Raw genomic sequence first — 144,179 nt, 5'->3', positions numbered from 1 at the left:
GAACCTGCTTAATTTCTTTCGCGTGAAAGGCAATATTGCAGTTCTCGCATGGGACAAGGACATCCACCTTTCTTTCAAGAAGTTGTTAACCTTATTTACCCTTCTTGTAAAACCTTCTGGAGGTCATCTACGTGTGAGCCAGAGGCCCAAATGCAGACATAATCTGCGTAAAAAGAACAGTGCAACCTAGATGCTAATTGTCAAGGTAAGTCCGCCATGACGCAGTTAAAGAAATGACTTAGGACACTACCCTGCAGTACTCCCTGAGTGACCTCATGATCCGAGAATTTGCTTCCGTAGTCTACATAAATACTTCGCTGTATCTTAAAAAGTTAATCTATCGCAGTACCTTCCGTGTATACCAATTTCTGAAAGTCTCACCAGTATATGAATGAGGCTGGCAGTATAAAATGCTCGCTGTCTAAAATGTAGCTGTCTAAAAAGACAGCTACATTTCCTCAGCCGCGTTCATGTTCCACACACGTTACAATGTCTAGAATAGCATCTATTGTAAAGCGTCACTAGTGAAAACCTGTCATGGATTGAAGCAGCACTTCTGTTTTATCACACTACCACTGAAGCCTGGCGTCTATCATCTTTTTCATTACTTTATATTTTTAGCTGGTCAGATTAATAGAACGGAACGAGTCTGTACATAAAAGTGTTTTTTCCAGCTTTAGTATGGGAGTTACTCGAACTGTCTTTCCCTAGCTGGGCACAACTGCACTCACCTACGAGTCATTCAAGACTGAGAAAAGCGCTCTGGTGCCTGTTGACCCAAGATTCCGTATCATATTATGTGTTATAAAATCCGGTCCTGCAGGAGTTCTTTGGTGATGTGTTGCTTGCTGATGAGAAAACGCTAACAAGTTGACTATGTTGTGCATAAATGCATGCGCTGACTTTCTGTTTTGCCAAGGTAACTGATTTTTTCAAATTGAGCATGAATCGTTATTACAAGTTGAATTCTCAAAAATTCTCAAAAGTAATCAACCCTAAGCCCCCTTCAACCAGTCTTAACCTACAGTAAAGAATGGTGAGGTTATTTTGCCGTCGCTTGTCGCAACAGAATTCAATTTATTATTTAGCTCAGTGTTTACCGACGAAATTTCAATCCCCCTAGGTGCGCCATGCACTTTCTTTAGGGTGGCCTAGGTAACCTTAGCCAAGCTGTTCAAATAAAAAAAAAAAGATTAAAAAAATCACGATGCAAGACACGATTATATAACCTGCAGTGTTCAGCAGTAAAAGGTCTGACAACCGAACACTGTTAGTTTTCTAATCGTATCTTGCACCGTGATGTTTTAATCTTTTTTTTAACAGCTTGGCTAACGTTAGCTGGGATACACGGCTTAAATGGCACCAAGGACGACATTCTGGTTATGCAAGAAGGAATAGAACTAGCTCTTGACTATTTGCCAAATAATTCAGCTCCTTGTCCTGGCGGTATATGCCCCTAACTGCTCAAGCTAACCAAAGCAGTAATAGCTTGCATTTTCACTGCAGTATTTCAGCAGTCTATTGACGCAGGTTGCGTGCCTGATACATAAAAAATTGATCGTTTTATACACATATTTACATCTGGAGACACTTCTGTCTTCATATATGACGGAGGGCCCATCGCCTTAACAAGAATACACTGTAAAATACTTGAACACATAATTTCATCCGCAATAATGAAGTACTTGGATCAGCACAATTTCTTTTTCCCAAACCAGCACGGGTTCTTGCATGGACGTTCCCCCGAGTGACAGTTATTTAACTGAAGCTAACCTTCACGACGCTGTACATAACTTAATTACAATATGCGCTGTATTCATCGACTTAGCAAAAGCGCTTGATAAGGTGGCTCATAATCTTCTTATAGTGAAAATTGCTAATAACATAAGCAGGAATGTGATGAACTGGATCGTTAATTTTCTAGATAACCGACAGTAATTTGTTTCTGCCAAATGGATCTTGCTCCGCACTAACTACTGTAAAACCTGGTGTGCCTCAGGGATCGGTGCTTGGGCCAGCTCTGTTCCTCATTTCGATTAATGACAAAAGCAATAACCCTACTTCCATTGTCAGGTTACTTGCAGACGACTGTGTTATTTACAGAGATATTAATAATCCTGATGATACTAATTCCTGCAATAGGACCTTGATTAAATTACTAAGTGATGAGAAAAATGGCAGATGGGGATAAACATCTCCAAAACAAGAGCCATGACATTTACCACGACCAGTATACCCCAAACTTGCTTTTACACTAATAATAACGCGGCCATTCAAGTAAAACATCAAGTTCACAGTAAAACATCTCGGCGTAGACATTTCTTCAGACGTGACATGGCAGCCAGTACATTAATTACCTAGGTAGCAAAGCGTCCAAAATCCTCGGTTTTGTCAGGCGTCACCTGTACTCCGCAAACCAAGCGACGAAACCTTCTAGCATACATTACTTTAGTTAGACCGCAACTTGAATATGCCGCTATCATTTGGAATTCGCATCAAGAATACCATACCAACAAACCCGAATCGCTACAGAATAAGACTGCTAGATTTGTAACGAAAGAATATTCTCGTTACTTCAGCGTAACTCTCATTGAATTTTCTCTAAATTGATCTTCGTTCGACAGACGAAGACTGCTTATACAGCTTTCTCTTTTCACCGACTTTATCACAATCTCTTGGAATTCACAGAAGCCCAAATAAAAGCTGTCCTTGACGTTTTCCCCCGATTAGATCACCTTTAATGTAAAGCCGAAGTTCGCCTGTACTAAACTTACGGATCATAGCAGAGCTTGCTGTTGGGCTAGTTGGTAACTCATTACGGTAAAACAAATTAGAGCACAAAAACACACACGTACGCATGCACACACCTATCCACGCAATCACTCCAGGCACAGGCGCTCAGTCATCAATCACCACTATTCCATGCCATTTACCATTCAAATAAACTGCCACCTAAAACAGCTTTCGGGAACATTCACGATGCATTTGGTACTAAACTAAAATGATGGAGGCATACTGATACGTTATATTGTTTTGATGGCGTGTATTTTTTTTTTTTCATTTTGTATTTCATGTTAAAAAATATTTTTTTTTCTGTTAATGTGCTCATATTCCTTGTCTGACTGTTTTTATGCTTTATCAGTACATCTGTTTCGCGTAAATGTTTTATTTATTTTTACTTGCGGTGCTATGTATAAAGTTCATTCATTGCTTTTTTTTTCATCCCCCTATACTTGTAATGCCTCTAAAGAGCCTTGGGGGTGTGCGTGAATAAAAAAAAAAGGAAAAAAAAACAGAACGCACCTCTAGATCCTCTCGGTGGGCGGCCCGCCGGCGAATTACCACTGGGGAATCGATAAGGTCAGATAGCCAGTCGCTTGAAGCCCTCTGACGATTTGTAGAATGCTACCGCATTAAAATACAGTTCCCGCTGGCAGAACTCAGCAGTGAAACCGCTCAAATATCCAGATCAAGACAAATCACGACCTCGGTGTGCCTCATAGTGTAACATTTCTACAGTCACAGGAAAATCAACCGATGTATGGAAATGAAAGAGAGAGAGAAAAAAAAAACCTCACAGCCCTTGAGGTTGCGAAGCGACTACAAATACAAATTAAATGAGCAGCTGTTTTTGACCCGTTAGCCTCGTTAGTCCGTTAGCTTCGGCGCAGCTTAGTGTCAGGACACAATTGAACCGTGCTTGTTTAATGTAACCGTTGTGATCATAATTAGCAACTTGACGTGTTGTCAGCGTGATTACATCCCGCACTGCCCATACTATCAAACGCCGCTGTTAATTAATCGAGAACTCTAAACACAGACGCATCGCACAGACCAAAAGACTATAACGAAATACGAGAACGCGAAGACCTCATCAAAACGTGGGAGGCCAAGCTCGTCTCCGACGACCTGGAACAACAACGACGCCTCGTCGCCAGGGCCAAGGAGGCAGTGAAGGCCAGAGGGTTCCTGGAATGAGGAGACCTCCCACCTAGAGTATCCCACCCGGGATACTGTTTCGAAATTAAACGTTTATGCCTCCTCCTCCTCCTCCTCCTCTTCTGAAACTTCTTCCAGCTTGCGGATTTCTGCTGAACTGGTTTGATCGATTCAAGTTAATGAGATTCGAGTTGTCGATTTAATTCGGCCTCGCATTGACATTCTGGTTAGCTCTTCACAGTGCTGGAGAACTATCAAGCAGAGCAAGACCTTGCAAAAGAGAGACGAAGAAGTAAATATACAGAGAGGTTAACCAAGGCCGTGCCCAGTTGGCTACCTTACACTTCGGGACGCTGAAAGTTCGTAAAATGCCAGTTTCCCCCCTCAACGAAAACTTGATTTTACAAGTTGCGCACTGAAACACGTTGCCAGTTAAGATATGGCTTATCTATTGCCTCCTGCCTTTGTAATGTGCCCGACACCGTTGAGCACTCCTTTATTAGCTTCAAGATTTCATCTTATTCTGAGATGTTCTTCGTACAAGTCTGCAGAAATGGTTTGATTTAAGTTCTCCCAGTATACGATATCTGCGTGGCTTGCACCGTGTGATGACGTACAGTTTGGCGCGTGGTAGATGATAGGGCTGCATAGCTTGGAAAACTAGTACGCAAGACCAAAGTGCTGAAACAGCAGCTTCCTCAAAAGGTAATTCCAGTCAGATTATGCAGTTGAAAGGCGTCAATGAAAGAGATGATTGTCAGCCCGATTGGTATCCTCATTCGATTAGATTACCGCCTTTATAGCTTTCAGTGCGACGGGGTGTTGCTTTGCATGATGCTCATTTTCCTGTCTTGGGCCATCACCATCTGGTGCTCACGAGACTACATACGAGGTGTTTCAGCGAACACTTTCAAACATTTTTAAGAATTGCCTGTGGCAGATAGCTCAATTCTAGTCCGTGAGCTGGTCTACTCGAAGAGGCGAACATTACTTGCACGAAAAATTGAAATGCTTAATCGAATAATTAACAAAAAGTCATTAATTAAATTAGTTAATTTTTGAGTTAATTAAGTTAGTTACTAATTACCTTATGGTACATATTGCAATGTACAAATTCTAGCCGGGGATTTTGCAAGGCTTTTGCTCCACTTGGAAGAAATTCTCAGGATAACACCAGTTTCGAGATATTAATTCCCGAACTTTTGTTCGGGAATTGTTACTTTTGTGCTTCAATGCATAAAACGACGTTTTGTTAAGTGGAACGACAGTGCATATTTACCACAAGTTTGACGGCGCATATCTCGTAAATGGTGCCATTCACAAAATTGTTTTCAAGTAGATATGCCTTTCAGTCTCACCCGCTAGAATTTGTAAATTCCCGTCACCTCGACGAAGGCACGTGGTGCGGCACAGCATCCCGTTCCTGCGTCGAGCGCCGGCATTCCCGGCGTAACCGAGCGAACGAGCGCAGCGGATGAAAGAGCGAACGTGTAGCGCAGCGGGGGATGAAAAAAACGGCGAAAGCGAAGAGTGCGCGAGGCCGAAAGTGTTCGATAAGGGTATGGCGAAAGCGTGAGAATAAATGTGTAGTGCCGCGCAAGCGGCGATGACCACTACGAGATGGCGCCAGAGTACCGCACGTCGTCTGTTCACTTTTTTATCTTTCTTTGGTCACTGCGTTTCATCGGCTCACAAATGCTAAACGTTAGCTCTTGACGACGCGCCTGCATGTATAAGAAGTTTCTCGAATGTTATCGATAGTTTTATGCGGTGGCTGTTGTCACGAAAGCTTTTTGTAATCTGATTGTATGTGCGACGTGAATTGTGTAGTGCTTTTCCGGAAGCCACGCGGGCACCAGCGATTACTCTGGAACCTTCGATGAGTCATCTATAAAAGCGGACGCGATTGACCCGCAGATCAGTTTTTCGACGACCGCCGACCGCCGACTCTGCTACATGTCTCTTTCAGATTCTTTGCCTCGATATATCGCGAAATGAAAACACGCGTTATAGAACTGCGCTCAAATTTCGCATTAGGGAGTATCGTAATCGCCGGTGAATCGCCGGAGGGTAAGATGACGAGCTACACGCAAGCAAAATAAGGCGCGACTTTCTACTTAACCAACTTTATTTTTTATTTATTTTTTTTATCGAACAGCGTGGTCGAAGGCTTCTTTATGAAAGGTGTTCGTTGCAACCTGGACAATGAAGAATGGGATCTTGTCTCGTTTAATTAAGGCATCTCTCATCATCTACATGCTCGAGTAACGAGTGAGAACTACATAGCAGGGAACGGTATAATACGTTCGGAGTAGCTTTACTAAGCAGTACTGAGCAATATACGTATAGACCATTCTGCATGTCTCAGCGTGCAAACCATTGCTTGTTTGTGATCCTAATGTTTACTAACACACCATACACGTGCTAGAAAGCAATCGTAAAACAGCAACAGCGTCGAAATTGAAAACAGTTATACTGCCGATTCGCAGGTTGCTTAATATTCTGCGAGCTCTGAGCGTGAAAGAGTCGAAGTCAGAATTCGCAACAGTCCCACAAAATTTGGGATACATATACACATATCCTTGTTTATTATTATTTTTTTTCATTTACGTTAGCTGCGCGAAATACGACATGACCCTTTCCAGCTCATCAACTGCGACCAAACATTTACGGTTCGTGCTTCTCGCTCAGCTGCACGCTAACGTGCGATGAGCAAACCGTGTATACTGTATCTGAAAAGCCTGTCGAAACCCCCTTACTCATTCTTCAATTATACATTCGGGAATATTACACGTCAGAATCTTAGACTGGAGAGTCCCCAAACATTTTTTTTTTCGACTTCAGTGCATGATAACGCCCAGTTATATACAACGAGTTTATTCCATCCTTAAAATGTTACAGTGATTTTATTTCGCCGCGCAACGTCAACCACCTTGTATTTTTGGTTCTTGCGGAAGTTTGAAGCTGCGAGGCGAAATCCCCGTGCTGAAGTTAACTAGCTTCGAAAAAATGGTGAGAATAGTCGAAATTTAGCACCCCGTAAAAGGGGATAGAGCACTGCCCAGTTTCGTTACCGCCGAATGGACCGCTAAGGGGGGGAACAAAAATCCCTTTTCACTTTATAAAACCTCTTAGCCGGGCAGGCTTGCCGTTCTGCGCTGGTTTGAATGGTGTTTCTTGTCTTTCCAGGAGCGTTCATTCCCCCACGGCCCAAGCTATAGGCACGCGATCAGAAAAAGGAATGAAAAAGCCAAAAAAAATGCATTGTGCGTTCTCCGTCGCACGATAGACAAGGACGGAATAAAAGGAGGAGGCGGGGAAGAAGAAGAAGAAGCACTGCATGGAACCAGGAAACTCCCTCCCCACCGCCGCATTTCACCGCTGTCTTTGCGCCGGCCCGCAGATGCATTATAAATCAGGCCCTGGCCGTCGCTCCTAGCCGAAGATGCGAAATCAATGCTGTGCAAATTAAGCGATTCCCTTCCCCACGTGCCCCCTTCTTTTCTCTCCGAGGAAATGAGGTTCGGTTAAATTTAGCGGCAGCGACGCACCGCCCATTTCCGCTCGAGCCCACGTTCTTTCGCGGGGCAAAGTGTCGACGGAGCAAATTTTTCTCCTGGACCACTGGCGGCCTAGAGAAGCCATTGTCGTTGCAAATGTATGTCCCCTGACGATGTATTTTCCATACTACGCGCTAGCATTTCTTTTTATTTATTTGAGAATTCATCGGCACTGACACAAGCAATTACGATTCACGAGGACATGCGGGAAATGTGCCTCACTGCGCCTCTTCTTATTTTATAAGTCCACGCGTGTTGGCTTCGCAACCGAAACCACGAGGAAAGCGCAACTGCTGCAAAGTGAGCTGTGCAGAGCTGTTTAGTTGCAGATTAGGAGCACATCCTGCGATAACCTCTATTCGGCGCTTTCGCCGCAGAGCAATTGCTCCCATATGCACCATCTGACTGTCAAGGGCGGCGATTATAACGCGTCTTCTTCTTGCTTCCAAATTTCCTGCGTGGTTTCTCCCAATTGTCTCCTCTTTATTGTTCGCCAAAGGTGCATGTACAGTTTCGTGGTCCAATCTTCATTGAAAATCACCGCGCACCGTCTTCCAAATCATATGGCCCCCCTAATTGTTTGGCGCTACTTATCAGGTGACAGGCATTCCACCGTGCTCGCGTTTCGCTCCTGGCTTAATGATTAAACCGTAATTTTCGCACAGGCATTGTTTCTCCCCCAGGATGCATTTTTCTTTTGTTTATTTACCGAGCCACCGGTGTCCTGTCGAATGAAAAGAAGGGAACCAACGACACGTTCTTTCTCCGTGGGCAATAGTATTTGCGCTAAACGTCCGCGTGTCCCTATTTTATTTGTCCGTTCTCTTTGGTATAAACGCTCTTCTCGCTACATTTCTGCCAAGAAGAGATATCAGTGGACGAATTCACAAAGCTTTTCGTTTGTAAGGTGCTGTTTGTCATCGGCCCTCAGCTTTCGCTCATATGTCCAACGTTACGATTGGCTGACAGCTACTCTTCCGAACAGTTCTATAGCGTGAGAACTTTTTGGTGAATATGTGGCCAAGTATAACCGCCGCATCATAATCACCTATGTACGCAAATCTACCTGCTGCGTATGATCACTGATATATGCACGGACACAAAGAAACATTAGCGGGCACTCTCTGCCTGTCTGCCATGAATATCACGCGTACATGCGCCAGGCTCACGATGGGTCCTTAATTGGTTTTAAAGGATGATTTTTCCCTTTGAACTATAGGGCTCAGTTAGCCAAGGTGTTGCAGTCAGATTAGTGGTAGTGAACCTCAAACCACCTTATCAATTGCCTTATACTAGTAGCGTTACCATTTTCCCAGTGTTAGCTTTTGTCTTAGCTCAAATCCTCGTCAATCCCTCCGTGCTCAGTCGCGCCTTTACCTAAGCTATGAAGAAAAACATGCGTATTAAAATTTCTCTTCTGTGGCAGATGCGTCCGATATTGATGCTGGCAATAACTTGCCTTTGCTAGGAAATATCGATGTATGAAAGGAAAGGAACATGGATAATATGGATACACATATTAGCGCCCGACGATCGCGGAAAAAAAGGGGGAAGCCAGAATATGGGCGCAACTGTGAGAAAAGCAGCCTGGGAACGTGATCCCATTACGCTGCTCGGCAGGTTGCTCCCGTCGTAGTAATCAATCCTCGAAGGTCATCGATCAAGACTGAAGCCCCCTTGATTATAGTGCATGGTATTCCAGTAAACGCCCTAAACGCTAAAGTTCCTCCTCCTGAATTGATGCCGTGACGTAAGCAATCGTTATATCTCAAAGTAATTATATTAAAGTGTTGCCTCGGTGGGCTTAACGAGCTGGAAACGAGAAAGAAAAGTTAAAGCGAGGAAAACAGTAATGTTCAAGGATCACCGTGGCGTAATCGCCAGGTGAACTAGCAAACCCGTTTAAAGTTCTGGCATTACGGTGCGTGTCCCAACATTGAAACAGTTGTTTGGCTGTCACATCACCTCGCGTTTGCTCGTTGTTCTGTTTTTATAGAGTTTTCCTTTTTTTTTGTCTACAGTTGATCAAAAGCAAGCACTCAGATGCGCAACTGCGTAGTGCGTTTCATTTGTGACGCGCAGGAATTAGCGCTGGATGTCACATTCTGGAAAGTGAACTTCGTGAGGTTTTGTTGAAAATCTTACGAACAATGGGAAGAGGGGCTTATTACGCTTATACTCTGGCCAAGCGCACAAGTGATCCAGTGAGCAAACGAGATGCGCTCAGAAATGCGCGGACGTTGCGTGAGTGTGGCAGCTGCAACGTCGCTCTGCCGTTGTCGCGATGCCGTCTCTCGCACGTTTGACATCGTCGGTGGCGCACGTTTGTTTTTTTTTTTTTCGAACGCAGTAACCGCCCTAATTGTAGAGAATGCTTCCTTCATTCCGAGCACTTTAGCGTTATCACCTGCCGCTATGCCGCTGTACAGCTGTACCCCCTTTCAGACGTTAATACCGCATGCGGGTCACGGCAGTACAGCCAGCGCACGCGCAGCCGCAGCGGTAGCGCTAACAGTACCGCAGCAACTCTACAGGGTTGCTTTTTGTTAATTATTCGATTAAGCATTTCAATTTTTCGTGCAAGTAATGTTCGCCTCTTCGAGTAGACCAGCTCACGGACTAGAATTGAGCTATCTGCCACAGGCAATTTTTAAAAATGTTTGAAAGTGTTCGCTGAAACACCTCGTATGTAGTCTCGTGAGCACCAGATGGTGATGGCCCAAGACAGGAAAAGGAGCATCATGCAAAGCAACACCCCGTCGCACTGAAAGCTATAAAGGCGGTAATCTAATCGAATGAGGATACCGATCGGGCTGACAATCATCTCTTTCATTGACGCCTTTCAACTGCATAATCTGACTGGAATTACCTTTTGAGGAAGCTGCTGTTTCAGCACTTTGGTCTTGCGTTCTAGTTTTCTAAGCTATGCAGCCCTATCATCTACCACGCGCCAAACTGTACGTCATCACACGGTGCAAGCCACGCAGATATCGTATACTGGGAGAACTTAAATCAAACCATTTCTGCAGACTTGTACGAAGAACATCTCAGAATAAGATGAAATCTTGAAATCTACTTAGCTTGAGCCAAACATTAAAAATATGAAAATGCCACGTAGCTGGAAACAACCAAGGTAATGGTGTTTGCCGTCGCTTGGAGACAGATTATTTTCCTTGCATTCCGCCTAATTACATAATTAGTCTTAATTAATTAATCAACTTCTCAATTATAATAATTAGATTAAAGGTATCATTGAGAAAATTGTAGAGCAACATGAAAACTCCCGATACAGCTTTCCGTTGCTCAATACGCGCTACATAAAAGAGTTTTTTTCGACCGTGAAAGAAGCCCGCGAATACACGCAAAATTGCCGCGCGACTGGCTGCTCGAGGCACTTTGCGCGTATTCGCGCAAAGTGCCATCCTAAAACAGCTACTTAAACAGTACTATCCTATTGGCAGTATCCTAAAATAGCTGAGGCGAACATTTGTCTACGCGACCCGCTATATGGACGCAACTGGACATCTCCGCTCACAGAACTTGGCCTCGCTGATGCGTCTGCATTTGTTTACGTGCAGTCATGCAGTTCGCGTGTTTTGACACACTGAGCGCTGTGACTGGCATTGGCCTCGTGCATTTGGTATCCAATTTCGTATACGATGAGCTCTCTCATTATCGGTATTTAACACAGTCGCGCAGCACGCTACTCGTCAGCATATTCCTGTCGCCCCCAGCATGACGATATGTTTCGCAGTGTGCCATTCCGTAGGGACATGTCTACACCAATCGGCGCGAAAATTTAATTGCCAAGTTAAGCAGCAATTCCAGTGTCGGATTATATATACTACCGTTTTAATGACAACGCATCCAAGTCTGTGTGCCTCCAAACTAATGTGTACGCTATAAAATATTTATACTAAACACGTTGTGAGAAACTCTAGCGGCTGGCACCTCGCAGCTGGCAAGAAGTGCGGCTATTTGGGCTAGATGGTCGTACATTCTTACCGCGCCTCTTTTCGAACACAAAACACAGAACAGGATTTTGTTAATTAGTCAATGCGTTCCCACTTATAGCGAAAGTAATGCCCGCTGTTTCCAGTAATCCAGTTTGATTATTATCACTGTGCTATTTGCCACAGGCAATTTTCAATATAGTAAAAATAAATAAATAAACACCGGCACCCGCATTCACAAAAAAATAAGATAAATAAATAAAAAAAACAAGCTCTTACGCCAGACTCGTTCGTGAGAGCTAATTCCAGCCAATCTTGTTGCTGTACATATTATTAGCAAAGGCAACCGGCCAATGGCAAAGAACACTTGCGAACGTAAAGCCTGGAATATAGTATGATAGTTACACCGAGTTCCGATCATGTCGCTCGGCTGTGGTTCTAAATAAAGTAAAATCAAATTCTGGGGTTTTACGTGCCAGAACCACGATCTGAATATGCGGCACGCTGTATAGTGGCGGACTCCGGATTAATTTTCGTGACCTGATGATTAATTTTTACGAATAAACGAGCACCTAAATTTAAGTGCAGGAGCGTTCGTGCGTTTCATCCCCATCTAAATGCCTGCAGTGGCCACGGCCCGAATCGAACCCGCGATTTCGAGCTACGCAGCGCAAGACCACTTTACTACCGCGGCGGCCGGTATTTGTTTCCCTGTCGAGCCGTATCCCTTAAACCTCAGTACCAGGAATTGCGCTTAGGTGGCTCGTACAGTCCGACATGCTGTCTGATAACAGGCCCTCTATGGCTATGCTTTTATATTGGCAACCTTTCTTAATGTACACAGTTTTACAGCCTTGTGCGGTAACTTCTAAACTTAAGTTCAAGTGCAGTGGTTTTGATTATTTTTAACAGCGGAGCTGTTTATGCCGGCCGTTAGTCCTTCCGTCGCGGATAAAAGAAGTTGGGCCGATCCTGGCGCTAGTGCAGAAAGGGTCCAAGCGCAATGGCACATACCCCTGTGAACTCTAGTGAAACTGAGCCTATATAAGTCTAGTTAAGCATGGTTGGGACTACTTAAGCTTAGTCAGTCATCGATAGACAATCGATAGCCAATAAATAGCTAATCGATAGTCGATCAATAATCAATAAATTTCGGAAAATGCTGGAGATGACTTGGTAGTGCTTAGCCTAGCTCAAAAGCCAGAACTAGCTAGGAGCGCATCAGCTCCGCTGTCTCTTTAGCATTGCGCCTCCAGTGCAAACAATGCTCATTTTTTTTAAATATTACGCAGGCCTAAGTAAATGTTCAATGTATCTTTTTATTCGCAGGCCCAGCAAAAAGGAAAAATGAGTATATTTTATAGTAAAGCTTACCGTATAGTAACAACCATCGATAAACTACACCCTGCCGAGTAGTGGAATCCACCAAAAGAGCCAAGGATATTCGCACGCGATAACGGTTTGTGAGTGACCAACGCCAAAATGTTGGCAAATCGTGCAAGCCAGCAGCTCGACACCGCTCATTCAACGACTATATATGCTCTCATGTCAAGATCACTGAGAAGGCGGCTCCGGTTCTTTGACGCATGTAGCGACTCACGGTGGTGCGCCGGAGATAAGGCATATGGCCATGCAAAATATTTACGTGTCCTCGAGTGCAGTTTTACCATAAAGTGTATTGGCACGCTGGGAACGAAAACCCCCCTCGTCCAGTAATTACGCACACCTTGTACCAGCTTTCCGGTCCAATGAATACATCACCAAAGCAGTTTGAACTAGACCACTTGTATACAAGGACTGCGAATAAGGCCACTGACGTTAGCATATCGAAGACTTACTGGAAGCGAATGTGCCTCGTTATGTCTGCACAAAAATCGCCAGGATGGTACTCGAGTCTTTCGGTTACCCGCTCCTCTTAGGCTATCGTATTTGCAAACTTGTATTTACAAAAATGCGGATTCTCTGTGCTGCAAGATACACGATATATTTCCTTATAACGAAAGGTTACGATATACGAGTATTTCTGCTTTGGTTATGTACAAGCATAAGCAGATAAGCACCTTACATCCTGTTTCGTGCGAGCAACTATATTTCCGAAGTTATAGAAGTCTGCTTCAGATAAAAGTAATGCCGGCCTATAAGCTGCAGTACGAACACTTAAGCACCGGGTCATTGTCAAGCCCCCACTCTTTGTTGCATATTGTTGAAATAGTACACGCCTAGCGAGATGGAGCAGAAAAATCCAACATATGCAGCAATAGTCACGTTTTGATAGATGAACGTTTGTTCGAAACTTGTATAAAGATTTAAGAAGCCGTTGATGGTTCATCATATTATTACGATACCATCTAGAGATGCTCAAGAGACGAGCCGCCGCGAGAAGGACGATGAAGTGTGTCTGGGCTTTTGGCTCGAGCAAGGTGTCGGCCTGCCGGTTTTGGTTCCAGTGTAAATATATTGCAAATAGCCTCTTTCGTGTGTGTCTTTCCACACGTAACATTCTGGTGGAGAATTGCGATCCCCGTCCTCGCCACGGAACTCCGAAGTGGTTGGTACATCTAGCTTGTCACCATGCCTCCCGGTGACGAGACCGTGTCTGCAACGGCTTCGGCTCGTCCGCCTGCTCCAATCGTCACGGTTGCCCAACATCGTGACCCCGGTGTGTTCTCTGGCCTGGAGGGACAGGACGTTGACGAATGGATCAAGCTCTGTGAATACGTCAGTGCTAATAACAGGTGTGACCCAAGGATTATGCTCGCCAATGTCATCGTTTATCTCGGCGGCACCCCACGCGTGTGGCACCAAACGCATGAAGATGAGTTAACCAGTTCGGACAGTTTAAAAGAAAAGCTACGGGAACTGTTCGGCGACCCCATTGGGCGCAAGGTTGCCGCGAGAAAGGCTCTTGCGTCTCGTGTTCAGACATCTACGGAGCCCTACGTTTCATACATCCTCGACGTTTTGGCTCTATGCCGCAAAGCTGACGACACAATGTCTGAAGCAGATAAAGTGGCGCATGTGCTAAAGGGCATCGCCGACGACGCTTTCAGTTTGCTTGTTTTCGGCAACGTCTCGACTATCGACGCCATCATAAAACAATGCCGTCGTCTTGAACAGGCTAAGAGCCGCCGTATCACACACCACATCACGCGGCTACCAATATTTATCTGTACTCAGGATCATTGGTGTTATCACTATACACCACCAGCTATACAATTATTTCACTGTTCTTTTGTATAGACGTCGTAACGTACTTACAGTACGGAGCCTAAATACTCAGTAAACTTCACCATTGCGTAAGGCCACCGAAGCAGCCTAAACACATGCTGGTGCACCCAAGCGTCTGGGAAATTGCAGTATCCGACACTGAGGTACCTACCATGGGTGAAAACATTCCCAAAAGTGCGAAGGCGCGTGAAAAGGGAGCCGTTGAACTCCCTCCGGTCGTGGTATGCTCTCTTTTACTCTTAAATGATTTTTCCTCGTCCTCACCCGGTGCGATTTCTTGTTTTAACGCCTTAATGACTTTTTTTTTTCTTTTTTACTTCTTCCAATAGAAACACATACACACCAAAACAGTACAAAGGGCAGTTGCTTGACGTAGGTCGATAGAAACAAACATTTTTGTGCTCCCCAAAGAAAGATCGGGCTCTCGGCAAGCGCCTGCTGGGCATCGTTCTTACCTGCCTTCTTACGCTTCAAAGCTAAGTTTAGTTTTTTGTTCTTTCTTTATTTCCTTCAACCCTTCCATCCGCAGCTACTTGGATAGGAGGTGGTTACATTCACGCCACTGCAGAATCAATATACAGATACGGCCGCGTCTGGTGCCAAGCCCTTTTCGGATACGCCTGCAGCCTTTTTGTTGGTACGAGAACATTTCTCGAACGTTTGTAGTTTTACCGTTGCGGCGAGCCAGCCGGTAAATGTAGTATGCACCAATTTTTCTTTTTTATTCGGGCCGAAGTGATCGATGGAAATTGAACGAAAGACAGTGCAAGAGAATCGATAGCTGCGAAAGCTAGCGCTAACGTACTGTATACATTACTTGAACTTTTCCGTTCAAATTCTTTTTCATTTTCGTTTTTTTTGCACTTCTCCTCTCGGTTACACATGGGCACACAGCTGTTGGCGAAGCTGGAGGTATAGTGTCGCAACCGTGACCTAGTATTGACGACGTCTTCGAAAACTACAATGCAAAGCTTTAGCTTTGCGTGATACGTGATACGTTACCGCAATAGGTTATATACATTAGACCTTCTGCGCATGGACGCGACTCTGCGGAACCGCGGTAAACATGCCGATAGATCAACGTTCTGGCATACAGTCATCGCGCACCGTGCTTGAGAGTATTATCAAATTAATGGTGCAGTGAGTAATTAGGCTACTAGAGCGGTCCGCATCGCCAACGCATCATTAACGCTAATTCTGTGGCACCCCATCTATTAGAGAGATATCAAAACAATTTCCGGACTCGGTGGCATCTCTCTAGGCCTATAGCAGCGCCAATACGAACACCTCATCTCAGTAACAATGACAGAACATCGTTAATACTTTGTCATCAGCGTAACTTAGCGATGGCTGGCTTTCCTATTAATTTCTTGCTGTCACGACGGAGAGCAGGTAACCAGGGTGAATTTTGATCGAAGCGGGTGGGCTGACTTGGTCTGATCTGTTGTGGGCGCTGCCATGATAGGCAATCACAGTGACCCGCGTGGTAGCCAGCGGTATACAACCCGCATGTGCACTGGGCCTGACGTATCACGCATCACGGCAACGTATCACGTAAAGCTGATATTCTCAATAACAACGCATTGTCCCTAAAGAGGTCTGAACCACTTTTTATCGAAGTCGGGAAATGCACCTGACGTTAAACAGACTATTTCAGAAATACTTTGCCGCAAAGTGTACTTCAATGCGTTCAACAGAAGCGGAGTTATTGGCAATCAGAGATCGTCTGTGATCCCCTTCGCGGTGATCCGAGTCCTTCTTCAATGCCATGCGCTCCGTCACATCCAGCTACCTGTGCTCATCATCAGTCCTGATAGGGCTTTTTTTCTTCTCTTTCCCTTCCCTCTGAGCAAAGTATCAGGCTAGAGATCTGTTACTTCAGGCCAATGTCTCTGCTGTTCCTCAAATAAGTTATCTCTCTCTCTCTTTGGTCTTTCCGCGAAGCGTTGTTCTTACGTTTCGCTCTTCGCCACATGTGGCTCCCTGTTCACAGACAAGATGAGGACTACGCTTTCCAGGAGCCTAGGCTCTTTATACCGGTCTTTATAGGAGAGCTGTTTTGGATGTCAGCCATTTTATCAACACTGGGTAAGTCCTGCGCGTGAATAAAGACAGTATTAGGAGATCGTATGCCCCCATAACTCCTCATTCAATAATTCTACTATAGAGGGTGTCCCATATATCATGCACCAAGATTTTAAAATATGAAAATGCATTGTAGCTGGACAGAATCAACGTTATGTTGTTTGCCGTCCTTTGGAGATACTCAGATTATTTTTGCATTTCGCCTAATTACATAATTAATCTTAATTATACAACTTCTCAAATATTGTAATTAGACCACAAGTGTCAATGAGAAAATTGTAGAGCAACATGAAAAACCCCAATACAGATTTCTGTATTGCTACGTGCTACATAAAATTTTTTTTCCGAGCGTGAAAGAAGCCCGCAAATACACGCAAAGCCCGAAAGAAGCCCGCGAATACACGCAAAATTGCCGCGCGACTGGCCACTCAAGGCACTTTGCGTGTATGCGCAAAGTGCCTGAGGTCCAGCTACATTGCATTTGTATATTTTTAAATATTGGTGCATGAGAGTTGGGACACCCTGTACATTATGCGGTATCTCTTAAGCCCATGTGATGGCATATCATATGAGAGTATTGGGTAGTGAGGTTGTGACACTTAGAGCATTTTACCAGCTGTTTGACACATGGCACATGCATGCTGCCACTATATCGTCATGACATCATTTGTCAGTATGGTTGGGCCCTTTGAAAGCCCTGCTGGACCTTTCGACAACGCCCGCAATCTCCAGCGATTTCAGCGAGAATCTGCGCTTTCTCTCTCTCTCTCTCGTGTATTATTATTATTATTATTATTATTATTATTATTATTATTATTTATTTATTTATTATAACAAGACTTTGCCGCAGTCGGCGGCAAAGTCTTGTCGAACACTTACGAGAACTATTTTCATCTAAACAGGCACAAGATTGTATCACCGCCGATCAGCTGAGAATAGGAATCTGCGACTACTGGATCGAATGACGGCCCCAGGATCAACGGGCCATCTGCGAAACCTGTCCCTGCTGGCAGGCTACGTCATTCATTGAACTAACTGCTGCCTCTGGATTCTACCGGAGTGTGGCGCCTGGGATCGTCCTTTCAAGGATAAAAGACGCCCCCCTAGCACAAGCGCTTCGCAGTCGGCGGCAAAGTCTTGTCGAACACTTACGAGAACTATTTTCATCTAAACAGGCACAAGATTGTATCGCCGCCGATCAGCTGAGAAGAGGAATCTGCGACTACTTGATCGAATGACGGCCCCAGGATCAACCGGCCATCTGCGAAACCTGTACGTGCTGGCAGGCTACGTCATTCATTGAACTAACTGCTGCCTCTGGATTCTACCGGAGTGTGGCGCCTGGGATCGTCCTTTCAAGGATAAAAGACGCCCCCCTAGCACAAGCGCTTCGCAGTCAGCGGCAAAGTCTTGTCGAACACTTACGAGAACTATTTTCATCTAAACAGGCACAAGATTGTATCGCCGCCGATCAGCTGAGAAGAGGAATCTGCGACTACTTGATCGAATGACGGCCCCAGGATCAACGGGCCATCTGCGAAACCTGTCCCTGCTGGCAGGCTACGTCATTCATTGAACTAACTGCTGCCTCTGGATTCTACCGGAGTGTGGCGCCTGGGATCGTCCTTTCAAGGATAAAAGACGCCCCCCTAGCACAAGCGCTTCGCAGTCGGCGGCAAAGTCTTGTCGAACACTTACGAGAACTATTTTCATCTAAACAGGCACAAGATTGTATCACCGCCGATCAGCTGAGAATAGGAATCTGCGACTACTGGATCGAATGACGGCCCCAGGATCAACGGGCCATCTGCGAAACCTGTCCCTGCTGGCAGGCTACGTCATTCATTGAACTAACTGCTGCCTCTGGATTCTACCGGAGTGTGGCGCCTGGGATCGTCCTTTCAAGGATAAAAGACGCCCCCCTAGCACAAGCGCTTCGCAGTCGGCGGCAAAGTCTTGTCGAACACTTACGAGAACTATTTTCATCTAAACAGGCACAAGATTGTATCGCCGCCGATCAGCTGAGAAGAGGAATCTGCGACTACTTGATCGAATGACGGCCCCAGGATCAACCGGCCATCTGCGAAACCTGTACGTGCTGGCAGGCTACGTCATTCATTGAACTAACTGCTGCCTCTGGATTCTACCGGAGTGTGGCGCCTGGGATCGTCCTTTCAAGGATAAAAGACGCCCCCCTAGCACAAGCGCTTCGCAGTCGGCGGCAAAGTCTTGTCGAACACTTACGAGAACTATTTTCATCTAAACAGGCACAAGATTGTATCGCCGCCGATCAGCTGAGAAGAGGAATCTGCGACTACTTGATCGAATGACGGCCCCAGGATCAACGGGCCATCTGCGAAACCTGTCCCTGCTGGCAGGCTACGTCATTCATTGAACTAACTGCTGCCTCTGGATTCTACCGGAGTGTGGCGCCTGGGATCGTCCTTTCAAGGATAAAAGACGCCCCCCTAGCACAAGCGCTTCGCATTCGGCGGCAAAGTCTTGTCGAACACTTACGAGAACTATTTTCATCTAAACAGGCACAAGATTGTATCGCCGCCGATCAGCTGAGAAGAGGAATCTGCGACTACTTGATCGAATGACGGCCCCAGGATCAACCGGCCATCTGCGAAACCTGTCCCTGCTGGCAGGCTACGTCATTCATTGAACTAACTGCTGCCTCTGGATTCTACCGGAGTGTGGCGCCTGGGATCGTCCTTTCAAGGATAAAAGACGCCCCCCTAGCACAAGCGCTTCGCAGTCGGCGGCAAAGTCTTGTCGAACACTTACGAGAACTATTTTCATCTAAACAGGCACAAGATTGTATCACCGCCGATCAGCTGAGAATAGGAATCTGCGACTACTGGATCGAATGACGGCCCCAGGATCAACGGGCCATCTGCGAAACCTGTCCCTGCTGGCAGGCTACGTCATTCATTGAACTAACTGCTGCCTCTGGATTCTACCGGAGTGTGGCGCCTGGGATCGTCCTTTCAAGGATAAAAGACGCCCCCCTAGCACAAGCGCTTCGCAGTCGGCGGCAAAGTCTTGTCGAACACTTACGAGAACTATTTTCATCTAAACAGGCACAAGATTGTATCGCCGCCGATCAGCTGAGAAGAGGAATCTGCGACTACTTGATCGAATGACGGCCCCAGGATCAACGGGCCATCTGCGAAACCTGTCCCTGCTGGCAGGCTACGTCATTCATTGAACTAACTGCTGCCTATGGATTCTACCGGAGTGTGGCGCCTGGGATCGTCCTTTCAAGGATAAAAGACGCCCCCCTAGCACAAGCGCTTCGCAGTCGGCGGCAAAGTCTTGTCGAACACTTACGAGAACTATTTTCATCTAAACAGGCACAAGATTGTATCACCGCCGATCAGCTGAGAATAGGAATCTGCGACTACTGGATCGAATGACGGCCCCAGGATCAACGGGCCATCTGCGAAACCTGTCCCTGCTGGCAGGCTACGTCATTCATTGAACTAACTGCTGCCTCTGGATTCTACCGGAGTGTGGCGCCTGGGATCGTCCTTTCAAGGATAAAAGACGCCCCCCTAGCACAAGCGCTTCGCAGTCGGCGGCAAAGTCTTGTCGAACACTTACGAGAACTATTTTCATCTAAACAGGCACAAGATTGTATCGCCGCCGATCAGCTGAGAAGAGGAATCTGCGACTACTTGATCGAATGACGGCCCCAGGATCAACCGGCCATCTGCGAAACCTGTCCCTGCTGGCAGGCTACGTCATTCATTGAACTAACCGCTGCCTCTGGATTCTACCGGAGTGTGGCGCCTGGGATCGTCCTTTCAAGGATAAAAGACGCCCCCCTAGCACAAGCGCTTCGCAGTCGGCGGCAAAGTCTTGTCGAACACTTACGAGAACTATTTTCATCTAAACAGGCACAAGATTGTATCGCCGCCGATCAGCTGAGAAGAGGAATCTGCGACTACTTGATCGAATGACGGCCCCAGGATCAACCGGCCATCTGCGAAACCTGTCCCTGCTGGCAGGCTACGTCATTCATTGAACTAACCGCTGCCTCTGGATTCTACCGGAGTGTGGCGCCTGGGATCGTCCTTTCAAGAATAAAAGACGCCCCCCCCCCCCCCCCCCCCTAGCACAAGCGCTTCGCAGTCGGTGGCAAAGTCTTGTCGAACACTTACGAGAACTATTTTCATCTAAACAGGTGAGCTACTCTTCCCTAGAGCTAATTTGTGTGCCGCCGCCGACTGCTGCCATGATCGATGCTGAATATTGATATTTGACGTGATCCTTGTGCGAAATTCTTTACTTGTTTTGTGCCTCGCCATGACATCAATTTGTTCGGTTTGTTCAAATCGGCTGTCAAGTGATGGCAGATTCTTGTCCTGTGTGGAATGTAAGAATGGTTTTCACTTGGGGAAAACATGCTCGGGTGTTGCTGAAAGCACTTTTCTGTCAATGGGATCCTCAAAACGGGAGACTTGGAAATGCAAGCACTGTAGATCATCTACGGGGGAATCCAGCTCAGGGCAACTTCACAACTCGGCTGCATCTGCAGAAGCCGATGACCCTAGCTCCCAGTTGGGCTCTCTCCGGGAACAACTACAGGGAATCAATGACATGGTTATTACTCTTTTGCCCCTTAAAGAAAAGGTAGACCAGTTACTCGCACTAAAGCCCCGGATCTATGAGGTGTTATCTCTGAAGGAAACAGTGCTGGAGTTGCAAAGCTCTGTGCAGTATCTGGCAACAGGTTATGACACAGTCCTGGCTCAGATTAAGGAATCAGATTCAGCCATAAAAGGTCTTGAAACCCAAGTAGAATCTTTAACAGAATGTTTAAGAAAGCAGTCTGAGGAAATAGCTCAATTTCGCGCTGAGCGCAACAAGGACGAGCAGTACAGCAGGCTTTCTAATCTGGAACTCCACGGACTTCCATTTTCTTCAGGGGAAGACCTGCGTGCTGTCATAGCAGAACTTGCACAGAAGCTAGCTTTGACAGAATTCAACCCTCGGGATGTTGTTGCGGTCCACTGATTACCCGCCAGAAAGGATAAAGTACCACCGGTACTAGCTAGGTTCTCTGGCCCGTCATTACGGGACACTTGGCTGGGAGCACGTCGCAAACTGCGTGGCTTGGCACAGAAAAAACTCTACCCCATGATGTACCTAAACGAAAATTTGACTCAGACTAACAAAGAACTATTCTGGAAAGCTCGTACCAAAGGCAAGGAAAGCTATAAGTATGTGTAGGTTAAAAATGGCAAGATTTTTGCTCGAAAAGAATATGGAGGCCGTGTGCTCCGTATCGCCACGGTCGCCGACGTTGATAAGATGACTTAGAAAATGGCAGTCAACTATCACTCCCTTCCAGATTTTTGTTTACTTGGAACAGTCTTTGACGTCACTGATAGCCCGTCTTTTTCTGTTATTCATGTAAACGTGAGAAGTATAAGGAAACATTGGAATCAGTTTCTTGTTGACACCACTAACATTTTGAGCTTAGTAGATGCTCTCGTTCTTACAGAAATTAACGCTCAAGATGATAGGTTATTCCAATTCCGCCTACACGATTTTCAAGCATTTTTTAACTAGAACAGATAGACGAGGCGGGGGAATAGCGGTCTTCATTAAGACTAAATGGTTAGTTACACCGATGTCGTTTTCAATTTCGGTTGCTAAAAGCCTTGCATTCCTCCTGGAATGTTCGGGCACTGTGCTCTCTTTAATCGCTGCGTATCGTCCACCGTCAGAACACGTGCAGTCATTTCTCGATGAACTGAAAAAAAAATTTAGACGTTCTACCTTCCTATAATAACATGTGCATTATCTGGGATATCAACATAGATATCCTAAGCTCTGAGACGACGATTGTTTCCCATTATTTAAACATATTAGCAGACTATGGCATAGAATCTGTCGTTAATGAAGCAACTAGACAAGAAGTGCTCTCAGGTCGCCTTGTTTCCTCGTGCCTCGATCACGTCTTAGTTCGCTCAATTGATTTTTGACCGTTAAATCCATTCGAATAACAAAAAGGCTGGCTGATCATTACTATATCGGCTGCCAGATCTCATCTCCGGGTGCTCATACTGTCAAAAGCAAGGATGTCCAATATATAGAAATATTTGATTATGCTTGCTTTGACAGACTTGTCTCCCAATATGACTGGGATACACTTCTAGCACATAGTGGTTCGACCAGTGCGTATGTTTGTAGACACGTTTACTGAGCTGAAACAAGAGTGCAAAAGATCTGTTTTGGTACATAAGCGAAAAACACATTTACATTGCGTAAATAACCGAATATTGAAAGCCATTCAGGAGAAAGACGAACTCTGGAAATGATGTCGAAAGCATCCAGAAGACGAAGCATTGAAGAGTCTTTACCTAAACGCACGAAACAAAGTTACAGCAATGATGCGCTGTTCCAAGAGAAGCTACTTTAGCAGTCAATTTTCCTTTTCACGAAATAAACCAGCTAATATGTGGTCTCTAGTGAATGAGCTTAGGGAAATTAAGTCCAGCTCCTACTTAGACCCGATACTAAAAGGTTTCGGTGCTCCATCGCAAGCGGTGGCTAATAATTTCAATGTATCATTTTCTTCGTTGGTAACCGATATGGGAACGCCCCTTAATCTGCCGAACCTTATCGCAGCTAGCAGTTCAGTATCAGATTCAGCTCTTCTGCCTTCGATGGCTGAAGATGATTTGCTTCGATTGCTTTGTCGGTCACGAAGGAGCCGTGCTCAAGGCTTAGATGGAATATCAGCTGAAGATATAATACGTAATATCACGGTGCTAGCTAGGCTGATTCTTTTAGGGGCGAAGCTCCTTAGGGTGTGGGTCTGTCCCTCCTCTGTAGTATGTAGTAGTAGTAGTCGTCGTAGTAGTAGGTAGCCACGTCTACTTTTATGAAAAAAAAAATTCCGAAAGTTGTGTCCGTAGCGCGGACTCGAACCAGGGACCCCTCGCTTCCGAACGCGTGGCGCTAGCCACTACGCCACGAAGCGCACATGGACACACGCACCACGATGACAATAAATACCCAACATTAACGAAAGACTGCGCGTTTCTAACGCGTTTGTGCTAGCGCGTTACGGCCCGTGTAAGAAGCTGGTGTAAGACGCTGTGGCCTCTCCGCCTTACCCTCGTATTCATAAACGCTCCTCGACTTGAACTTGACTTGCCACCGCCTTGGGCAGCGCGTTCGAAACGCGTTGAAGGCGGTGGCAAGTCAAGTTCAAGTCGAGGAGCGTTTATGAATACGGGGGTTATACTCTCTCAGCAGTCATGTGATGGCGTCGGCAAACGCGGTGCACGTTCCGGCATGTGTAAACGGCTGCGTAAGACGCTGTGGCATCTCCCCCTTACTAGAGAGTACTGCACGTTTCTAACGCGTTTGTGCTAGCGTCCCCTTAAGCGGGAGATGGTGCAATTATAATGAAGGGCGCTGTTATAAAATAGGAATGACGTCACATATGGCGCGTGTCATTGGTGGAAGTCAATCGTTCGATTTAGTGCGGCGAGACTGGGCGAATTACACGGAAGATTCACGGTTTACCGATGATTCCCTCCGGAGCTTCGCCCATTCATCATCATTCACCCCGTGGATATGCGGTGTTTTTTTTTTTTTTGAACAGTATTCTATATATGTGTGTTGTACCCAATGAAATGAAGAGAGCATGTGTTATTCCGATATTTAAGTGTGGAGATGCGTCAAAACCCGAAAACTACCGCCCCATATCCGTACTTCCTTTTTTAGCACAACTGCTAGAAAGGCATGTTCTGGAGGCTATGGACAGCTTTGTTCATAAGCACAACATTTTATCGCCCTCGCAGTACGGCTTTGTACAAGGCAGCGGTACGCAGAAACTTTTTGAAACTTTGTCTGACATTTTACACGAAACATTTGAACAAAATCAGGTGGCTTGTGGACTCTTCTTGGATATATCAAAAGTATTCGACTTAGTTAACCACCGTATTCTATGCCGTAAACTTTACAACTATGGCTTTCGGGGACATTTTCTAGATTTTTTAATAGTTATTTTTTGAATCGCTCTCAAATTGTTTGTTTGCATGATGTACACAGCACACTGCGGTACCTCATAGCAGGAGTGCCACAGGGTTCAGTGCTGTCACCACTTTTATTTAACTTATACGTGTGTGACTTGGGACAGGTAATTGGGTCAAGCACTCTTTTTCAATACGCGGACGACACTTTGCTTGTCTCAAGACACATGGAATATGAAAGGGCTGTTGATCTGCTTCAAATCGACGCACTTAATGTCATAGACTGGTGTAAAAGTAATGAAATAAGAGTTAACTGACGAAAAATGCAATTAGTCTGTTTTAGAAATCCCTTAAAAGTTATTGATGCCACGTTGCCTGTCATTTTGCATGGCTCCGATTGTTTGAACTGTGACTGTACACCGATTGAATATGTTGATAGTGTTAAATATTTAGGAGTTCGCTTTGATAATGCTTTATCATGGAACGTTCATATGACTTCCATTTGTACAAAACTTCGACGAGCTGCGTGCTTACCTTACCGCGTCTGAAGCTATGCTCCTATTAAAATAAAGAAAATGATTGTTCATGCGCTAGCCTATTCGCATATAAGATATGGTATCTGTTGTTTATTTAATTGCAGTAGCTTTTGGAAAGCCAAGGTAAACATCCTATTAAAATATATTCTAAAAAGTGTAGCCTACAACACAAACATTGATACGGCTAACTTGTTCAGGTCCCTGGAAATGCCGAACTTTGATTAAGTGTTCCTTTCTGTTGTTGTGTCGCAATATTTCTGGAATGAAAATTTTCGAGTACCTGCTAAAAAACACATGAATCTACGCAATCCCTCCAGATATGTTGTTCTTCGGACAAGAACTAATTATGGTAAAGGGCAACGAAAGTATTATATCCCGAATTTGTTTAATGAACTCCCCACTTCGGTACTGGAGCAACGAAGTTTATCCGGCTTAAAGAATGCCTTAAAAAAAGGGGACATAAAAATCTCGTATAAAGCTAACCTTTATTTGTGTCTGTGTGAGCATTATGATTGGTTTAGACTTTAAACCAATGTTATCTCGCGGTTTTCCTTTAGATCATGTGCTAATACAGTGTCTATTCATGTTATAGTGTGATGTGTTTTGTTTGACAATGCCATATAGCACCTTTTTCACTCTGTTTAGCGCTTTCTTGGTAATTTGTTTGTAAGTGTTATTCAAAATGGTGAAGAGCTTTAGTTTTTATTTGGGAGCATTAGTTATGCTCGAGAACCTGTTAAAGTGATTTTGCCGCGACTGTCAGGTCTCTGCCACACAAGCCCTTGGAAGGCTTCGGCAGACCTCACAAAAAATTCATGTACCAAAGAACTCGCAATAAAGGCTATTATTATTATTATTATTATTATTATTATTATTATTATTATTATTATTATTATTATTATTATTATTATTATTATTATTATTATTATTATTATAAGGTAAAGGTCTGCGAGATCAATGATCTTGGTGTACTTTTTGATGCAACCTTACACTTTTCGGCTCACACTAAACGTGTTGCAATGCGGGGTATGCGCTCTCTTGGTTCTGTATGCAGACTATCGAGGGAATTCAAGTCTCCTACACCGTTCCGCAAACTATACACAACCATCTGTCTTCCTCAATTCGAATGTGCGTCGGTCTTCTGGAATGGCTCTTCTAGATCCAACAGTGACATTATAGATCGTGTCCAGAAAAAAGTTTCTAAGCATATATAATCACCGCTTTGCAAACCTGGACATTTCACCCTGTACTAGCACTGTTGGATTGTCGTTGCCTTCACTTCGCGACCGACGTAATCGCGCTGACCTTCTGTTTCTCTTTAAACTCCTTCACGGTAACCTCACGTGTCCCGAACTTCTCAGCTGTGTCATGTTCCGCATCCCACGCAAGATCACCAGAGAACATAGACCTTTCCATGTTCCTGCCTGTCATCATAAACACTCAACTGTCCACAGAATACAGAATTTTTATAACGCTTACTTTCGTGAACTTGATATCTTTCATAACTCCTTGTCATCGTTCTTTTCCGAGCTTTGCCTTGTATTATAATATCATGTATTGTTCAAGTGCCCTTCTCCTCCTTTTTCTTTTGTATTTACTTTGCGCTTTGTTGTCCGTACTCTCTTCTTTTCACAATTTTTATTTTTATTCATTTATTTTTTAACTATTTTTCTCCGAGTGTCTTGTTTTTGGTTTGTAATGTATGCGTGCGCCAGCACTCAGACCTTAGGGTTGTTCCTGGGCACGTTAAATAAACATGATTGATTGATTGATTGATTATTATTTGGAAAGGAGTAGCCGTCCCTATTATAAGGTGACTACATCTCTTTAAATTTATTTCAGTAATAAAAAAAATCAATTTTCCTCTTTGCAGTCTTTTTGAACAGATATAGGAGGTGAACGTATATTTTTTTTATTCTATACAGGCCCCTTAAGCCACAGAACATAAATGTGATGCCATATTTAATTTTATAAGGTAAACAAACTCTTATAATGAATGACTAACAATATTAATAGAATCGCTCTTGTTTATATATACCACTAAAATTTATAATAGCAACGCTCAGAGAATCAAGCTCCTTTACATATAATATACGTTAATTTGTGCGATTAGTATCCCTTTATTATCTTCTTTTTTAATTTACGAAATTTCTTTTTAGTATTTTTACTCTACTATCGCCCGGCTCAAGGCCTATCCCACCGTAGTGGGTTGAGCCATATGACTGAGAAGCCACCAACTTAAGCTTGGGATTAAGCTCCCCACGGCCTCCCCCCCCCCCCCCCCCCCCCCCCCCCCCCCCCCCCCCCCTTCACCTCGTGGTAAAACCAAAGAATTACAACTGTGATACACGAATATAGCAATACATACTCTTAGCAGGGGATCAAGAAGTGGAGATGCTGGAAGCACGTGCTTCCTGCTACTCCATTGTACTTCTCTGTTGGTTAAAGAGCTATGAGTGATGAAAATTGTTTCAAATAAGAAACAGTTCTGATGGACATCAACAACAAGAAGACTACTAGGTAGTAATCGGCCTTCACACTTTATTTTTTTCCTTCTGTGGGTCAGAGAACGAAAAATTATGCAGTCGGCACGTAAAGAAACGGCGCTTGTGTTGAATTGCAGAAAAAATGATGGTGCTTCGTTGCACAGCCAGCGGGAACTATAATGAACGCGGCCACAAACTGAGGCTGCGTATGCCTACGCACTTTCTGTCTAAGTGTGTGCGAAATATTCTTCTCTTCTTTATTTCTTCTTGGACGTTTGAGCAGTTAAAATGTAGAGCGAATCTAGTAAAAAGGCAGAGCGGTGGTTCTGCTTTCCTATTACCGTCAAAGCATACGCCATTGGGCGGACTCTATAAGTTGGTGTCATATGACAAAAATGCAGCCTCGGTGCTTTTAGGCTATGCTAAAACGACGCAACAAGGCAAGAAAATTCTGCCGTGCCCTACGCCATAGTTATGCGTAGAACTATACAGTAAATCAAGATTTTCGAGATTCTCTTGCGCTCTTTTCTTGCGTTCAGCTAGCCGGGGCTGTCAGAGAGATATAACATTTTGTCTTAAGTCTAACGTCGGCATATGATGAAAAATATGGAATGGTTCCATAAAAATTGAAACCGTTCCATATCCACAATTGGGTCTCGTTTATTGAACAGCCAGCATACAATTTTCATCTCCATGAAAAGGTGCCTTTCGCATATGAAGGCAGATAGTCACACCACATTTTGCACCCTTTATGCTGATATCCTGCAGCAACTAAATGGTTCTTAAAGGGAAAGAAATCGTATAGAGATACAAAATTATGCAGGAAGCAATATGGTCTCCGGCGGGCAACTATGCTATAGTCGTCAAATGACATAGCCAAGCACCTCTGCCAACTACGAACACATTCTTATTTCAGGCTTTAGTCGCTAACTGTAATGCTAGAAGGTAACATGATAACAGCTAATTAGCTTGGAGAGATTTAGGAGGACTGTCCTGGAATAGAGTGGGAAAAGGAGTGCAATTTTTTTTTTTTTTTTAACGAAGACGTACCCAATGGTAGATCATGCAGGGATATGAGCAAGGGTTAGGTCGCGTTCAGGTCTCTCTCTGTTTAGATATATGTCAAACGCAGAAAATTCTCTTACTAAGCAACGGCGCTGAACTTACCTAATGTCGCGCTCGAGCTAGATTGAATTAGCTTCTCGTTCCACACGGGCACTTCACTTTTTATGTATTTTTTTCTTTTTTTTTTTTTTTTGCATTAGAGCGCCGCGATGGCTACGGGTCAGTGCGCCGTTTCGCAGTGTTCCTGAACTTGACGTCACAATGCAAGGCGTTGATCGTGCGAGGGATCCAGGACTTTAGAAAACGAAGCATCTTCGTAAAAGCCTGCGTAATAATTCTGCTGTGATATGATTGGCATATTTTTATTTATTTATTTATTTGTACCCTCAGGACACGGAGGCAGTGCATAGGGGAGTGAGTTGAGCAGGATAAACAGACAAAATACAATTAGTAAAAATATCTGTTTATACAATTTTATACAAGGAAATAATTATACAATTTTAGCTCGAGCACCGCGAGCAATAGCAGCGCAATAGCAATAACAGCGCAATAGCAGCGCGTAACAGATAAGCAGCTTTCTTGTTGTACAGTTTTAAGCGCGAAATGCTTTTAGCTCCCGTTGTCGGCAACCTTCAAGTGACCCTGAGCCAAAATCCAGAGCCGTTATCCGGGCACTCAAACGAGAGCATCCGGATACTGGCAAAAGAGAACATCCGCTCATCGTTGCGAGAACAAAACGAAATCATCCGGGCAACCAGTCAAGAGTTAAGAAAATGCGGTCTCTGGCCCCCAGTTTTTTCTACAGGACCGCATTACATACGCTATTAAATTCCCAAACAAGTTGCAAAAAATTTTGCTTCCGATTTATTTCCAATGCTTGTTCACAATATCACTCAAGCTGCAACTTCTAGTATGCTGAAGTTGTATTTGTAATTTTCAATAGCGACATTCAAAAGGCAGATAGAGGGCACCATACATCTTTTGGCGCTGAGGCAGGGTTGCCTGAACGCCAGTGGTTCGTGATTCGTGAGCGGTAAGAAGAAATAAGTAGCGACAGACGCTGAGCGCGCTGCACTGTTGGAAGAAGAAAAGTGGTTGAAGGCGGTGGCACCACAAGTAGCAGAATACGCCATATGGTAGCCATTTCATGCTTACATCTACTCTCGATTACGGGAGAGCCAGCATTTTGGATAGTACTAAGAAAAATAAAATGAATGTGGCGAGTAATTAACAAATTCTTGTTACTCTATGTTAGTCAATCTTGCACGAAAATTATTACTATTACTAATAGCAACAATTTGTCTGGGGAGATGATTCCATTCGAGGAATGTGCGAGGTAAAAAAAGTAGTGTAAGAAAGTTTTAATGTGACGATATTCTATGCCTGCTTTATGAAAGGGATCAATGCGATGCGATGTATGTTGTGGTGGAGATACAAGTTAATCGTGGAGCGACGAATGGTGATATAGCTCATGAAATAAAGTTAGCCTCGAGCTTTTACGGTGAGAGGCAAGAGTTGGAAATTCAAGGTTAGCTTTAAGCGCCGTTTTAGTAACCGTTCGACCATAATTTGAACAGATAAAACGAGCGGAGTAGTATTGGATAAGTTATATTGAAGTAATAAAGTAAGTGTGATTGCGTCGTCATATTATGCGCAGTGATTACTGATCTGTGACTGCCTACGCAAAGAGCAAAACACAATAGAAACTTTGAATCCTGTTCCGCGATGACCACTAAAGATTAGTATACGAACAAAGCACATCGCTTACGGAAAGCTGCTGTGCGAAAACGCGTCTTGCGTAAGTGCCCAGCGCACTTTGCGCGTAGTCGATGCGGTCCGAAGCCTCGAGATCGCCGTTTTCCCAACGAGGACCTCTAATGCGTGCTACAGGAATAGCTGCACTCCGCCACATTCCTTGCAGAAGCAGGCTTTCTATCGAGCTCCAACCTGGCGTTCATCTGCGTCAATCTTTCGTCGTTTCTTTAAGCAGGGCAAGCAAAACCCTCTTAGCAAACAAGGTAACATAGAACACGTCCTACACTGAAGACGGGTAGTGCGGTGTCGCTTCACGAAATTCCTCGTAAATCACGTGAGTAACCCCGTGGATCCATATTCTTACTTAGCAGAGGTGTTTGCTTAAGAGTGCCGGCACCGTTGACAGTTGCTTCAGCGAAGGCGCTGAGACTCCTCTGCAAACACAGCTTACGAGGTGAATGGTCTTTTCTAAAGTAAAGAAGCTTGCCTCCTCTACTTGGAACTTTAAAGAATGCACTTAGAGACCACTGCAAGAATGATATGCTTTCTACGCTGGTTTATGTATCCCTATATAGCTCGTATTCTGAAACGCAGTAGTACTTTAGAAAATAGAGAGGAGTGTCTGGCTTTATATCAGCGTTAACACCACGAAATGGATTCGTCGCATTTGTTGAAGCGGGCCCTATAGTAAATAACTCGCCTGTATCTTGGTCATGCAGCTTCTCCCGGCGAACGGGGTCTGAGTAAGAAGGCTTAGCTTCCGCGTCAAGGTGTAAGCCTGGAACTGCAGAATTGCGAAGAGTGCGCTCGGATTATTTGTAGTTTATTTTCCGCCTGCTGATACGCACCGCTTAAACGTTTGTGGTTGCGCATACGCGTCTTCACATTTTCATTCTTGAATCGTTACGTAATGTGCCGGCAACACCGATGTTGAAGCGTTTGTACGCCTTAAAGAATCCTTTTGTTTTTTTCTTTTCGGGGTTGCGCTGCTAAGCACCAGGTCGCGGGATCGAATCCCCGCCCCGGCGACCGCATTTCGATGGGGGCGAAATGGAAAAAACGCCCGCGTCCCGTGCATTGGGGGCACGTTAAAGATCCCTAGGTGGTCCATATTAATCCGGAGTCCCCCACTACGGCGTGCCTCATAATCAGATCGTAATTCTGGCACGTAAAACACCAGAATTTAATTTATTTTTGTGCCACGTCTTTAGGAAGACGACCGACAGTCATGCAGAGCCGCTTTAGATGAAGGTGTAATGATGCGTATATTGTTTGGAACGTTATGCTCGATACGTTCAGGAGCCTTTCAATTGGACGTTGATAAGCGCTGCAGAAGCGCGAATTTTTCTATGAAAGCATTGGGGGCACGTTAAAGATCTCCAGGTGGTCCCAGATTTTCCTCGATCCTTCCGTTTAACAGCCAAATGCTTGAGTGCATAATTTATTTTATAATGTTGGAAATGTATAGGCAAGCTTCGTCGCCGATCTTTTCACAGTATTTGATTGTCAAATACACACAAGGACCAACACTTGGTAAATGTGCACCACAAGTGTTCATCCAAAGAAAACAAGCAATTGAAGGGAACGATGTAATATGCGAATCGAACTATCAATCGCAAATGTAGGGAAGCGTCGAGACACCAGCACAATGAATACGAGAATGGTGAACTAAAAGCAAGCCATGCATACTGGAAAATACATATAAATGAAGTGAAAAAAATTATATAAATGAACTGAACAAACAAATGGCCAAGTAAATGAAAACATGAATGTAGAAAACAGAACATGCGCGAATGAACTCGCGGCGTATAGGGTGAACATGACAATGTTAGTTGTTTTCGAATTGAGTCACTTCGACCGACACGACGTCTTTCGCTTTCCCGGACATCATTATTATATCGGTTCGCACACCGACGTTGTCTTCCAAAATTGCTTCTGTCAGAGGACTGTCTTTGTTCATTAAAAGTAATCGCAGGAAGAATGGAAGTCGGGCGAGTTGGTTCCGATTCATTTTTAAGCTGAAGCGCACAAAAAGAACGGCAAACTAAGGCAGAGGTAACACACGCGAGCGCCGAGTCGGAAACCAGTTCTATTTCGGTGCTCCATTTTAAAGATTAATGGACTGACCTTTTTATACCACTTGTTCCAGATTGTGCGCTAAAATATATGTCTCGGTACGCCACCAGCCATCTGTAAAACTTAGTTGCTGTAGCCTCTTTATTTTTTTCGCACAAGGGAACTTGTCCAGTGCTTCGTCTTTTTACAGCCTATAGTCGTATCTGGGAATGCCAGTATATGCGGTAACCTTCTTTTACATTCCTGCAAAGCTCACAGTCATTTTACTGGTCGTTAGTTTGAGCGTACTGGCTCCGCGCTTACTTATAAGCATACTATAGGCCCACAAGGAAGCTTCACACATCTTTCATTCCTAGGAGACATTGTCTCGCTGGAAGTGTGGTAACATAACCCAGTGAGCATGCAAGATACAAACCACCACCACTAGTGTTCGGCTCGAGCGCATGCCACACTACGTATCAAACAATTACCTCAAGGAAGCGAAAAGCACGCGAATGAGGCAAACCATCCAGAATTCGGCGTCTCGGACCTCCCTGTCACTACTGTCCTTAGGTCTCTCTCTCTCTCTCCTTGTCGATTAAACGTTAATGCCAAGCTCTCCGGTTACAATACACCCTACACCGTTACAATAGGTGAATTTGGCATACTTGACCTACTGTTAGGGAACTTAAAGCGTTCATTAATCACATTTTCTTAGTTATCTTTGGTTCACTTGTACAAGAAACGTTTTTAGGGATTCGTTGACAGACCTTAAGCCAATAAGTGAACAGCGTAAGAAGAGCATAATGCTCTCCTCTTCGAAGTTGCGAGTCAAAATTGGGCTTTCGGGCGTAGGAGGTGTGGCCTGAGCAGTCCGTTGAGGTCTTAAAGCTGAGCTGGGCTCTGTCGGTATGACAATATCGATCGCTTACGGTAGTCTGGAAAATCTGTGGGAAGTGGGATGCGTCGACTGCCTCATCGTTTATGTGACGGGAGGGATAAATGATGGTCGACTGGATGTCTGCATCTGCGCCGTTGCTCAGATTCTCTCTCTCTATTTTTTTTTTTTGTAAGCGTTCCTTTAAAAAAGAGCTACAAACGTTCGGACGTGATGTGAAGTGTTAGAGAGTAACAGTACAAGTTATCTAGGGAAAACACAGGGAATGCGGGAGATGGAAATTCAGGACGATGAGCAACACGAGAACACGGTGAAAGCGGGAGCCAACGCTTCGACAAGTGGACTTGCCTTGAAGAAGACAAGTCGAGTTGTAGAAACGTTGGCTCCTGCTTTCACCTTGTTCTCGTTTTGCTCATCAATACAAGTTGTGGCTTTTTGGTTTCCGAATTAGAGCCAGCTTGTCCGCGATATCAGCCGCTAAGACTATACGTCGTGCAGCTCGTATCATGAGCTGATTGACATCGGCTCATATTTCAAACAGTCTTAAGTTTAGGTGTCTTATTCTATGCCTGTTAGTAAGCTGAGAACAGAAATCTTCGGGAAGCGACGCTATTCCGGTACATCTTCATCCGCTGAATTTGAATGCGAAGACAGAAAATTAAGCCGAAACATCCTTCAACGTCTCGTTTCAATGTAGGCGTTGATGAAAGAGTATATCTAGCAAATATATATATAAGTAATAAGAAAACGCTGAAGAATTAGAACCCACTAAAAAGATAAAAACAAAGTCCGACACGCGTCTTTCATGAGCTTGCTTTTATGGCTGCCTGGAAGAGCAACACTTCGGCAGGAAGGGGGGAATAAGTGGAACAAGTGACAAAAGATATGTTTCTCCGCTGTAACGCTCACACAGCTTTAAATTTACTTCGCGCATGCACAAAACCAAACCGTGCCTGAAGCATTTCCGCCTTTTTATTTTGCGTTTCTTTTTCTTGAAAGTATGTCGTAAAATGGTCTGTGCCTGGGCACAAATCTAGCTCTCTGACAACCTGGGTGTGCGAGCTACCCGATGAATCCACGCGTGGTAGTAGGTCGAAAGAAGTCACGCATTGAGTTTCTAAACTACAGTCGGCGATGGGGATTTTATGCCTTCTTTTGGCTTCATTTTGTTCATAGCGACTCGCATTCGCCGTATCACTGTTTCAAACTGCATGCAAATTTTAGTAGTGAAGCTGCAGTCGTTTGAGGAGGAAGAGGCTGAGGTTCGTATTTAAGTGCCGATAAAGTTAACAGCGCCAATGCTTTTAGTCTGCTGAAAACTTGGTAAAATCGAATCAAATTTCGTCTAGACACATCTTTATCTGATGCGGAAAGACTGTGTAAAGAGCTTAACTCTGGCGGTAGAGACACTGCACTTGTAATAATCGCAAGCCAGCATGTTTTGTCTCAGAAGATTTCTTTATTCAGCTCAACTGCAGTTCAAAAACCGCAGCGGTGTCAGGGGTTGCTTCCTGTACTGTTTACTTCCACTTTGCCTATTCCTGTCTGGGAAAAAAGAAGAAAAAACTTTTCTTGAGCAAGAATTCATTTTACTGTCATGAATGTCCCGTTAACTCTTTGTTCTCTGTTATTAAAACGAAACAATGTAACAATAAAAGTAGCGGAAGGCAAGTAAAACACTACAAGTACTGCCAACGTTCATTTTCTGCAGACTTACACTGAGGCCTTCGTTCCCTTAGTTCCTTTTTTTTTTATTACCTTGTACCACAGTACCAGAACTGCCACAATACCACAACAACCAAGGATCTAACGTCTTCTTCTTGACTTCGCCGAAAGCAGTGAAAATGTTCTACAGACCAGGAATTCCTTGATACGTGTGTTTTTGCTTGAGCCTTCCGGGAAACCAGCCTTGTGGCTCTAGGCAGATGGTGGTAAGTCTGAAATCTCAGCATCAGAAAAAAAATTGGTGGGAGAAAAAAAATTTGAACGGGCGCTCGAATACCGGGATTTCGCTCTTCAACGCAATCGCGTAATGAGCTGGCCAATCATGGACGGATTGTTTTTTTTTAGAGGACCTTATAGCTCTCACTTAGCCGACTCGCATCAAAGAGAAGTCATTGGTATGACTAGAAACAATATCAGAGATATTGTCTACGTAGTTAAGTCATTTTCCTCGTATAAGTTTTCCTCGTTTGTGTTCTAGCCTGCATTTAGGACCAGCTGTACATGTAACAATAACAAGCATTGAATTGACTAAATATAACGTGGTAAGACACAGCTTGCAATGTGTATATGAAATTTTCTAATCCATTTTTTTTTTACAAGACCTACGCCTTTTCTTGTTTGTTTTTTTAGCTCACCTGCACAAAGCCTCATTTCAGTTCAGCAGATTACGATAACAGCTTCCTTTGCGACGAAGGGAAACATGAATAATAAATCAGCGTGATAATACTGGGACTGCATTGGTGCCCTCAGGAGATATATGCAGTCATTTCATGATGCATCTTAAATGTTGCCACTTTTTCTTTGTTATCTTTTTTATCGTTCTTGTCAGCTCCTGCCTGTTAATCGCGTTGTCATGCTTCCCCCTCGCGCAAGACGCTCCTGTCGTATCCGAGCATTCCTGCTGCCGTCGTTTCTTCAAAAGCAAAGCGGGCTCGCCATAATCAGCTCGTAGTACATGCGTCACGAATACTAAATTACATTCTCGAATGGACGCGAGCATTACCGACTGCTCTCTCATGCACGACGACGCATGTGTACTTTGCCCACTGGCTCGAGCAGTGCCATTCGATTCAACGACCGCCGACAGTGATCACCACTTTCTTGCAAGTTCAGCGTTGCTTTACTTTCTCCACGGGCAGAAGATCGCCCAATAAGCAATTGAAGTCTGCTCATCCGTCTGTTTTTCGGCGTGCGCAGTAATATGACAGTCTACATTGATGGCAATATCATTTGTCCAAATGGAATATATGTAAAACAGAAGGTTGTGCTTGCCTTTGCTCGTGTCCGTCTTAAGGCGATTTCCTGCTTTTGTATTTTTATATATTTTTACATAAACTTACTCATTCTTCAATCTTGTTTAGTTCGCCTTGGCCAGGCAGAGAATCCCTCTTTTGCCTGAGCGAAATCTGATGGCAATGCCGCCGCATCTGTTTGACGACGCCATGTTGTTGCAGCAAGACTACGCTTCCTTTTCATCTTTCCTCCGAACCGTGCAGTTTACTAGAACTCTGCATGTGGGTGTATCGTACAAGCACCGCTTGAGCAAAGGACGGCAGAATCGATTTCAAACGTTACGTGCTGTGGCGTCGACGGCGAAATGCTTGAACCTGGTAATATTTTATCAGGTACAACCGACCTTGTCACGTGATGCGTTTCCACATGACTGAAGCACCTACGCGGCTGGCATCATGAAGATCGATGAATATACCTCGGGTTTCTACGACATGCCCTAGCGAAAACGAATGTCGCTCGAAACGGCAAGGGCTGTTCCATGTCGTCGCATGTATTACCTTGTTCTATTTCTTAGTTCAAGTCCGCTCTTTTGTACTTAATAAGATGCCTTCTATAGGCAGTGTACGGTACCGCTTGGACGACGTCCTATGATAACCTGCTAATGGAATTGTCATCGCCTGCACAAAACATACGTGTACGGGATATGCTTTGTAAATATGCGAATTATTCTTGAAAAAAAAAATGTCACAGTTTCGCCCTAAGGGCGAAGCAATGAATACGATAGCAACACAGCAATGTCATACGAAGTAAGGTGAGCGGCTTTGGTAGCCATATGAATTGTAGCAAACATGAGCTGATTAAGTATGCAGGTGTGCTGCGGCGTAAGTAGACCGACATGAAGAGAGACTCGATGACCACGAGAAGGCGCGTGTGAAACGGTGGTGTTGATGAGAAGCGCATCCCGTGGGCAGCGCGTGCGAAGGGACACACCTGTAGCGCTGCACTGCCGATCCGGGCAGCATTGCATGTGGAGCGTGCGTTGGAAAATGTGGTCCGACTATTACTAACTGAATGAACAAGCGTCGTGTGGGCGCGCACAAACAAACATGAATAGATCACACTGAATGACTGCAGACAACGACTGTCAAAACGCTGGCAGCAAGCGCATACGCCGCAGCGGGCGAAGGTACGTGCGGTCATCGCTTCAACGGAAACTGAGCGGCGAATGCACAGCGCATACAAAGGTCAGAGCCGTGTGGAGATAAGAGACGGTGCGGGCGAGCGACGAGCGCGGTTGTTGGCAGAGTAGAAGTGCCCCCCCCCCCCCCCCCCGCTCCCTCCGGCGCTGGCTTCCCGCTTCCTTGCTTGCGCGTGGGAGATGAAGTGCGTTCGCTCTCCGTGATAGCGCGCGTCCCCGCACGCTTCCGCTCAGGCATACGGCGCGCGGCGAGGATTTTCTCTATATGGAACCTCACGGCGACGGCGACGCCGACGGCAGAAATCCGGTTGAAGTGTCCATATAATTGCTATCGCAATAAAAAGCGTGAATCAAAAGAGGGACAAAGCAGGCTTTCTAAAGGCAGCACAATGATTGCATTATCTGTGTTGTTTTGTTCCTCGTTTGATTAACGCTTTTTATGACCCATATTTGACAACTTCAAGCTCTGACGTCAATTTTAAATGTGCCGCCCCGGTGCTGTACCTTACTTAGTTGTCTCATCTTACCACGAAGCTGTCCATGGCTAGGATTCGGAATTTTATGGCGTCCTCGAGGCAAAGCTTCCCCCCCCCCCCCCCCCCCCTAAAAAGTAAGAGGGAAAGAGCCAACAACAAAAGCAAACGCATATCGCCGCTCGCGTCGGAGCTCGGTTTAATGGCCACCTGTGTCTAAAACGATGTGTCTCTGTGAATGTATGACGTAGTGTGTGACTTAGTGTGCGCCTGATAAGGCGACCAAGGGGAAAGGGTTGGTGCCTCTCGGCGCAACCGCACGAGCGCGCTCGTGCCACTGCTCACGCGTTCGTCGTCGTGATCTTCTTCCATAGCTGGCTCCGTTGCCGCTCATCACTCCAGCGTAGCATTTCACTTCTCTTCTGTCGTCGTAATGGGGAGGCTGCGTTTACTGGAATAAGAGCCATTGCTTAAGGGGGTATGAGCCATTCATTGTCTTACGTGACGGACAGATTTAATAACAAGGGTAATACGCGAATGTGTGTGCGTATACCTATCGTCACGATGACCACCGATCAGAACAATAAATATGTCCGTAACTTTGTTCAAAATTTTGTGTTACCTCTGTGTCGTGCGCTAAACAGTTTCGCTGGTCATCCACCTTCACAGAGTGGAAGGGCTCATGAATTTTTTCTCTCCGTTGCAGCATGGCTGGGCTCTGCGTCACTAGCCTCTTCGCTGTTCGTGTCTCCAGTGGTCGTGGCCTGGTGTCGACGCAAGAGCGTCCGCCTCACGGCAGTCTTGGGCGGCCTGGTGGCGGCATTGGGCTGCCTATTCTCATCGTTCGCATCGCAGTTGCACCAAGGCCTGTTCAGCCAGGGCCTGGTGCTGGGCTTGGGCCTGGGCATGGCACGAGACGCCGGGAGCCTGGTGCTCGGTCAATACTTCAAGCGACGCCGCCACTGCGCTGAGGTGGTCGCATGTGCTGGTTCCGGACTGGGCACGGCGGCCATGGCAGCGTTCTTTCACTCGGTGCTCGGGTGCGGCGATGTTGTTCATAACTTATGATGCCAATTTCTGCTCACATCTGTGCTATAGGTGTCTATGACTATTATTGACCTGTAGCGCTGTAGCGACGTGTCGCTTTTGCTGTGTCCCGTTTTCTTTTTTACCTTTTTTTATTGCACTGTGCACCCACCCATAGTTATGTACCAACCTGCCCAAATGAATACCATCCTGAATGTGCTGTATTATAGCGAAATGCTCCTAGAGGTAGTTGAAGAAGCAGCGAAACGGATATGCCTGCTTTGTATTAGATATACACGGAACCGATATCTCGGAAAACAATACGTGCCAGAAGGAAAGTCCCAGAAGGAAAGGTCGTTGAAATGTGACGTAAGTTGTACTACTAATCGCACTGGGGAGCTGGTGCTTATAGCGCGTTCATGAAGCACCGCTTACTATGCAGCGCTATTAAACAGAGCGAAATGTGTTCTTTGCTCTGACGGAACGGATTGATCAGTGTGGTTTGTCGTCCCAGAGCAACACATGGTCTGTCAAAAAAGAAAAAAAAAAAGCCGTTGAGAGCGGTGTCTCGTTTCCCCCACATGAGAACGCCGACACAGTAGCAAGTAATGTGGAAACACGGAGACAAGCGGTCTTGCCTGAACAAAGAGAGAACATAAAGAGGATGAAGAGAGAGATAAGACGTCACGCTTATAGGGAGTGTTCACGTGACGTCACCCTACTCCATTTTGTAGTCCTATATTCACTGTTTCCGCTGTGCTGCTGGATATAAGCGGATTGAGATAAAGCGCTGCTTTTCACCGGGCTGGCTATACAAAAATATGGCGGATTTGAGGACGTTAATGCATTCTGCCTGCTGTGTGCTTAAGCTGGTGTCTTAGAACTGCTGCCGTTACCCCTTCCAACCTTTTTAAAACTCTCGAGTCTCTCCTGGTGGAACCAAACTGTCCAGCGGCAATGCGCGCTGTGGCCTGGAAACGTGTCACATTAGTTGCCACACTTCAACGTCCCCGTGTATACAGCCAGGCACGTCCCCCGGTCGTTGTTTGAGCTTCAGAGCATGACGACGCGTGCGGCAGCCAGCGCCTTGTTAACGTGATCACTCAGCAGCCTTTCTGCAGCCGAAAAAAAATATATTAATGTTCGCGTTTCTGGAAACCCGCCGCGCCGTATCAGATTCGTTTCAGCAGCACGTTCCTGCATCATAAGGGCGTGGACCGGACGGACGTAGCGGACTCGCTAATGGAATCGTCGCTTCCCGCGCGCTTTAAAAATGACCACTCGTTGACGGCCGGGAGGGAAAGCGCTTATCTGGTTCCCCGAGCGCTGAATTCTCTCGGGCGTCAACCAGCGGCGAGGCTGAAACAAAGTAAGTGCCGCAGTGGTTTGAAACTATATACACACGCGAAATGGCCTGAAAGAGTTAGCTAAGCGGAGCTCTGCAGTGGACGCGTTCATTTTTAACTATTTTTTTTGTCGTGTTAGGTGTATTGTGCATTTTGTAAGCTTCTAGTAAGCGCTAGGCACGCCTATACTACCGTGTTAGGGATAGCCTCTGAGTACTGCTTAATCGTGGACGCAGGGGATACAGCTTCATTTTGACCACAAGGTCTCCTCACGCACGTGCGAAAGATCAGAATTGTTTATTTGGGCACGCAGCAGTCTTGCTTTTTTGTTTTCTAGCGTGTACTATAGTACGCTGTTTAGTGTGCTTATAAGAGAAGTGCTTTTGCAGTTTGGGGCGGGGCTTTATACTCGAGTGATGACCGTTCGCAGTGTTTACCTCTCCGCTCTGCAAACACCGTTCATTTTTCTCTCTGCTTTCAAGTCATTACAAAAAAAAAAAAAAAAAAAAAAAAAAAAACACAGCACGTGGGTTAATACTGACGTTCAGTTGGGGAGTTTGCTCATCCGGTTACATATTCTAATAAACTGAAAAGTAAAATTGACATTCGTAAACATATTTCTCAGAAAAAAAAAGCACTTCGCGGTTGAAGAAAAGTGTTTCGTGCTACCTTAAAATGTATGCCCAACCGCCTCTTTCATGAATTTACTCAATCAGTGTACCTGTGCTTCCGAGTTGTCGAATATAATTCGTGACCTCCCTCTTCTACCTGCTAACATCCTGGTTCTCCAACTTGATGGAATGACTTTCCCGGAAACGAATGGTTGGGCTTGCGGGTATAGTGATACTTCGAAAACACTGCAGCACTCAAAACGCAAGCTGATGCACTGAAGGCACACCAAAACGTGTTTTCTCAACATGCCTTGGTGTTGGTCTATATAGTGTCTTCAGTATTTCTTTGCGTCCATGCATTATGCGCTTCAGAGTTTGCGAAAATCCCCGGAAAGGTACACTTATGCGCTTGTGCTTCTTCTTGGGAGTGCAGGTCCCTGGGCTGGCGCCATGGCCTTCAGGCCGCAACGGGCCTGGTGTCCCTGAATTTCGTGCTCGGTGCCTTCTACCGGTCGGCGTCCCTGTACCACCCGCAACGTCGCGCCATCCTGCACCTCAAGAACCAGCGGCGCAAGATCAAGGAGAAGAGACCGCGCACCGAGAAGCCGCCCTTCTTCGATTTCGCCGCTCTCCGTACGCGCACGCTGAGAGTCGTCATGGTAACCGCAGCTCTCGCAGCAGCTGGACTCTACACCCCCTTCTTCTGCCTCGTAAGCACCTACACGCCGCGTAGGGATAGTTTTAACTTGACGTCACGGATGAAGTCTAGCACCGTGCTAGTACTCGAACACTGCGGTCGTGATGACGTCAGCGCACTATTTCATCACGCGTAGATCACTGTTTGGCTTCTTGAAGGTGACCATTTTGCACCGGATTATCACTGTTATCAACTTCTCGCTCGGCGCAAGAAGCGCCCTTCGTGCTGTTACTTTCGTGTTGTCACGATGACGTCAATGCAAACCATCTATATAGTATTACGATATCATCGAGAGATGCTCAAGAGACGAGCCGCCGCGATAAAGACGATGAAGTGTGTCTGGGCTTTTGGCGCGAGAGAGTGTCGGCCTGGCTGTTTGGTTCCAGTGTAAATACAGTGTAAATAGCCTCTTTCGTGTGTGTCTTTTCACACGTAACATTGTTCGCATTTGGGGTTTAATAATTCGACTGTACGACGCTATCCGCCCTCACGCCCACATAACGGTGGCTTTGTGACCGTCATAAGCCGAATGTGAGCGCATCATTTACTGAATTATGGTTGGAAAATCTCGCTGTTTCGCCCGAAAGGCGAAGCATCAATTGCGATAGCAAATTAGTAGTGAGCTATTCGGAGTTGAGATAGTAGTTTTATCGGCTGCATAAACTTGGACACATTCGCTTACTAACTGAATTAACAAGCGTGGTGTGAGCGCGCACAAGCACACATGAATAGATCACACTGAATGACCGCAGACAACGACTGTCAAAACGCTGGCAGCAACCGCAGCCGCCGCAGCGGGCGAAGGTTCGTGCGGTCTATCGCTTAAACGGAAACTGAGCGGCGAATGCACAGCGCATACAAAGGTCAGAGCCGTGTGGAGATAAGAGACGGTGCGGGCGAGCGCCACAAGCCGGCAAAGTACAAGCCCAGTTGTTGGCAGAGTAGAAGGTGCCCCCCCCCCTCCCTCCCTTGCGCTGCCTTTCCGCTTTCTTGCTTTCGCGTTGGAGATTGAGTGGCCAGTTCCCCTTGCGCCCGGTTGCAAGATACGCATTTGGTGCCGCAGCACAGCGTCGCCCCGCCTCCCTCACTCCCATACACCCACGGCCTTTCGCGCGACGAAGGTCGCGTTTGCTTTCCGCCGTGTGTTCGCTCTCCGTGATAGCGCGCGTCCCCCGCGCGCTTTCAATCGCGCATACGGTGCGCGGCGACGATTTTATCGCCCTTGGACTTTATACGGAACCTCACGGCGACGGCGACGGCAGAAATAGGGTTGAAGTGTCCATATAATTGCTATCGCAATAAAATGTGGGCGGGCTAATGTTTATATGTGCGCTGAACGGCGCAAACAGTACCTGTCGCGCTTTCCCAGGATTTTGTGTCACCGTTGGTCTAGCCTGCCATCCTATAACTATGCGCCAATGAATGATGGTGCGCTTATCGATCTCGCCGGCTTCTAGACTCACTATATATATAAATACATATGGAATTTGCGAGACAGGGTTCGCGTCTGCAATTATCAGTGTATTAAAATTTACTGCGATGCCACGAACGGGCAAACACACATTGACAAAATACTTTTTCGCTGTGCATTTGCCCGTATGACGACAGCGTCATAAGTCTCACGAGATAACTAACACACGTACTGTTTTCATTGACAAAAACCTTTTTGTGGTGTCCCGCCCCACGTTGCACGCCACTCACTATAGCATCTTGGTGACAACCTTAAGAGCTCAGTAGAAGCTTCGAAAAATGCCACTGCACCTGCCCACACTGCCTCAACGCTCCAAAACATACTTCCTGAAAGATTTACATATCGAAAAAGAAAAAAAAATTACTCCATATCCATGTGGGACGCCGCAGGACGGAAGGACGGACAAAGCCCCCGCCATAAGCTGCTTCGCATCTAAAACTCACCTCTGCTCTTGCGAGATGTCAAGAAAATGACTGAGAGGAATTAGCTTGTAACGTTGGTAAAATGTTTTATTTCCTATTCAGGGGTACGACCTCCCTTAATTCTTGGTTGTTACCATCTGGGGAGCAAGGGTAAAAGGATGGGATACTGTGAAATGGGACTTCAGCTAAAAGTCCATGAGCAGCTGTGCTTCTTGGAGATATACCATGAGGGAGTGCAAGATACGTTTTCGGTGCTCCGGATCCCCGCTTGGCCTTATCCATGGCTGCAATATTCCCGGCCGTATAGCGATGCAGGAAGCTTCTGAACGCTTCTCTGTCGATGCCTCGTGAGTGCTGGGCAATCCTACACGAGGTGGAAAGTGTCGGCTCGTGATCCGCTGCTGCATCTTACACAGCAGTCCTTAACTGCCCTTGTGCCTTTTTTCTTTTGCTAAAGAGCACCCATCTCGACGGCGTAAGAGCCATGCCCGTACTCACGCTGCGCAGGCAGACCGCTCGCCCGTCTCTCTGTGGCTCACCCTAACAAATCCTCTTCAAATTGGGCAGCAGTGCATTTCCTAGTGTATTTTTAGGTGTTGCTCGTGTTTCTTCCAGTAAAAAGTATTTTCCCTCTTTTGTAATTTGATGCTGGGGCAACTTTTACTGATGCGTGTAGCCATTTTCCTATTTATTAACCTTTCTTCTTCCATTTTCACCGATCAGGTACCATTGAGCGCAGCCGAGGGCGTCCAAGGAGCGTGGGTGCTGCAGGCCCTCCTCGGTCTCGCAACTGCGGGCGGAACTGGCGTCGCTGGATTGCTGCTGTTGCGGCGTCCGACGGAGTGCGCGCTCAGCCGTCGTTGCCTGTGCCAGCTGTCCCTGCTGGGCGCCGGCCTGGCCATGCTGGCACTCGGAGCGCTGAACGGTTTCGCCGGCTACGCGCTGTTCGCGGCCGTGTACGGTGCCAGCGCCGGCGGAGTGGCCTACGCGCTGCGCATGCTCGTCTTCGAGCGGCTGAGGGCCAGGCACTTTGGCCGCGCCTGGGGTTTCGTCCAGTGGGCGCAGTGCCTGCCGGTTTTAGTAGGAGTGCCCGTTACAGGTACGTTAATTTCTGTCCTTTGGTGCTGTCAATCATTGAGAAATTCCCGGCTAATGTGAAAACAAGAGAGATACAAAGGAATGAAACGCACCGATGACGTCAGCCAAACGCACGTCCACTTTGCTGTAGCTTACACACGAGAAGGGTGGCTAAGAAATAATAAAAAAAGATACAACGTACATTTTGTAATCTATGTGAAGCGGGGAAATATGAAATAATATAAAACTGTTCATCTTCTGCAATGCGTTTTATTGCATAGCGCTTACGTGCCGGCTGGCAAATCAGCAAGACGCGGGAACTCTCACCACGTGAATGACGTGATCCACGCGACCGCGGATTACACTGCGTCCGGGATCGGCTCACTTTTCGTTGTGCCATCTCCGGGTTCAGCCATGTTTAATATAGCGCTGTCTCCAGAACCGGTCCACTTTACTCGGTAAGAAGTCGAACCACAGTGAAGAAGGCGTAGGAAGCTTCGCGTTAATAAAGGAGTTATGCGCATGAAGGCATATATTTGTTGCACTGATGATATTTAGATGCAGTTCGTTGTTTTACCGCGTAATTCTGTAGATACCCCAGTTGGTAACCGGTACATCTGTACGGGTAGAGCAGATGGCGGTATAAGCCGATTGTCTGCTCTATATGAGTGCCTGCATGTGTGTAAGCTATTTGGCATGAGAGCAGTGGTAGTAGCCATGGTCAGCAAGGTACGCGAGGGTTCGCTAAGAAAGTTTCCCTTTAGCAAATTCTGGAGTTTAACGACCCCGAAGCTGCGCAGTAGGTAATCAGTGATGCCGTAGTGAAATTTCACCAGCTGGGGCTCGTTACGATGCATTCGAAGCATGGTACAGGAGCGTTGTTGCATTCCGCCCCAATCGAAATGCTGCCGCCGCTGCAGGAAAATGAACCAGCGACCGGAGGTAAAGAAGGAAAGAGAGAACGCTGACTAAGCGCGCACAGGGAGCCATGCATAATTTCCAAAATCGACAGGCATCAGCAGGCGCCTCTATTGTCAAATAACTGTGCACTGGTCACACGGTTGCGGCATAAATGTTCAGTTGCCCGATTATATACCGATATGCGCTAGCTCCCACTTTCACTCGTAAAACCTGGGTTGTATTGCCATTGGTTCCGGCATAGGTGAAATCGTTTTACACTATGTGCTTCTTGTTGGGCAAATTCATGGATAAAATAGCCCACAGCGGTCTACAAAGCCAAAACCGAGCTGTAAACACTGTAAACAGTTCATTTGAAATTTTCATCCCTTTTGCAAAACCGTGCAAGAAATGCAGCGATCTGCGATATTTTTTTTTCTTTTTTTGAAAACCTATGCTTACATATATCTTGTACTTCACGAATCCAAGGGCGTGAAGAAGTTTGTCCAGATAACGTTCACGTATTTCATACATCGTGTGTTAAGCACTAAATCCTCTGCAAGTTGTTTGAACCATGAAATGCTTCACTCTGCGATTTTCTTTTAGGCGCAAACGTCTGCTGCTGCACAATACTACGTATGACCACACCTGTGAAGCTGTTCTTTCATTTTCCAGCTCGTCAAGTTCGTTGAGCGGTTTACCATTTTTTGCCCGAGCTATTTCAGGCTTGAGGCTTGCAACAGAGCGCCAACACCATGGCATTAGCCAGTTATATATTTACGCCACTTATGGGCTTCTCAACATCGTGGGAGAGGAAGCTTGATAAACCTTGAGGTCTCATCTGGACGTTGTTGAATTTGCCATCTTGTCGGCTCTGATTGGCCCAGACTTGTGCTAAGGCCTCTCTGGTTGGCTCAAAATGCCACCATAGCATAATTTGACAATATTGCGGAATTTGACGATGTTCAGTACAGCACCCCTTGCCAAAGAAATTAGTTGTTGCCCTGACGAAGCCAAATTCTTTGTCTAAACGTTCGCTTCAAGTTGAGGATTCCCATGCTCGCATTTCTTTATCTGTTCATGGCGACCTTTGTAAGAAACGGAACTCGCACAGAGCTACGGTTGTTCTGATAGGGTGTCCACGCGAACGCAGGTTACATCAGCAAGTCGCAGGAGGACCCCAAGGCGGGCTTCTACTTCTCGGCCGCGTGCACTTTCGCGGGCGCCACGAGCCTCTTCTTCCTGCCAGAGGCCGCCAGAGTCGAGTCGCTGCTGTGCCACCACGTTGCGCAGCATCAGCAGCGCCAACGTCAGGACAGCAGCCACTCGCACGACACGTCATGCTGTGGCGAGCGCCAGTGCGTCCGGCCTGTTCACCACTGCCACCACCATCACCCGAGCGTTGGCGGCGAGAGCCCGAACAAGGGCAGCTTCGAGGGCCCCAGCCCCACGGAAGCCGGTGACGTCGTGGTAGCCAACAACACCCCGTGCACTTGCCGTAGGTCGTTGCTGTGCTACCAGAGGACTATGTCGTGGGCCACGTCTGTGGACTTACTCGACCAGCCGGCGCTTGCGGGACTCGCGCTGGATGCAGAGTGCGTGGAAGACGAAGTGGGCGACGTCGTGGCTGGACCTCAGCTTTCGGAACGCGTCGTTGACGAGAGGATCGTCGCGGAGATCGGCGGGTGCGCTGCGTGCGGTGTGGCGACGGCAGGACCGCTGTGTGAGTGCGTGCATACCAGAGACCGAACTGTGGTGGTGTCGCCCAAGAAGATGCACGTACCGCGCTGCTCGCACGAGCCACTTATCTTCCGGTCGACTATGGCGCCTATTGAGGAAGTGACCAGTACGGTATAATGGCTGTGTGCTTGTGTGAGCGCGTGGCTGGCTTGCGCTTGTGGACAGTCAAACAAACAAGCGCACTTGTGAGACTCCGGCTTCTACTATACGCCACCTCTATTTCGATGGAGAGACGAATCATCGGCGGAATTTAGCCTTGGAATGGTGTCGAATCATCCTTTGATGATCTGTCTGCGAGCTCATCAGGACGGCCCTTTACATAATCTGCGATGGCCTCACGCGAAGTTAACGCGCTCAATTACACTGCTCATACTGCATATTTGTTCTGTGATTTCTTTTTGTGCTACAGCAAGGCCGTAGCGAAGTCGAAAGACGAGGATGTAAATTACCACTGCCGTCGTTTGCTTTCCGCTCAGCCAGGCGCTAAGCCAAATGTTGTTATCGCTATGTACAGTACCTGTACTTTTTCATATTTCCTGCCACTTCGATTCATAATTGAAGTGACAATAGTTAGACGTCACGACCTCCTTCTTGACATTGTGGAACGAATAAAGATTGTGTCTCGCCTGGCGATGACCTAATGATTTTTACTTGTCTGCCTAGCATTTTTGTTTGATCAGCCCCTGAGTAGCCAGCAATTCGTTTGTAAACTCGCAAAGAGGTAGTAAACAACGGCATGTACGGTGAAGACGATGTTGCCATGGCGACGATGACAACGACGATGACTGCGGCATGGTGACGTCGAAACTGGCAAGGCGACGACGATGGCATGAATCTCGATGTCGATGCCCTGGAAACCAAGAAGACACAGACAGCTACTCACAAAGTGCAAAGATTGCTTCGCTCCTTAGGGGCTTCTGTTAACCGGCAGCAAGCAACCGCTAGTTTAGTTATCGAATTCCGTTCCGCCCTTGCCGCGAACGGCTGTTTAAACAAAATATAAATGATAAAATTATATAAACTAAAATGTGTTAAGTGTGCTTGCTGTGGCAGTGTTTTTATAACTGATACAATAATAAACTAAAACAACTTTTGTTGCGCGGAAGAAACGAAAATGCTTTCCCTTTCCCTCAACTGAGTTTTATCGTCGATTTCGTGTGAGGCGGCGACGGCTGATGAAGGCTCAGCGCTTCTGGCTCAGCCATTCATGCATGTTGTGCGTGTTCCTGAGTGTTGTGCGCATTTTCCTTGGTTTTAGCGACAATTTCTGCTTTCACTAGAAAACCGACCATGCGAAACTTCAGAACCATCCGTTTTTACGGGGTGTCACGAAACGAGTGCGGTAGAGGAGCTCGGATCAAGCGACGAGACGGCTGTGTCGTGGCACCATTACACTTGCGTGGCTCTGTGGTGTACTCCAGGTTCTTTCTATTCCCCGAAGACGTCAGGTAAGCCATATCTTGTTCCGCAAGTGTTTAAGTTTTGTTATTCAAGCATTTTTGCGTAGTCGAGGAAACCATAAACGAACTCCGCTCAGTTTCTATTTGTGCCTCTGCTTGATGAAAGCTTAGTTTATCGTGCAGTACGTCTTATGTGTTTAATAAAAAATGAATCTAAGGTTTGTGTTTGGCTTCCTGTGACTGGCACGCTACATGAATAATACGCAGAAACCAGTGCTCCGCCTAGTGACATTCGCGCAGCGAGGTTGAGCGGTCGCGCCAGCCATCTGCGCGCACGGTCGGCCGCACCGGCCGACGGCGGACCGCGGCCGGCGGCCGTCAAGGGAAAGGAAGGCGAAGGACAAACGGAGAGGAGCGTGACGTCACCGCCGCTTTTGTTTTGCTTCTGGTTGACTTTTTAACATCGGAGCTGTTCTTGGTCGACCCTGTGACGTCGTGCTGCTGGCGTCACGCTGGTCACGTGACCTAGGAGCGAGAGGGGCGAAAGTGAGGCAGACAGCTGCGCCGCGCCGAGAAGGGGGCGAGTCAGTCAGACAGCCAATGAGCGTTTGCGAAAAGTGGGTCAGTGAGAGGCTCGGTGGGGTATAAACAAAAGGAGCCAGTTGTTGCTCTGCATTTGTTCTTCGAGAATGGGCTAAGACTGCTTATACTCCCGAGGAAGAAGCCGCCCGACGGTAGCGCCAGCGAGAACTTGCTCACGTCGTGAGGAACGCTCTATGAACGCCGTCGCCCGTGGACGCCGACGCGTCCCATCTCCCGCAAGTTGCGCCGTGCGGGCCAGCCAAGCGGCCGCGAATGCACAGCTTCGCGGTTCGACCATCTTCACGGAGTGGAAGGGGCGGTGATTTTTTTACGCCGTCCATCACCAAGGGATGACGCTGTTTGTAGGCCTGACGCAATTGTGACATGTTTGACGTGATCAATGGGAGGCATACCGAGTTTGAGCCTGCTGCTTCAGTGCCCATGACAGCGACAATGGGATGGTGTCCTTGCACCTACCTTTGGAGTGGATGGTGCCATTGCACTGACCACATTTGATGTAATGTAAGATTGATAGATATACGTATACCGATCGGAAAGTGCAGGACCTTAGGCAAAGAATGCTTCGCTCAATCGAATGAGCCACATGAACGTTAGCCTTGAACTTTTATTTGTGTCTTTATTGACAAAATCGGTGGGGCTTCATGCAGTTACAACATCATGACAATTACAGAAGACAGGAACAAAACCGTCAGTGACAGTGCAGGAACAGACATGCGCATTGAAAGACGTCGCACACACCGTGATTGCAGTTTTCAGTTGTTTGCTAACGTCGCTTTCTCTGTGCACGCGCGTATTTATGTGTGCGTGTTTGTCTGGCGCCCAACAGCGCTATGGCACGTAAAAAAAGGACAAGAAGGCAGTACGAGCAAAACGACTCAATGAACTGCTTCTCTTCTCGGTGGGGTGGATTTTCATCGCGATATTGTGATAAGACTGCGGTTATCCGTTTGTTTGGCCCGTAGCGTGTTCCGTCTGAATGGCGGCTCACTTGCTATCTCACAACATTTCCAACAAAGGTTAGAAACCCCGTACGTGAAAGAGAATAGCAGGCATTACATATATATTATTGTTAAATATTTGTACGTCGCTTACGGTACAAAGACGTGAGTGGGGTTGCCACCATGTATACGCGTAGTGTCGGTCAAAATGACGATATAAGTGATTCTCTATAAACAGTGCTCACAACAGATCACCCAGCATGTGGGGTGTGAGAAAAGTACACAACAGCAGAGACCACAGCGATCCGCACATCTTCGGGTGGACCCCAAGGAATCCCCGGCATTCACCCAATCTTTAGTGGAAAAGAACACATAATGGCACATTAAGTGGGCATTCTGGAGCGAGCTATAGGACCGGTCGGGATTGACAGTTGTACAACTTCGTCAGTGGGACTCAAAGTTCACCGCTTTAGCCGAAGAAGCGAAGTACAAGCTTGGCGAATAGCGCCGTAGAAAGTCGCTTTAAGTAAAAAAAGAGGCCAAGACCGGCTTGATTCCGCACAACACGGGAAACGCGGGACATGCAGGCAACTCGGACGGCGCTGTGTGTTTATCTTCTCTACCTGCAAAATCGGTGGCAAAATTTGACGGGGCACAGAATCCACCAGAAAGCTTAATATTTTATGAGCATGCGCACACAGCCGGGATTTCAGGTTTACTGTGTTCTGAGGAAGCACGCAAGGTGAAGAAAGATTCATGAAAGGGAAAATTGTCGTCCACCCGAATGTAGCACGAAGCTATACGAAGGGAACACATATAAGTTCTTGTTAAATAAAGTTTCGCAGTTGAAGAAAAATTTGTCCTGGTCCGGGGATCGAACCCGGGACCAACGCGTTTTCGTGGCGTTTTCTGATTTCCGTTTTGATGCCTGTATACTAGTGCATGCGCAACGAACATTGTGTGCTGTCTCATTAGCTGCGTTCTAACGCTGGGCTGAAAATCAGAACCTGAACCCCGTGAACTTTTGACGACGACTGTATGACCTGAATTCCCGAGCTGTATGGAAATCAGGACACTTTAATGAGCTGCAGTGTCGACCCACGAAAGAAGTATTCACTGACATCACACCTTATACGTGATTAGATCAGACGGTGCTGGTCACTTCTTCAATAGGAGCCATGGTTGAGCGGAACACCAGCGGTTCGTGGACGCATCGTGAGGCGTGCGCCTTTTTAGGCGACACCACGGCTCTGGTCGATGGAGCGCAGTCGCACAGTGGTCCAGCCGCCACACCACCGCACGACGGGCAGCGAGCACCAACGTCTACCACTAGCCTCTCGTCAGTGATGCACTGCAACAGCTCCGGCCGCTGCACAATCTCGGCCAGCTCGTCGTCGAGGCAGTCAGCGTCCGGCGCAAACACGCCGCCCAGACCGGGAGGCTGATCCAGATACTCCATCGAAGTGGACCATGACGTGCTCCTCTGATAAGACAGCAGAGACCTGCGGCTGCAGGCGCATGTCGTTTTGATCACTACGACGTCGGTATCGGCGGTGTCCGCGCGCTCGAAGCTACCCTTGTTCGGGCTCTCACTAGCACTCGGGTGCCGATGCTGAGGGCACTGGCACTCGCAGCACGGGGTATCTTGCGAGTGGTTGTGGTTCTGGTAGTGCTGGGGCATCAGCTTGTGCTGTTGAGGAGCGTGGATGCAGCGAACCGACTCTCTCCGGCCGTCCGGCAGAAAGAAGAGACTCGTGGCGCCGGCGAAAGTGCACGCTGCCGAGAAATAAAAGCCCGCCTTGGGATCCTGCCTCGACTTGTTGATGTAACCTGCGATAGCAAAGGAGGGAGAGATGAAGATGTATGAAAAGGTCAACCAGAAGTAGTTCCGGTTAGCTACCCGCGACAGAGGAAAAGGGGGTGAGGGGATCGATATATGGAGCGTAAGAGGAGAGAAAGGGAAAGTGAGAGCTGTAGAAACGAAGTTAACCGCGTACGCCATCCGGCGGCCGCAGGCAGCGAAGTCTATTATTTCCCACATGCAGTATATTATATAAATAGAGATAAAGTCTCTTGCACACGCCGCTGTGACACGCCATCTCTGTGGCTACTCTCGCTATAGTGCAAAGAGGCAAGTGATGTAAACAGTGCTTGATAGACTGAAGAATCGCTCGCTATTAGAACAAAGTTCTAGGCCAGTGCCCTCAAAGGAACTCCGCGAGGAAGGCTATGTCTGCGCAGCTGAAGTTGCTGAGGTCTACGCGACGAAGAGATTAAATGCTCTCGTATGAGTAGTAAAGTTATATAGAATTAAATAACTCGCAGAGTCATTCATTCATCAAAGCCAGCAATAAAATAATGGCGCGTAACAACGCTGTCAAATGCGAAAAACACCCGTGTACTTAGGTTTATGTGCACGTTAAAGAACCCCAGGTGGTCGAAATTATTCCGGAGTCCCCACTACGGCGTGCCTCATAATCAGATCGTGGTTCTGGCACGTAAAACCCCGTTATTTTCAACAACGCTGTCGCTGTAGAAACAAGAAAAGAAAAAAAAAAGCTAATAATGATGTGTTGCCTACGATAGACGTCGTAATAATAGAAACGAATAAGACACCTATTATGTTTTCGAACCAGTGAAAGCTCGCTTTCGAAGCTAACGCTGGAACTCAGTACTTACGTATCGAGGGTGACGCCGGTAATGTGCGAGGGCTAAGAAAGTATGATGCTTCCGAGCTAACTAGTGTTGTGTGAGCTGCAGCACACGAGACTGGTAACAAACTAAATTACTGGGAATTACAGCTCGTACCGGGAAAAGGACAGGAAATGACGACGACAAGCGCTGACGTTTTTTTTTTTTTTTCATTTTTTGCTCTTTTTTTTTTTATCCCGCAATACCGGGTTACCATAAGCATGGATGGCAGTAGTAACGTTGGTAGTGACAACCGACTACAACGCCATAGAAACATTTTTAATGCTGCGAACGCTCCACACCAGCAGAAAAATATATAGAATATGCTTCTTTACTATACAAAAACTGCGTATCCTCCCTGGTTAAAGCCTGCGCCGCAAGATGACACCACTAACCGGGTTAAACCAAGCTGAAACTCTATTTTGGGAACTGAGTTTAGGAGCGTGGAGGCACAGAAGGCAGGCGTACTGTGGTTTTGTGGGCGGAGCTCATACTGAATTCTTAGGTGTATAGCACAGAAAACAACAACAACAAAAAAAGTTAGAAGAGGCCGGACTCATGAAATGAAGCATAGGGAAAGGATGAAAAGCAAAAAGCACGAAGGATTATTCTTAGATCAATTTATAGAAAACAGGGCGCTGGGATCGGTGCTACAGGTGTGAGATTGGGAGCTCTATAGGGAGTACAACGTGGCTTAAGCGTTCACCTTTTATTGTGGGAGTTGACCGAGAATAGGCGCTGTGTGTATTGTCGGGTTGCGACGCGAGCGAGAAACACTGCGTCAAAACTAAAAAAGCTTCAGCACTTCAGAAAAAAGCTGCCCGTACTTTTATAATTTGCTTGTTTCATGGCCACACAGAATCCCTGTTTATGAAACTTTGCTTTCATGAAGTTGGTTCACTTTGTGACCGTACTTTATGAAAAGCGAAAAAATAACCCTTTCTTTGAGCAGTTGTCAAACCTAACCCAAAACATCACCAATTACATAACCTATCATCATGAGTAATGGCACATCCTCCACATCATCATGAGCCTATATATTTAGGTCCACTGCAGGACGAAGGCCTCTCCCTGCGATCTTCAATTACCCCTCTCTTGCGCTAGCTGATTCAAACTTGCGCCTGTAAATTTCTTAACTTCATCACCCCACCTAGTTTTCTGCCGTCCTCGACTGCGCTTCCCTTCTCTTGGTATCCATTCTGTAACTCTAATGGTGTACCGGTTAACCATCCTACGCATTACATGGCCTGCCCAGCTCCATTTTTTCCTCTTAATGTCAACTAGAATATCGGCTATCCCGGTTTGTTCTCTGATCCACACCGCTCTCTTCCTGTCTCCTAACGTTAGGTCTCACATTTTTTCGTTCCATCGCTCTTTGTGCGATCCTTCACAAGTTCTCGAGCTTCTTTCCTCCACGTAATTAAACTAATTACGGTGGTCAAATATTACGATACACTTTGTCATCGCTTCTATACTCACTGAGTCCTGAAAATTTAGAAGTGATTGCTTTATTTATTGTGCTATTTCTACCATATAAGTATTGCCTGTCGACACGTATTGTCGTTATGTCTACTGCGCATATACTGCGCAGTTCTTTCGGCACTCTACTTTCTACTGTATATTGCATTGTATATTGTCTTTATTTGTACTGTTACAATCTTTTTTTTTCACTTAGACGTCATCACAGTTTGGTCGAGAAGTGTCAGTTCCAGGCATAAAAACTTGGGAGACGCTTAAGCTTCGCCTTTAAGAATAGAACGCGATAGCATTTGAAGGCCCCTGACTGATTCTCACGCTTCCCGGCAATTACAGATTATGCAACCGTAATATTTACCGGGAAACGCTTGCAGCGAACGCATGTACGAAGGCGAGCTTTCTGGTTCTTTTTTTCCCGCACGGCCGGCGCTGCCGCTGCCGCGGATGTGCGGAGGCGAGCGCCATCTGGTGGTGCTGCAAGGAACTAAGCGGCGCATGTCGTGATTGGTAGATCATTTTCGCTCATGGTCAACGCCGCATTTTCTGCGAACGGGGCTTTAGAATTGTATATTAGGCGCAGAGTGGGCTCATACCGGTAACGGGCACTCCTACTAAAACCGGCAGGCACTGCGCCCACTGGACGAAACCCCAGGCGCGGCCAAAGTGCCTGGCCCTCAGCCGCTCGAAGACGAGCATGCGCAGCGCGTAGGCCACTCCGCCGGCGCTGGCACCGTACACGGCCGCGAACAGCGCGTAGCCGGCGAAACCGTTCAGCGCTCCGAGTGCCAGCATGGCCAGGCCGGCGCCCAGCAGGGACAGCTGGCACAGGCAACGACGGCTGAGCGCGCACTCCGTCGGACGCCGCAACAGCAGCAGTCCAGCGACGCCAGTTCCACCCGCAGTTGCGAAACCGAGAAGAGCCTGCAACGCCCACGCTCCTTGGACGCCCTCGGCTACGCTCAGCGGAACCTGCAATGACGGGAAAAAGAAAAAAGGACACCAAGAAATCAGGCGACAGATGACGGCGGTGCTCACGGCAAAGCAGCAAACATGTGCAGCGAAAGCAAAATAAAATTTCAATTAGGAATTCCAAACGGCATAAGTTTCGTTGACGGATGTCGAATAAACGTTGTTTGAGTTCCCCTAAAAAGAGTGATTTAGCACACGAGGCTGTTCGTATTTCTCACACTACTTAAGTAACCCACATCGAGAACGAACTTCTGGCTTCCATATCCTGTTTTGGATTTCCTTGTTGACTGATGATTCGGTAATGATTGGGCTAGCTGTCTCCCCATCAATACTTTGTATGCGGCCACTCAAATATAGCTATCCGAACGAGCAAACGTCCTCGGATTATGGGACTGAACAAATAAACGAAATGGCGTTAAAGCCAAAGGATACGCCATTACCCTAAAGGTGCCCATGGATAACTTCTGGCGCCACCACCACATTGATCACAGTAATTTCAGGGAGAGTGGCGAAGTCGCGAGATTATTGAAGTTTCTGTCTTTATTCCAGACATGCATACACAGATACGTCGCTGAGAAGAGGGGAAAAAGATAAGTCGCTGAGTCGAGGCTTGACGGCGCTCGTTTCCCCCATGTATACACATCGGTACAGCGGTACGCGCAAAAACATAGGCTAAAGCACAGGCCAAGGCTATTTACAAGGAAGACTCAAAACAAAGAACACGTGGTGTAGCATAAAATGAACCATACAACAAGTACAATAACATCTCATTGCAGACATTTAACACAAATTAGAGAGAAATAGTGGCGGGTAATGCACAAAAAATTACGAAAGATGTTTCGAAGGTAATTATAAGAAATTTCACGGATCGATCTGTAAAATAAGACAAATTCGTTTAGTAAAGAAGGTAAAGTGTATTTTACAGTTTGAAAACCGTAGTTCGTACGTCGGTGAGACACAGACCAGTATTCATGGTGTCGTGTAGGGTTATAGTGAATGTTGGTGTGAAGGTACTCGAGTAACTTCGTATAAGAATAATATGGGGGGGGGGGGGGGTTCAATCTGTGATTTGTGTAGCTGTAATAGACGGTAATGGTTTATGTTGGATAAGCGCATGATGCGATAGGTGGTAGACAGTGGTTCAGAATATCTTCTGTAAGGCACGGCAGCAATTGCTTCATGCGCATTCTTCTGCATAACTGAAGGCTTCATGATGTTTGTCGATATTGTACTCACCCACGCCAAAATGAAGTATTTGAATTGCGATTAAAATAGTGCGTGGTACAACGTCAGCTTTGCTTTTACATGCAATATGTGCCGAAACTTTCTCATGATTCCCACTATACGGGCAAGTTTACCTTGTACCGCTCATGTGGGATGCGGCGCCATGAATGTCGTCTTATTTCCATCGGAGCTTCTTAAATAATAGCCTCTATTTGAAACAACGATACAGATCCCATACCACGTGGGAATAAACTTTATGCGAAGCATCGTTTAACGATACGACGCGTTGTTCTTGCGTTACTGTCAATTCACGTACTTGGTTTTGACTGTTAAGTTGCTTGTCGACGCCAAACTTCAAAGCATCGTTGCCTTTTATTATTATTATTTATTTTTTGCGGCTGTCGCACGGCTGCACCTCGCAGTCCAGCACATGCATGACAGCGAGACGCTCAACTGTGCATGAACTTCGTCGCAAACGTGTGTCGCTTATGATCATGTGGGTGAGAGTTACACAACACGCCATGCCGGTCGCGTCCTTTATTTTTATTTTTGCGGCCATCCTGCATGTCAGCACATGCCAGCTTAGCACCACGGCAGTCGTTTTAGGTTATGTGCAGCACAATGCATGTACACTGCAGCATGACAGCGATAGAGTGATTGTCACGCCGTGCCACTGTGCCACGTCGTGCATATAACTTGTCACTTGCAGCGTCACGACGCGCGCAAAGCGTCCTGTAGCGCTTTCGCTCCAACTATGCGCAAGGCGGCGGCGAACGGCAGATGACGGCGGCATGGGCGACAGTGCGAAGCTCTAGGTACAGCGTACCCTAGATGGCGGCTTTGTTTTCCCTGTTGAAGCGGAGAACTGGAAAATGGCGTTTCGAGGAACAACGCAATGAAAACATCAGTCTCCTGTGGATACCTCCTCGCGTCCTTTCTGCCGCCGCCCTGGGCCGGTCTCAAAGGTGGTGCAATGTGATTACATGTTTGCATGCACCTTCTTAGCATCTCAGCGCTAGCTGCCACGAGAGAAGGATGGGGGAAACAGGCGCGCTCTCATTTGCATGAGTAAATTGCAGATATATGCGACGCGAGACACGCGGAAATAGTCTCAAAGCACTAGCGTTCATGCTTGATGGGAGCACCTACAGAGATCTTGTTCATTCATGCTAAAAACAAAAAACAAAAAATCTGGTCTTTTACGTATTCTTTCACGCTGCGTTTTGAATACGGTAACTGTATGCGTGAATGCATTGTATGTGGAAAAACTATGTTTGAAATAATTGTCTTAGTCATCTTGTGCGAGAATTATTGTTTTCAGTACTTTTAAGTATTAGAGTGCGTTTACATTTTGTACGTGAATATTGCTTTATATTTGTAAATTTCCGCGAAACTAACTGCTGTCTTTATATACATTGCTCGTTTATAGAAAATTGTATAGTCTGTATCTATACATATAAAGAAATAACATCGGATTTCATTGCGCGTATGCGCGCTTTCCCCGCTTGAAATGGTGACTGGAGCAGGAGCCCTTGTCAGGCTATATGCCTTTAGCTCTTGCTTCACTTGCTATTTCACCCTCTTAACGTGCGCCCAAATCTAAGCACACGAGCGTTGTTGCATTTCGCCCGCATCGAAATGCAGCCGCCGCGACCGAAAACGCAACCTCGACCTCAGCAGCGCAACGCCATACCAATAAGCTATACCACGGCGGGTCTCTCGTGCTGTGCTTGCATCTGCGGTGTAATGTGTACAGCACCGGGATGTAGTACTGAGGAAACCTGGCTCAAATCCCACAATTCGACACGTTTTTTTTATTTTTATTTTATTTTATTTTTTTAAGCGCAGATCTTAGGCGCCCGTTTCTTCGGCGGGCGTCGGCATCGTCACTCGCAACCGAGCGAACACGGCGCGCAGTGAGGGATGAAAGACGCGAGGAGGAAAGCGGAGGAAGAGGGTGCAGCGAAACCATGAGGCGGAAAGCGGAGGAGGAGGAGGGTATGGCGAAAGCGTGGGAAGCAGCGACGATGGCGACGAGTAGCTACGGGATGGCGCCGGCGCACATCGTTTGGGAGGTATGTTGCGGCGGCTGCTGCGAATCGCGCCCACGCGTCACCCACGCGCTCGCTCTCGCGATCTCCAAATTAGCCAGGCATGTCGCGCCACACTTCGCTCCGCTTGCAACGTGCTGCACGAGACAGGCTGTCCGTGCCAGCCAAGATATCGCGAAACGAAAACGCGTATAGAGCTGCTCGCTCAGATTTCTCATTTGGGAGTATCGTAATCGTCGGTGAACTTTATTTTTATAGTTGTGCGATTGCGGTTACCAAGCAGGATGGCCTACTTATGAAGAAAACTTATAAATTATTCGCACTAGAAAGGCGCTTTCCCATAGACACTGCGCCTGTTTCCAGCTCGCGGTCGCTAGAGGCGCTGTTTGTAAGCATATACATATAAAATAGAATTTGTGACGTAAACATACAGGTGCCGTCGCATGCGGGATAAATGGCTCGCAATTCAAATGCAGCTGCATGGTGAGGCTGTTCGTGTGTACGCCTTGACCTAAACTCATCTACAAGATCTATAAAGGAGCCGAGATCTAGAGAATGATACAGGATCATCAGAGGCATACCCTATTTATTTATTTATTTATTTATTTATTTAGTTATTTATTTATTTATTTATTTATTTATTTATTTATTTATTTATTTATTTATTTATTTATTTATTTATCTACGTACCTGCAGCACCCATTATAGGGTATTATTGTAGGAGGAAAACAGCAATATAGCCTATTCTTGTGGACATATAAAACAATGCATACGAAGACAAACTATCACTATTCCGCTTAGCGACAATTCGAAAAGACAACTAAAGAAATCTACAAACTCATTTCCAGATCATCTATTATACAAGGACGTATTTTACGTCCTCGTTATTATGCATATTTTACGTGGTATAGCAGATATAGGCAGTGATATATTACGGTATCTTAACATGCAAGTATAGCTCACACCGGCTAGGTGATTTTTTGTTGGCACCCCGGATAAAAGGGGCCATTAACATATGCCATTAACGTCATCATCAGCGGCATCACCACTATTTAATTCCCTTTTACGACCTACACTAACTGCCTTACTGGTCATACAAACTTACTGAGAACAACGTTCTTACCACATGTTTCATCAGACCTATAAAAGGTCGGGTACAACTTTTAAGAAGGCAGGAGAGGCCCCGCCCAGATGACCGAAGCGCGGCAGCCGATTGCCTCCACGACTAAAGTAGCAATCCCGCTGACGCGACTCGGCCCATTTCGAAGCGCGGGCTGCCATGTTCTCCGTCGGCGGGAGCTCATGACGTCACTCTAGAGTGAGCGCCCATTGGTGGAGGCTCGTGTACATCCGCCTTTGAGGGGCAAACACCGCTGCCTTCTGAAGTTGTACCCGACTATATGCACAGAAGGCATTGGATAGCTAGTTGGTCGGTGATTATCATTCTAAAGGCAACGCACTTGTTGAGACATGGACGTACAGCGCTCGTGTTTGTGTGATTTAGTGTTCGTCCATCGCCGGGGTAACGTAAAGCTATTCCAATCTGTTCTTTTATTTTTTCCAAATAGGTGAAATAGCTGAAAATTGCTAAAATCCCGCCTATGTGAGCACGGCCGCCGCCCACATAGGCGGAGACCGAGCCATTTTGACATATCGCGGAGGTATAATGGGGGGTAAATTTGGAAGAAAAAATATATTGGGATAGTTTTACATTACCCTGGCCCATGTATCGGTAACTACGCTGGCTTTATAATGATAATGACATATGTAGTTCCCGAGCGTGCGACTACAAACACTTTAATTGGTATCCACATGGAGCGCATTTCAATCGGACCGACGGCGCGGTCATGTAGTGCTCAGCAGTGCGAAATGGGCGCATCGACGCAAACGCGAAGCGACGCATAAAATGCGTCAGAAACACTTCCTGCGTGAATGCCGCCTAAACGTTCATCTAGGCTGTCTAAAGAAACGGTGTGCGTGCGTACGGTGTGCATACGTACGAGACAGAAGAAGGGCGTGTACAGTCCAGCTGCGGCAAGAGCGGCGGTCACCATGACGACCCTGAGCGTTCGGGTGCGAAGCACGGAGAAGTCAAAGAAGGGCGGCTTCTGCGCGCACGGCTGCTTCTCCTTGATCTTGCGCCGCTGGTTCTTCAAGTGCACGATGGCGCGCCGGTGCGGGTGGTACAGCGACGCCGACCGGTAGAAGGCGCCCAGCACGAAGTTCAGAGACATCAGGCCCGTCGCTGCCTGCAGACCGTGGCGCCAACCCAGGGATCTGCGTTGGACACCAATGAATGAATGAATGAATGAATGAATGAATGAATGAATGAATGAATGAATGAATGAATTAACTAACTAACTAACTATTTGAATAGTGGATGGCATTATTTCCTGACTAGCGATTAATGTCGTGCCATTAAGTGGTCCTTCATTGTAAAGACGAGGGTCGTTAGCTTCTTTTTTTATTTTTTCCAGCTGGATACCACAAAAGGATACTTGAGACAAGATTACGTTTAGCTGTATTAGTAAATTGCGCTTCTACAATGCCCGGAAAGTTACCCATACCGTAAGACGAGGCTTGGTAAGCGAGAAATGACGCAGCAGCGAGGGACCTGTGGTGACGCCACCTTGAAGTTCCCGCGCCAACTCACCGTGACGTCATGAATTTTCGGCGGCTGCTGTTCGGCTGTAGTTAATTATTTGGATTACAAGACGGACTACATTGTCAGACAAACACAGTTAATATTGCAGCAACCAGTGCATTTCACTTTATTCCTGGTGTAAATTTTCGGCAGCAACACGATTACGCCACTGCCGAAAATTTACAAGAGCAGCGAAGCAGCTAGGACGAAGTTAGCAAATTTGCAGGCGCAAGTTGGAATCAGCTAGCGCAAGACAGGGTAATTGGAGATCACAGGAAGAGGCCTTTGTCCTGCAGTGAACATCAATATAGGATGATGATGATGATGATGATGATGATGATGATGAAGTGATGATGATCATCATCACCTTGGTTGCTGCATTATTAGCTCTGTGTTTGACTGAGCTCTGCGCCACCGGCTGGCTGCACCATGCAGGCCGCTCACGTTTACGCCTCCACCCCTCCTAGTCCGCCTGCGTTTACCGGAATACCGGACAAACTAAAACTCTCTAATAAAAAAAGAAAAAAAAGTTTGGCCTTCATTTTGTCTTCTAGTTAAGAAACTCTTACCGCGAAATTAAACAAAATAGAGTTTTTAAGGAATATTTATCAGTGTAAGCTGATTTAGTGTTTCACTTTCGCGTTCCTTTCACGAGGCATGGGCTCGTATACGGTGCGCCGCCATCCCTCCTAGGCTGGAGCCGTGCTTCCTCTCGGTTTGCAAATGTAGCGCATCTGCCTTTGTCGCAGTCACCTTCTCTCTCTTTCTCTCTCACCTCTCGTCACGCACTGCGACAACAACGTTCCGCAGGACGTGCACACCACATGCGGACCCGTGGATATAGATGGGCAGATAGAGTGAGCGGCGGGCTCGTTCGGTTCGCGCCATCGTTCGCGGAATTAATTCCAGGGTGGGGGGTCGTCTCACCTTATGCACGCACAAGGGTGGTGCCATCAAGATAGAAAATGCGCTGAAAAAAAAAGTTTAATAGATTGACAGTCGAAGAGGCAGTTCTTGTGTGAAAGACTTTACCTTTTGAAGAAAGAGAGAGAGAGGTGGATAGCATAGATTCATACTCTGCACCTGTCCGCGCTTAAGCACTGTCGCCGTCTAAGCTGCGTTCCCAGGGTATATCCTTTGAGGAAATATCTATCTTGGAAGGGAAAGGCTTCCTGTTAGCCCGCAAAAGTCGAGGCAAAGCAAAAGGGCTCGTTAGCATACACACTGTCAGCCGCCCTTAAAGGCACACTAAAAAAAAAAAAAAAAAAAAAAAAAAAAAAAAAAAAAACTGACCCCACCAGAGACATCCCTTGTTCGGCCATTTCTTACCAAACGTTATATATGTTTTGTTTACTACTCTTTATCCTTATGAATTTCCAAGCACCCATAGTTACCTAAACACAGCAAGGCAATTAGTATCTGCGTACATGCGCAGATACTAATTGCGCATGGTTGCATTTTTATAACAGAATATTTTGCTGGAGACAACCTATATCCAAACTGAAAAAAAAAAAAACTAACTAAACTCAAAACAAAAAGAAAAGCTGTTTGAAAAGTCCGAAGGACGAAGTTTAGGCAAATAGGCAATTACATGCACCGCCCAGCGTTCCAATGCTGGCTGACCTGCCATATACTCGACACGCCAAACTATCACCAGGGTTGCCACTAGTAATAGGGTTGATGGCTGAGCCAGTTGGTACGGGTGCATTAATACAAATTGTGCGACAAGGCGGGGCACACTGTAAGAAAATAAAAGGGCGAGTTGTAAGTCTGCGCTGTAGTCTGTTCCCTATCTTTACTTCTGTCCCACGACTTGTCGCGCAGTTTGGATCAACGCATCCGTGTAGTAAATGTAGCAAAACATTGTGGAAGACGCCAAGCCAAGGACAGGAGCGCTGCTCACCCGAGCGCCGAATGGAGGAAAGCCGCCATGGCCGCCGTGCCTATTCCGGAACCAGCACAGGCGACCACCTCGGCGCAGTGGCGGCGTCGCTTGAAGTACTGGCCGAGCACCAGGCTGCCGGCGTCCCGCGCCATGCCCAGGCCCAGGCCCAGCACCAGACCCTGACTCAGGAGGCCCTGGTGCAGCTGGGACGCGAACGACGAGAACAGGCAGCCCAGCGCCGCGACCAGGCCCCCGACTATGGCCGTGAGGCGAACGCTCTTCCGCCGACACCAGGCCACCACCACGGGGGACACGAACAGCGACGAGGCCAGGGAAGCGGAGCCTAGCCAGGCTGAGGAGCAGAAAAACAAAGAAAGAAAGAAAGAACAGAAAAAGAAAGGTTGTAGACTCAGACCCCTGTGGCGACCTAAATGGGCCCTAAAGAGGAATAGTAATGTGATTAGTAAAGTGCATTTCTGAAATAACGAAACAGCTGTCTTTGCCGCTACAATGAAACTCCATAAGCCAGCATAAGCAGGATATTTGGCGTAGCTTCATTGGTGCAACAGCGCGACTGGACACGGACGGAGTAAAAAACGGGGTGTAGTGTTCCCTCCTTTTTACTCTGTCCGTGTCCGGTCGCGCTGTTAAACCATCAAGTCAGAATAGGTGCAAAAATAGTAAAAGCTCTAGGCTCAGCAGCATTGAGTCAACGACTGCGATAAGTAGCTCCATTGCAAGGTATACATCTGCACGTGACCTATAGCAGCCCCAATCAGAGAACAGAGGGAATGTTTGCGTAAGCAACGCTCAAGTTTGGCCTACACTTGAATCGCACTGTGCAGTTTTGTCACACAATGCCCCTGCAAGCGGGCAAATTGATCCTAAGCTTTAGCTTCGTTTACGAGGCGTCTCGAAATTTAAGTTTATTTCACAAAATTGATCAAAATAATAAAACCGTGCGCACACACCGTGTGCATGGTCACATAGCCAACGGCTAGTTGTGGGGCCATTTCCAAAATTGTAATTGGCACCATAAAATTGTAATTGGTAACATCACTCTCGAAGAGCGTGATGTTACCAGGAGCTGGTTACGTTACGTGACGTTACAGCTATGATGTTATAGGGAACCGTGATGTTACATGGTATCCCGATTACCTACCTCCTTAGAATAGTGCAAGGGAAACAAACCATTGGGAGATGACTGCCCGTGTCAAGCGATAGCTTTGTGGTGCAAGACTGCTGAGATATCCAGTTGTGTGTGATGTCAACGTGTGTTTACGAAAACGATGAGGTGACGGTAGCGACGTTGGAATTGACGACGACGGCGTGACGACCGTGATGTGACAATGGCAGCGTGACGTAAACGGCACGATGACCACAAAATGACCAGAGCGTGACGACGACGACTGCTCGGCGACGATGGTGTGAAGATGGCAGTTTGACGAAGACGGCATGACGGCAACGGATGATGCAAGGAGTTGTGATTTTATAAGCAGCCGTAACTGACGCTTAGCATAGCTGCTAAGCAGTCATAAACGCTGGCGGCAATAGCTCAGTACATGCTTTTTAGGAAAATTGCTGTACGGGCTGTGTCTTCAGCTGGCACGACAACTTCGCCTGGCGTCATGGTGGAAACGCCTACGATGGTGGTGCTGATGGTGTTCTTATAGCTACAGGAGGGTTTGGCCTGTCGATTGGAGCTGAAAATTGCTCCAGATGAACGTCCATTGCAATGCGAGTGAAGGACGTCGCTAGTAATTCAGAAAACCAGTATCTCTAAGGAAGACGAGATATGATTTACCACAGTGCTATGTGACGAGACTCGGAGTAAGTTATATACAACGCGGCGCAGTGGGAGACCGCGCTGCTCAGCTCAGACAGTGACCACCAACTGAAAGTCATCAGGCAAGCCGAAGATGCCGCTAGGACCCAAGGGCTCCTGGCCGCCATCTAAGGGAGGGGAGATAAACTCCTCTTACACTTCCCGTTTTCAATAAAAGTTGTTTCTCTCTCTCTCTCTCTCTCGGAGTAAGTTCCCGATGTTCATGACCATCGGAAAACCTGGCGAATGGTAAACGCGTGAAACCATCATTTGAGAAGCCAGGTCACTCCCGAGGCTTGTAGCTCCGTTTTCGCCCCTCAAATGCACGTGAAACGCATGAATGCTCTGGTTAGAGGGCCGACGAACTGATATGAAATGTGTTGCATTTAAAAGAAAAAATCAGGTTTTATTGACTGCGGCAGCAAATATTTAAAAATTATCGTTCGATGTTGTTAAAATTTAAATAATCAAAATTTGTGAAAGAAGGAAAGAAACCTGAAGCACTGAGCTTACAACTTCGCAAGCACGGGGCAAATAGAAATAGCGCAATGATGTAACATATAATATGTTTATTAGGGCGTCTGAAGGGTTGTACGAGTATATTGTTCGTTGCAAACATTTACAGTTGAAGACAAATAATTAGTTTTCTTATTTGCGTTTGGCACAAGCCACTCCGCTACAAGTGTTTCGTATAAATAAAGCAATGTAGATACAGATATATTTCTTAAGGAGTCATAGTAGATGTGCTTTACGGGATTGTTATATCCAGTCTCATTGCCCGGTAAAAGAATGGTATATGGACTTGATGCTTGAATTTTACGCGTTTCGAATTTTCCGCAATTTCCGAAAAAAAAAAAAAAACGACAGCCTGAGTTATAAGAGCGCGTCAAGACTAAACTCAACTTTTTTTCTTAAGTGCTACCGTGTTATTTTTCGTATTCCGCATTAGTTGCTTATCGTAGTAGTCACTGTGCGCTGGCTAAGATTGTTGGCATTCGCATTCATGCTAAAGCACAATAGATATGTACACAACAAGAAAAAGAAGAAGAAGAAGAAGAAGAAACCATGTCCCCTGCACGCTTTTCCCTCCCCTTATATGCGTTCACTCAGATGTTCAGAATAAAAGAAAAAGGAAATAAGGGTACATGTCGCAAGCCCACGTATTGTACTGCTGTATCACAATGACGCCATCAGACACCCCAAATATGTCATAAAAAACGCACATATAAAAAAAAAGCCTACAAATCGCATTCATTTCTCCAGTTAGCTTTATTATTCTGTTGCTACTCAACGTATGCTTTCATTCGCTAACAGAACGAAAAACTTGCGGATCATTTGCGAGGGCGGAACTAATTCGTATTTGTGCTGACGTCGTTCCTTTCTTCGAGCGCAAGAGTAAAACAGGAAAAAAGAACTCGTCAGAATAATTTTCTTGTTATTACCTTTGCTTAAACGGGCTGAAGCAAGAATAAACCACATTTTGTTACTAAAACTACTTTCTTTTTTCGTACGTCGTTACATTTGGAGAATGACGAAAGAGGTCGTTGAACTCTTCCCTTTTAAAATGAACGTTCAAGTATTGCGCGCTTTCCGAAGAGATGCATGCGAGCGAACAGCTGAATCTTGAATGAAGCGCATGGAAGCGTGTTGGAAGCACTCAATGCGTTTTGTGGATGCAAATACGAGACAGTGACCGTCGCGAATTAATAAGCGTTAATTAGCCACAGAGCAGACAGTCTTCGTATTTTGCATGGAGGAAAGAAACAAAATAGGAGGAGTCCTGACGTCACGTTTTTGAAGCAGAGAGTGCAGTCATGCTGTTGTGTCATCATCCCCCTTTGCGTCTACAATCAGCTTGCCGGAGCAGATGGTGCGAGCTTTGAACTTGCATTGCTACGAAACATCTGTAACAGTTATAGCCAAGCAGACGCGCCACTGCGTTCTTCCGTGGCAGGTCGAAGAAGACGCCCTGACTACGTGAGTGCGTCTGTTGCTGGAAGACACTCACACACAGACTGGTGTGTGTGTGTGGGGGGGGGGGGGGGGGGGGGGGGTGAAGGTGTGTGTGTGTGTGTGTGTGTGAAGGTTCATTGAGGGGCTTTAGGTGCGACAGCTTGCGAGAATTTATGCATACTCTAGGATTTATACAAAGAGGCAAGCAAAGCAGTCACAATCTCTCAGGCAGTCCTGTTGTCATCAAACAAGCGCAGACGGTTTTTAACACGAAAGTGTTTTATGCCGGGGTCCACCAAGACTTCACTGACGTATTTCCGTCACGGAAATACGTCAGTGAAGTCTTGGTGGACCCCGTGACGTATTTCCGTCACGGAAATACGTCAGCTTACAATGTACACGAACATAATACAAAGAAAGAAACCAGAAGAAAAAGTTCCACAAACATGCAAAATTTGGAAATCGAACCCATGACCTCTCGGTCCGCGACGATAGATCGCCGAGCGTTTAACCCATTGCGCCACAAACGCATTTGCAGAGAGCTACACAGACGCGCCTTATATATCTAACACTCCTCCGTGTACCCGCGCTCTTGCTCGGGGCGGTGCCGCCGCCTACGAGCAGAAAAGAGAAGTACTGCATTATGACACTAACGCGCACCGACAGTGAACGCTTCGGTGGTCTCAGCACTACGACGCCTCGATGCCAGCATTCGAAGGGACGCTGGCATCAAGAAGCACTACCAACGCCACCTAGGTGGCGTTCACCGTACTCAGCACAGCGGAGCGTGGCCTCCGCAATTAGCTCTGAAAATGTTTCTGAAGTTGATCGCGGAGGCTGCAATTACGACGCGCTGTACGCGCTGATTTGACTCGGTGACGATTCAGTTACGTGCTTTGTCTTGCGCGTTGTATTAGCGTGTCAGTTACGTGCTTCGTCTTTCGCGTTGTGCTAGCGTGTGCAGCGTAGTGCAGCTTCCATATGCACGACGGTTGCTCATGGTCATCGACGTTGGTAGTCGTGATGGAGGAGACGTGCCACCAGGCGTCAGCGTGGGTGCATCAACGCCTAAGGGCGCTTTAGCCACAAAACACCAATATACATTATATATCAATGTGCAATAAACATTACACTACTTCTGTGAAGACACGTTTCACTTTCGTGTTCTATACCGATTCCTATATAAGAGGGATCAACCACATTTTTGCATATACGCGGTGTGGAAGTGTGGAAGCAGAAAATTCAAATAGGGAGCTGAGAGGAACTGAACGTTAGATGTCTAACTAGGCCCATTTAACGCACATTCGAAGCGGAAGTTTTGCGAACAATTAAATGCGGCAACGATTAAGAGTTCCTGCCTGCGTGTGCCTTCGATAGATATCCTGATGTTGGTGGTTGCAAACAATTGATGACTCTCTCCTGACTAACGGCATGCAGCGACTTGTCGTTAAATGCTTGGTTATAGCCAGTGACATACAACGCAGAGGTCTTAACTATCCCAACAAAGACGGCGGTGATTGAGAGTGGTGCCTTCGAGAGATCGCCTGATGTTGGCAGCCGTGCTGTTTATCTCCAGAGTGATTAACTTCTCAGTTACACGTCAGTCGGCTCCTATCACGCGCTCTGCATCTCACCGAGAAACGCTGGCCCGTCTTCATAAATTCTCGAGTCCCTTCCGCAGCACACGTTGTTTGGTATAAACCCGCAAACAGAACGCGAGCTAAACGCTTTCGCTCGTTACTAAAAGCGACCCGCCCAACTCATGAAGCCATAAAGAGAGCAAGGAGTGTTGAAAACGAGACCAGGGATGTTTGCAGTCCATCTCAACGATTCGGTGCAGTGTAGTGAAAGCTACGAATCGCGTTAGCCAATCAGAAGAGAGAATCAGAATAACGTCCCTCCCCCATTGTCCACCTCAGATCACGCTTCGACGAACGTTGGCTGAAGGGAAGCTTCACGGAAGGATTAGTGGCGTGGAATGGGCGAGGCTTTCTCAAGCGTGATTTTGTGTTTACGCGTGTATTTGACGGTGTATCATGTTTTCAGTGTGGTATTGGGGAAAAAGCGCGTGAAAGCACTTTATAAAGCGAAGCTTTCTCTGCGAACTACTCCTAGATTTGACAGTGTCGTCGTCACGGTAGTCGTTGTTGTTCCCGCGAGTAGAAGCTGGTTCCACCTATCGCGGAGAATACAAGAGGAGCGTTTCTTTCATTTCTTTTTATTCTTTGGTTTAAAGTGACTATATCTGATGGGTCCGTGAAATGTCGGTGAACACTGTAAGACGGTTTCCTACAGTCTGAAGGAAGGAGGAATGTGACTAGAAGGAATGCGACATACATTATCCGTTTGTCGTTTCATTATTAATTTTTCATTTCAATTGACTGCTCCGCGTTTGACTGCGAACTGCTAAATAACTGAAATGTATCATTCTAGCAATCAACACCCTTCATTAATTTAACATATTATAGTTGTGGAGAAACCAGCGACATATTGTGCTTGCAGTCACCGTTTCCAACCCGTACTAAATAAATAAATAAATAAATAAATAAATAAATAAATAAATAAATAAATAAATAAATAAATAAATAAATAAATAAATAAATAAAATCAACCTCCCCTTCTCTCTAACACGTGGCCGGCTCTGATAGGCTTAAGCGAGCACTACAGCCTTTGCGGCACTGCACAGAATTGCTGAGACGGATCCGAGCCAGCGCCACCTATACACTGAGCCCACACACGACCCGCGCCGCAAGTTCGTCGGCTACAATGCGGCGCTCGCGCGAGATGCTTTCAGCTGCCGCCGCCGACGTTGCATTCTGAGGGACAAATTCTCGGTGGTCGGATTGTGTGCGCGCTATATTCGGACTGAAGTACAATCGGAGCGCGCTTCATGAAAGAACGTTGCCTGTGACGTCATGCCTACGTGGCGTGCCTCGTCCTTTTCTCTCTCGACTCGTTTGGGCTTTCGCTGGTCTGGCGCTTCTTCATCTGACAAATGCCCGCTTTGAAAACGTAGCCGCGATGTACGAGGCTTCGTACCTTTGCACATACAAGCGCCGCCGAAACCGCTTTCTCCTGCCTTACGGCGTACGTCGGCTTTCTCATTTTAGCTTGGAAAAAAGCCCGCTCGTGAGTAACAACGTAATTATAAAAGAAAGATTGAAGAGAGCAGATGGCACTGTTACTTGATTCCAAAGAAATTTAGGCTTGGCTCTAAGCTGCTCTGTCTTCTCAGTCGACTATATATATATATATATATATATATATATATATATATATGACCATGTGTATATGGCCAAATAAGGGCCGCACCACGCCTTTGGCTTACAGTACTTTAGGCATCAGGTGACCTCTATTGCGGCGTAGCCATATATGTTTTTCGGAGGGGCACGCACTTAACCGGGGGCGCTGAGGGTGAGGGGGGGTGCCGGGCAGGCTGCATACTAACACAAAAAATTCACGGGGGGGGGGGGGGGGGGGGAGAGGGGTGTGCCTCCCTCTGGGTACGCAAGGTGTTACCTGATGAATTGAAGATGCCCGTAAGCACGATGGAGGTTCTTTCGTCTAATAAATTACCAATTAGTATTTACATCTTTTCTTCCCTATTCTTTTTTTCTCGAAATGCAAGTCTAGAACGTCGCAATGGAACTTCCTTTCCTTTTCGGTGGAAACAACTGCAGTGCTGCTCAGTGACCCTATCGAGCTGATCCAAGTCTATCGATTGTGGAAAAGTGCGATTGTTACGTTTCTGGATGTCGGAAGACTTAAAGGTAAACCTTAATGAACGTCATGAGTCAAGGCCGGAGACGCGTCGTCGCAGCTGCATCTCGTTTTTCGTATGAGAGCGTGCTGAAGGTGTCCCAGGGAAATTAATGCGAACGAGTGCTATGAGCACACCGATATTAAGGTACTCAACTAAAAAAAAAAAAAAAAAAAAAAAAAAAAAAGGGGGGGGGGGGATTCTCATAAAGCTACTAGGCACCCTTGCTTACGGCTCAGAATAACTCAGTAGAAAGATTGTCACATCCACGTTTCCGGCACCTGTGCGGCCATTTAGACGATCTGCGCTTGCCATCAATGCGATGTTGTCGGTGCAATGTTCTTCTCTAAGGTGCAGGATTCTGTTTTTGGTGGTCTTACATTTTTACGTAAACTAGTGCGCAAAGGAAAACAAAATGAGCGTCGTTTCAGCGCCAGCAGTTCCTTCTTAGCATGGGTCATTGACTCTTCTTTTTAATCTTTCGATGCGGTGTACGTGTTGTAACATCACACGCAAAACAAAAAAGTAAAATAAAAAAGCGAGGCAATCTTGCGTTCATTATTTGCCGTATCTCTCTTTGGCGTGATTATCGCCCGCCGTTTATTATTATTTTTTTCCCCCGCAGTTGAAGAATTCACGCGCACTTTGCTTCGAGAGCACTTGCTCGTAAGTTTGTTTACACACGAAAGAGAGAGAGGGAAAGAAAGACAGGAAGAGAGAGAGAGAGAGGGCGAAGCCAAACCACTGGTGAGCGTAACGCGGTTAGGCAAATGTTTTGACCACGGCAGATAATAAAGAGCGCACGCCGCGTAATTTATGAAGCGTCTGGCCGGGCGACACTCTCGCCCCTTTTCCGGCGGAGCACTCGCTGGACGACCTGCTCGCTACATGAAATAAAAACGAAATGCAAAAAAAACAAAGTGTCTACAAGAAGAACAGGACTCCTCCTCCCCTCCCACGGAAGAAAAGAAAAAAAGAAATAAGACGGAAACCAACCGAATGACACGGCGAGCTCCTTGAGAGAAGTAATGGAGCGGCTATTTTCTCGGCCTGCTTTCAGCGGCGTCACGGGTAATCGATGCCGGCGGCACGTATAGGGTCCTTTTAGTTGCTCCCAAAGCGCGTGCTACTTGGCGAAGACGAGTGCGTATAGGGCGCCCACGATGAAAGTGACCGGCTTCGCGTCTTTCGCGTTTCCTTCTCACAGTGGTCTATGCGGCTGCTTTCTTCATATTTTTTTCCCATGACAACAGTTAAAAGCTTGAAACTATAGGTGCGCTGTATCCAAGCGTCCGCCACGTCCTTCGTCATGCCGTTGTCGACACCAGGCTGCCATGGGCATGCTCGTATCGAACCGCGTATCGAACTCATGCCCCTGCGGCAAGAGATATCGAGAGAGATAAATATGGGATGAAAGGCGGACGAGAAATGAATATGAGGACAAAAGAAGCGAATATATCAAGAAAATCTATCCGCACAAACATGAGGAAGGCAACTGAAAACGAGTGGATTTTCATTCAGTGCCGATACTGAAAAAACAAAAGAAAAGAACGAAAAATGAAATCACACGTGCAAAAAAGCAAAAAAAGAAAACAAACAAACAAACAAACATGTGCATCGCAAAAAAAAAAAAATTCGTTGGCCCTTTCACTCCGTGAAGATGGTTAACCAGCGAAGCTGAAACGTGCGGCCCCGGTGTTTATCACTGGGTTAATCCCGAGGGTTCATTAAAGTATTCTCAATTATGAGGTTACACACACGTTCGGCTGCGACGGAGAGGACGACGTCACTGACGGTATGCCTGCAGTCCGCCGTTGTCGCTTACGTTCGATGTCTCGAGTTTGCTCGGCGGCGTGGTTAGCAGCATTCGCCCGCCATTGCCGCTTGCGATTCTTCGAAATTAAATTGCTTCAAAATTAAATCTGTCCGTTACGGTAAGACAATGAATGGCTCATACCCCCTTAAGCAATGGCTCATACCCCCGTAAACGCGGCATCCCCATTACGACGACAAAAGTGAAGTGAAATTCTACGCTGGAATGATGAGCGGCAACGCATTCAGCTGTGGAAGACGACGATGACGACAAATGCGGGAGCAGTTGCGTGTAGCATTTCGTTTGTAGTATTTGTACGATTGGGTGGATGTCTCATTTTCCATTTAATTACTTCTGTCCTCCTAGCGGGTTTCCGCTGAACTGTTACGTCAAACACTTGCCTTTGCTTCGAGTTGATAAATTCGACTTCGCCCTGCCATCTGCTAGCCGCCTGGTTAGCTCGGATGGTAGAGCGGCTGCCCCGGAAAGGCAGTGGTCCCGGGTTCGAGTCCCGGACCAGGACGAATTTTTCTTCAGCTGCGAGGATTTTCTTTCAAGGAACCCGTATGGGTTTCCTTTGTAGCATTTGCTACGAATTGGTGTATGTCTCATTTAACTGGTAAATTTTGCGACGACGACAACAGTGGAAATCATACTTTACTATGGTCGTGCGCGTGGTACATAAATATACAAATTCAGCGAGACATTTCTTCAGGAAGCCTTACTCACTCTTTCAGACTCTCCCCTTTTCCCTTCCCCCAGTGTAGGGTAGCCAACCGGGCTCAGTCCTGGTTAACCTCCCTGCCTTTCATTTATCCTTTCTCTCTCTCTCTCTCTCTCTCTCAGACCAGCCCGTCCCGTCCACGAGTAATACAGTGTCGCGGAATGGATGGGATGGGATAACCTTATTGCAAGGTCCTGCGGGCTACGCGGCGCAAGGCCCCATACAGCGGGCTACTCCCACGTTGGGACCGGGAGTTTTAGCTCCCTGGCCGCATCGTGGGAGTAGCCCATTGTATGGGGCCTTGCGCCCCGTGGGCTCGCTGGACGGCCCAGAGCTGTTTTGCCAGGTCCGTGCTGCGTAGTGCTTCTTGTAGCCTGGCGGAGTCTTGATTCTTGTTTGCGTGGGTCCGGCCACACGGCCAGAGCAAGTGACGTACGTCTAGTGTCCTAAGGCAATTTTCGCAATATGATGTTGTGTAATATGATGTTGTGTGTTGCGGAATGCGGACTTTTGAATTAGGCTGCTTACCGAAAGCTTGCTCGGCACACCACACACAGGAGATTCGTCGTTCAGACAACTCCTTCCCTTTGTCACAGCCTAATTAATGTAATATTAAACCACGTTTTTTTTTAATTTCATTACAAAATGACACTGAGCGAAACCCCCCTCAATCATCGGGCGATTACGTTGAAATCGTACACTGCTCTCAGAGTCTCAGTGACGCTCTGTCACAGGAAAATTAGGCAGATCCAACACCCGTGTTCAAATCTATGTGAAGCGGTTTCCTCGGGTTCATGCGCTTTCGTGCACACCTGCTACGTGGTGTGAGGCACGCGCCAATCACCTCGAAGACCAACTTGGCGTTCGCACGATATAAGTATGCGTGTGGCTGTGGTCATGCGGTTAGAGCACAACAAGGCTATTGAGCTGGTAGACCGGGGTTCGATCCCGCCATCAGACACGTAATTTTTTTCTGTGCGCGCGCTATTTGGCAAGACAACAGCACCCTGCAGCCACGGTCATCAAAGCCCGGGCTGCGTTTACTGAAAATCTAGAAGCCACAGCGACTAGCAACCGCGGTTCAACGCGATTGTCTGAAACGCCGCCGGCGACGCTCGACGCCGCGCTGCCCTTAGCAATCGCTGTGAGAGTATGGCGCGCCGCCCAACGCCTAACCTAACCTACCCTAACTCCTTGAAACGTAATCCGTCGCGAGGCGTGCGTCGCAGGCACCAAGCACAAAATGGCGGCGCGTTGCTAAATGGTGTGACATAAGAGTGTCGCCGCCGGCGTTTCAGCCAGTCGCGTTCAACCGTGGTAGCTATGCGCTGTGCCTTCTTTATTTTCAATATGCGCAGCCCGGGAGGGTTTACTAGCAGAGCTAAGCATAACAAAATACATTTATGTCTAAGACCAGCTCTACGGGCAAGCGTAAGCCCACGGTGTGTGCCTGCGCGCCGACGCTTCAATATCGGTTCCGATGTGGCGTTGAAATATGCTCGTGTTTCACCCAACTCAGGGCGCATTAAATCATCATTACGCAGTAAAAACACGAGAATGTCGCACACACAGCTACCGAGCGAGCCTTCTCGTCATCGATTAGTGACTGTATGTACGTTCACGTTCGGTGAGAGAGAAACTGCGGTAGCAAAATTGCGCAATTTCTCGCGGTCGCGCTCGCTGCCCGAGGTTCAACGACCGCCCGGCAACCGGGAACACAAAGCACCATTAATTATGACAAATATATTTACACTTCAAGAGCGCCCACGCTTAGCCTTAGGGTAAAGCACCAGTTCCATGCCCCCCGACCCCCTTCCAGCAAACAAACAAACGCCCACCCACAGAGATCGCCCACGCAGAGGACGTACACAAAAGCGAAGGCATGTTCGCAGCCTTAAAAAAAGAACAAGTGAGCAAAAAAAAAAAAGGCTTCTAAGTAGTAGCAGCAATGCGCTAGGGCTGTCAAGAATCCGAGGCGTACCTATACACATCGCACGAGAATGTGAAGTGAACGAAGGCGTTCTAATCTGCCACGTAAACGGTGACAGGCTCAAGAGATATTGGCGAAGCATGAAAAGCAAACGTAAAGCGGCCACGAAGAAAGCCATGGCGCAAGCATGGCTCTCTTCGCAGCCGAATGCCACCCACCTGTGCTGCTTTGAGCCCGCAGGTGTGTGCACACACTGTGGCTCCAAAAGCTTGCTGGGTAAACGCAGAGGAAGGGATTTGTTCTCTTGGCCGCCTCCCGGGCATTGATTTACTGCGAAGCGGCTGAATGTTCACGAAGCTATTTCTTTTTTTTTTTTTTCGTGCTGGTGCGTACAGGATTTCGCTTTGACGAAATTTGTACCTGCGCGATGGCCTGTTCGTGCTGCTTTGGAAGTCGTTGCCCCTTCCCAATTCGAACAGCTGAAAGGCGATACCTGCTGCTGCCGCTATTGTTCAATCCACGTCTGTTAGAGCACCAGCTTTCTAAGGTATACAAAAGACGCTTTTTCCACTTTCTTTATTGTTTTACTTGGTGAAGCGATCGAGCAAGCAAGTGAATGGTGTGCGTACAAGTGTATATATGTACATTGTGTAATGGAGATTGATATTTCTTGAGGTATTCACTGGAATGAGATGGACGGAATTTCAACATCAGCCTGGAATATTGAGCTTTCTTTGAAAAGTATTTGTGTCTTGATCGGCCCTACCGCGAAGCTACAAAAGCGAAATGTCATTCAAGTTCGCTACGTAATGAAATGAGTTTGTGGGGAAAATTTAGTTCGCGTCATTCGTATAATAAACTACAGGCGAAGCGCATATATGCTCCCGTTTGGCAGCAGCGATTTGAAAGAACCTTCTAGCAATAAAAAAAAAAAAGAAACAGTCGAGACGATTTGGAAAAAAAATTTGCAAAACAAGTCCGCGAAGTTATTGAAGAAAGGGAGCGAAAACTTGGAGGACGCTTAAGCTTCGCCTTCGAGAGTGGAACACGATAGTCCTGCGCTAGCTGATTCCAACTTGAGCTTGAAAAGTACCTTATGTCATCCCCCCACCTAACTTTCTGACGTCATCGAATGGGCTTCTCTTCCCTTGGCATCCATTCTGTTACTCTAATGGTGCACCGGTTATCTGCCCTACGCATTACTTGACCTGCCCTCTCCATTTCTCTATTGCATAATCCCAGCCATAGACAGCTCTAGCTGAATTTTTTCATGGCGTAACGTCGACACAAAACAGCGGTGGGCCGATCCCGGCGGCAGTGCAGGGCAGAGCAATGGCTCGTACCCCCGTAAAGTTGAGGCTACAAGCAGTGACTCATTGCAAGCAATAAGGTGTTTGCGTGGGAGTTCCGGCGTAACAGAATTATGTTTTCTCGTATATTCAAGTTACAATCCGACGCTATCATGTCTGTAGGCTGTATGTAAGTCGTACTTTACTGAATTTTCTGATGGCAATTTTACTTTGAAAAATTCAATTAGTTCAGTAACGCCTATGCGCCACGCGGAGGGCCTGCGTGGTTGTGGTTCGGGATTATTTTTTTTCTAACGGCAACACTGCCGACGGCGGACGCCGACACCGGATTTTCTGCGACACGGGGCCCTTAACGCTATCGCGTTAGAAGACGAAGGTGCTACCTACGGACGCATCTAGCGTTGCAATGGCATACGGGAAATTGCTGCTCCCCGAGCGTCAGTGAACTAAATACATTACTCTTGTCTGAAAAGTTACATATCGTTGGTGCCCGCAAAAAGATGCAATGGTTAGTGCAGGACAACCGCTTCTGTATGCCTTAATTCAGCAATGCTGCTCGACCTTAAAAATACACTTTTCCTGCTTGACAGCTCAAGCTAAGTTACCACAAGACTGCTGATCCTGAAGCTTCTCTGAACTTGTGTACTTGGAAAGACCAAACAAGGAGAAAATCAAAGCGCGTAACACATGCGGTGACGAACTTTAAAGCGTGGTTTCGGGCCTTACGTACTTATAAGGCGTGCTAGTCATACTTGCACAAATGCTATAGCACATATTTCAAGAAATGTTTCTTGCGTTCACTCGACATGTCGTGGCGAGTTAAGTTCCCATTCGGGCTCCCGCGCTCTGAAAGCCTGCATCTCTTTATGTTTAGATGGACAGTTGACGCAAACTGTTGAGTGCATCGCTTTGCGAAAGAGGGATCAGATGCGTCTCATTTTCAGTGGACGTGCCGCTCGAGCTGGACTGTCCACGTCAGTATTGCCTAGAATGCCACAGTGGCTTGAAACTCAATGGAATCAAATATTTTTTGTCTCTCCATCGATACCTTAGCGGCTAGCATACATGCGCTCACACCTTTTTCCCAGAAGAGGTACAGCAGCAACACTTACGCGAATCATTTCGAGATCTCGAGAGATAGCGATGCTGACTTAAGTGAAATGCTGGAAATATCGCTTGCGAGTAGGCGTCTCTTTTATGAACGCCTATTCATTCGTAATTAGAATGACGGACAGTCCTGTTACAACACCCGTGCGGCTTAAAATAAACCTCAAAACTCCTCCTGTGTGACTGCCCATCATACGAAGTTGAGAGGCTTTTTGCCCATCTGTCACCCTCATGGTCCTTATAATATGACAGGCCTTTACGGAAGAGAAGATACTGGTGCAGTGGCCTCGTACGTTTGCGATGTGCGAAGCCACCAAGGTGCTACTGTGTTCTGCGAGATGCACCAGCCTATGTGATGACCACTCGTGATGAACTGAACGATCAATGCTTCATTGCCTGTCCGTCCGTACATACCTTGAACTTCTCTCCTTAGTCTCATCTGTCACTTTCCTTTCCCCAGTGCAGGGTAGCCAACCGGACTCAGCCAGATTAACCTCCCTGCCTTTCCCTTATCAATTCTCTCTCTCTCTCTCTCTCTCCGAATGCGGTTTACAGCGTGCTAAGTTGGGTCGATTATCACATACTTGTGCGAAGAAACAGCGCATTTGAACAAGAGGAGAGGAGATGATGCACATGGACCCCTTGCGTCGTATTCTCTCATTTAGTTCAAAAGCGCTGTTTTTTCGCCCCGGAGGTGGTTGCCTGGCTAACGGCCTGGCGTGCTGCTCCAGACGTTGGGTGAGAAGAATGATATACGCTCTGATAAAAACAAAAACCACACAGGTTGTGCATGCGCCCACGGACACTATTCATTTACGTCCTGTTAAGCTCTTTAATGTTCGAGAATTCTAGAAGCGCAATTGTTTCGCGCCAGATTCTCCCACGTACAGCCCTCGCCTACGAGCCTGCAGGCGGTCCACTTTGCACGCAGGCAGTGCCTTTGAACCGCTGTACTTCTCGCCTTCCATCAGATTTCGACAAAATCAATGCAACAGGCGCGCAGAAGACGATGGTGGCTTAATGAGCTTTCGAATAATCCCCTTTCGCTAGTGCTAGGGACTGCCAGCGACTATTCGCCCACCGGAGTCTTTTCATCCCTCGTCAGAAGCAGCAAATTGATGCTGGCTAGCGAAAGTACAAGAATCCACCTCTGAACAGAAAACAGAAAGAAATGCCCCCATCCGCACATTCCCTCTGGTTTCCTTTATAGAAATTTCTTTCCTGTCTTTTTCTTTTTCTTCGTTCTTGTCTATTGCTGCGCGCGCAGTATAGCCAGCACACGAGAGCAAAGGCCATGGGTCAGCCTTGTTGAGCCTTTTGTGCAAAGTGTTCCGAGGTGCGGAAACGCCGAGAAAATTGATTTGCGTCTGAAGTGGAAATCGGAGAGCAGCGACTGTAGTACTAAGGTTTGTAACGCACCTCATCTGAACGTATATTGCGCTCTTACAGTGATTGTTATGAGATTTTATAGACAGAACGCTACGCCATACGGCGGGATTGAAAACTGACTCAGTGTTAATTTTGTCGTTCAACTAAGCTTCTGAGCACTACTGCTTCCTCAGCTACGTTAACTGCTTCCTAAATGAGCCGGAAAAACTACGGTTGGCTGCCCGGATAGTGCTATTTATTGTGACTGTACTACCGGCATGAAATTTTGAACTTGCAAGTGCTTGGCTGGTTCTGTGCTTCTATTTCATCCCACTACGCAACCAAACTGCCGTAACCATAAAGGGACCTATAACTTTAAACAGCTTAATGTTTTCGCATCTTGTAATAATCAAACCGCTTGAGACAGCGCCTACGATTGAAACTGTCGACCTTCTGCGAAGAGTGTTTCACCATTCAAGTCACCAGAATTACTTCGTTATATTATGCAATCCCGACAGTTGCTTCTTATAAACGTACCTGCCCGAAGAAAAGAAAGGAACGTTCGCGCCGTCTAGAAGTTGCGAGAAAAAATTCTTGAGATTGTCGTGCCGAACTGCTACAAATGCAAAGGTGCTGAACCAAGCGTACTTGGTAATATTGATAAGTTTCTCGAATATTTATCGAGATCTGTCACAGCCTTCGAGTTGGACAACGAAGAGAAATGTATTTACGGTCAATTCTGAGCGATGACAATGGCCAGCGTCAGCGCCAAATCTGAATACACGCGTTTACAATATTCCAAAACTTTGAGCAAGCAACATTCTATCAAGTTCCGGCACGCTCGGTGATTTGCGCCTTCGACGTTACGGCAGAAAATACACAAACACAACGCACAAGCAAACCCACTAACATAATTCGTAGGCGACAGCAGGCAGTCCTGCAACAGACGGAGATGAAGTTCGTTGTGTGCATTACAAGAAAATTATTTTTGAGAAGATTATTGTTTAACTTATTGTAGGGAAGATTTCTACCTTTCATCTCTCCCTCTCTCTCTTGAGGAGATTTTACAGCTTTCATTTTTCCTATCACCGCGACGCTTTCCTCCCCAGAATGTTGCTCCAGTTCCGTCAAGCTATATAATTATATAGGCTTAACTTTATCGACCTCAAACCTTCTTCCTGTTGTTAGCAGTATTTTTTTTTTTTTTTACTCAGATTAGAGAACGACGTCACGGAGTTTCTGTGTGATGACAGTCCGACGACGCCATCGCCTCAGACGCGACTGCAAGGTCCTTATAGAAGAGCGCGGCTTAATAGCAACTGGCAGATTAATCCTTCGCTTATTGCCATAGATGAGAATGTGGAGGTGCTTGTAGTAATAGGCCGGTTTAGCCTGGCGATCATGGCTGGTAATTGCTCCGCCCGAGCGTCTCCTACAATATCACTGCGGTGTTTCACCAAATGAGGAGCTCGCGAGAGAAAGCCATATATGTCTGCGGAATGGGCTGCAGGAGAATGTGTACTCGCCGCGTTCGGCAAAGGCGAGGAGCTGTAGCGAGCGCACTGCGAAAGGTATGCGAACCCCGAGTGCTAAGAAAACCGAGGAAGACCCGGAAGAGACTTTACAGCTCTATACGCAGAGGCGAAGCGATCTTGAAGTGATCCGAAGAGTGAACAGAAAGAACCGCTGATCAAAGAACGGCTGGAAGAACCGTCGAAAGGAACCAGCGCAGAACGGTACGGTCATTGACATCGTAAAGAATGTGGAATACGTTGACTGAGCTAATTTTGGGCTCAGTCTGTGCTCCTAATGTCTCTTAATGCATAAGGGCATCGATTGCAGCTCTATTTGTCGGTATGTGGTGAGCAGCTTGAATTTTCTTGTTTAATCTATTCACTGACTCGAAGACGTCGAACGATATCCAACTTAATAGACACGCGTGCTTTAGTTTTATGCTTACATAGATGACTTAATGAGGCTTGATGGCGTCTGCAGCCTAGAAGTTGGTCGTTGTAAATGCGCTCTGAAAAAATGGTATGACAAGGAATTCCGCGAGCTCAAGACGCCGGTATTTTTATATACGAACAACATGGTTGCCATGGCAACGGACGAGCTTGCCACGGTTAGAATGTGTGACCTGTGGTTTTGGAATGCTTCAACCATGTCGTCAACTAACTAAGCTTGAATTCAAGATAAAGCACAGGGTGTTGGTACGCATCAACGAGCGAGAGAGCTACGACACGGTGGTCGAGGAAAAACGGGAACAAAGCACACAGGAAGTTTGTGCGCGAGGATGTATACGGACGGGTGAATACAAACGGCCCTAATGCTTCCGGTGTAGCGCGCGGGTCGTTAATACGACATTTGCAAACTGTGACGCACGGCGAGCGCCTCTTTGAATGTTGTGGGGCACCGAATCTGCTGCCTTCGCTTCTGCATCAGACAAGCTTGAACTAAAACAGCAGTGAAAGCTGCCGACACTGAACGAGCACGACAAAGACAAGATTTAGAGGAGTTTACTGACTCCTTCCGACAGTGGCGGCAACTCTTTTTCACATAGCACTAATAGAAATATAATAATGTCATATAAGAAAGAAAAACCACAAGTTTAGACAATCAAGCATGAAGAGAACTCAGAGGAGACGAAGTTCTCGCGATGCAGTCAGAGACGTAAATAAGCATGCATGTATAAAAGGCAACAACAGGCGGTTGTATACACTGTACACCGATTCTGGAAAGTGCTATGAGGCACGTGAGGCTCTGATTAGGTCCGATATGTACATGGCGCACAGATGAGAATGATACACAGATGAGATAAATGAGATAATGCGCGCATACATATAAAAAGGGCGAACTAGCCCGCACTACCTGTGTGCGTTTTATGTCGTTTATTTTATTTTATTTGTTAATTCGATGATATTGAAAACATTGACAAACTTTCATCGCGGCTTTCCCGCAACATTATATTGTCTAAAAATATATAGGATTGACATGAAGAGAGAGTGAGAGAGAAAACAAGGATAGGAAAGGCAGGGAGGTCAACCAGACGAGCGTCCGGTTTGCTACCCTACTCTGGTGGTAAGGAAATGGGGGAATAGAAAGTGGAAAAGAGGAAGAGTGGGAGCACTGAGTGCATGTGGGAGGATTCACAGGAAGATATTAGCAAATGAGAACCTACGCACAATCATACACGCAATGACAAGCACCTTGTGCCAGTGCACTTTTATGCCGTTCGCTAACGCTTTTCTGTTCTGGTTACGAGAAGCAAGCAGAAGGTCGCACCAATGACAACCACGTAGAACTTACGCATTACGGGCAAAAAAAAAAAAAGTTCTCGCACCAAGGCTCCACTGTATACTCAATGACAACGCGAATGATCCCCCAAAACTCCATGAAACGCGAAGCCACATAGAATTACAGTGAATCAGGTGCGGAAACAAGTAATTTACAAATCGCTATAAGACCGCGGAAGCGCGTCAAATTAAATCACATAAATACGGAGGAGCCTACAGATATGCGAGCTCATGAGGCGTCGCCGGCAAAACTCGTTCTAGAACCGCGCCGCCTGTGCTTGTTTAGTCTCTCTCAAGGCGCGGGGACACAGTCTTTCGCGGCGTGGCGACAGTTCACCACCGGTCATGCCAATTTATCAGCCCCTCAAGGCGACGCAGTCGGACGATGTATAGGCGCCCGAAAGGCGCAGCAGCGCAGGTGCTCAGCCATGAAAGCCACAATTTGCGGCCATCTCCAGCTATAAACTATCTCGGCGCAACGTGTTACGGCGCTCGTTTGAATACGGCGGCGGGCGCCAATGAAGCCGCGACAGCTCGGCGTAATTTGATAGCACGTGCGCACCACATGCTTCACGCTCTTCCCGTTTGTCCTTCACGCTTGCTCTATACGTTTGCCATTCCCGCGACAGAACCCCGGTGTTTCAAGAAAGAGGCGAAAGCTTCTGTAGTTGATCATAGGGTAGAGCTCTCGTACATGGAACAGGAGAGCCTCGAGATGGGAGAAGTCTTCAGCGAAATGCAGACAAATCACAGGTGCACGCATTATCGTCTGTTTTACAGCTTCACTACTTGCGTGCAGCACAGTCCCAGGTTGCAACAGGCGCCGGTGCCGCGTCCTTCAAGTGAAGAAAAAGAAAAACGGTTTTGCATAGTGGTAGTCGTCGGGATGTGAGTTGAAAAGCCAGCTCTTATTTAATGGAAGGAGCTGCCTGCATCGTATGGTACAGAATCAACTCAGACATATTAGTTTGTCGGGATGATGACGTGCCCTTCATATAGGGAACAAAGCAAGCAGATTTCTTAGGATATGTAACAATGGTTTTAGAAGTCGCCGCGAAGCTTTAGAAGTTTTATAAGGAGGATCCGAGACACTTCCCTCACTAATCTCCTGTGCGAGAACACCGTTTGGAACACTTTTGATGCAGCGCGAAGTGCAACACGGACACAAGAAGGCACATATAAAATAAACAACACACATATGTGCCTTCTTGCGTCCGTGTTACGTTGCACGCTGCATTAACAGTGTTCCTGATGATTCACCAACAAGCGCCCGTCACTACACCTATCAGTAACACCGTGCCATTCACATTACAGCGTGTGGAACGCCTATACTGAGAGAAGTGGAGCGGCCAGTGCCTGAAGAGTCCAGAGTGCTAGGATGCTTGAACCGAAGATTTGCGCTCTGTAGCGAGTCTTGGACCGTCCAACAAATATTTTAATGGAATTAGCAACTTTAGTTAATTTCCCCGGCATGAATAAAATTAATTCCGGGGAAATCGCTTAGTTGTATCATCTTTCACATTTTAAGGAAATCTCGAACGCCTATAATGGAACACCGTGCATTCATTCTATATGACCACGATAACGAGTCTTAAAAAAAAATCAAGGCTGTCTATCTGTAGTTCATAGCTACCATTTATAAACTATTCAAATTCATACGAAGGTGAAAACCTCTCAAAGTGCTTCTCATTCAGTTATCATTGTGCAAGGAAAAATTAGGATCGCTTCTTTTGATTCCCCACGGCACTGGCACTGGCAAGCATGTTATTAACCACCCGCATGAAAAAACTACTTGACAAACAAAATGTGAGACGGTTAAAGATGCACAGCAAGGCTGGGGGACATCATGTCGAACGAAGGCTCAGCTGGTTCATGCAGAACAACGACAACAAGCATGTTCCCCAGGAAGGTCAGATAAGTGCTTGACGCATCTTTGAGTGATATCTTGTAGCGCTACTCTCTTCGTTATCCATCTAAATTATCCGCTTCGAGAGAGAGAAAAAACAACAACATCAGGGGCTTAAAATTAACGCGGAGCACTCGACTGCATGTCGTGTCCCTTATAACCCACTGTGCAGTCTCGGGACGTTAAACCCCGCATTAAAAAAAATAATAATGATAATTGTGTTTTAGGAATATTTTCACTCGCTTGTTTATATTTTATCATGGCAGCGTCTGCATAATGCCATCGCCGTAAAACCTTAAGCAAAGGAGTAACCGCATCGATAGCGGCTACTGTACACAGCAGCTCTATATACACAACACCTGCCTAGGCTACTTCCGTCTCCGTTTCCCTTTGTACAGAGCTTACGGGATATCATGAAACTCTTCTATAGGCCGTTGATAAGCAGCGCTGCAACCACGAGCCCTTTTTTGGGCCCCCACGACTCCTAGAGTTCGCGCGCTTCCCTGCAGGGTTCGACCGACGAGCGCTTCGGAATTTGGCGAATCCGCGCAACGCGTCGAGCGCCACGACGCATTCCGCGCGATCCAGGTGATCGGGTCAGGACCAGCAGAGCTGAGCTGCACTGCGCGCGCCAGCAGCCTGCACACAGCCGGCTATTCTCGGGACCCACGCCGGGTCGGTCGGCAGCAGATCCCTTTTCGCCCCCCCTGTCCATGCCGTAACTCTGTCGAAGAGAGGATCCACGCCAGCTGCTCGGAACAGTAGTTGCGACCCGACATTCACACGCTGCAGCGCTATACATACGACGGCTTGCAACGCGAAGCGAAGCTGTTTTACCCGCGCTCTGATGTACAGTAGCCCTATAGGCGAACAAGAGCCGCTTGACCCGATGCTCGAGAGTCGAATGAAACACGCCTCCTATAGCTTCGGAGGGTGGACGAATTCACTAACGAAGAATGGGACCGGCAGAAGCAGGAAGGCCGATTACAGTTAAAAATCTCATAATCCCATAAGAAATTCATATTCCTCATAACGTCCATATCCTATAATTCCAGACGAAGATCCAAAATCAAATTCTTGCGTTTCACGTGCCAAAATCACGATATGATTATGAGGCACGTCGTAGTGGGGGACTCCGAATTCATTTCAACTACCTCCTGGGATTCTTTAACGTGCTATAAATCTACACGAGCGTTTTTGCATGTGCCCTCAATCGAAATGCGGCCGGGACCGAACCCGTGACCTGGAGCTCAGCAGCGCAGCGCCATAGCAACTATAAGCTGCCACGGCGAGTTCCAAATAAGCACATGCCATCTTATATATATGCCCATATGTTCCCGTATATCAAACGAGATTGTTGCATATAACAGTTATTGAGACATCCAATCATTTTTTTATAAGAGTTGTTTCACAAATTTGTTGCAGAAGCAGAATTATGTTATGATGTTTAAGGTCCTGAAGCATCTCCGGGTGATATGAGCGACGCTGTAGTGCAGGCGCGTTTCTCAAGATAGTACACTGCGTTAATTAACTATAAGCACCGCGCAATAGTCCTGAATAATTAACAGACCCAACTTTCCGCACTTCTTTAACTAATGCTTTATATGAAACGTCCTTCAGCTGATATTAAGCAAATATAATGTTTAAGCCTAGAAATTTATAAAGTTACACAATTATTTTTGCAACAAGAAAGAACAAACTAGCTCACGATCTAGAAATTATTCCAATTGGCAAAATAAACTTTAAATAAGTGCAGATCCGTTAATGAGGATAGGAACTGACAGTATGCTTTAAAATGACATATAAAAGGCAATTCGTTTTTTTTTTTCGTTTTTTTTTAGCAATATCTATTTCCAATATGTCACATCAGAGCTACTTCTGTTGTTGTTTCTATATCAGTTTCTGCATGCGGATGTGTGGCATAATGAAGTTCTTGGCGCACTTCAAATGAACGCAAGCTGGCAGTTAACCTTTGCGTCTTTTCCGGCTCAGTCACGACAATGAACATATTTTGTTGCAGGTAAACACAAGTAAGGGCACAAGAGAAACGGTACGCAGAGAACAGAGATGAATTTCTCAGCTGGTTCTTGAACCCAACGTAGGCAACGTACTGCGTAAATTGTCATTCGGAGTTCAGAGACGCGGTCGAAAGGCCCACCACTTCACTATTTGTGCAACCGCATATCCGTCCGCAGAGCAAACGGATCGCATTTGAGAGAAGAAGCAAGCGAGTGACGCTGGTCAACAAGAAGACACGCATAAAGAAAACGATAAAGCTATCAAGTAGCCCGCAAACGGGACATGTCAGGCTACCTGATCCTTTTACCAACTCGGAAAATTCTGCAGCGCTCGTGTATAGGGAGTGAATCAGCAGGTTTCAATTCAAACCTGACTATAGCCCCGCGGAAAACTTCATTAGTGAGTGAACCATGCAAACCCAAGTCAAAAGAAGATGGGGCCAACGAACCTTCACCATCTGACTACGCGACAACCCAACGCGACGTATCGAATAAGCAAGCGTGGGCAAATGTGCTAAGCCTCTTTTAGCCGTTTCTCCTACGCAAGTAAACATCTGGGAAGGTATACGTTCTTTCAGTTTTGACGCATGTCGTCATAAACGGATTAAAGTGAAGTCATAGTGTCATAACTAGCCTAAGTACATGTAAGAAATGACGCGCATGACACAGAAATACTGAAGTATTTCTTATCAGCTATCCTATACTCTCTGGTACCAGCGTAGTTTCGTGATTGTATATTCTTCTGCATTTCTAGTCTTTCTTTCAATAATTACGTCATCTCGTCCCCATACGCTGCACTAACTGAACCTTCCTCATTAACAACGCTAATCTTAAGTTTAATGCTCCCTGTTATATTCCAAACACCTTTATTTCTTAATCCAACTAGCGTTCTGTCTTGTTCGCCTATAACGCTTCAACGGCCTCTATTATTATTTGTAAATATTGCGTGAGTTCGGGACGTCTCAAGCTCTTAAAATACGTTAACTAGGCCGACTTTTCTCATTTTCAATGTCTACAGCCCAAATTGACCCCGAGTATTCATTTCTTCGTACTAGGTAATTCAACTAGACAAGCGTCCCGCTTATATCTTCTTCCACGTCGTTTAATTACAGATGTCCGGACCATGCTAGCGGTCACACCTCGACGCTCGGCAATGCGCCAGCTATCCCCTGCATCTTTCCTCGCTGAAGGTGTTGCGCATAGCTGCTAAAGTGGGACTTTTCTATCGTGCATTTATTCCATTCTGTTCTCGGTTGCTCCGTTTGTTGTTCGTTCCTTTCCTTCGCATTCGTACGAAAAGCACCGCCCTCTCAACTCACGGATGCCCGACAATGTGCTTCGAACAGGCTCCTCTTGGGCAAAAGTTGGGCGCCACGTGAACATTAGTTATGCGTAATGATATTCGTGTACATGATGGAGAATGCATGTACCTTAGAAACCGCATCAAAGTGTAAATTGCGTCGCTTGCGCGCATCGAGATAAATGGTAACTTGAACGCAGGAACTTGCAAGCGAACTGAAAACCCAAACAAGGAGCATGTGGGTAAGTGAAATTATGAACGAAGCATCGAAAGCTGTAGATGCATGTAGTCGGCGTAAATACTGCGTATATATAGGAAGTTTCATACGTGTTCAGATTCATCCATTAGCCTCGCCGCTCGTGCGGTCGCCAAACCAAGAGCGTGATAAATGACTCGAGCTCAAGGAGGGGCATATTAAACTTGAAATATGACAGCCGGCACGCCTCCTTGAGTTGCAACGATCGGAAAAGCGGCGTGATGAAGGAGCCGTAGTGGCCTCCGCAAAAACTGCGCCTCCCCCCCACAAACCGCGCAGCGGCAGATAAAAATAACTCCTATCCTTCCTCAAGAAAAAAGCGCCAGGAAAAATACAAAGTTCTAACAAAACACTACAGACGAAAGCGCGTAGTCTTTACCTTCGACGCCGCTGCGTCATGATGCTCGAGAATGACCAGTAATAAAGAGTAATATTAGCTACACGCACTGCCTCTGCTGCCAACTGAAGTGTCGGATACCGTATTTCTTTGGACACAGCAGCGGCGGCCACTGAGGGCGGAAGTGTTTCTCGCATGATGGAACGCCTTTCCAACGTTGCTCCTCAAAGCTTTGTTGTCTTAGAAATTAAGCACGTGCGCCTATAGAACAGAAAATGGCCTGCGACCACTAGTGCATCGCGAATTGCGCAATCACCAACAAGCGTGGCCACAAACACGAGACCGCCGCTCTAGCCTTTCGTCGCAATGCAAGGAGTTGAGGGAAAAAAAAATGCCATGCTAGGCCTTCAGAGCCGGGGCTCTTCGAGAAGGATGCAAACTGGCGTTCCTTTGGCCCGAAAAGAGAACCAGACAATATTGTCGCCCCTTCTCTTTCGTGTTCGAAGAACGTGATAGTGTTCCCACCCGTTTTCCTACGCATCCATTATAGACCGGCTTTCGAACATCGAGCGCTGTGCTGCCGGGCAGCCACATTGTTTTCTCCGATGCGCCCTTGTATGCATCGCAAGAAACGGGGCGGCAGTTTAGGGCAGTACGTCACAACTTTATTTGTACTATTTCTATTGTGTCTACTCATTTTCTCGTCTTCTTCGTTTTATTTTATCTTACCTCTATACTTGTTTTTGCTAACTTTTGTTTCTTCTCTTTTTTTTCTTTTTTTTTTGCCAGCGAAAGCAAGCATTGCGCCTCTCCTGTAGGTCAGTCGTTAGCCTGTTCTTTCCTCTTACTCATTTCCTTGCAATTTCTATTTCATGTTTTCTGACAGATAACACTAAGGATTCTTTATCCGTCTATTCATCTACTCGTCCTATACAGTTTTTTTCGCAAATGCAAGCACGGAGAAACCATTGTCGGGAACATGCGGGCAATGCAGTAAATTCTCCAGCAGCTGATTATAAGTGAAATCCTAAAAAAAAAAAGACACAGAATACGGTCTAGTGATGCTGTACTATATGGTCCTGCACCGCAGCAACTAAATTACCGTCTCCAATGGGAGCGGCAGAAGCAGGAAGGCCAATTACAGTTAAAAATATTAGTCTTGATGTAAAGATGACAGTACTGTTGTCGTCATCAGGAGTGTTACACGCACGCACTCTGCAGGTAATCGCCCAAGCAGCGGTCGAATCCTCCAGGCGAGCGCCGTGTGCAAATCGAATACGCACGAAGTGCTGTAGAAAAGACAGCATTGAATGCCACCGAAAACAGCTGTAGAATGGTCCGTAGGTTATATGACAAAGATCCCGGCGGCGTCTACAAGAACGACTACGGTACGACCCCGATGCAGCGCAATGTCGATGCCAAGACACGCCCTCGGAATGAACCCTAGGTAGGGATCTAAGTTAAGTGGATTACGTTTTCACCCTACAGCTTTTATCTGCAGCCGGTTGCACTAAATATTACTGTATCTACACCGACACAGACACGAGCCAAGGAAGAGACCATCACAGCTAGCTGTTTTTTGTTGTTTGGTGTCGTTGTTGTTGTTACTTAGCGCTAACCATTTTAACTACCTTCTATCCGCCTTTGCCAACATTTGAGACTCAAGGCCGATTATGCCATATTTCAGATGCACTATAGCCATTGCGTCTAGGTTGCCAGTCACAGCTACCTACTTATCCTTAAAGCAAGCGCAACATAAAACCAAAATGAACACCAAAAGTGGCAGCATCGCTCGAAGGGCGAAGCATGCGCTGACCGCAATAGCAAGGTTTATCATTGCGCTTGAACTTCTCGGATGGAGTTATAACTATAATGCCGCGCCAGTAAAATTACATCTTTCAGGTTTGCGTGCGCTGTGAACGTTATGTTTCATGAAACTGGTTTGCGAGCTGCCATTCTCAAAATTCCGAGGAACAATTAAGTCAGGAACGTAGGAATTGGTATGAGCAACTTTGGTGATTGAATAGTGTAGCAATATAACCCACTACATACGGCATGGATAAACATATAACATACGTTTACCTGAATATATGCGGAGCCCTATGGTGACGCCGACGGCGAAAATTCGCTTGGAGTGTTCATATAATTGCTATCGCAATAAAGGAAATATGAAATGACCAAACAAGATTTAGAACGAGTCGTGTACGCAGACTACTTTGTATGCCGTAGAAACTGGTAATAAGAAAACGTAGAAAGAAATTGCTCCTCACACCATCAAGCGCCTGGGCCCGAACTCCGGCCGTTCCCAAACGCTACCAAAGTATCCTCAATATAACAAATATAGGCCTTCAAAGGCATCATTCTTTGAATAAAACCAATAGTTTTCTAGAACCGTTCGGTTATTCACTTAGGTCCTCGTCAATTTCAGTGAATAGCCGAACGTTTCTAAAAAACTATTGGCTTTATTAAAAGAATGGTGCACTAGAAGACCTATATTTTTTATATTGAGGATACTTCGGTAACGTTTGGTAACGGCCGGAGTTCGCCCAGGCCGCTTCATGGTGTGAGCAACGCCTCCTTCTGTAATAGTTGGCGTTCGGCGACGAACGCGCCCCGCTACTCCGTTGCGCGAAAGCACGCACCCTTTGCATCAGCGGCGAAATTCCGACCGCCACCCACCAATAAAACGTGCGCAAAAAGCCAGGAAAAGCTATTCGCTTTAAAAGAACAACGGATCACAGACTATTTCCATATTGCGATGCGACCCCCCTAGAAGTACGATTTCAGAAACCTTGCTCCATCTTTCACATTCCGGTGGCAGCCGAAACGGGTGGCACGCGGAGCAAGGCGATGCGCAGAAAGGGTAACAAACATGAAATCCGGGAGAGGGCAGCACGGTGGACAGCCGAGAGCGAGCCATTCGTCTTTGACACGGCGTCGAAAGGCGGCCGACACCGTTATGTCAAGCGCCATATAACTTTCCTCGCGCGAATTGAATGGGAAGTGAGCGCCACACGCCGCGACCTGCTGTGCGGGGTCGTATATTATATACGCGTTCCACATTTTGTACAAAGCTTTATGGCATTACGTTTTTTTTTTTCGTTTCTCTTATTCGTATTTTGTCCTCCTCCCATTCCTACTGGCACATTTCACTTTTCTTGGCCGCCTTTTATTGAAATGGAAGTAGACAAAAAGGGATATGTGTCGCCGTATCTCGTAGGCGGCTGGCTACCTTACGGCTCACACAGTCTTCGAGGAACAAAAAGAAAAAAGAAAGCTAAGCAGAATTGTTGTGGATTTTTCTTACTTTCTTTTCTTCTGTCGCCATTCCTCCCTTTTTCGTTAAATGAAATGCTGTAACACTAGCCAACGAGTGTCTGTTGTTCTGACGGGGCTTGTCAATAGGTGCAGGATCCTTAAATCTTAGGTGGAACAGAGAGCGAGAGAAAGCAAAGGCAGAGAGGCAGCTTAACACTGCTTCTAAATTGCAGAGAAAAATGGGATCAGTAAGACGCCTTATACAGATACCAGTTAATGAAAGTTGGTTCCGGAGACCTCTGTTATATATATACGCTGCTATGAGCACTTCAATGTCGACCGATTGCGCTGATTCGTCGGGTTTGTGACGTCACAAAGCATGGCTGGCGCTATTATAGGTGGCGTAGTGGAAGACTCTGGAACAATTTCGATCCTCGGCGGTTCTGATCCTCGGCGGTTCTTTAACGTGCACATGAGTCCAAGTACTCAAATGTTTTTTTCACGGCTGAGAGTCGAACACGCGACTTTGTTCTCAGCAGCACAACGCCGCAACTTGAAGGCTAATTGTACACTAATGAACTTGCTCTTGCTAACACAGGACGATCTTGTGCAGTCTTTAGCAGAAGTCAAAACGCCTCCACTCCGGTTGCCAAGAGAGAGAGAGGGTGGAAGAGAAAGGCAACGCAGGGAGCTTAACCAGAAGCAAACTTCCGGTTTACTACCCTGCATGTGTGGGTGGGAAAAACGCGTACAAGATGCGAAGTAATAAGATTATGAAACGTGTAGCGGCCCGCTTCGGGCAAGAAAACTAGCGTGACCCAATGAACCACAATAAAGTTTTTTCATCCGTCCATCTGCAGGCATAGCATGGAGTCAACCGACACAATACACGGGGAACTAGAGATTGCTTCACCCAAACTTTGTGGGTGAATGGTCATCGCTTGAACCCAACATGCTAGGTGAGGAACTCTGAATAAGTTAATTGGTACGACTTGAACTGTAAAATGGCATACTCGATACAAAGTGCTTGCTATATAGGTTCTTGACCTCGGTAGTAAACGGCTTAATGTGGAGCCTGCGATTCATTCCACGACACCGACAGCCACCCTTACCTGCGTATCTCTCGTCAACATCTACCGATAACACAGCCAGTGTCAAAACCATTGAATAATAGGCTGACCGTTCTTTGATTCTGCCGCTTGCAGGGACCCTGCTTCGATCGCGTTAAGCCTCAGCCTCAATAGCATTCCGACTACGCCTGTCGATGATACTCATAATTTGCTTCTTCGTTGCGTCGACTCGGAGATCAGCAGTTCTTTAGTGCCTCGTCGCAGTGGGAGGCGTTTCCGATGACCAAGACGATACAGGGCAAAAAATAAAAATAAATAAATGGGGAAAAACCAAGAACGAAATGGAAGAAACAGAGATTACTTCATTTCAAAAAATGGCCTCTTTGTTTACGTTCAGACATCGATTTTTTTTTCTTTTAACAGAATTGGGCCCCATACAGTAAAAGGAAAAAGTTGTGATGAATATTATGAGCGAAATGACATTTGTTCATCTCTTTCTCAATAAACGTTTATGTGCAGCCTCACCAGCCACGCAAGTATAGGCCGATAGATCTGGCATGAGTGAGCCAATTGGTGTCTGAATAAGATACAGCTGCAGTCATGACGAGTGATGCCACTCAGAGCATGGCTATTCAAACTCGTAGAGTTGATATTTGGATGTGTCGCGTATATAGTGTCGGGTGTCTTGCCGCCAGATGTCTTGTGAGTGGTGACATCTCTTTTGTTCTACGTCTCTCAGCATTTGACTCTTCCGTGCTACATGAATGATGCAATCATGAGGGGAGTAAATGTTACTCCCTTAATGGGGTACACTATTTCACAATATATTTTCTGTAAAATTACAGAAAAAGCAATAAAGAAAGTATTTTGATGAAATCAAAGAAAAGAAGCTATCAGAAAACAGAATAGAACAGAAATATATGCCACAAAAATTGCCCTTACATTTTTTTTTCACAAAACATATTTAGCAGTGTCGGAGAGGCCTTCGTCCTGCAGTGTACATAAACTGGGTTTATACGATGAAGCTGTATCGACTCTGCAGAAAAGCGTCCGTCTGTATATAGGATCTGCATACACTGTATAAATAAGTTTCCATTAAGGTGGTGAATTCGCCAGCTTGCATTTACTGCATAAAAGCACCAGTTGTATCAGCGCGACCAGTTAGACAGCTGCCCGAAGGGCTTTTTCATGCTTTGTCTACGAGCATTTCGTACAGCCATGGTTAGATTTAAAAGATGGCAAAAGCAGCTCTTTGCCATGTGTCAGCTTTTTTTCTCTCTTTATTATCTCTGAATGTACAGTTCTTTAAATACGTATCTGATTCTGATATTCCTTTAATATGAAAGAGCCATTACGAGGACAATACGCGCCAGCACGCACACAACTCTACCATGAGGTGTCATCGTTTTTCTGGAAACCCTGCACCACTGGGACAGACGAGTGAACGTTTCTTCTGGTGAATAACGCGAAGGAAAACGTCAAATGAGTCCGCTCAACAGACAATATTAAGCACTTCCGGTGGCGCAACAACAAGTGCGCTGCATAAGATTATGTGCAATGGGAAACAGAAACCTAATTTTATTGTCTTTACACCCTAACCTACCTTTATGGCAAGCTTCACGCTAACTTCCACTCCGGAACCTCGGCGAGAACGCTAGCTCAGTAGCTTAGAGTTCGTAATGCTTGCCCTTACAGCAGTCAGTGATGACTGCTGCTGACTTTGCAGTTTTTGTGCGGCTTTCTTTATGCTGTCTCAAGTAGTTAAGGCAATAAAATACTTCGCTATACTACGTCTCGTATAACGGACTTCCTGCTATTGTAAAATTTCGCTTGAATGGGATTACAGAAGTTCTTTTCGCGGAGTTGCGTCTGTTGAGGCAAAAAATATATACTGGAATCCAGTTGCTGACGACGGAAATGTGCGGGAACGTTTGAAGTGCCTTTTGATGTCGCATATATCGCGCTCGGCAGGCACGTCACGTGATACGCATTTCGCTTGGCCGCAGGAGAGACAAAAGAATAAAAAAAAAATAACATCCGCACAGCTAAAAGTCTGGTACGACTTAGCTAAACTTGCTAATTAACAAAGCAAGCAAAAACAGCCGGCTATTTCGCCATACCTTCTCTAGCGATGTCCGTTTTGTAAGCGCCGTTTTAGTAATTCTTTATCCACTCAGAAGCCAGCTAGCCCGCGATAAATTTATGTACTGCTTCACGAAAAGAAAAAAAGTAGCTCCATGCTAGTTGAAAAATAAAACTTTCATGCCGATTTCACAGTATTTAAAGGAAAGAAAGCGACCTCCTGAAAAAGTAGGCTGCAGTATTAGCTCAGAAGAAAGGCAGCAGTAATGGCACTTTCGGTAATGAGCTGGTTAAGGCAGCACGTAAGGGCTAGACAAAAACAGGACCTGAGCAAGACTTCACTATTCCGGAGGCACAGCTAGAAAGTACCAGTTGTTTCTTTCCAACTCCCAAAGCAATGAGCTTCTATGAAACTGAAGATCACACTGGAATAGCACTGAAGTTGTCTCAAGCCGTAGGCGACCTCATTATAATTTTGTAAGCAAAACAGACATGGAAAGAGGCAGCTGACAGGCTACCACCTTGACGAGAGGCACAACGCCTGATTGTTGGGCGACATGGGCACAGTAGAAACACAAAGAAAGAAGAAAAAGGGAGAGAGAGGAGGGAAAAAAAGACAAGAGGAAAATAAAAGAAGAGGGGGCCATATAGGACAAGTAAAAGCAGAGTAAAACGAGATAGGGACCTAACTGCAAGCACTAGCATACTGGTTTCAACAGTGCAAGGTTTGCCTTGAGCGCAGCTAGCCAGCACACACTGTTGGACAGGCAGCCCGTAAAAGAAAGCCCGTGTACAACACATACACGCACACACAAACAGTGAGGTTTTGAGTCCGACGTTGGCAAACACTACGAAGCGAACTCACGAGAACCAGAAGTCAGTCGGTAAGCTCCTTAATTTACAGCATTCAAGTGACAACCGGCCTCAAGTTGGGAAAAGCCAGCATATTCATACGTAGAGAAATGCGGACGAAATGCGGTGCTTGCTAAGCTTCCAAGTGCTAAGCACAATGGTACAGGGTGTAGCAACGTGCTGCTAGGCTGCTTGCAGTTCGAACAGACGACATCAAAAGAACCGGTAGCATCTGGCCGCACGATCGGGCGGTGCAATTATCGAATAAGCAAACACAGCGGTTATTAGGGTTCAGGTACAAACTAGCTTGAATAGAGTGTAACAAGGGCATCGAACGGGTCATAATGGGGAGTTCAGTCAGACAGATAAGAACAGGAAGTATCAAGAGAAAGCCAGACAGCAAAGCGATCGAAGTGATCGAAGTAAGCGTCCCTGTATCGTCTTGGTCATCGGAAACGCCTCCCACTGCGACGAGGCACTAAAGAACTGCTGGCCTCCGAGTCGACGCAACGAAGAAGCAAATTATGAGTATCATCGACTGGCGTGTCGGAATGCTATTGAGGTTGAGGCTTAACGCGATCGAAGCAGGGTCCCTGCAAGCGGCGGAATCAAAGAACGGTCAGCCTATTATTCAATGGTTTTGACACTGGCTGTGTTATCGGTAGATGTTGACGAGAGATACGCAGGTAAGGGTGGCTGTCGGTGTCGTGGAATGAATCGCACGCTCCACATTCAAGCCGTTTACTACCGAGGTCAAGAACCTATATAGCAAGCACTTTGTATCGAGTATGCATTTTACAGTTCAAGTCGTACCAATTAACTTATTCAGAGTTTCTCACCTAGCATGTTGGGTTCAATGCGATGACCATTCACCCACAAAGTTTGGGTGTTTATTTCGTCTGTCACCTCAACGAGTGCAAGTTTAAATAAGGCTGGCCGGTAACTGAAGGAAGTATACTATCCAAGTCAGCTGGTATGCTGGCTTTGCCACGTCGCTGTTTGTTCAAGAAATAACAGAAAAAAGGCAAGAAGAAAAAAGGTGCAGCAATCATTTGCAAGAAACAAGTTTAACAAGCACCCGACATCTATTTGCTATAGTGAATAACCGGGCGCACACTCCGTAGCGGTATGCGCACGGTCAGTCACGAAGGATGATTAGGTCTCAAGATGTCCAATACTTTAATGCTGCTTCAACAGGGACCATGAATAGCATTAAACTTTAGCCATATCCCATTATATATGATAGGAGCGTCATATATTTTCGAGGCACTAGAAGGAAGAGCATGAAAAAGGACAATAAAAAATGTCACAGTTTCGCCCTAAGGGCGAAGCAATGAATACGATAGCAACACAGCAATGTCATACAAAGTAAGGTGAGCGGCTTTAGTAGCAATATGACTTGTAGTAAACATGAGCTGATTAAGTAAGCAGGTGTGCTGCGGCGTAAGTAGACCGACATGAAGAGAGGCTCGATGACCACGAGAAGGCGCGTGTGAAACGGTGGTGTTGATGAGAAGCGCTTCCCGTGGGCAGCGCGTGCGAAGGGACACACCTGTAGCGCTGCACTGCCGATCCGGGCAGCATTGTATGTGTAGCGTGCGTTGGAAAATGTGGCCCGACTATTACTAACTGAATGAACAAGCGTGGTGTGAGCGCGCACAAACAAACATGAATAGATCACACTGAATGACTGCAGACAACGACTGTCAAAACGCTGGCAGCAAGCCCATACGCCGCAGCGGGCGAAGGTACGTGCGGTCTATCGCTTCAACGGAAAAACTGAGCGGCGAATGCACGGCGCATAAAGGTCAGAGCCGTGTGGAGATAAGAGACGGTGCGGACGAGCGATAAGCGCGGTTGTTGGCAGAGTAAAAGTTTCGAGGCCACTACTAGAAGAGCAAGAAAAAAAGGCAATAAAAAGAACAAGAAAATTGACGAATGTTCAGCGTGTTTGTCAAGGTTTCGTGCGTGGTGAATGTCCATCTATCGTTAAAAGACGGGGACTGGTTCTTACTCCGCTCGACAAAACATGCATAGGGTCTAGGCAGTGCCCAGCAAATGCAAGACGAAAGCTCCGGCGGAATCTTCTACACGTGCGAAGAGCTACCAAACTACTGTGAATATCCATGCGCAATAAAGCCAAAAACATCTTATCACGTTTATTCGCTTTTCAATGTTTGACGTCACTGAACGTAAGTGAGATTTAATACATATTCATCAATAAGGGTAAGCAAGGCACGTCGAGAGTAGAAACGAAAGCTCGGCTGTACGAGTGATTCTGTGATGGCGACCACAATGCGATCTGTCTGCCTGTGCTGCGATCCAATTTGGAGATGGCCTAAGGCAACGACAGGCGTCTCTGTCGGCGGTCGACGCTGTGTTTACGTGTGTCGTTCGGCATTGGCCCCAGCAAGCGATAGAGTGGACGCGTGGCCTCAGGTTTTCTGCGTGCTTCATTGGTCTGGCCATCGTGAGATTCATCGCTGTTCGGGACTCTGTAGCATGTGAGTAACGTTGCGGACAGTTTATGCATAAATGTCAGGCGCAGACGCGCGAAGGCGCTTCTGCGCTTCTTGAGATGCACCAGCCTGTGTTCCCGCATAATTGCAATGAACTGAACGATGAACGCTTCATTGCCTGTATGTCCATGCATATACTGTGAACTTCTCTCCTCGTCTTCCAGTCCCCCTTCCCCAGTGCAGGAAAGCCAACCGTGCTGAGCTTGGGTAACCTGCCTGCTTTTCCCTAGTGACTTCTGTATCTCGCTGCCTTGCAGAGTACAATATACCCACATCAACAAAAACACCTCTGTAAGCATCAGTTCATGAACATTATAATGAAAAGCTTCTCTTGAAGGTTCCTTCCACAGTTTATCATTCTATGCAATGGTCGGTAAATGATCCCGCACATGCACGCACCTACACTCACACGCACTGTGTACACACTTAATTTCTGAGGACTGATAGTGTGAGTGATAGAATTGAGTCTGAATCGCGTTTATGTGCATAGTGTTGTTTTCTGCCTTTTTCTAGCGCTTTATCTCGTCTCTCCTGTCATATTTCACTCGCCTCATCTTCTTACTAGGGCATATATAGGGTGGCGAGCCAGTCTTCATGCTGCCTAACCTCTTGTCTTCACTTCTCTCTCTCTCTCTCTCTTTTTACCTACTCCTCTCTTCTCACAAGTGCACAGATAACCGCACAGACTATGCCAGGGATCGGTGTCGTATAGCGCGATTTAGAATAAGACGGATAGCTTAATCTAAATGATCTTCCCATTTTTACGTCGCAATTCTCTTGGATCATTTTCTCTCTTTCTCTATCTTTCACTCTATTTCTTTTTAATGAAGACAACGAAGGATTTCTGCGATGCGCCATCACTCTTGCTTTTCTACGGTCTTACGGCTTCCCGCCTCTTGCTGTTTGAAAAATAATAATCATAATAAAGCAATGAAAAAAAAAGTAGCTAGAAGGTTGCTGCCTGAAGATAGCGTCCAGCCAAAGTGATAAACTCCAGAGGAAAAGGAAAACAAGAGAGGCCAGACAATGCGACATTCCACGTCCTTTCCAACCCTTCTGATAGGGGGCTGCTGCGAGGCTCGGCCAACAACAAAAGGAGCCCATCGTCTTAAGCACTTCCGTGTTTCCGTGTCAGCAGTTCTCGAAAATGACGTTCACGGCGCTTCCGTTTGGCACTCGAGCTTTCGTTGCAGAAAGAACGCCTTCTCTGCCACACAGCCGCACCACACTGACAGATATCTTCTCGCGCTAAGCAGTCGTGGGGTAAAAAAGCAATCGAAAACAACCGAAATATAGGGGAGGATTGTAGTTGCATACCTAAGAGAAATCGAGACAAACGCTACTTAGTGTCAAAGCTTGATAGGCAAGGCTTCGCAAGTAAATGTAGGGGAGTGTTGATTGGCATTCGAGCAAGAAGGCATAAATGTATAAGCCAAAGGTTAAAAGATAAACGAGAGATAACTAAATGCGTAAAAGTGCTGAGTAACAGGTACGTTTCAGAAGCCCGAGACATTAAATTTCAGGTACGTTTTCTTGATCTCAACGCGACGTTGAAAACCCGTTATTATGAATCGCAGTGTAGACTAATCGTTGAAACGAGACATTATATGTTGTGGTGGCTAAGTGGATCTAGTGTTGTGCTGCTAATCATGATGTAGCGGACTCGATTCCCGGCCCCTGTGGCCACATTTCGATGATGTCAGAGTGCAAAAATGATCGTGTACTGTGCTTTGGGAGCACGTTGGTCAAATGTAATCTGAAGCCCTCCCCTATATACGGCGTCCCTCTTAATACACTTTGCAGTTTAGGGATGATAAACCCCATAATTATTAAATGAGGCATTGGTTTGTCCGTTTGAGAAGAGGAAAAGCTTAAATTACTGTGATGCATGCGTATATGGAGGGTTCACATCGCAGATAGTGCGTATGAAATTAAGAAAAAAAAATCAGTTAATCCTGAATAGCTTCAAAGCCCGCGCGTCACGTGATATGACGTCAACTATAGGAAAACCGACATTCTCCCATTGGAATCCGTGGGCCGAAATTAGGACGCTTCTTTCTCCTGACAAAACTGTTTTTCACTTCTCGACCAGCACCGCTAATATTAGTTTGTTCGTGATCAAAATTAGCCTTCGCCTATTTTAGAATCAGCTGCAGTGTTGTAATTGCCGCGGGAATATGGGCCCGCACTGTTTCGTAAATAGCTTTCAATCCCACGCGTCACGTGATATGACGTCAGCTATAGGAAGGCCGACGCTCAGATTGAAATGCATGCATGGGCTGAAATTAGATTTTGGCTCATGACATAGTTGTTTTCCCTTGCTGACCACATCCGCTAATATTAGTACGCTCGTGATCAAGCTTAGCCTTCGCCTGTTTTTAGAATCGGCTGTAGTGTTGCGATTTCTGCGTGACTTGCGACGTGACCTTTGAAAGAAAAAAAAAACAAACAAAAGAACAACAACAAAACAGGAAAAATGTAGTCCGTGTTGTGAAGTGCTGCATTAACTGGTTAACAGTCTTTCATTCCTCGAAGCAATATCAACATAAAAATGTAGTGGTGGGTGAATAGTCGAAGTTTTGAATAAGAATCAAATATTACACACTAACTATTTGTATTTTCATTTGAAAAGGAATTATTTGGTGTATTCAAATATTTAAAACTAACCAAGTATTTCGCATTAACCGACTGTTAAAGTATTGTTACTGTTCTCTAACTTCTAAACAAAGAATCGCAAATTATCAGAAGTGGAAAAAAAAAACGACCCAAGTTTTTGAAGGAATGCCGAAACAAAATTGATAATGCGAGTTTTGGTTTCAGTTTCGTGGCGTTAGCGTACATGGCAACCTATGAGTTTTGCTGGTAGACTGTCAGTGTTTAAGGCAAGCTAGTCATGTAGCATTTTATTTTTATTTTACGCTATGATTATAGATGTTTTCCTTGCAACTGGCCCTTTTTACATGTGTTTACAAGTCCTTCTGCAGCCTTTTTATTATTTTTTTATTTTCTGATCTTTCTTTCTGCTGATCTTTTTTCGGCCACTATTTATTCAGCGATGGTGGAAAGCTCCACGCTATAAAGTAGCCGTTAATTCCTGGAAAGCTTGTTTGTAACCATGCTCTAAAGATGTAAAGAGGCTACTAGTGCACTTTCGCTTAAAGCTGAGTCTTTGTCCGATAATCAGCAGCTTTTTTTTTTTTTTTTTTTTTTTTTTGTGGACTGATCAGTACATGTGTGGTACCTAATGACACAGAAATAAATATCCCTGTTGTAATTACGTATAGGCGTCTGCGGTTGACTATTCGATATTCGAATCGATACTCGATACCTACTATTCGTATTCGATGCGTATTCGAAAAATGTGATACTCGCCAACCTCTAAAAAATTTTTAAAAAGAAAAAGAAAGCTAACATAGCTTCGAAGTGCTGCTATTTCCGCCGTGTAAAGAAATCAAGAAAAAATGACGATGGACAAAGCAGAACAAATTATAAAGGAATGGAAGGGAACACATGTACATATAAATGTACACCACTACCAATGCATTTTAACTAGATACCTCACAGAAATCAAACAAAAAGGTACAATTTTGACTTTCCGTCAGAAAGATGAAATAAATATAAATACGAGTGGGTTGGTGTGGGGAAACGAAGGAAAGAAAGCTAAATGAAATAAGCCGAAGAGAAACAAAAGGTAAGTGAACGATGGAAGAAAGCATGGCACCGCGCCAGAACAAGTTGCAATCTTTGCATATTTTTTTTTTCTCTTTGTCCTGGTAAAACATTGCTCGGTTTGAAGGAACAATAGATACACCCCCCTCTCCATCTGACATTTCTAATATCGCTGTTGCGTGTGGTCGTGACGTGGGGACATTGCTTCCGAATTCTGAGCGCTGACAAAAGGGAAACTGAGACGCATGGAATCACAACACGCGGATGATGTCGACAGCTTATTGACATGGTGAGGCCCGAAATAAAGATTTTTAGAAAGTTTTTTTTTATGAAAAGATATCGTGCACAGGGCACGCCCGACGTATAATTGCGGACGACTGATTCACTGAGTTTTATTTGAATAGTATGAATATGATCACCCTTTCTCTGGCTTCAAGCTAAGCTGGAACTTTTACAGATATTTTATTAAGGGGCGCATTGTGATGCCGCATTCCTAGCGATATTTTTCAAGAGCTGGAAGCAGTGTTCGAATTAAGCAAAAAACAAAAAAAAAGTTTGCAGTTCTTTGTTTCCAACAAAACTCTTTTTCTGTTAATGTCTTGGGCTTGTAGACGGAATTCAGAGTACGTGGGGTGTGTCCTTCACAATATTGTTCGAGAGCAGTGCTAGGCCGTGTATTGTAACAGTGCCCACCAGGGGCGCAAATCTGCAAAGAAAGGTAGCTCTCCATGTGTTTTACGCTTTTGTCTCTCTTCAAACTAATCCGGCTTTCATTCACATGGGCTAAATTTTTTTTTTGTGCAGCCCGGTGCATGCTTTTGTCCGCTGCAGCTCGAACCATTTCTTCCCCTACATTGCTGTTGTTATTGTTTGTTTTTCATTGCTGGTTATTTTACGCAATAGAGTGGGAGCTGTATATCACTAAACACAAATGTACAGGAATTCACTTCGCGCTTAGTGCTGTATACCCCCTAATTTCCAGTGTTACAGACAGGCCAAGAACGTCGCATGAATATGATGACCCGCCTGTCTGTATTACACAGTGTTCGGGAAAGTTGTAAGACCTTCATTATTAGAAATGTTTTAATTGTACAGAGGGCGTTGCAGAAAGGCAATAAGGTGAACTATCAAAACCTTAAAGCAGAGCACAGGAATACACATGTCACGTAGGAAGAGAGCTTCGCTTCGCCACATTGTGATAAGATTACAAGTTTCTGCCTACGTGGAAAGAGTGTTAAGCTGTGTGCGGCATCTAGTACGAACTGAATGGATAAGATACGGTAGTTTGTAGACGGCATTAATCAATTCATTAGTGAGTTTCACAGATAAATGCGGTATACGATCCTTTTGCCTGTCATTTCACTTTCAGCCTTGTATAGTTTTCCTTGTTAACGTCAGTTAGAAGTACATTATACTTAGCTTTGTTCCACTTATTTTCATCTGCAGTAAGGTCTCTCGCAGTTTTCCTTCTGACCAAAAACCCGAGAAATTTCTTGCTAGTTAACTCGTTGTTAGACACTGATCAGAATAACGTACCGCGTACATCATCATTGCGGTGGTCACGACCACAGAGATGACAGAAAGAGAAGCCACATGAACTCAAGACTCCCTCAAGGCACATCATCAAAATCCGCTCAGTTGTACTTTGCGGGTCTTGAGGTACCCGCCAGGACAACACTCAACTTTTAGTTTGGTCTAAAAATTCGCAAAGGCAAACCGCTCAGTAAGGATTACGTATCCCACCTTTCGATCAAAGGCATTGGCGTAGTCATTGAAAAAAGCTGGCATATTCCCTTTGCTAAGCCGCGAAGTAGATAACTTAACATACAAACGACAGCAAGGAAGGTTAATGGATCGCCTGCGTCGTTGTGGAATCGCAATGTCGCGATTGGCTACGTGTGACCTTGCTATGCATGTGTGTAATCCAGCCTGTGAAATACGACATACCAACACGTCCTCTCGTCGTCAGACGGTCCTGAGGGCCGGATTCAAACTTTGCTACAACTTGCATACCGAGCCAATCCGAGTTGTAACTGGCATTATAGGAAGTACTCGTTTCTCTTCTACGAGAAGTTGACTTTGCAACCCAATTTTGACATCTTTGAGCACTCCTCTCTCTCGTTTTATTAATGGCACCCGTTCCACCACCATGGAAAAATTTCCTTTACTGCTCTGCAATGCACAGCCAAATAAAGAAGAATCTCAAAGCAAGCTCGCTCGTCAGAAACGAGGAGCGTGAATACGAGTGCCATGCCTACGTGTGCTTTGTTCCGATAATGATCACAAAAAAATAGAAAACTCATATGGGAGGGGAAGATCGATGGTCTCGTCTAAATTCTACAAAGGAGCTGAACAGCAACGGTTACAGTCAGCCCCGGAAATGAAAGCACACGAAAGTAGAAATGCGGTAAGTGTACACCATATACAGTACAGGCGTCACAAGTTTGTTTACGGGGCGTGCATTCAGCGAAAAAGCTTATTCGCAACTAAGCTCGGGCATGAAGCCTCTAATGGCTGAAAGACTGTATTGTTCGCGCGTACTACTGCAGACCACAAGCTAGAACATTGGGATAGCCGGCTCTTCAGTAGCAAAACTTCCCACTACTGTCGCAACTAAACACCACCAACAAAAACAACAACAGCGACCACAGCAATGACAACGACGACGACGACAACGACGACGGCACAAACCACTCAATGCGAGGCTACGTGGCAAGGTTTTGCGGATATTCAGCTTTCCCGCAGATGTTGCACACCGTATACTTTGTTCACGCAATCAAAAGATATGACTCGTATCTGCAAATATTAGCATCTAGTAAAACACACACGTGGCGTCCAAGGCCTTCACCGTCTCTGAAAGAAGCGGCAACGGTCCGAGCACGAATGCAGAGTCTCTAGTGGTTACACATCTTTCTTTTTTTTTCTATTCTTACGAAGGGATTTCGTAGAGGCTAGCAAATTCTGCTTCAGGCCACACTTAAAGAAAGCATGAGCTGGAGATGCGCTGACTCCTTCACTGAGTACAGAACATCACTCTTGCAACAGACTAGCGGCGCAAATCTTCTGCGCGCCTATGTTCTCAAGTGAGAAAGCGAATTAATCAATCGGGCCGACAGTGCAAACGCACTCCTGATTCCCACCCTGGCACCCCTGCCAATTTCGTCCCATAAGGCTATCAACTGCGCGGCGTAATCTCGCATTGATCGATGATCGCCGTGCCCATGGCGGCAGCGCCGAGCCGCAAAGGAAGCCCCGCCTGGCAAATTTCGCCGCGCAACCTGCGTAATGCAAACGGAGGCAGTCGAAGTAAACGCGATTTTAACGGGACGCCGATGCGTTGATCGAGTATAGCCTAGTATAATCTCGAAGGGTTGCGTTCTGACTTTTCTAATTGCATTATTCTGAGCCCGGTTAAGCGCTCTTCGCTTATTCTAGGCACGATCAGTCCATGAGAGTTCCTTTATTGATGGCGGTTATCGCTCCAGTGACAGATTGCCGCACTAATAGACAAAAAAAAAAAAAAAACATTTCAACAAGGGACTTCGTGACAAAGGTCAAGGTGTACAACATAACCCAACAATATAACATATCATTTTTTTTGTCGTAGTTTGAAGTGGCCTATATTTGCCAGGAAGCATGAAGGCCTTGACAAGGCTGGCGGTTTTCTTGCAACAAAGAAGTTCTAAATACATAAAATCAAAAGACATTGGTTGACTTCAGTATTTTCTCAGATAGACCGGCATGGACGGGCGTTATCACATAATATTCCTTTGCTTCTCTGGAAGCTGAGCTTTCTTTTAAGTCATTACTGTTTCCTCCACATAGCGTAGGAGCAGTACGCAGGCTTGTAACGCTGCCTATTCGCTTTTTTTTTCGTAACTGTTCACGCCACTTGGAATTGGTTATTCGACTCTGTATTGTTCTGAATTTATTATCAACCACTTGAATTTACAATATTCGGACGAGATAGCACTTTAACGGATACGACTGCTCTCGAGTAGTCACATGTTGGCATAAAAACGACAAACGGCTTTTGTATGCTGTCGTGTGACCAAGGAAACTGTATACGGGTTCCGAAACCTCTCTGCGTTTTTCACCTTGACACGGTCGGTGACCGCAACTTCTTCATCATCATGTTAACTGACCTGACGAATTTTCGTCGAACGCTTGACTACATGAGAAGATTTAGTTAGTGTTTTATGGTACAAAATAGGGGGCAATGTGGAAAGGGGCGCTTCATGAGAAATTTTAGTAATTGAACACTTTAGCGCATTGAAAACATCGTCGGTTATCTTGTGCACAGGTTGGCACAACTTTTGCCAACAACAAGTCAAATAGTTCAATATTACAATGAAATTGTGCCAAAAGCGAGAGGTAGCTAAACATTAGTAGTCCCATCAGAAAGCTACGTTAGTCTCCAAAGGAAACCGTGCTCTGATTTCTAGCGCTCTAATAAACAAGAGGCGTAATTGCATCCCTGATTGTTTACTAAAGAGCGCTCTTCCAGCGCATCAACGGTGTCGTATAAGTAAGGCAATTAGTGCAGCAGTTAGCTAGGCTCTATATTTCGAGGCTCTAGCATGTGCATTCCGCGCCAATTAAACGAGTGTAAGTGGGATTCTTGCGAGCGTGTTAATTAAAACGTCACTATCTGATAACTCGCATACAGTTTTCATCTTGATATATCCCGTTCAAAAAACTCTCTAAAATTATTGTTCCAGCGCAGGAACGAGGAAAATTACCGGATTTAAACGCAAACCTAATTTTTCATTTTATACTAGCGCACCGCGTACAATGAAGGCCCGTTATTACTGTTAAAAAAAAAACTTATTTTCAAAATACTGCTGGAATGTCGCCTTACGCGGCTCTAGCGCTACCCGGAGCGCTCCGAAACCACCACTTCCTGCGACGCTTCCTACTCAAACTAATAGAGAGAACTCTCGCGCTATAGTATACGTATAGTTCACCTACCGTGGAAATGATGGTTAGTATATGGATTTGTCTGATCTCCGTGCTTGGTATTTCATACGTTCTTGTCGCTTTACTTACTTCGCGTTATCTGTTCTCACTGGGCTAGATTTCAAGGAAAACCTTTTTTTTTTAGCGCAGATGGCGATAACACTGCGAACAGGCATATCCATCATGGACTGTTGCACTTATAACGCGCAATTTCAACGAAAGCGATCCACTTGCTAAGTCTCAATGAAGTTTCAGGCCGGAAGGCTGAAGTCTAGGCAAATCTATGCGCTAACTCCAATTCCCACGCTGGTCGAACCACCACGCTTTCAGTTCCCAAACACACCAAGGGGCTGTTTACGCTCGAGCCGCCCATCGGCGCAAGCCTCACCGCACGCGTGCGGTTGGGCGACAAAAATTGCGCATATCGGACAGCTGGTGCACACATTTAGGTTTACACTGTGTGCATGCACAGTCTGAACCGTACACAGTGTAAACCGAAATTTATGCACAAATGTTCGTTATGTGAAATTTTTGGCACGACCGCACGCGTGCGGTGTGACTTGCGGCGATGGGCGGCTCGAGCGTAAACAGTCCCGCCCCATTTTCATCTAGTAACTTTCTTTTACGAAACTCTACGGTGCTACGTGATGAGCGCGCACCGTCACCACTCACGTGCTTCGGAGGCGTGCTCCTCGCCGAACTGCTGGACGGCCGCAGCGTGCATGACTCCGTAGTTGAGCTGCAACCCCCAGCTGAGGGCGTTGACGAGGCACACGCAGACGCACACCACCCAGCCCCAGCCGCCCTCCGGGTAGTAGTGCTGACGGATGGCGGCCGCGATTCGCTGCTCCGCGCTGCTCAGCTGCCGCGGGGGATCGGATCGCGACGAAGGCCTCTCCGGACGTCCGCAGCTGTCCGAGCTTCCTTGCTGCTGCTGCTTCGTCTTAAGCTGCGGTTGCCGACGGCCGGATGCTCCACCGTTCAACTCGTCCGCAGCTTCTTCTTCGACATCTGCCTGAATTTCGTCCGACGGCGCGAAAATTGTGGGAGATGTCGTTGCCCCCAGTCCCGACGAAGAAGCGACGGGAGTCGAAGATCCCGTTGCCGTCGCCATATTGTCCGCTCTCTTTCTGTTTCGCTGATTCAGCAGATTGCAAGCTAGTTTTTAAACGGCCAGATGTTCAACGATTATAACACAGACTCCGCGAAAAGGTTCGAGGGACGACAGGCGGTGAAGCGTCTTTTAGTGTTTGGAGATGCTTTACGACAAGGTGATGCATGTTCTGAGAAGCTGGATGCGCACGTGACCACACTTTCTGATGGAGCCGGGACGAGCGCAGTTAGTGGTGGTGTCTGCCTCAGCAGAGTTCCGCGCGTACTGTCGCGTCTTGCACCGGATTGGCGTTGCCACCCTGTAGGCTCCATTGGAGGAGGAGAGAGAAGCTTGGTTGGACTGGTCGGCTGATAGCAGGCAGCAAACCAACATCACTTTATGGTGGTCACCGTTCCCGTCAGTTCGCCATCACTGTACCTGGGAAAATGCGTTGCGGAAACCTTAATCTCGACGTTGCTTCACAGTAATTTGTGCGTGAGAGAGCCAATTGCGATCTGAATATACCGTGTCACAGCATGCGTATTACACAGTGTGTAAGAATGGTGTATATATATGTGTGTGTGGCTTACTGGGGTGTGTAACAAAGGCCAATTAACTAGACGCATTTAGGCTAACACAGCAGCCTGTGTCCACGAGCCCATCAAATTCATGCAACTCCCGAGGCAAATGAGGGGTAGCTCGATCGATGGTCTAGCAGTAAATCACCGGAGATGTTTGTTTCAGCCCTTGAAGTCAAGGACAGTGCTTTCATCAATATGGCAGACCCAACTGAGAGCACAGACAACAGGTGTCGTATTCTGACCATGATTTCACACATTAAGAAGCTACACTTCAACTGCGGAATAGAAGCCACATTGCTGATGTTCCTGTCTGCCGAGCGATGTCATAATTTTATGGGAGGCTGCAACATAAAAGTGAATAACTTATTCGGTTCATGTAATTCATCTTGGGCAATGTGTGTGGTTTATTCAGAGTTAGTGAGTATAAGCATGCACTTGACAATTAATAACAAACTGTTTTGGAATGCTACCTGAAGTAATATTTTTGCTTGCTCAGCATGAGGGTTGTTATCTAATGACACAAAATGAAACACTGTGCTTGAAAAGGTGTAAAAAGTAAAGAACTTCAGGTTAAGTCCCGCACGAAAGATCATACCGGAACAAATATGAATCAATAAGTTTAATAGGGCGCTCCACAAAAAAGAAGAAAAAAACTTGATAGCTGTTGTTTTCTTGCAGTAAACTAGCATGGAAGAAGAGACGCGCATTAAGAAAGCGTTTAGGAGTTGTTGTGAATATCATGTATAGTTAAATGCACTATGAAAAAAAATGTTGCCTGCAGTAAATTAAGAAGCTTGTACAGACTTCGCTGCGCCGTTTGTGCCCCAGGGATTAAAAAAGTTCCATTTTATTGACTTCAGTTTTTGTCATATGCTTTGTGCATTGTCCCGATGGGCATAAGAAAATTTCTGCGCCTATTTCATTGCCAGTATGCCTTTCTAATCAAAGGCCCAGACACGCAAGTATCATTTAGATCAGTACAATTAAGCTTTAACGACACGTCAATGTTTCTCAACAAACGCTGTATAAGGCAACAATCAACACCTGTACTTGCAACCTGATCTTCAAAATGAGCTGTTAGCGTACAAAAGTTGAGCTTCATAATCCTCTCGACGCGTTAAAGTAGCGTCACCCATCCACTCAATATTACGAAACAACTCTTAAAAGCGAAACATTTCGGCAAACCCGACTGAACGAAGAGAACGGGATTCCCGAACGAGCAGTGAAATACGCACGTAGCAAGCCGAAACCTCGAAACTGGCCAACGAACAGGCCCGGATACGAAGAACGTTCACACACTTCACACCAACTTCAGGCTCGGACGACGACCCTCGCTGCGCACCACCTCTGAGAACGGTCCGAAATTACAGTCGCCCACGAGCACATGTCGCATCGCAAGGGGAAAAAAAAAAAGCCTCTCAAACTCGGTAGCTTCACAATCCGCGCACGCTTTCGTAGCCGGGCGCGCACTACTCATCCGACAGCCCGCGAAACGGGACTCGGGGCGGCGAAGTCCGCCCCCCAAAAACCTTCTTTCCGGTCGCCGTCTCTGCCGTCGACCAGAGAAGCGAGCGGCATGCGCGTCTCCTCCGATGCCACCGCGCGACTGACTGGGTCCCGCGTGAGATGATCCGGTCTCGGTGCTCTCGGAGCCGGTGTGACTGCGCAAGCGCGAGGCGGCGTCCTGCCTTTCCGTTCGCACGTGGCTCTACTCTCCAGAAGAGCCGGCACGTGTGCGTGGGCTAGTGCGTGCGAGAGCGCGAGAGAATCGACTCCATTCAAGAGTAGAGCGCACCTTGGCGTGGTGATGGGGCAGGGTGGAGAGGGAGGGGGTGTGGCTGCATTGGGACGGCGGCCTGCCCTCACCTGAGGCCTCTTCCTAGTTCTTCACAACCAGACTCTCTCCCTCTCACCTGAGGTGGCTTTGAGGACGCACGTTCTTCAAGTGAGTAAGTTGGTAAACATAGGGAGGGAGGGAGAGAAGGCAGGGACGTACCTCATCCAGAAAATTTTTTGGTATGTTGCCCTACCCTGGAAGTGTGGAATAGAAGAGGAGGAAACTTTATCGAAAGATGAGAGAGAGAGAGAGAGACAGGAAGAGAAGATGTGGTGAATGCGCGCATGCGTGCGTGCGCGAGGAGTTGGCACCCTGAGTTGTCTAGTGACAAAGGTGGGAAGTTTCGCGCGAATTTTGCATCTTTTGTCACCAGCCAACTAATTGCGCGGCCGCCTATCATCGCTTCATCACGCACAGCTTTTCAACCCTGTAAGGCCCAAACCTCGTCAAGAGAAACTAGAACTCCTTGCCCATTATTTTTGGCCATGGAAAGAAATGCATTTTTTTACAAGGACAATGAATTGTTATTTGCGTTATAACTTATTTAGTACAGGAAATAATTCATTAGTAAGATGTATACTCCATTATTCACAACCGAAAACTCTCTCTCCAGCGTACCAAAAACCCTGCTATAGGCTATGTGTATCAAAGTAGCGTAGGAATTACGATACGTTGGGCATTACAGGATTAACCGCGGCTAAATTTGCTTGCTCTGTAAGATCCATCGTGCAATTCGCCCCTGGTGTTTGATATTGGAAAGGGGAGGGGTCTGAGGTCGAGCTGAAGTCCCTGTTATGATCCCCGATAGGTTCGGCAGTACTAATTAATAAATAAAGATATTCCACAGCAAAATGAGGAGCCGTTAGCCCTTATCGTACTCAGCTGGTCATCTGGCGAGAGCTGGCGCACCGAGCGAGAGAGGTGGAAAGGGAGAAAATGCGGGGAGATTAACTGGGTGAAAGTTTCTGGTTTGCTGCCTTCCGCTGGAGTGGAGGAAATGGGGGCTGGAATAAGGATTACGCGATATGACTGATGGCATCTCCGGTCACGTATAAAGCGCGCCAATGTGAGTGAATGGAAAGGAAACGCAATTATGAGGCTTTGAGTTCCAAAGAGAACGTCAGTATGCCAGCGTAAGAGAATTGCACCAAAAGCAAAGCGAGCAGAACTGCGCGTTGCCTCCGAAGTTTTATTCATAGACTGCTTACACGATGCTCGTTTGCAAGCATGCTCAAGACAGTCATAAAATGCGCCTGCTTCCTTGGATTGTCCTTGTCATTAAGCAGAATGAGGATGCTGCTTGATGATGATTTAGGTTCATAATCAATTCGTTATGAATTTCAAATTCATTCTGGTAACATGCATAATATCTCACTATGGACAGCAGTGATCTTTACATTGCTTTCCCGACAACCTGTCATGTGCCGAGCAAGCTTGGTACCTACATATCGTTCATTAACGGGTGCGCCGCGGAGACGTTCCGAAGCGGTGAATCTCGCATGGCTATAGTTGTAATTCGCCAGTGAACGTTTGTTTTATATGTATGTCCATGCGTTTATTCTGCTCCCACTTCGAGAGACATGCAATTGTTAAGCAATTTTAACGCGATTTCGTTAAGGGCCCCGTGTCACAGATAATCCGGCGTCGGCGTGGATGTCGGCGTCCGTGGCGGAGCAAATCATCCCGAACCACCCTGAACGCGCACGCCCTCCGCCTGGCGCAAGGTATTTAGTGAACAAAACTGTAATTTCTCACCGTGAAATCCGCCCGAAAAAATGGTAAAGTACGACTTAAATACAACCTACAGACATGGTGGCGTCGGACTGTAATTTGAATGCACGAGAAAACATAATTCTGTTACGAGGAAACTCAAACACAAGCCCCTTTTCCAGCATTTCTACCATACCAACAGCGGCGCGCTCGGGTGGGCCACTTGCGAAAATTTTATCAAGATGACGCTCACATCCTCGACAGGTCAAATTGGGACTTGGCCTGCCTAGTGCGTTTTGGACACGCGCGCGCGTCGGAGCAGTAGCAAACAATTCAATAATAAAAAAAGATCCTAGGGCCTTCACATTTGAATATAAGACGACTTTTATTTCTCCTGAAAAAACGTCTTCCCAGCAATGCATTTCTATTTAAAAGTGAAGCCGACTTGAAGGGGATCGATGTAAGCTTGGCCTTTGTAAGCCGGCTTTCCCACGTTGTCTGTTGCAGTGAAGCCTACTCAAAGAAAATGCGATGTGAACGGGGTCTGATAACGCTATCGCGTTTCACCCTTAAAGGCATAATTTATGAGTGCTCGAATTTTTTCAGCACTGCCATGCACGCACGCTAATTAAAATGAACTATCAAAGAAGTCATTCCTTTTCTCTATTTGCATGGGGTTTGCAAACAAATGTAAAAATTAGGTAGTGGTAAATATCTGTCATGTTGTATTTTCCGCATAAGTTCTTAATCAAAAAAGGTGACTGACTAATGGAGTAGCACACGAGGAATAAGGATTATAAACAGGGATAAGGTGCCTCAGAAAGGCTGGCCAACGTTTCGATAGGAGGACCTATCTTCGTCGTCGTGTCGATAGGAGGACCTATCTTCGTCAAAGTTAGGAGGACCTATCTTCGCCTTTGACGAAGATAGGTCCTCCTATCGAAACGTTGGCCAGCCTTTCTGAGGCACCTTATCCCTGTTTATAATCCTTATTCCCCGCATAAGTTCTTGTATTTTATGTATTTGTAGACTACATTTTCCCTCATACTGTACTTATTTGCCTACAAACACATTATGTTGTCCTAACGCAAACGATTGGGTGTATCCAGCTCGCAAAGGTAAAGTCACACTCTCCGTTACTGAAAACACATTTCCCACTAAGTTTTTTTCCTCCTGCTTCGAATTTTACAGTTCGTTCAAAACTGTATGACTGTACGAAGAGAGTTAGTTTGTCGTAAGAAAACGATTTCGGGATTGGTAACAACTTGGTAAGGGTTAGTTGGCTGATATTTAGAACTAATCTGAAATAGAGCGACTAAACAAAAACACACAGAGAAACACACACCACAGAACTGTTCTGTGGTGTGTGTGCCGCTTTTTTTTTTTGTCTATCCTTCCTTAGTCGCGCTGATTCAACTTAGTTCTAACGATATGCCTAACTACACACAATAAATACTAACTAGGCTTCGCGTCGTTTAACTGCGGAAAAGACACACCGCGTATCGAGCTTTTTAGCCACAGTTTACTTTGCATTACTGCACATGAAAAGAGAGAATTGATGCAAATCTATGAAGCAGGGTAAGGGAAAATACACCGGACTATGTGTGACTCATAGTTGGAAGATTCACATCCACAGACACTTTTCTTATCACCTCCTCGAATCACCAGTGTCTATGTTTATCTGTGCACTCGATAGCAATTTTTTCTTCTTTCCACCGCTGGATACATTCAGCGTAGCAAACGAGATTAAACGGAGTGCCAGAAATTCGTAAGCCGCGCAAGCAGTGCTATTCCGAGTTTCTGAGAGGGGAGGAAACCAAGACGACGACAGGCACCGTGGGTGGTATTTTACTTTTGCTTCTGTTCTTCACCAAAGCCGAGAATAATTCGCGTGTGGGCCCAACGCGAAAAGCACCCCCCCTCTCCCTTCCCTCGTTGCGAGGTGCTGAAATCTCCCCGTACCTTTTCTTCGGAGACAGATTGTTTAAATGCCTCTAATGAAACTCAAACAGGCGAGGGAAACGGCTGAGCACACCGACCGCACGTTGTTCCTCGTCTCTCTGAAACATCTTCTCGATTTCTCTGCAGTCTCGTAGCTGTGATGCCAGTTTCGGCCGCCGAAGCTTTGCGAATGCAGAAATTGCCCTGCAATTACACTCGCCTGGCGGGTTGCGTACGCTCGACGAAGCCGATTGCAGGGTGACGCGCGCGCCTGTTGGTGCAAAGGGTTCATTTTCTTCTTTCCTTCTCGTAATGTCTTTTGTGTTGGATCGTTTTGGCGGGTCGCGTCAGTAATTGGCGGTTGTCGTACGAAGGGGTAGCAAGCGTTGCTGATTCGGAGAGCTCTCCTATAACATGAGGAACCGTGAAAGCGTCCTTCCGAATCTGATTCCTGTTCGGGCTCCCTGCTTAAACCCGAGATCGTACACACTTGGAATCTCTCACTCGTTTTGATTTGAGCATAGCGAAGAAGTAGGCGGCTGCAAATAGCCCAGCCAAGTGCCGAGTTTGTCGTCGTATATTGCGGAAAGGGTGAATAAGTATGAAAAATTCGAGAGAACGGTTTGAACAAGCATAAATTGCAACGTAACGAGCACTCGGCTTTTTTTTTTTCTAGTTGGTAACCACCTGTCCTGTTGATCCCTTATTTAGTATAATTGCGTACATAACAGTTAAGAATATTGAGTTACGACTAAGCCTCCGCGCCGAAAGTGCAACCTATCATATACTTAACCATGGCGCGGTTCTTCAGAGTGGTTTGCCAGGGGGTAGCCGCAGTTGCTTGAAATCCAACGTGCATTTAAAACAAGCCATCAGATAACGAAACCAAGGTCAGATTAAGACATAAAGACAAGAAATACATAGTTCGTTAGCTTCGTTTAGTTATTGCTAGCAATAACTCAAGAGCCTCGCTTCATATTCTTTTTGTAACTTGAACATAAAGAATCCTACGGTGGGTCCAGTGGATATAAATGCATTGTAATGTAAGTCTATGAGAATTTGAATTAATATTTTCTCACGATGGCGATTAACAGGATGAAAAAAAAATTTGTGAGCAATATTTGAACTTACCGAAAATAAGGTGCAGCTTAGCTGATTTATCTTTCTTCTAATTACGCCGTTATCAGGAAACTAATCTACATACGATTCGCTTGTAATTTCATGGAGTGCAAGGTAAATAGCGCACCAAAAGCCGCTTAAAAATAAACAAACAAACAAGTCAAAATATATCCGTCGTACTATTTTACAACGTGTCTTTTGTCAGTTGTTCATGCCATCCGCAGCTACGTCGCCGACAATGATAACAAGCGTGCGATTTGCCAATCTACAAGACGATGAGCGCATCTTCTCCCGAGAGAGAAAACGTGCAACAATATAAATGGAAGCAAAATAAAAGAAAATAACTTAAAAAAGTCTGCGTCACACCACTAATCTGGACACGATCATTCTCCGCTGCCCCACCCCTGGACTCGCATAGCTACGAGCGCTGTGCGAAAAGCAGTGCCAATGCGTCATGATCGATAACAACCAGCTCGCGGGAACTCAAGCGATTCGGTTGCGCGTGTGGGGTCTCCGATTTGGACGGGATGGGACGTTCGGCTATGATGTGGGTAATGCCGCGAATAGCGGCACATTACAGAAGTTTCTCTTTTTTTCTTTTCTTTTTTTTTAAAGCTGACAAAAATTTTAAATCGGCTGCGGCGTATAGATGGCTTGCACTGACGTCATTGTAGCCGCCATGTTGGTGCACCGACACGATGATAAGCTGGGTCCGTAACGTCACGTGAAAGCTTTCAATAAGATGGATTGGACTGAAGTGCTTGTAGTCGCCATGTTGGTGCCCCGTCACGGTGATAAGGTGGGTGTGTGACGTCACGTGAAAGCTATCAATAGCACACATCTATCTCATTGTTAATTACAGGAGTCATGAGAGAGGTAGTGGCCGAATCCTGCATCAGGGAGGCCTAATTCCTGCTCTGGTGAGGAGTGACCTTGTTGAAGCTTAGCTGGGCCTTCCTAATTTGGTTGCACCTGGACTAGTATAGTCCCAATAGCTCTCGGCAATCTTTTTTTTTGCCACTGTCAGGCGCCACTCCATGCCTGAAAATGTAATGGATTGTAAATAGAGCTGGGCAGGCCATGTAATGCGTAGGATGGATAACCAGAGGACCTGTAGAGTTACAGAATTGATACCAAGAGAAGGGAAGCGCAGTTGAGGACGACAGAAGACTAGGTGGTGTGATGAAGTTAGGAAATTTGCAGGCGCAAGTTAGAATCAGCTAGCGCAAGACAGGCGTAATTGGAGATCGCAGGAGAGACCTTCGTCCTGCAGTGGACATAAATACAGGCTGACATGAATTGATCAAACCTCATTGTGCTAGATTACTCGAAAACGCGGGCATCACTTGCACGAGGAATCAAAATGCATAATTCACAAATTCAGAAGAGTCCACTTGCTCACTACTGTAGTTAAAAAGCTGATATTAGCCTTAAAGTAATTAATTACTTTACGGCGAATATTGCAATTTACGTGGTGGAGCTACAAGTGTACCGGTTCAGCCAGCATGAAAATGAATGAAGATACAAGGATTTGCCTTAACTTCTGCTTCAGACGGCTTTCCTACTTCGCAAATTTACCATTTTCAACAAAATCATCATCACCATCATCATCCTCACCAGCCTATTTCTATGTCCACTGCAGGACGAAGGCCTCTCCAAGCGAACTCCAACTACCCTTGTCCTTGCGCTAGCTGATTCCAACTTTCGCCGGCAAATTTCCTTATTTCATCACCCCAAATAATTTCCTGCCATCCTCGACGGCGCTTCCTTTCCCTTGGAACCAACTCTGTAACTCTATAATGGTCGACCAGTTATCTGCCCTAAGCATTAGATGGCCTGCCCAGCTCCATGTCTTTATCTTAATGTGAAATATATTATCGGCTATCCCAGTTTGCTCGCTGATCCACACCACTCTCTTCGTGTCTCTTAACATTACGCCTAACATTTTAGTTCCATCGCTCTTTGGTCTCGAGCTTCTTTGTTAACCTGCAAGCTTCGGCCCCATATGTCAGCACGGGTAGAATGCAATGATTGTACACTTTTCTTTTCAACAACAGTGGAAAGCTCCCCGTCAAACTTTGGTAATACCTTCCGTATGCACTTCAACCCCTTTTTTATTCTTCAGTAAATTTTCTTCTCATGATCAAGGTCCCCTGTGAGCAATTGGCCTAGATAAACGTACTCCTGCACATAATCTAGAGGCTGGCAACAAAATATCGCGTTGCAAATGCAGCAGCTCATAATTATTACGCACGTTCGTAGGGAAATAATTGCCTTGCTGTGTTTAGAAAAAATATGATTTCTTGCAAACTTAGCGAAAGATAAAGCGTCATAAATAACGCCGCGAGAACGTTTGAAGCTACAATCGCGATGATAAAACAAATCATTGTACTAACCATGTTATCCATTGTAGCTCAGGAACCACAGCGTCACGGTTTTCTTCAGCAATTTTTGTGGGAAACTCAACGCTCGAATCAGCCAGCCCTCTGACCTTTAGCGTGATCACGTTTTCTATCTACCTGCCTGTCGGAAAGAGGAAAGGGACGCAACTTCTCGTGGCTGCTGTTTGTATGTCTCACCCGATCCTTGTATTATGTTTACAAATGTATATTACATGCTACGTTATAAGCTAGCGTGGGCGTTTTCATCAAAGATATTGCGTTGGCGTTCGGCGGGATGCTTCCAGTGGCCTGCCAAGGAAATGCACTCGTCCAAAGTAAAATAGTAAGGATAAAGATTATAGCGGCACTCCGTAAGCAGCTGTAAGAGCCTTATGCGCTTGTTCTGTTTGTTGCATAGACAGTAGATGAAAATTTGCTTTATAGCCATGAAGCCGGCAGTACCATTGACATAGCGGCTATTTACGACTGAGCACTGGCTTAAGAGAAAGAGAGAAAGAAGATATATAATGAAAGGTAGGGAGGTTGACCAAGGCTGCGCTGGGTACCCGGGAAAGAGGAACGGAAGAAAAGGAAATAAGCGATGAAGGTAAAGTGAAATGTTCATGGGCACTCGAGTCGCAGTGTGACGACAATGACAAGATGAAGGCACGCCGACGGCGGCGTCACAAAGACCGCTTGGCGACAACTGCATCCCGGCGATCGCGTGACAACGACGGCGTGATGACGAGCATGTGCAGCAGCAGGAAAGCTTTGTCTGCTTGTTAAGTGTGCACGAGTAAGTGACGACGATATCGAGACGACTACATCGTGATGACTGGCGTCATGGCGACGGCACGAAAACTGCGTTGTAATGACTATGCTGCACGAAGACTACGACGCAGTCGGCATGTAGCTGACGGCAAGCAATGACGACAGCCACATGGCGACGACTATAACACTCGGCACGACGACAGTGCCATGACGGTGGCCCTTCCCGAAGGCGGTTCACTGAGAGTCGATGCCAGGAAACCCATGAAAAACTGGTGCAAAGAGAGACGGAGAGAGAAGCAAATAAACGCAGGGAGGTTAACCAGGCACCAGAGTGGCAGTTTGGGCACGTTGGTAAACTATAAGCACGTTAAACATTCGGCAGAGACGCTTAAGACTGCTTACGTGTGGGAATGCGAAAACGTTATACCGTTTGTAGATCTCGGAACGTCATGAACGCGCTCATTTTATACACTCATGACAAGGGGCCACCGCCTTCCGCATTTGCTGCGCCGTCGCGTCCCCAGTTGCACACGCGCAATGCCACACCTTCAGTCAGCCAGATGGCTGCGACGTGACGAGTGCAATGACGCACGCAGTACGCACACCTTTAGTCAGCCGGAACCGTGGAGCTGCTGTGGCGTCGGGGAAGCGTGCTCGTCACGCACCCCGGACGCCCGGGTTCTATTCCCACCCAGAACGAAATGTACCAAACTTTATTTTCAAAGCCATTAATTTACTTTGTTTACAGGAACCACCCTGACTAAATAATAATAAATTTGACGTCTATGCGACCATTTTTATGTGTTTTTATTATTTAAGTTGTCGGCGATTTTTGGTACTAGCTTTTGGTCACGCCGACGCCGACGGATTTTCGCGTAATTCTGGTTATAATGACTTCGCATTAAAAGCGCGAAATGGACATGGTCAAAAAAAAATGTCGCAGTTTCGCCCGAAAGGCGAAGCATCAATTGCGATAGCAAATTAGTAGGGATAGTAGTTTTATTGGCTGCATAAACTAGAACACATTCGTTTACTAACTGAATTAACGAGCGTGGTGTTACGCAGCATGGTTGCTCAGTGGCTATGGTGTTGGGCTGCTGAGCACGAGGTCGCGGGATCGAATCCCGGCCACGGCGGCCGCATTTCGACGGGGGCGAAATGCGAAAACACCCGTGTACTTAGATTTAGGTGCACGTTAAAGAACCCCAGGCGGTCTAAATTTCCAGAGTCCCCCACTACGGCGTGCCTCATAATCAGATCGTGGTTTTGGCACGTAAAACACCACAATTTAATTAACGAGCGTGGTGTCAGCGCGCACAAGCAAACATGAATAGATCATACTGAATAGATCGATGACCGCAGACAACCACTGTCAAAACGCTGGCGTGAGCAAGCCGCGAGCGAAGGTTCGTGCGGTCTATCGCTTCAACGGAAACTGAGCGGCGAAAGCACAGCACATACAAAGGTCAGAGCCATGTGGAGATCGCTATCAAGATACGGTGCGCGCGACAGCCTGCACCGGCGCAAAGTACAAGCGGAGTTGTTGGCAGAGTAGAAGCCGCGCCGGCCCCTTCCCTACCACGCTGCCTTCACGTTTTCCTCCTTTCGCGTGGGAGATTGAGTCGCCAGTTCCCCTTGCGCCCGTTTCCAAGATACGCATTTGGGGCCGCAGCACAGCGTCACCTCCCCCATCCCTCCCTTCCTCCCTCCTTCCTTCCCATACCCCCACGGGCTTTCGCGCGACGGAAGTCACGTTCGCTCTCCGCCTTGCGTTCGCTCTCCGTGAAAGCGCGCGGCGATGATTTTATCGCCCTTGGACTTTATGCAGAACCTCACGCAGGCGACGCCGACGGCAGAAATCCGCTCGAAGTGTTCATATAACTTCTATCACAATACAACGCATAGGCCTTGTGTGTGTGTGTGTGTGTGTGTGTGTGTGTGTGTGTGTGTGTGTGTGTGTGTGTGTGCGTCTTTTTCTTTCATTTCCAGTTCGCGCCTTTTAACCTTCTTAACCAGACACACGTCTCATTTGTTACCCTTCACTGGAAAAAGGGGATAAAGGTACGAAAAAACAGAAAGAAGAAAAGAGAAAGACAGCACTAGGTCAACGTCTCCTAGATAGCACAAGGCCTGTGCACTTCAATCCGTAACGTCATGCTATCTTACCCGACTGCCATAGAATGTAATGGGGATGCTCCCGAGTAAGCCGCGGTGTTTACGTAACCGCTTTCGTCCCGCCGGGTTTGGTAATGGAAATTTCGGTCCAAGTAGCATGACGTCATAAATCAGTGTGCACAGGCCTGCTATTTAGAAAGAGTTGACTAGATGCACTGACTTGATGCACAACCGGACACTCAATCTGCTTAACCTTTGTCCCTTTCACCAAGTCTATAAAACGGTCGCAGACACTTGTCGACTTCAAGTACTAAGTGACTGGAAGAGGCATATGATGCTTCGCATTAAAACCATAGAGCGAAGAGGTGGCGAAGGAGGGACAGGGCAGGGGCTCGATAACTCCAGCCCTGTATTTCGTAACTGGGTAGGAGTGTTATGATTTATCAATTTGTTTTCCTGCTGTTCTCGCTAATCAACGATAACCACTCGCCCGGACAGTAACATCCTCGCAGATGGCGTGGCATAGCGTGCCGCAAATGCAATGAGTTTTGCAGTTTCCGATACGAGAACCGATATCTAATAACACCTTAGCGAAGCCCGACCTAGTGAAAAATGCATGAACGAAAGCTACAAATTTAGAATGATGACCGGAGATAACTGCTCGAAGAGCTGCAATAAATGTGAACATTGGAAGTGCAGTGGTTGCTAAGGATGGAGGGTATCCTTTGCGACGGTTGTGCAGCAGAAACGCAGCTATCAGCTGATCAGCTCTCAGTGCTTAATTGTGTTCTCCCTCCCAAGCGCCATGCTTCATAGCTTCGCTGATCCGTCGAGAACTGTTCCATCGAGAACAGTTGTATTCAACATGGCATCACCGTTTCCGTTTTATGGCGCGCACATTCAAATAAAGAGTACATATTCAAGCCACTCACTCAACCGCACCTTTTTGAATGCTTAGAGGCAGTACTGAAGGATAATAACATACCATATTTCTCATTAAAAACATCATTTCCCTCTATCTCGCGCACTCTCTCTCTATGAAAGATAATTTCAGCAGCAGAAATCTTTTCAAGAGAAGAATCGCGCAACCCGGAATGCGGATGAGGATGGTGTCAGCTACATGCGGATAAATATAGCCTTGAATAGCCATGCCGGAAATTGCTCCACTTGAACTTCTCCCTTTAACGTCTGTTTAGCTAAACATGCCACGAAGTTTAATGTTTATTGAACTTGCCACGTATCACTAATGCTGCCGTAGAGGAATAAACAAGGCGACTACACGAAGAGAGTTCAATCTTCTGTCGTGAAACTTGCATTCTCGATGACAGCATGCGAATACGGTACAGTAGGGAGACTTGCGATTCGTAGAACCTTTCTAACTGCGAAAACTTATGCGGGCGTCGAAATAGGTTGTCCACCTTTCTCACTTCTGCGAAAAGGCTTGCTAGTTCGTTTGTTTTCTTTTTTCTTTCTTTTTATCCTTCGTCCCCCACTTAAGGATAGGAAACCAGATACACTTTTTCCGTTGTCCCCTTTCCTCTTTTTCTCGCTCTCAAATCGGTGCGAAGCGGGTTTGGTCATTTGTCTTTGGCCTTTCCCCCGCGTTCTCGGTATACCTTCAGCAGGTCAAGCAGTAGCGCATCGAGCACACGCATTCCACACGACATCCCAAAATACGATTGCCGTGTACGTGTCCGCGAAGTTCCTTCTGCCGTCTCCCCCGTAATTAACGGTCGTACACTCCGAGCCGAATGCGCGCGCGATAGAGCTGTCTTATGGGGTACTCCTCTCTGAGCTCTATTTGTAACCCAACAGGTGTGTCTCAATCGCGTGTGCAATTTCGTTCCCTGCCATTGCTGGCGGCATATAAATCTCACAGAAGCAGATAACCATGATTTACACTATTCCTTTCACAGGTTAGGACGAACACGTATGACTGTGTTCTGTATATGTAAATAGTTGTCGGCAATTGCCCGTGCTACTGTGCACGACCCAAGCAAACCTTGCGAATAAACGTGAGAGGGGGACAAACACTACGCGAAGTCTTCAATGCGGTGAGCACATAATCGCCCAGCCATTCGAACTTACCAATTATACTAGTCAGAACGCGAGTGGCCAGCTTCCATTCAGACCAGGTGTAGTGGTGGTTCGCGTAACGCCACGAACGCCACCCCATAACTGGTTTTTGCTCTGTGCTACAAGCTCTTACCAGACTCTTTCATTTTTGTTGGCCTATCGCTTGCTGTTTCTGCCGGCGATTGTGTGGATCTCTTGTTCTCTGGTTTTAACAATAGTCATTATATTATAGCTCTGCGCAATCAATTCCTGCACTTTAGCAGCGACAAGTCTGACAGAGCTATCACTTTTGAGGCTTCATGTCCAAAAGGCTCTCGAAGAACACATCTGTGATATTCAGTAACCACTGTGTAAACGCACTACCGCGATTAGTGGACTTCTCGATGTTTCGACATGGAACACAGCCCTCGCAAAGGGCATCCACCGGAGTGAAGAAAGCCCGTGTAATACATGCGCTATACTTCTCTGCATTTCGTTTGTCTCGAACTTAACGATCATGCAACAGTAAGTAATTCAATCTTTGGAACACTGCTGTTTGTACACTTATACGCTGCTCATACGTTGCTATTTTTTCCTTGTAGTGTGTTAAACAGTGAGGTCTGTGCAGGGCCTTATTACACTGTTTTGTTTAGCACTTGCCGAAAAAACGACTTTCAAATTGTAAAGGCTACGGCTATGGCCACGTCGACGGCATGGCACAAAGCCCTCAGTGTGGCACGCCAGAAAGCAATGTGCCGGTGAACCAATAACGCTGCTCGTAACAGTAGTTCAAACTATACACGAGCCCGTCCCGACGTCGTACACCCTCGCCATGGACGTAAATAAGCAGAAAAGAAGAAAGAGAGGAAAAAAATACACTCGCACATATTTCGCAACTGGATATGACACTGTAATAAGCCCTACAGAAAGCTATTTAAGGCGACTGCCATCTCGCTGTTCAAATCGGCATGACCTACCAGGAGAGAGAGAGAGAGCGATGTACTCTCGTTTAACGCGCCTAAGCTTCTTGTGTTTGCCTTCAGGTGTTCACGAAGAACGAGCAGATGTATAATTTATGTCTCCCTGGCGTCTCCTCCGCCGGTCGCCGCGAGCAATCTCGTATACGTGTCGCCGGATTCGAAAAATCGCGCAGGGAACAAATTCAGAGGCGCGCGCATGAGCGCACCCAATCGCCGAACGGTGGCACCCAACGAGATCTCGCGGATTCGTGGGCTAAACGCGAGCGACGCGCGTATAAAACAAGAAAGTCTCCGTCACGAGCATCAAAAGTGCTCGCGACTCCCGGGGATCATCAAGTACCGATTATACACGGCGTGCTGCGCGGGGGACTTTGTCGAGGTGGTCGTGGGGAACCGCGATCGGAGCAGTTGCGGAAATTGCGCACCTCCGGGCTCCTGGCGCCGTTGCCGGATGCTCCCTCCGCGACGTGTGTTGAGCTTGTATCAGAACGGGCGCACCTAAATGCGTGTCGCTGGTGCAGGGTACGTCCGCCTCTGTATAGCCTTCAAATTGCTCTGTCTATCTGGGTGCCGAGTTGTACCGCCGTTTTGATGTTGCCGCTGAGTGCCTTGGCGCAGATCTACGCATTAAGGCATATGCGCAGTATCAAGAAATGCTACGGTATGTACCTTGGGGTGAGGGGGATGGGAGCACACCAAACACATGTGAAGATTCAGACGCGTGAAGGCTGTCGCAAAGTCTGGATAGAGTAGGGTAATGCAAATAGCAGCTGTGTCTGCTCGCTTAAGCATTTTACGACATTCACTGCGTTGTGTGCGTACACTCTATTGCATATACATATATCTCGTACATTATGGTATGTTGACTTATGACTTTATTTCTGGCAAGTGAATTGCGTACAATTTTTGATGAAGAAGGTGTGGTAAGAGCTGGAGATTAAGTGGCTTGACTTGCCCGACCTTCCTGATCCCTTGTCAGCAATAAACAAATCAGATTATTTGAACACATGCGCACAGACACTGGTAACAACTAACACAAGCAAGAAAGGAACATATCCGTATACCGATGCTATACGCATTAGGTATACATAGAAATATAGTTGCAAGGGTGCGTTAGACTGTCGGGACCGTGCCCTCCAGAATGCGTAAGTGAATGCGTAAACGTGCTTCGTTAGCCCACGCATGAGACGCCGTCGTCGAAAACTTACCCAAATGCTCCCACCGAATCCTAAACCGATTCCAACTAAGTATTCCCGGGCAGCAGTCGTCCATCTCAGGCATATTCTGACAGGAGCTTCCCCGTCCCCGGCCAATCATTGCAGAGTGGGCCCGCTTCTAGAGAGCGACAAGAGGTGCATGCTCTCCTTGCACGCAGAATGGCTGCGCTGATCTGAACCACATGCTCTAAACCTGTTGTGGTCTGCAACGGAACTGATATAATGATCTGAGTATGCAGCCGCGATACCACACTGGTAACAACAACACAAGCAAGAAAGGAAATATCCGTATACCGATGCTATACGCATTAGGTATACATAGAATATAGTTGCAAGGGTGCGTTAGACTGTCGGGACCGTGCCCTCCAGAATGCGTAAGTGAATGCGTAAACGTACTTCGTTAGCCCACGCATGAGACGCCGTCGTCGAAAACTTACCCAAATGCTCCCACCGAATCCTAACCCCGATTCAACTACGTATTCCCGGGCAGCAGTCCTTCCATCTCGGATATTCTGACAGGAGCTTCCCCGTCCCCGGCCAATCATTGCAGAGTGGGCCCGCTTCTAGAGAGCGACAAGAGGTGCATGCTCTCCTTGCACGCAGAATGGCTGCGCTGATCTGAACCACATGCTCTAAACCTGTTGTGGTCTGCAACGGAACTGATATAATGATCTGAGTATGCAGCCAGCGACACCCAGAATCACGAAGCTTCACTCTTGGCTACACCCTCCACCTTGCCCAGCCATCCAAAAGAAAAAAAGAAAAAGAAAAAAAAACATTATTCGATAGCGAGATTATGTATGTACACGTGAGCGACTTAGCTCGCGATCTCTAAAATCCTTAGTCCTTACACCCAGTTCCCTTCATCTTTCATCTATACAGTCAATACCAAAGGATAATCTCATTCAAAAGGATAAGACATGTTAAGCAAACACTCCTGCAATATTTTTTTATTTGGGTAGTGCTCCGTCATCAGTAAGTCCATAAGTTAAGAAAAGCGGTAATCTTTGGCAATCGGTAATCATTTATTGCGGAAAGTTCGCATAAACAAACGAGTGCGTAAAAAAGAGACGCAGAGCCCACTGTTTCGCGGACGGGACACTTGGCCCGTGTCTCCTGTCTCCCTTTGCTGTTGTCCGCGTTTTATTACGCAACCTTTTACAGCGGAGCTGTATTTGGCTAGGGTACCATAGAATTTTCGTGTCCGCACACAAAAACTATCATAATCAATGACTCAAACCCCCGTAAGCAAGAAAAAATACAAAGGCTCGTAGCCCCTTGAGGTAGAGGCTACAAGCACTCGGCAAAGTGAAGCGAACAGTGCTTACATTTAGAATCAGGCATACAAAATACAGAACAGCACGTCGAAAACTGTCATAATCAATGGCTCATGCCCCCGTAAGCAATGGCTCATACCCCCTAAGGCAGAGGCTAATGCGATGTCGAAAGGTTCATGGTTACACACTTTGCGTATAGGTTAGTTGCGATGACACTACCGGTGATTTCAATGTGGATGTGTCGGGACCGAAAATGGGGTGGTTTACGTGTTTCGTGTTCGAGACATTTCGATCGCGATGCCTCACCGATCCGGCCCAACCGACCACCCAGCGGCGTACGTGCATCGATTTGACATTATCAAAGAATGTGTCTGCAGTTACGAGTAGGCCAATCAGTGTATGTCATATCGACCACAAAGTCATTGTTACTAAATGACAATTAGTGATGCAATAAAGTCTGTACCACAAGTTCTCTTACCATGACGTTAACAGCTCCGCTGGTCATCCACCTTCGCAGGGCGGAATGACTTTGAATTTTTTGAGAACGAAGAACTCGTGCAGCCGTCGGTAAACTACGACTGCATGGAGAGTTTTGCGTTTGTAAGTAATCGTGCTTAAGAACAATATGGGGTACGCTGTGTCGTACGGCTAAGCGCACGTTTGGGAATCGTTAACACAGATCTGAAACTTTAAAAATATATATGCTCGAAGCAAAGAAATTCTGCGTGAGAAAAGGTTTAATATTGTGTCAAGCGCTACTGCCTTTTTATTCAACAGTCCCATATAGCCTTTGGCTATGGGTCTAACCAGTTTTGCCTATTTTATGTAGTCTATTGAAGAAAGTGTAATAAATGAAAAGAAAGAAAGAAAGAAATGCCACTAGTCATAAGCCAGTATTCTAAAGCCCTTTATTTTATTTTACAAACGAACTTAGTTTATCGTGTTGTACAAGAACATTAGACGGCAAATAGTATACACCATCATGAGGGTTATGAATTGTTCCCACTTACAAGGTGCAGGCTCATGTTCCACCAGTCTAAAGTTCAGGACTTGCCTTAGATGTCGGAATCAAGTGTTGGCAAGAACTATCGCGTGATACTAAATACATACAGCGTAGGTGATATTGCTACGGTTTGTACAACTTGCGGATACGTGGTTTAAATCAAGCACGAGGCTGCGACATTATTTAGAATTGAAATTTGCCTTCAATTGGCTAACTCTCCAACTTAAAGGAAGTTGCTTTGCTACTAACCCAACCAGTCAGTCGACCGACCTCATCCGACTACCAGGAGAATCCACGGGCACCATAGCCATTGTATTTACAAGTATAATAGCGCCTATTCGAGTACGCGCCTTAATTACGCAAATGCTGGCTTCACTCCTCTGACCGAAAACGGCAGTCAGAGCCATTTGGGTTAGCCTCGCTTCGTGCTTGGTGTGTGCAATAGCTTAGCACCCAAACTAAATTATGATTGCTTGAAACACAATTTTTGAAGGCCTTATCAAAACAACATTATGAGACTCCGATGTAAAAGAACAAAAGGAATACATCGGCTAAATCTGTGAAAAACAAAGCGTAAAGTGGTCGGTTTGGTTCATCCCGTTCATAGCACTCTTTCTAGAGAGAGAGAGCAGATGGCGATGAGCGGGACCGATTACGTAAGAGTTGATCCTAACGATCTAGAAGATCGTTCATACGCCTACCTCATCAACGCTTAATTTCTAATTGCGCTTAGGTGCCAGTGTTCGTTTTATGTGCGTATGTGTGGGTGAACGAAGACACAACCCAGGGTGCTTACAACAGTGCTCGTTACGAAGGCGAACCTGTGGAAACACCATTACGTATTGCGTGTCACATAGGTGATTTCAGCTAATTTTTCAAGACTGCGCGACTATTATTGCGGGCAGCCAGGACGAGCTTCGAATTATCGAGGGCACGCCAAACATCCGTGACGCAAGCTTGTGGCCGCCGAAATGGCAAGGAGCTTCTCTAATGACTCAGGTCGGCGGTCTGCGTAAAAAAAAAAAGAAAAAGAAGAAAAAAGAGAAACATCGGTAGATCCCACGCATATGTGGGAATCGGTTTTAAGAAATGCCTTCACTTTACTCCTGCTCCTTAAGTTCTATGTAACTGAACGCTCCTCGCTCAATGCACGTACGGGTCCATTTTTCTGAACTTCTTCCTACACACTCGGCTACATCTGTTGCCAACTTCATCACTTCTGTGTAGCCTAGCCGACTTGTTCAGTTTTCTGTCACCGACTTCTAGGCTTCTCTGTTGCTCTATGCTCTTGGCTCCATGTTCTCACTGGTACCATCTTATTTCTTCACTCAATCTCGGCTTTTTCAGTTGCCAATTTAACTTCTCTGTAGCTAACTTCAATTTTTCTGCTGCCGACATCTTCTCTTCATGCCCCTTGTTTTGCCTGTCTATCCGGTCACCTACACAGCGGTGCATACCCGTTCTAGAAGATTGGTCGAGAATGTTCCCATACCCAGCCAGCCAAGTTGACAATACGGACACAGATGTCCAGTTGCACATATCCAGCGGCGGCACAAGTTATCGTATAATCGGCAAGACACTAGCAGCCAGCAACCGCAAAGTAGGAGGAAGGGGGGAGGCTTAGAAAGCTTCGCTTTAATGGGACACTCAAGAGGAAGAATGAACTAGTTTAACCTGATAAAGTAGTAATTTCAAAACAACATCTTACATAATTTAACAGTAATAAAAGGTTGAATATTAGAAGAGGAAATGAAGGTGAAAGTTTCATTTTTCGAATTTCGCGCCGGCACTCCAGCACCGGTACGTCAGTTTTTTTTTTTTTCTTTTTTTTTTTGGCATTATGATGGACTATGAGTTATGGGTGGCGCTCTCCTTACCACCGTGCCTCACCTGCATTCGAGGGCCACTTCTTCAAGGCTCAATTCGTTCGTCCGCGACCCCCTCTGCACGCTGCATTCAGAGGGCGCAGAGTCTCAAAAGGCAAGCTTTCACGAGGTAGAATACAAAAATGCTCCACTTACCACTTGTCACGAATTTCAAAGTATTTCTTTTTCTCGTATTGCAGCCGTTGTGGCGCAGTAAACGTACCCCAAACTTGCTAGGATCAGTATTCGGCTCTTATAAAACACTATACTGCAGTCCATCTTAGCGACAAAAATTTAACTAGGTCCGAGCAGACGTCGTCAGAATCCATCACGTCACAAGCTGGTGCGCGAACATGAAGGCGGGGTTGCCATCCGTCCTCTGTTCTTGCGTTATTTTTTTTTCCTGCCATACTAAGCCTCTCCTGGTTATAAGAGTGACATATTTTTTGGTATTTAGGAAGGGTTATTTACTATTACAGCTAGAATTGCTTTTCTCTTTAATACCACATTTCTCCTTGAGTAGGCGTGGCTGAAGCTGAAAAGTTAGGGACGAAGAAAGAGGCTGTGAGTCATTGCGCCGGGCCGGCAATTGCTCGGACTGAACGGCGCTTTCCGGAGCCCTTTAACCTGTCTTCATCAAGCGTTTACCACATCAGTTTCTGGAATAAATTTGAGCTTTCGAAAGCGCCAGGCTGCTTGGCGCATCATTCACGGGCATTTGGAAAATTAGTTGTTGAGCACGCGCATTAGGAAATCCTTTATTCTCAACTCGTCAAGCAATGTCAAGCAAGGAAGCTAGATCAAGGGGCTTTAGGAAGCCGTTCTCGACTGACCTCTTCCGGTATATACACTGAAGCGCCGACAGGACGTCATGAAGTGTTCCGGGGCGCCGGCTATTAATGCGAATAGCTTTCTTTGACTCTTTTGCCTGTTGTCGTGGTCGGTGGTTGCAGCCTGCAGGTTGGATTTTCGCCGCCAATACGAAGGAATCAAGGCAAAGGGCGTGTACGCTCACGCAACCGAGTTTAAAATACAGTTAAATAGCTGTTCTATGACCCCATAACTATCACCTATAGTTTGCGCAGTTTGGGGTGCGTTGGTTAATCGCGAGGCTCATTCGGTCGCCGAACGCTAACAGTTATAGTTATTTGATATACACAAGCTGTCCACCTAAACTACCGCCAAAGACGTGCTTGCGAACGGTTTTCTTCTCTACGGAATTAAGCTGCGAAACAACAAACGCTACCTAAATATCCTCACCGTGACATTTAAATATACGCCGTCAAGCGGCACTATTCGTTTCATAAAGCGAATAGTTTTATTGAAGCTTTCGGCTATTCGCTTGCATTTACAATCATCGTCGATGGTTCCTGCTCATTTTTCCCCCTTTCTTCTTTTACACGATAAAAAAAGGAGATGCTGGCCGCACAGATGTGGCGACGGATACCATTTGTCTCGTGAGCAGGTGGTAAAGTTATACCACAGTCAGGTGTGCCCTTTCAATGGCCTTCAATCAAAAACCCTCGACATCCACGAGCCCATTGGCTTGTTTCCGCGAGTTCGCACCAAGAAGCCAATCAGGCGCGCCGATTTCAGTGTCCTTTGCTTTAGGTCGCCTCCTCCGCCTCCACCCCCCCCCCAAATATATATATATATATATATATATATATATATATATATATACATAAAAAAGAAATGTGTTTTATTGGGCATATTAATGCTTCTTTAGTGCGTACACGTCATGTCACGTGTGACCTCGCGTGACAGACAGGCGATGTGGGTGCGGCCCGAAAAATTTAGACCAATTGCAGAGGGCTAATGGCAGCACACAGAGGCTAATAATCGGAAAGAAACGTGTGTATTTTGTTCGGCCTCATCGTGCATAATCAATGGGTGCACATCATTCCGAGATGAAGAAGTTTTCATGGATTTCGTGAAGTGGCGTGACAGACAGACGAAGTGGGCGTTACCCAAAATTATCTGACCATGTGTGGAGGGCTAATGACCGAAATAGAATAGCAACGTATTAGAATAGCTTTATGTTATAGCGCCCCAGGTCCGAAACAACTGGACCAGCAACAAGCCTTGTTACACATTAATACTGTCGGCATTCGGGAAAGGTACGCGGCATTTGCGTGAAACCACGAGAGAGAGAGAGAGAGAGAGAGAGAGAGAGAGAAGGAAAAGACAGGGCGGTTAACCACGTTGCACCTGATTTGGTACCCTACACTGGGGAAGGAAAGGCCGGAAGAAAAGGGAAAAGGAAGAAAGGAAAGAGATAGCAAGTTTTGCGCGCGCCCTCACAACAACGTCCACAACGAATTAAAAGACGGTCGCAGAGCCTAGTCGTCATTGAAAAGTGCAGCAGTACGCAGGACAACATAATACTGTACAGTAATATTGCGTTAATATGGACCCCGTTAATATGGACACCCCGCAATATGGATGAAATTTTCGGCGACTGGTCTCTCGCCTTGCAATTCTGCCGCGTTAATATAGAAACCCACAGTCCGGACTATGGACGACTGTTTTGGGGACGAAATGGGTAAATACAGGCATTTTCGTCTGGTTGTTATGGACACGGGTCCACAAAGCGAAAAATAGAAAAAAAAAATACTGGTGACCCTCAGAGGCCCCAGTGCGTACCCGGAATTCGCGCAGGCCACGCCTGTATGCGCGGAAGACAAAGAACCACAAATTATTGACTTGAGGTGGTGCCTTGAAAAGCTGAAGACGGCATGGGACGCGGGGAGGCCTGAAACAATTGTGAACTGCTGGCGGCACGTAGGTATTCTTGTCAACAGCTCTGCTACGGAAGAGGACTATCCGATGAATGACCTTCCAATCGCAGAAAATCGTGAAGCTCTTCGACGGCTCGGTGAAAAAAGCTGAAGAAGCATTGGCGTTCTTGGAAAAAGAGGAAGAGACCAATGCCTGGGAGCCTGTGAGCGACGAGCAGATCCTGGAGCTTGTCGGCGGATCCATTCAACAGGCACATCTACTCGAAGAAAGCCTGCACTAACAGAAGCAGCCGATGAAGAAGAAGAGAGACAAACCGTTACTCGTCAACGTGAAGCTCGCCGTGGCTTGCAAACAGCTACCTTGAACAGGAGGGATACGGAGAACTTCAAGTAGCCGACATGTTGCGCTTTCTGCACGCTACAGTAAGATTGAAGGCATCAGTGCAAACCCACATCTCTTCTTTTTTTGGCTGAATAAACCGTGTTCTTTTTTGAAACGATTATGCCTTAATGTTTTTGCTTTTACCTTGATTTGTTAATATGGACGACTCACACTATGGACAATCTTTCTGGGGAATGGAGGCGTCCATATTAACGAGACATGACTGTATATATAAGGCGGCGGAACACTACCACATCTTCGGCTAATGTTAGGGGGAAAGGCGAAGGTTCGGCATGCTGATCCGTTTCAGGTATGGATGAAGCTTGCGTTCCGCCATCACTGGAAGTAAGAAACTAAATTCGCAAGCAACGAGCCTGATTGTCGGCGTGTGGTGATCGTAGCGGCTAAGGGTGACGTCCATCCTCCAAAGTGCGAAGGCGACGAGTCAGCAAGCAGCATGCTTTGTGTGTACAAGAACACGCACAAGCTTCAGCTCTGCTTCGCGTGATATGAGCGAGCCGTGCTGCAAGGCTGGTACAGCACAGTCTGCCGCATGGTTTCCTCTGTGTGGCAATATTAAGCACACTTTTAAAAATAGTCCTAGCACAACTACGCTTGCGGTAAGCAAGCACGGTGAGAAAGGTAAAAGAGTTTGTGAATTAAAGAACGTCCTATTCCTGATTTTTACTCATTCGTGCTATTCCGCCTGCCTACGCCCCGAGGCACCGATTTGTGCTTTCGCTTCTCAGCAAGCGAGGTGTTAGGCCTGAATGCGGTTGGCAAACGCCCATTGTCATCCTAGTTCTATACTAAAGCGATGCGCAAAGAATAATAAGCGTACACGGACATGTATTCTTCTTTATTCCTGTATAAATTTATGGCATGCAGCACAGCGATTTCATTGCCGCGTCTGTACAGGAGCCGAAGCACCTGTCGAGCGCGCTGCGAAGTCGGAAACGAAGTTGGCGAAATTTTATTATTTGCTTTAGTCCCTTCGAATAAGATTTAAATTTAAAGAGGCTCTACAACGCCTTTTTTTTTTCTTTCAGAATGCTGAGAACAAGTGATTGCGCTGCATTTCAATGAAAATATTCCTCAATAAATTTTTGAAAAGGTACTAATAATATCAAATACTTGACGAGCGCTGTTTGTGTCGAAAATATACAAATATTGCGCTCTTCGCATTTTTGTTATGGTTAGAACTGATGCATATTCTATTTTATTTAGGTACTGGCTAAGGCGACAGTTTATCCAATTTATATATATTTTTAAAATCCTATTTTATTAACCAAGTAAAAGGGTGGGGCTAAAGGCGACAACTAACTAAAAAAAAAACGCTATGTTTACTTTCCCATTGCCCCTCAAGGGAACCTTTCCTCTAACTCGCATGGATGCACTGCCGCAAACGTGTGATCGCTTCGGTGTTCAAAGGCAAAAGCTGAAATAATTAACTCGCCCATGGGCTACTTAACCCACGCTCACAATCTGTCCATAATTGTTCAGTCTAGTGCCCGCCCCAACTTGCAGCACGCCCGAGTTTAGGCTTGCAAGCTGCGTAGCACACCGCACAAAAAATAAAAACGACTCGTTTGTTGAAGCGGCGGCCAACTGTCGCGCGTCAATATTTGTTTGTTCAGCGCAACCCCAATCGACCTCAAGACCGAAGTGTTCGGCTCTCGACGCTTTTGCAGGAGGCTTGCTGATAACGCCCATTTTCGATTCGACCCTCCCCGCACAGTAATCTCGCGACGATAGCTCACGCCCCTTCTCGAGCGCGTCGGTTCTCCAGAGCGCGCATCCTAAACTAACAGCACGTCGCACGCATAATGTCTAGTAATGGCGACCACGTCGACAAGCTAAATGCTCCTGTCGCGATTTCTCACGCTTGGAGCCCGAAGGGGCTTGCGCGAGAATCGGCGCCATGGCGAAACGTGATCACTTGAGCGGCGCATGCGAACGAGCATGGGAACTGCTGTACCTGTCATCAGCCGCCGGACATCGTTTGACCGCAGGCGAGACGGAAGATGATCGAGAGAAGGGGGACATCGCTCTGCAACCTCGACACGTCGCGACATCGCGACCAACCCGTTGCTCACGCGGAAGGCGAGGAGATGAGGCTCAATTGGGCCGACCACCCAAGGGTGGTGTGCTCGAAGTGTCCCCAGCCTACGCGGCAATTGACTGTATAGAAGTGTGTCCGGCGTAGTAATTGCTGTGGACGTCCTAGCCTTTTCTCATGTGGTAATTGGGAGTAACACGTAGATTGCTTGTTATTTGACCCATCGAATTGCCTGGTTATATTATTTGTTTTTACGTTCGGGCGACCGGGTTTCGTGCTATCTCTTTAACGGCTGGTTATATTATTTCTTTTTACGTTCGGGCGACCGGGTTTCGTGCTATCTCTTTTGGTACGTTAACGGCAGATAATGACGCACTGATAAGAGGCAGGCTATCGCTTGTCCATATCAGGAAGTATTATATGATTTACATACGTATATGTAAACACAGTTCTTGCAGGGAAACGAGTGTTTCGCAATCTATGTATATGGTAGGGAGCTACAATGCAGCAGACAAAGTAACGGCACATATTAAAACACTGAGACATTACCGACAGAATACTTCTTTCTTCCTTTTTCGTCATCTGTAACGCTATTCCTATCTTTAAATTTTTTTCCCTTTTGTGTACATTACATTATTAAACTTTTGGAACTACCCGCCGGGGTTGCTCAGTAGCATATGGTGTTGGGCTGCTGAGCACGAGGTCACGGGATCGAATCCCGGCCACGGCGGCCGCATTTTGATGGGGGCGAAATGCGAAAACACCCGTGCACTTAGATTTAGGTACACGTTAACGAACCCCAGGTGGTCCAAATTTCCGGAGTCCCCCACTACGCCGTGCCTCATAATCCGATCGTGGTTGTGGCACGTGAAACCCCATTATTTTCAAACTTTTGGTACTGATCGCTCGAAGATTTCGGTTTTCATATGGGGTTCACCGTTAAAGAACAAATCGTGTGCGTTTGACAATGTTAACGAATAAAAAAAGAAAGGAAGGGGAAAGGAAAGTAAAGCACATATAACTTAACTGATCCGAAAGCGTTCTTGTTTTTGCCACACCAAGAAAGTCACCCACTTCGTACACGTTCAGCGTGATGTTACGTACATTCGTCGTCACTGTTATCTGTAGCAACCGAGCCTGGAACAGCACCACCAGCTATTTAAGTCCAATAAGGGACGAAGGGTTTCTCAGGGGTCTAGCACTTACACCTACGCTACGCAACACACCACATCGAAAGGCTGATGTGCTGGTGTGTCGCACATCACGTTTGGTCCTTGCAACACTGCTTGACCTGAAGTTGGGCATGCAGGCATAGGCGCACTGCCGAGGCGCCTTAAGGCAAGCTGTTTAAAAGTACGATGACTTTGTTGAGCTCAGCACATTGCATCATTGACTTCGTCAAAGCTCATAACTGCCTAACGAGTATCTGTTCTGCGCTTCTGAATAGCGCCACTAAGAAAAACAGGTCGTACCTGTAATGCCACGGTGATAAACCTTTATCGGCGTATTACTCCGGTGTTTCACGCTGTGCGCGCAAATCTATGAGGGTTTATCAGTCCGCGATACGTGAGTGATTATATTCATCAATCTCTGAAACCACCGTCTGTAACGGCAACGTGCTTTGTTAACTGTCGATGTACTAGAAGTATTTTGCTGTTCGATGATACCGTCAATTTCTGCACTCCGTCATGGAAGAAAAAATTCCCGCAATTTAATTTCCTTTGTTTAGCAGAAGCCCGGGATCATTCACGCCGAACAACTCATTTGGGGCCGCAACACCTGCTTTCCTTACAATGGTACACATTCCGCAAATAACGACATAATTTACTTTTAAGTCGAGCGAAGCGGTGAACTAGAGGCAGTGATGAAATTCACAAATTTTCAAGCAAGGATTCGGTTGACGCAGGAAAGGCTACTTGGAGAGTTTTCGAGTTGTTCTTGTTCCATGTGATTTGATCTGACGCCCAGAAATGACAAACGCGTGTGCTACCACGTGTTTACGCAGGAGTTAAATGCTGAATAATGATTACCTTAATTTTTAGCATCGAGTTAGGACTGTTCGCGTAGCAAGGGCGCAATTTAAACACAATATTATACAATACAATACAATACAATACAATAGATTGTGCAATAAAAAAATTGCAGTGCACAGACAGTCGAACTCAATATATAAGAACTAATGTAACAAATTATAATATATACCAAAGTAAATTTTAAATATTCCTGGCCGATAGCAGCACGTAAAGACTATATGCTTATAGCAAATATCGGGTACAACGAAGGCATTTGTAGTGTTGGATGGAACTTCATTAAAATAAGGTTTGACTGTGTACAGTGCGCAGTTTAATCGCGCGATGAAGCATGGTAAGATTACAATTATAACTGTAAGAAATGATACATTATGAAAAAACTGATTAAGTGTCTTTGTTTCCTAGAATGTAAAAAGAAAAAATAAGGCATTAGCAAGCGTCATAATAAAGAGCCCAGAATCAACCCATATCTTAAATGTTGACAGCTGTAACAGGAAGTCTCACTCTAGCATGTAACTTAGTGCAAGCGTGTACAAATGCAAACCGCCAGTGGTAAAATGAAAGTAACTAACGCTCCTGACTGCCAAGTTATTTTTCAAGCACGAGATTATAATGTTTTCAGGAACATTTTTCAAGGATACGAAGCGCTTCCACAGAATGGCATCTATTTAACAACTGCTCCATGCATGGTAATCGTTTGCCGTAGTCAGTGCTGTTCACCGGTCTAAGCAGGAAGACACAAAATAAAAACAAACAAAGACTCTCCACATGGTTCGCTTGCCCGCTCTCATTCAGGTAACACTGCCCAGCCTGAGCACGAAAAATAAAACACTAACATCAAAAAGAGAGAGACTCTTTGATGAAATACTTGGAGGTAATTTGTCAAAACTCTTTCGCGTTTCCGTACAGCGCAAACGTCCACCATTGGTCCACCGATGCATCTATCATTCGTTCCTTGCACTGGGACTGCTTCGTGTGCACAGACCATCCCGAAGGTTTATGTTATTGGCTCTTTCACGCTCGCGACTTCTCCGTGAAGCGCTGGATGCGGCAACGAACACAACGATACGTGAAAGCTTTCTGTACAAGGTCCGTTTATCACTGACGTTAATTGCTCGAATGCTCATTCCTATAGAAAGCTGCCACCACGAAAATAACAGCCTGACTTGAACGATTACTTCGCGGGAGCATTATACAAATGCTGCGATGAACGATCTATTCGAGGTCTATATTACGCAAGAAAGACCCCCGACTATAGCGACAAGTACTATAGTACCTTAAAACGCACACTACTCGGTGAAAAATCATCATGCACCCGAACGACCATCTTCGTGTTGCGGGCTGGCAAACTTGAAAGAAAGAAAGAAAGAAAGAAGAAAGAAAGAAAGAAAGAAAGAAAGAAAGAAAGAAAGAAAGAAAGAAAGAAAGAAAGAAAGAAAGAAAGAAAGAAAGAAAGAAAGACGCCTATATAAACAAGCAGAGAGGCAGTAAGTTTTAAGTCCTTTTCTTCATGCTTTGACGCACAAGTGTGCTTCAAATGATTGCCGCTTAACTATAAACGTAAGCTATGGAGCTACCAGTCACGCAGCTATACATCACGCAAGCTTGCAGAATCACAACTTCTGAGCATCGTTATTTCCTCAACTCCCCTGGAGACACCAATCAAGAAAGGCCAGTTTATCTCTATAAACTCGTGCCGTGACGGCTACTTACTGTACTGAATAGTACTGTACAACTCATTGTATGCTAATAAAGTTATACCTTGGACTTTTTTCTTTCCAAGCCCCTTCCTGTAAGTTTCTTATGAAACACACAGGCAGGGAAATCGTGCTGGAGCAATGTAATTTCAGAGCAACGTATAGTGCGCATATAGGGGCGTGCCTGTGTTTTCTGCAAGCCCGCTAACTTCCTTTAGCTATCCTAGTTTTCTTCAGACCACTGAGTAGAGCGCTCCCTCAGAGTCCCACGTGATGGTCTGATAAAGCAACACAGAATCTAAATGTAGAAAAAAATTCAGAGCCCTTCCCCTATCGAGAAAATGTGGGTAAGCGAACCTTGTGGCAAGATGACACTGTCGCGGGCGTTCCGCTTCGTTTGCCCTTAACTCAGGGTCGGTGGCTCTTCGCTGACGTTTCACCTGGGCTTCGGAAGCCCTCGCGCTAGAATCGGACGACAAGTTTCGCTTATTCCCATTTTTCTCGACAGGGGAAGGGCTGGTGATTTTGTCTCTTTGGGTCCCACGGGTCACAAGGGCAGTTCAAGGGCGCATTACAGGTCCCCGACAGGGGTATGAGCTTGGACCCTTTCTGCTCTATCACCAGGATCGGCCCACTTTTCAGCGTGACACCACCACCACCGCCGCAGCCGAAATTTGTGAGCCTATAAACATTCGCCTAAAATGAAAAATGCTGGCTCTCCCGTAATCGAGAGTAGATGTAAGCATGAAATGACTATCATAAGCCGTCTTTTGCTGCCTGTGGTGCCCGCCGCCTTCAACCGTTTGCCTTCTTCCAACAGTGTAGCCCGCTCAGCGTCTGTCGCTACTTTTACTGCGAAGCTGTATATGGCTATCCGATTCGTCCGTTTGTCACCTGTACGTCGAAACTATCATCATTAGCAATGACTCGAGCGTCGTCGTCTTCTTCTACACCTGGCTCGTTGGCGCCCCTCGGCGCAACCGCGCGAACGCGCTCGTGCCACTGCTCCCGCGTTCGTCGTCGTCTTCTTCCACAGCTGGATCCGTTGCCGCTGATCATTCCAGCATATAATTTCACTTCTCTTCTGACGTCGTAATGGGGAGGCCACGTTTACGGGGGTCTGAACCGTTGCTTAAGGGGGTATGAGCCATTCATTGTCTTACGTGACGGACAGATATTATTTTGAAGAATCGCAAGCGGCAATGTGACAACGGTGGACTGCAGGCATACCGTCAGTGGCGTCGTTTTCGCCGTCGCAGCCGAACGTGTGTGTAACCTCATTAAGAAACACAAAGACGTAGCCAGTAATTGAGAAAGACTTTAATGTACCGTCGGGATTAACCCAGTGGTAAACAGGGGGGCCGCACGTTTCATCTTCGCTGGTTAACCATCTGTACGGAGTGCTTGGGCGGTGATCTTTCCTTCTTGCCGCGGACCACTCACTACTCACGGACGGCTGGCGTTCAAAGGAGCACAGGCAACCTCTCTATCTGCCTTTTGAACGTCGCTATTGGAAATGACAAATAAAACTTCAGCGTACTAGAAGTTACAGCTCGAGTGATACTGTGAACGAACACGAAATTGGAAGCCATATTTTTTGTAACTTGTTTGGGAGGTATCTAGTGTATATAATGCGGTCCTGTACATAGGGTTTGTGGCCAGAGACTACATTTTCTTAACTTTTGACTGGTTGCCCGGATGGTCTCGTTTTGTTCGCGCAACAATGCGGGGATGTTCTCGTTTGAGTGCCCAGATAACGGCTCTGGCTTTTGTCTCAAGGTCACTTGAAGGTCGTCAACAACGGGAGCTAAAAGCAGTTCGTGCTTAATACAGTGCCGACCAGGGCTAGGTTGTATCGTTTCCGTCCTTCTGAAGCTATTCCCGCGGTTGTCGTTGTGTCGTCTCATTCGGAGAGCTAAATGACGTTCGACGAGAGCAAATCGTCATTTGTATGATCATAAACTTTTTTACAAAGGCAACACGTATGAAATGAGTCCGGCTAAGCAGTAATTACATAAACATTAACATACCAATCAAAGTTCCAATGTGTAAATGCCCGTCTAAACAACACCAAGATCGTTTACTCACTGTCTGTTGGCACCAAAACGCTCGCGTATAGACAGATGCCCTCAACGCTCGCGCCACAATGACTGTCATTTTTTGCGTGCTGATAGCCTGAAAACCGCGTCGCAAAGGTGGCGCAACGCCGTAACGTGCGAGCGTTGACCTGCAGACGCCCGCCCACGGCGTAATCATCGCGCCCGACTCGAAGGGGGCCGCCCTAATTTGCCACGAGCGTCGCTCCGATGAGTTGCATCACATCGCGTTTCTCGTGGGAGACCCATTCCGCGAACACAGGGTGCTCTGCCAGGCAAGGCTGTGGGACCATTCCAAAAGATGAGTGCTCGGAACGCCCCCCGATGCACCTTCTGGCGGTGACGGGCCGGCCGCGTCTTCTTCCTTGTGGGTGCTGATGACTTCTCGGCCTTTTTAGAGGAGACCGAACTGCCGGCTGGGCTAAGACGATCTGCTGGGGGACTCTGGCGGGCACCCGGCTAGACCCCCGATGTGATGAATTGCAGCCGGCCAGAAATCTGATGATTACATGGGCGGGACCCAGAGGGCGGCATTACGGCGTCTTCAGCAAGCGCTGGTGTGTCTCGCACGACGTGGAAAGGCGGCACGTTTGTTTAGAGTGCGATAGATGTCGAAATCAATGTGAAAGATCCGGCGCGTCGATTTTTCGCATCTTCTTTCCTATATGTATACTTTCTTATGCTCGTTCAGGAGTATTGCGATGGTTAGTGGAGGAAGCTTTTCCCCTTACAAGCTTGCGACGCCAGTATAGTTTGCTTTCAAGTGACGTCACGGGCGCAGCTTTCCAGCGTCCTAGTACTCAACATGAAGGCCACGATAACATCAGTGCCACCATATTATCACGCGTACATTGTTTCGCTTTTTGGACGGTGACCTATTTTCTCCAGATTATCACTGTTATCGATTTGTCGTTATTGTGGTGCCACGTTTATTGTTTACGCAGATTCTCGACACGCTAGTTGCAAGAACGCTCGAGTACCGTGTATAGAATGCACTTAAAAAAAACAGGTGGTCAAAATCAATCCGGGGTCCCCCACTATACGGCGTCCCTGATAATCAAATTGCGCTTTCAGCGCGTAAATAAAGCTCAGAATTTTCATTTTTCGACGTGCTATAGATATAGTGCCACAAAATGGTGACGATGACGTCAATGCAAACCATCTATTTCGTTGAAAGTGAGGTGGGCACACCAAGCATCACTGTTTACTGAGAAAAAGTGTAAGCCATTGAAAAGTTATACTTTTCTGTTTCATATCGTGGTAACAAGAACAATTGTGCTTATGAAATAAATATTGTAACAGTTGCCTTCCAAATGACGCTAGCAATAACGTTTAACCTTCACCTATAGTTAGCGAGGATAACACTGCACTGGGTAGACTGGTACGAAGCATATAATATGGAGGGATACTTCAGTGCCTTCAGAAGCCTGCAATTTGTTATTTCGCTGCTGACTGTGGGTTCTGCATTTTGTAAAGGCCTATTGGCCAGTTCGGGAAGTGCTCTGCGTAGTCAAGTATGCGTTCAAGTTAAATGAAAGCTTTTCGGGGGGCCTAGCGAACTTTGCTGAAACATTGTGGGTATCAGCGTGCCAAACTACGTGGTTAACAAAAACTGAGGGAAGATTTGGATGATTACAAATTGGTTCAATAATTGCAAGCAGTTTCGTTGTATTCAAAACTAGAGAGAGAGAGAGAAGCCATCTTCTATTCAAGCTGTGTGCTCGAGCATTCAGTTGTTTCGCATACACAACAATATTAAACTGGAAGAGTCAACGCAGTTGCGTGCTGAATGGGTGCCAGCAAGGAAAGAAGTACTGTATACATGCCGTATGAACTAACTGAAGCAAACCTGCGCAATTAATCAACGGAGGTTATCCTACCGGCCTTGACTGCGCGGCACTATGGGTTCTTTTTAATATTCATTATTTAGTTTTTTTGCGCGTGTGTGCGTGCATTCAACAAACGAACCATTCCATATTACCTCGATTCCCTTACTCCTGTGATATAATCTCAAAGAATGAAAATTATGTACAGTATAAGACAGGGCTGAAGGATTCGGCTTAAAGCAGGACAGCCACCTGTAAGAAATCGCGACATGCCAATTAGTAATGCAGTCGCGCCTCCTGCTGCTTTCATACCATCAATAAGGCGGTGTCATAGGAAAGCGCCCACCTCATACACTGTTTGAAGTTTGATGGAAATTAATGGGCACGCGGCAGGGGGTATGTAACGCGGCGCGCATCATCAAACTCCATTTCTCATGTGTTTTTTTTTTTTTTTTTTTTAATAAGCGGCGTTACGACACAATGCACTGTGGTTGTGTGAAGACTCGTTTTCGACAAGAACGTGTTTCCTGAATTGTCGCGGCCCGAAAAGAGTTCGTATAGGTTCGCACAAAGTCCGAAACCACAACAGCAATAGATAGCTTAACATACCGCGGTGTCCTCATACAGCGAAATCCATAAAGGTACTGCGGCTAGAGTTCAATCAAGACAGCATCGGTCCGAAGCTTCGTCCCGATACGTTGGCGTAGCATATACGTAGAGCTTCATTGAAGTTCACGAATCATGCCAGTTCCGAAACTCAGTCTCGAACTTTCAGATCTGTCGGTATAACAGGAATTTCGACACTGATGACGCGGTCTCTCCGCTTGTGCTCACCTATACGCCCGCTGGCTGCGAACTTGTGATGGGTGCTTGCGTTTCGGGCATGTAGCACGAAACACCAGAAACGTCAGTCTAGATTTAATAGACAGTTTTAGTGCAGCGTTTCTCTCCGTCCGCACTGGGCCGCTTTTGTATCAGAAACAACAACGGTCGTGTCCCAATTGTGAAAACACCGGGCTGCTGCGTTGGTAGTCAGAGAGGTCCAGTCCCACCATCGGACACTTGAATTTTCTTCCAACACGGACACACACACGCACACACGCATACACATTGTCAAATATCACTGCTATAACGGGCAGCAGACACACGTGATGACACCCCGATATTTTTTTTTCTTTCATTTTTTATCGCGATAGCGTTAAGGGCCCCATGTCGCAGAAAATCCGGTGTCGGCGTCCGGCGCCGCAGCCGGTGTTGGCATCCTGTGAGCGTAAAATATTCTATACGCCACTAAAGTACTTCTATCACTAAAGTTGCTCGCACATAGGCTTACCTTCTTTACAAAATTATTGAGAATTTTGAGAATTAATGACAGCCCACAAACAAATGTCATGAAACAAAACACCGACAGCGCATGCTTTTTATGTTAAATTTTCTCAGACTGAAATATTAAAAGTGTGAAACAATAACAGAAGATCGGTCCACGCAAGAGGCCGCGTTTCTACCAGAAAGTTCGACTTCGTGCATAGCGTTCGCCGCCAGCGTTTCCTGGTAAACATTGCGGTTACATAAGCTGCAGTTGCCGGGAAGCGTGAGAAGCACTCGGAGATCTTTGAATGCTATCGCGTTCCACTCTTAAAGGCGAAGCTTAAGCGTCCTCCAAATTTTTCTTGGTATGTCTGTACGTTTTTCAGCTAAGCCATGAGGCTTTCCTCTTCCTACTAAATACTATGGAGACGCCTAAGCAATTTTGTGATGTGTACATGAGAGAGCGTTACTTGTCGCTGAGTGTATCGCTGAGTTATTTTGCTTAGTGTAGCATTGCGGCGAAATGTTGCTGAGTTTAGTGTTGCAGCTTTCCGAGTGTAATGTTTTTCATGTAATTGAAAAATGTGATTTTTTTCATAGTCTCTTGCCACAATGTGGCTTCTTCGGCGAGACTGAGTACAAGACTGAGCCGTCTTATTGCGCGCTAAAGAAATGTTCTAGATCATATTAGCCTTCTCCTGGCAGTTCGAACTGCTTGGTCTATTTGCTGATGTTATTTCTGCTCGGTGTTTTAATAGCGGCCAATTTTTAAAGTATCGTGGATATCGTTATAAGTAGGCTGCACTTTATAGCCACGAGAGTTGATTCGGCACTTCGCGCAGCCCTAGGCAGGTGCCCTTAGAAAACACAAAGCAGCTTGCATAGCTCGTTAGTTAAATCATATGATTCAGGCTCGGGAACCAAAATGATGCTCGGCTTCAAGGAGTTCAATGAAAAACCGAGAATTCAGTACAATACTAAACGATTACGTTAGCGCCACGTTTTCTATAGCTTTTGAACTTCCATCCACGGAGCACAATCTCTTCTATTTTCAAGCACGTAAAATCAGTGTTCGCGTGGCACGGAATACCCGCTTTTAGAACCAACGCTTTCAAAACGCTGATTTCAAGACAGAATTCACTACCAATAGCTTTTAACGGTGCTGACAGTTAGCAGTTCTGATAAGCTGAGCCGTTCAAAGGTAGCCTTGGCCGGTATTTTGTGTCGATGCGTTATGCTTTATTCTATGCTAGTCTTATCATCCACAGCTCACGGCGGGCTGTTCACGTTGATAACGTGAGCGGACCGTCGCTCTGACCACTGACCTAGCGCGAAAAGCACGAAACAGCATTAGCACCGTTTAGGCATCGCTACAAAATACCGGCCCTTTTCACGAGGGCAGAGAAGCGTAAATTGTGCTTATGGATGA

At 46.3% G+C, this 144,179-nt stretch overlaps 2 protein-coding genes across 3 annotated transcripts in view; one reads left to right on the top strand and one right to left on the bottom strand.

The window, feature by feature from the left end:
• Positions 1 to 48,948, top strand: part of LOC119460708 (monocarboxylate transporter 8) — a 130,899-nt gene extending 81,951 nt beyond the window's left edge. The window contains exons 2-5 of one of the 2 annotated variants that reach the window (XM_037721769.2): positions 38,896 to 39,229; positions 41,606 to 41,882; positions 44,486 to 44,861; positions 46,890 to 48,938. In XM_037721769.2, coding sequence (XP_037577697.2) covers positions 38,896 to 39,229; positions 41,606 to 41,882; positions 44,486 to 44,861; positions 46,890 to 47,593 — 1,691 coding nt within the window. In that variant the 3' untranslated portion in view covers positions 47,594 to 48,938. Of the gene's footprint in view, positions 1 to 38,895; positions 39,230 to 41,605; positions 41,883 to 44,485; positions 44,862 to 46,889 lie in introns of both variants that reach the window. The other variant, XM_049673169.1, reaches the window with a different exon arrangement.
• Positions 48,949 to 50,030: 1,082 nt separating this feature from the next.
• On the bottom strand, positions 50,031 to 109,925 carry LOC119460707 (monocarboxylate transporter 11-like). Its single transcript, XM_037721768.2, has 6 exons — positions 109,576 to 109,925; positions 107,339 to 108,197; positions 63,376 to 63,709; positions 60,829 to 61,105; positions 55,178 to 55,553; positions 50,031 to 52,247 (listed from the first exon to the last, which is right to left on the bottom strand). Exons 2-6 carry the CDS (start codon positions 107,778 to 107,780, stop codon positions 51,562 to 51,564), a joined length of 2,115 nt encoding a protein of 704 aa, XP_037577696.1. The 5' UTR covers positions 107,781 to 108,197; positions 109,576 to 109,925; the 3' UTR covers positions 50,031 to 51,561.
• Positions 109,926 to 144,179: the final 34,254 nt, after the last annotated feature.

This window comes from Dermacentor silvarum, chromosome 8, assembly GCF_013339745.2.
Source record: "Dermacentor silvarum isolate Dsil-2018 chromosome 8, BIME_Dsil_1.4, whole genome shotgun sequence".
NCBI classification, from domain to species: domain Eukaryota; kingdom Metazoa; phylum Arthropoda; class Arachnida; order Ixodida; family Ixodidae; genus Dermacentor; species Dermacentor silvarum.
This window is presented reverse-complemented; position numbering and strand designations above follow the sequence as displayed.

Bases quoted from the DNA above. Each gene is read 5' to 3' on its own strand.
- LOC119460707 (XM_037721768.2), bottom strand. From the start codon at position 107,780: ATGGCGACGGCAACGGGATCTTCGACTCCCGTCGCTTCTTCGTCGGGA. The intron at 63,710-107,338 runs GTGAGTGGTGAC...TCTGCTCCTCAG, and splicing joins GGAGCACGCCTCCGAAGCAC to CCTGGCTAGGCTCCGCTTCC. The intron at 61,106-63,375 runs GTGAGCAGCGCT...TGTCCAACGCAG, and splicing joins TTCCTCCATTCGGCGCTCGG to ATCCCTGGGTTGGCGCCACG.